This window comes from Erythrolamprus reginae, chromosome 6 (assembly GCF_031021105.1).
Source record: "Erythrolamprus reginae isolate rEryReg1 chromosome 6, rEryReg1.hap1, whole genome shotgun sequence".
NCBI lineage: Eukaryota > Metazoa > Chordata > Lepidosauria > Squamata > Dipsadidae > Erythrolamprus > Erythrolamprus reginae.
Window position 1 is genome coordinate 39,313,810 of NC_091955.1, and position 144,179 is coordinate 39,457,988.

Below are 144,179 nucleotides of genomic sequence, written 5' to 3' on the forward strand. Positions count from 1 at the left end.
TCTGTGCATCAGAGGTCAATAGATGGAATTCTCATTTGCATTCTTAGGGTGTATAGTGCCAGTAAAATATGGGGTTTTAGGCTTTTAATGTAAAATTGTTATTTTAGACTTAATATTGGATTTGTTATTACATATTGTTTTATCTCTGTTGTGAGCCGCCCCGAGTCTGTGGAGAGGGGCGGCATACAAATCTAAATAATAATAATAATAATAATAATAATAATAATAATAATAATAATAATAATAATAATTATTATTATTATTATTATTATTATTATTATTATTATTTACCAACCAGTAAAGTTATCTATGATTATACCAGGTGCCAATTGCAATGTTATCTTCATTGATACTAGAAGAAATTTCTACTGTACTACTAAAAAACAAAGTATCTCCTTTTTATTAATTATATGGTTTTGGCAAGACAATTATCAGTAATCTATTTTACTACATGATACTAAAATAGAATTTATAATGGATCAGTATATATTTTAATTGACAACAGCTTTTTTGTTGTTATTGTTCTTGTAACAGAAAAAGAAAGTTTGAAATTCTCCTAACCAGAAATTGTAGCAGGACAGGGAAATAAGGTGCAATTTCTTGGGAGACTACTTTGAAAATGGGTACATATTCATACATATCTCCCACAAAGATAACTGGACTTAAATAATTAGTCTTTGTTTACTAATACCAAAAGACTCTATATGTGACAAAATACTATGATTTATCCAATCATTAATCACGTTACTGCACCAGTGTGATCTATTTTGATCATGATAATGAATAATGGATTTTAGCTGAAAATCAGAAGAAATATTATTCAGGTATTTCATTATCATTTACAGAAGATTATGAGATCTGTGAAATTGTTCTTACCACTATAATAATACTGATACAAAAATTACAACTTTCTCCTGTGGAAAATATGCAGTGATGATTGTTTGCTTGCTTAATAGAGGAAATTTTTGATGAGTAGGACATACTGGCAAAATAGGCGACTGGTGATGTTTGTGTTCTTCTTGGTATCTCGCTAACCTTCAGTGGCATGACTTAATGCACCCAATCATAGATGACAAGAGGAATGCTCACCATGGAAAATAAAATTCCTAATGCCAAAAAGAGGGAAGCCTAGAAACAAAATGAGATATTATTTACATTTATTTACATGCAACAATGTGCTCCAACTACCCAAGGATATTAAAGATATCTTAAAGATACTGAATAGTTGCTACCACAAATTTTGCCTTGGAAGAAGGGGAAAATTATCAAACGCATGTGCAATATCCTATTAATTATTCTGTTTATTTAAAAGTAAAGTATTTAGAATACTTTCCTAGGATGTAGGATTCAAAGGGAAATTGTGGCCCCCAATTTGCAAAAAGCTATTACCATATTTTCGGAGAATAAGACACACCTTTCCTCCCTTAAAAGAGGGTGGAAATGTTGGTGCTTCTTATACACTGAATAAGCCTTTTTTTTTTTTTTGCTGTCCCAAACCTCCACACCTACACCCCATTTTTGGACAGAGAATCTGGGAAGCCCGTAGAGAGTTCCTGGGTGCTGGGGGATGGATAAAATAGGTGCTGGGGATGCAAAAAAAATATTTTTTTGCAAAAAACGGGCTATTTTGGGGGAGTTTTTCCACAAAAATGGGGTGGACAAAAGGTCTGGGGAGCCTGCAGAGAGGAGCCTCCTGGGGACTGGGGGAAGGCAAAAATGCCTCAATTTTTATGAAAAACGGGCAAAATGAAATGTTTTTCACAAAAACGGCCATTTTTGCCATCATCCAGCACCCAGGAGCTTCTTGCAGGCTGGCTTCCCAGATCCTTTGCCCACCCAACTTTTGTAAAAAAAAAAAAAAAAAAAAAAGGGCGAAAAACAGTCTGTTTTTCACAAAAAAGGGGCTGTTTTTGCTTTCTAATTATCCCATGTAGGATCACTAGAGGTGGAATTCTGGGAGTTGAAGTCCACTAATCTTACAGCTGTCAAGTTTGAAGATCCCTGGTTTATGGATTAAGATATAAGGGTATTCAAACTTGGCAAGTTTAAGACTTGTGGACTTTAACTCCCATCCCTAAGCTAGCATGACTGGAGGAGGAATTCTGGGAGTTGAGTCTACAAGTCTTAAAGTTGTCAGGTTTAAAGTTTGTAAAAAGTGTACATGGTTGTAAAAAGTATTCTGCTACACTGGTATTTTATTAAATAATATATTACTACACCATTTGGTTTAGAATACTTTTTTCCTTGTTTTCCACCTCTAAAATCTAGGTCTTATACACCGGCGCATTTTATACTCCGAAAAATACAGTATATAAGAACTTCTATTATATAATGATTAGCCAATAAGAATGGGCTTTAAATATAGGAAAAATATGTTCATGGGGAACGCAAGGTAGCCTTATTTATTTATTTATTAGATTTGTATGCCGCCCCTCTCCGTAGACTCGGGGTGGCTCACAACATCAATAAAACAATTCAAGACAAATCTAATAATTTAAAAACATTTTAAAAAAAACCTGTTATTAAAGCAGACATACACACAAACATACCATACATGAATTGTATAGGCCCGGGGGAGATGTCTCAATTCCCCCATGCCTGATGGCAGAGGTGGGTTTTAAGGAGTTTACGAAAGGCAAGGAGGTTGGGGGCAGTTCTAATCTCAGGGGGGAGCTGGTTCCAGAGGGTTGGGGCCGCCACAGAGAAGGCTCTTCCCCTGGGACCCGCCAAACGACATTGTTTAGTCGACGGGACCCGGAGAAGGCCAACTCTGTGGGACCTAATCGGTCGCTGGGATTCATGCGGCAGAAGGCGGTCCCGGAGATATTCTGGTCCGATGCCATGAAGGGCTTTATAGGTCATAACCAACACTTTGAATTGTGACCAGAAATTGATCGGCAACCAATGCAGACTGCGGAGTGTTGGTGTAACATGGGCATACCTTGGGAAGCCCATGACTGCTCTCGCAGCTGCATTCTGCACGATCTGAAGTTTCCGAACACTTTTCAAAGGTAGGCCCATGTAGAGAGCATTACAGTAGTTGAATCTCGAGGTGATGAGGACATGGGTGACTGTGAGCAGTGACTCCCGGTCCAGATAGGGCCGCAACTGGTGCACCAGGTGAACCTGGGCAAATGTCCCCCTTGCCACAGCTGAAAGATGGTTCTCTAATGTGAGCTGTGGATCGAGGAGGGGGTCAATAATTCCCCCCCCCAGGGTTATGGACGGACAGATGGAATTGTCCTTGGGAGGCAGAACCCACAGCCACTTCATCTTATCCGGGTTGAGTTTGAGTCTGTTGACACCCATCCAGACCCCAACAGCCTCCAGGCACCGGCACATCACTTCCACTGCTTTGTTGACTGGATATGGGGTGGAGATGTACAACTGGGTATCATCTGTGTACTGATGATACCCCACATCCATGATCTCACCCAGCGGTTTCATGTAGATATTGAATAGCAGGGGGGAGAGGACCGACCCCTGAGGCACCCCACAATGAGTAACCTTGAGGTGGACCTCTGACCCCCCACTAACACCGACTGCGACCAACCAGAGAGGTAGGAGGAGAACCACTGACGAACAGTGCCTCCCACTCCCAACCCCTCCAGCCGGCGCAGAAGGATAACATGGTCAATGGTATTGAAAGCCGCTGAGAGGTCAAGAAGCACCAGGACAGAGGATAAACCCCTGACTGGGGTCCACCAGAGATCATCCATCAACGCGACCAAAGCCGGGCCTGAATCCTGACTGTAGCCGGGCCTGAATCCTGACTGTTGAGGGCTTAGATAATCGGCTTCTTCCAAGGACCGTTGGAGCTGGAGAGCCACCACTTTCTCAACAACCTTCCCCATAAAGGGAAGGTTGAAGACTGGCTGATAGTTGTTAAGAATGGCTGGGTCCAGGGAAGGCTTCTTGAGGAGGATTTTAAGATACCAGTACTCAGGTACATCCATTTGCTGACAAGTACTGTATTTATCTTTGTTGCCTTTTGACATGAATGCTGGCTCATTTAGCCATTTGCATACTGGAAAGATCTAAGACCCTTCACTCTAGTGAAAAAGTACCCTATGTTCTACCTTTGTTACATTTGCACAGTACAGCTTTTAATCTTGTTTAATGAAGGGTAACAAAGCATACTAACTTACCCAAATTCTCTGAATCAGTTTTGAACCATCTTGATGGGTGATTTTCAAATAGAGTGAAGATGGAAGAATAAAAATCAACATATTGGCAGATGTTGTTCCTATGACAATGGGAAACATTTTGATGTTATCATAAACAATTTACAAGTTTAAGCCTAACAAAGAGAGGAAATCTTAATTAAATATATTTAGTATACTGTACCTACAACTCCAAAAATATCCTTCATGGAAGGTATAAAAATAACCAGCAGGTTAATGATCATCAAAAGGATCAATGTAACCACAATGTGTTGGCATAAATGAAATTTGGTTTTTCTAGCAAGCTCAAATATAGATGAACGAACCTATAGAAGAAAAAAGATAAATATTTAGGCAAAATGTTACATGGGACAAACATCCTTTTATTAAGTATCCTTCAGTATTATAATCTGTGTTTATTTAGAGCAGTAGTTATCAACCTTCCTAATGCTATGACCCTTTAATATAGTTCCTTATGTTGTGATGATCCCCAATCATAAAACAATAAAATTATTAGGATACTCCTAATAACTTCTGGCTGTGACGTCGCGCTGTTGTCGGATGTTTCCCGATCTCTCCAGGATTCCCTCGGCCTTTTAAGTGTTTCGATTGCTGCATCAAGTGATCACGGACCCGTAGAGCCTACGGTTTTGAAGAGGAAACTCCAGCACACCGGGGGGTGGCCGGCGGGCCCCTCAGGAAGTGGGGAAACCCTCTTGATCATCACTTAAAGAGATCTGTCTTCAGACAGGTCCGGAAGTGCTGTGTTCCTGATTCATTTGTGGAAGCTGCGGAAGCGATGGAACACTTTGGGATTGAGAACTTGAAAGATTGTGAGTGATTTTGGTATTTGGTATTAAAAGTTACCGAAAGTATCCCCTCTGTAGTCGAAGCTTGGCATCTCCTCCTTGAATTGGAAATTGCTAGGAGGTAGTGACTGCGATTCTTTCTTCGAACAAATATGGCAGCAGTGACTATGCAATAACTAGCCGGAATAGGTGTGAATATCTTATAACTCAGTTCTTGCTGGATTCTGGCCTTAGAATTTATAACAACAGAAGAAGAAAGAACTAATACTGGACACTGACTATGAAGGGTGAAAGATTTCAGAACGTGTTTATTTATTTATTAAATTTGTATGCCGCCCCTCTCCGTAGACTCGGTGTTGAAGGTAAGAGAAAGGAGTTTGATTGAGATTGCTGTTGTAGCTTTGATTACAACTTGGATTTGACTGAATGGAATGAATCAGGCACCATTGAACATATAATAAACCGGAATCCCCCGCACAGCCCTCTTTTGTTTGTTCTGTTTTCTCTTGTTTTTTCTCATCCCTGGATTCCCATTTTTTGATCCCTTGACTTTCAAATTTTCAACCTTCGTTTTTTATAATACCTCTTTAACATTGGAACCTATGGATTTGTGGATCTCTCCCCTCCTCTCTTGTTGACTGAATTACCTTGTAGATTTCTTTGTTGGATACTCAAACCCTATTGACTATACCAATTCAATCCTCTCTTGGACTTGCAGTACCCAATATATATCCAACAATATCAACAACAACGTTTGTATTGAACTAACTGATTGAATAACGGATTATTTAATTTCTGACTGTTCAAGATACAACTATTAATCTAATAGAATGGGGGAAAATTTGGACAGTAAATCACAAGCAACATCTTATAAAGAGAATCAAATCAAAATGTTCTACCGATGGCAGCTACCCCCAGCTAGATTGTCTAGAATGTATTCCATCTTATCCCCAGTATGTTGGAAATGTAAAGTCAAACCTGGAACTTACTATCATCTATGGTGGACTTGTACCTGTGCCAAAAAATTCTGGAAACAAATCAAAAACCTCTTGACCAAGTCATAACGAATAACGTAATACTCAAACCAGAATTGTTTCTTTTAGGCATATTCAGACAGAAATTCACACGAGAGAAAAGATATCTTACCTTGCAGATTTTAAACGGCAGCTAGAATTACATATGCCCAGACATGGAAGCGGGGAAAAACCCCTTCTATTTTAACAACTATCTCTAAAATTATGGAATATGCGGAAATGACTAAAATAACTATGGAAATTCAAAACAAAAAAGAATCAGATTTCTACAATATTTCCCCTCTTTCACCGTTGTAAACAAAATTATTAATTACTAACGGAACACGGCCAATTACTGAGTACAATTAATTTGATTTTGAAGACAGACTCTTGCAACATATTTTTTAAATTTATTCTTTAATTATTTTGAAACACCAATTGATCTACAATTTCACACGACAAATATGACCTTTGGATTGAACTTTACACTCGATCACTTTACTTTTCAACATATACACCAACTATGTCATTATACCACTATGTCGCATATCCTGAAAAAGTGAAATCTTTCTCTTTCTTACATTATTGCTTGCAATGTCAAAGTCAATATTTTTTTCTTCAATGCCGAGTCTTTGCTTCTCTTTCATAGTTTATTTATTCACTTGTGTGTATTCCAGTATATTTTCTGATTCATTAAGGTTAAATAGTCCATGTGTCATTTTAATCATTTATTTCAGTTCATTGATTATTTAAATTATTTCTTGGGACATTTTGTTCTTTCCATAATATTCTAACTTCAATTTAAGGTTCTGAAAGTATACCATCTGTTGCTGGGATTAAAAAAAACAGAGCAAAAAGCAAACAAGTCCTCCTTAAAACTTCTCACCGTTTATAATCCAAGGACACTTTGTGAAAAACAAAAATGATTGTACAGCTCCCAAGTTATTCATTGCATTTCCCCCCCTGCCAATAGATGTCTCCACTCCACAACTCCAACCAGCAGAATAGCAAAAATACTGTAAAAGCTTTCAATATAAATCCATATTTTGAATCTTATTTTAAACTTTTCTTTGTTCCCCATTTAATACTCCAAATTTAATGTTACTTCTTTTGGGTTCCTTCTCAAAATGCTTTGATAATCTCAGCCTCCATTTTAAGCTTATGTTTAAACTTCCACTTCTTTCACTTTTCCCCCATGCCAAATTAGCTGCTAATTCTTTGCTGGAATAACTTTAAAGTTCTTTAGACAATTTATTTTCTTGCATATATGTTGGCCAATCACTCCCCCGATGTTGATATTCCTCTCAATTCACTGTTCCTGCACAAAACCTATTCCAGTTACCCCAGCTTCTGATGGCTGCCATGGCCACCGTTCCTGGTTCTGGTTCGAAGAGCTTTTCCTCTGACTTCCGAGGGACTTGTCTACTCCTCTTGGTCTTCCGAGATGTCTCTCCTTCTCTGTCCCTACAAGACAGATATGATCCAAAGACCCCCCCACTGACAGCAGCTTGTCAGCCTGGATTTTCGCTGTGCTTATCAGAGCCCGCTATTTCCAGATTATCTCACCATGATGCTTCAAGTTATTTTTCTGAATGTTCCTATTTGAGCCATGGCCAGTCTCAAAGGCCTGCTTGGAATGACTTCTTATGCTGAGATGTGATAGCAAATTACCCAGGAACGAGAGAGGGACGGGGTCTGATGGCCGTGGCAGCAAGGAGCCTTTCCTCTCTCTTGGAAGGGCTCCGAATCCCCACTGTCTGGGGGTTCTGGTCCTTTGGACCAGACCAGATCCTTCCTGAAGGGAAGGTGATGCATGGGATGCTACTGGGGGTCTGGTAGGGGCTGGCATGCCCCACCAGGCAAACCGGCCCAGTCTCGCACCAGCTGAGATGTGAAGCCAGCCAGGCAGCCAGGCCTGAGCTGACACAGCCACAGAGACAACGCAACGCCGGGATGGAAAGATGATTAGTGACTGGAAAGAGCAGAGAAAAGAAGAGATTTAAAGCTGGTGCTGGTGAGTGAAAGCGATCGAAAGGGATTTGGATTTTTTTTCTCGATTTGATTTCAACAGAGCTAAAACAGCCAGAAGGACCATTGAACTTACCTGAATGGTCTTCTCGCTGCACTGCAAGGAGAGTACAATGTGGGTTATTCTTCAGCCTCATTGGCAGGGACTGAGTTAAAAAATTAACATATTTATTATGTCCCGCCCACCACTGCCCCATCAGGTCAGTCAATAAAAATGAAGGGATAGTGAAAAGAATCAATTTTATTAATTTAAGAGCTTTAAACTATCAAAAGGCAGAACTGAGAATTGAGCCCCTGTGCGAAATAAGCCGGGCGGGTTTGGACTCTTCTCACAGTGCAGCGAGAAGACCGTTCAATGGTCCTTCTCCACTGCACTGCTCAGAGAGTCCAATGTGGGATATACCCAAGCAACAGAATTAGGGCGGGATAGGCTGGACCAGGGGTGCCGGAGCACAAACCCCTTGCAGCACTCTTCGGCCAAAGGCTGCTTCTGCTGAAGCAAACAAATCTAGGCGATAGTGTCTTATAAAAGTCATGAGGGCAGACCAAGTTGCAGCCTGACAAATGTCTTTGATTGGAGCTTGTGTGATTCAAGCAGCGGTAGTGGCTGCACTGCTAGTGTAGTGGGCTGTGACATGAGCTGGTAAAGGTGTAGAACTTGTTTTGTACACTTCAATAATGCAAGAGAGGATCCATCTGGTGATTGTCTTGGCCAATACTTTGTTGCCCATGGATGCTGGGAAAAATGATACAAGTAATGCCTCCAATCTCCTGAAGGTGTTTGTATGGTATACGTGTATCTTTAATGCTCTACAGACATCCACCTTGTGCCATAGGAGCTCCAACGGGTGCGATCAGTGGGTGCAAAAATCAGGCAGAACTATGTCCTGGGACCTGTGAAATCTAGTGTTGATTTTGGTCAAGAAACTGGGGTCTAAACGCAGTTACCCTGTTGGGGTAGAAAACACAAAGGTCCAGGCAGACTGATAATGCCGACAACTCTGATACTCTGCGCACTGATGTTATGGCCACCAGGAAGGCCACCTTAACTGATAAGATGGAAAGTGAGATTATGTTAATGGTTCGAAAGGAGGTCCTGTAAGGGCCTGTAGGACCAAAGGCAAATCCCAGGATGGGAAACAATAGATAACTGGTGGAGAAAGGTTTGATGCCCCCCCGGAGAAAGTCCTTTATCCACGGGTGATGTGAAATTGGGCAAAGGGGGTCTGGTCGTAGAACCATGGCTATAGCTGCCACTTGTCTGCTTAAAGTGTTGGGGTCAACCCCTTGTTGAGACCCTTCTGTAGGAGGTCTAGAAGGTGAAGAACAGAAGACAAGCAAGGTGGAACTCCCTAAGTCGTTACAGAATCTGCAGTAAGCTGCCCAGGTTGCTTGATATATGCGAGTTGTCAATGGTCGTCGTGCAGCTTGGATGGTGTGGATGACTTTCTCAGGAAGATGCTCCTCCCTCATGTGGTCCCCTTCAATTGCCACATGGCATGTCTCCACCACTGAGGATCTGGGTGAACTATTGACCCCTGTGTCAGGGGGAGCCGGTGGTATGGGATCTTCCATGGAGGGGAGATTGATAAGTCCATCAGGTCCGTGAACCATGGCCGTCTGGGCCAGAAAGGAGTGACTAGGAGTACCTCCGCTCATTCTGAGATGATCTTGGAGACTACTCTGTGTATCAAGCAGACCGGAGAGAAAGCGTATAGTAGTCCTCTCGGCCATGGCGAGAGAAGTGCGTTGACTTGGTCGGCCCCCAAGGATGGAAAACGGGAATAGAACCATGGAACTTGGTTGTTGTACTGAGAGGCGAATAAGTCCACCTCTGGCTTGCCGTAGCAGTGAACAATGTCCTGGAACACCTCCAGGTTCAGGGACCATTCCCCAGGGTCGATAGCTGTGTGGCTTAACCAATCTGCCTGAGTGTTCTCTGATCCTGAAATGTGTTCTGTGTGAATCAAGGCCAGGCGCACTTCTACCCATGAAAATAGGGCGTGGGCTTCCTGCATCAGGCGGCCCGACTTCGTGCCTCCCTGATGATTCACATGAGCCGTGTTGCTACATTGTCCATTAAGATAAGGACATGTTGTCCTTCTACCACGTCCGTAAAAGTCTGTAGCGCTCTGAATACCACTCGCAGCTCCAGCAGATTGATGTTGAGGTCTATCAAGTCCTCTGTCGACCACAGGCCCTGGGCGACCTGAGATCTGGAATGTGTTCCCCAGCTGGAGAAACTGGCATCTGTAGTGATGGTCACCTCTTGATGATAAAGGGGGAACCTCTGGTTAGGGCTGGAGATGTCCACCAAAGAAGGGAACGGTGAACCACTGTCGTCAGGTGCACTTGATGTTTGGAGTGGCTCAGTCGTGCCCTCTGGAAGGGGAGTAGAAGCCACTGTAGTGGACGAGCATCCAGACAAGCCCATGGTATGATGTTTATACACAATATGAACATTCCTAACAGCTGCGATAGGAATGTCAAGGGAGCTTTGGTGCGGTGTTGTATATAGTCTATCATTGCTATTATTTTCTTTTGTCTCTTTGATGAGAGATAGACGATGCTGGTTGATGAGTCTATCGTAGTGCCTAGGTGCAGTAGGCATCTGGTTGGTTGCAGGTGGCTTTTGTCATAATTGATCATGAACCCGCATCTATCCAGGGACTCTATTGTCTGTGCAAGGTCCCATTTGGATTGTTGTGGGCTTCTGGAGAGAATAATTATATCGTCCAGATAGGCAAGGAGACATAGGGAACGCGTTATGAGGTCGGCTGTCAAGACGTCTAAGAGTTTGGTGAAAGTTCTGGGGGCCGAGGATAAGCCGAAGGGCATGTCTTTGTATTGGAAGTGTTGATCTTGGATGCAGAAGCAGAGGAAGTGCCAATGTTGTGGGTGGACCGGTACATGTAGATACGCCTCTTTGAGGTCTATGGAGGTCATCCAATCCTGATGTCAAATAGATGCTAGGATTGTGTGTAAGGAATGCATTTTGAACCTCTGATAGCAGATGTAAATGTTTAGCTGTCTGAGGTTCAGAATTAGACGGCATCCTGCAATGATGGTGACATAGTCTGCCAGTTATCCATGGGGCCCCTGAGGCCTGCTGCAGTTGGAGTAAAAATAGCTGCTGCAGGTTGAGATGGTTGAGGCCATGGTTGGGAAGCTGGTCTGGTCCACTCCGACCTTTGAACCCTTTCAGATGGTGGGGGAATGCTCAGGGGGCGGTCAGGAGACAGATCCCCCACTCCAGTTAGGGCAGGCCCTTCAAAGGCAACTGTTGGGAAAGTAGTTGAAGCTAAAGGGCTCTGTTGATGAGGTGGAATAGTGCTGGTTGATGGACTAGGCCCTTGCCTTGGCCTGGCCATTTCCAGTTGAGCCTCAAGGGCCCTGATTTTCTTCTCAGCCTCTTTTAAGGCAGTTGAGATCTGAGAACTTTTCCCTTTGGATTTGGAGCTATGGCCTTTATCTTTCCCTTTAGCTACTGAAGAAGCAGCAGGGGCTCTGGAGTTGCCCTGTGGTTATTGAGACATAATGAGGTGAAATAGTAACACTCACGGTACTGTTTGCTACGAGGAGAAGCTCTTACATGATGCAGAGTTGAGACAAAATGGCAAAATGAGTGAGTCTTAAGTCCCCTGAGGAACGTGTCATCGGCCTCACTCCCTGAGATTGGCTGAGGCCCGGGCAGAGGCTACTGTGCCCCGTTGCCATGGTAACACCCCTTTCAAAATGGTGGCGATGAGGTGGCTAGAAATTAGCCTATTCATTCCCCCATTTGCCATGGTAACGTCCCCTTCAAAATGGTGGCCGTGAGGTGGGGTGGGAAAATTTAGCCCCAAAATGGCGGAGGTGTACAGCTACCTCAATGTTGCCAAAGGGTCCTGGACACTGCCCCCAAAATGACGGGCGTAACATCGGGCAGAAGGAGATCCCTGCAGCGGCACCCTCATTCCTTCTCCCTCACCGCCGCTGCCGCGCCGCCACTGGAGATTGACGGCGGGGAATTGAGCTGCCGAACAGCTGATTCCCCGCTTTGGGGAACGCTGTGAATGCCATGAGTCCTCCTAATCAGCGATTCCAGAGAATCTGAGGTACTGTATTGCGCTGATGGTTTTGTGGTATCTGGATGGCAGAGATCAGGGTGGAGGGGTCTGATCGCGGATGTCAGGGACCCCAATCCAGCGATCCCTGTCCTCAAGGCAATACTCTGGACAGCAGTGGCCTCTCAGGGATTGAAGAGTTGGAGAGCAATACCCCGGAGGGCAGTGGCTCTCAAAATTCCTGGAGTATATCCTCTTCCTGTAAAAAAGAAAGAAGAGTTAATTAGAGAAAAGTAGGAAGGAAAATTTCTCTCTCTCTGGAGAAGAAAAACTCATAGTCACTACACTATGACTGAGTTTTTAAGACTGACCTGATGGGGCAGTGGTGGGTGGGACATAATAAATATATTAACTTTTTAACTCAGTCCCTGCCAATGAGGCTGAAGAATAACCCACATGGGATTCTTCGAGCAGTGCAGTGGAGAAATGGAACAGGAAGCAACTGTCCTTGTGATGAGGTGAATGGTGAAGGCTTTTGAAAGTAGCAAGTGCCCAAGATTGGATTTTTATAGATTCTTAACTATTTTTGAACTTGTCTTTTTGAATTGGGACTTCTTGAATTCTCGCTGTGGAGGCTATTCTTTTTCCCCCTGTATTACACTCATTAAAGGAAGAGGAATTCTATAAATACGGGAAGATTTGAAGAAATCTGTTATGTAGTGCCATCTTGTGGTCAGAGGAAACATAACAGCCAATGTGTAACTGTTGACATTGCTTGGAAGCATATCTTATCTGCTTTGCCTTCACATTTGTTTTCTATGAGAAAGGAGGATGTCAGCTATGGCCTGGAAGGAAGAAACTATTCAGGATGCAACTGAATGAATTGATTCAAAATATATTGGATAATGCAATTTGAAGATAGAAGCACTTCAAAGAAGAGGAAGGGACTGAGTTTTCCCCCCCACACAGCTATAAATTATAATGGGAAATGACTATGAAATTAAATGAATTGGAATTATTTATGACTTAATTTTATTGGAGTTTATTACTGAAAAGAAAATTAGAGATAAAAAAGTTAAAATGGAATGATGGAATAAGGAGAGGAAATTGAAATGGTTATGAATGAGAAAATTGAAAAAGGTTATGATTATGATTATTATGGATGAGAAAATCAAAAATGTTTATGATTATGGTTAGGATTATTTTGGATAATTACTACTTTTGATAGTCTTATTGATTATTTGAATTATAAATTGATCATTTATTGATTATTTGAATTATAAATTTACTGATAAATAATAGGAGGAAAGGGAAAAAGTATTATTAAAGGAGGATTAATATGAAATAATAGTTACTATTGATTATGTCAGACATGACAGTAAAAAATGGACGGAGTAAGGAAAAGCTGAATTAAATAGATTAGGGAAGATTATCACACTGAGTTCAATAGTGGAAGGTATATAGCAGGGGTTCCCAAACTTGGCAACTTTAAGACTTGTGGACTTCAACTCCCAGAATTCTCCAGTCAGCTATGCTGTCTGAAGAATTCTGGAAGTTGAAGTCTAGAAGTCTTAAAGTTGCCAAGTTTGAAGACCTCTGGTATATAGAATAGGAAAAATACATAGATTAGGGAAACATAGATTAGGGAAGATTATCGCACTGCAATTGGCAATGAAAACAATTAGAATAGGGAAGATTATTGCACTGGTATGACAGTGACACATAAATTAGGGAAGATAATTACACTGGGTTTGGCAGTGGAATTTATAGATTAGGGAAGATTATTACACTAAGAACAACAGTGGAAGATATATAGGGATTTTGGATGGAAGATACTTTTCTTGAAAAATAATACAATAATATGATATATAATGATTATGATTTGTTAAAGTAGAAATGATATATTGGTATAATGAAAGAAATGAAAGGAATGAAGCAAATGGGAAATACTTTAAAAAAAATTAAAAACACAACCCTTCCTCTTATGTATATTGATATTGTTATAATTAGATTAAGATTTGATATGAATGGTTATCTTTCCCGGGATATAAAGAGATGAAAATTTGGAAATTTCTTTTGTTAAGGGCAGACACAATAAAATGAGGGTTTTAAAAAGTAAGAATGAGTTTAAGAATACAGTGATACCTCTACTTAAGAACACCTCTACTTAAGAACTTTTCTAGATAAGAACTGGGTGTTTAAGTATTTGGAAACAGCAGTTGCCCAGCTCGAATTTGAAAAAGCTTCTTTTTATTTAATGTTGCAAAACGTCCCGGAAGAAGGGGGGGGGAATTTATTTGAGACAGTTGTCGAAATATTTAGGTAGGAGTTGAAAATAGGCAGACAAATTGATGAGATTTACCGAGTGCAAACCAACTTTGCTCGGCGACATCAACTCCCCAGGGAGATTCATGTTAGATTTATGAAGAAAACTTTAAGGGATGAAATCTATAAAAATACCAGAGGTATAGTAGCATATAAAGGAAAAGATATCAAAGTACTAAAGCAGATCCCAAGAAGAATTAGGGAGAAAAGAAGGGATTTTCATTATTTCATTACTAAATTAATAAGAGAAGAAATATAGTTCAGGTGGCTGATACCCGAAGGGGTGATGGTCACCTGGAAAGGAAAAAAAATTCTATAGAAACAGTAGATCAGGCGGATCAATTTATTGCAGAGCATCTAAAAACAGAGAGGGAAAGAAATACTGAAATAGAGACAACAAGTTGGGAGGAAGGAGAGATTGAAGAAGAAAGAGTAATTAATTCTAAAAAAGGAAGAGGGGAAAATCGAAACCTACCGAGAATTAATAAGCAGTAAAAGAACAAAATAGATAAGAATAGAATGGACAAGCAGATCAAATTATTTTCTGTGAATATTAATGGATTAAATTCATCAAAAAAAAGAGGACAAGTATTTAGTAAATTAAAAAAGCAAAATGTGGACATTATATGCCTCCAAGAAGTACACATTAAAAAAAAAAGATAGGAAAATACTGGAAAAGCCTAAATTGGGGAAGTTATTTACATCTTTAGCAGAAGAGAGGAAAAGAGGGATCACAGTCTATATTAAAAATTGGTTAAATCCTACAATAATAGAAAGAGATGAAGAAGGGAGGATACTTATTTTGGAAATTGAAATTAAACAAAAACAAAAAAATTAATTGTGATATATGCACCTAATAATGACCAGAAAGCCTTTTATAAAAAAACTAAGTAAAAAAATAATAAAATTTGAGAAAGAAAATATCTGTGTGGTTGGAGATTTTAATGCAATAGCAAATTTTAAGATGTTAAGAGAATGTCCGGCATGATGGTGTTGAATGCTGAACTGACGTCTACAAAGAGGACCCTAGTGTAGGTCATTGGAGATTCAAGATGTTGAAGGATGTAGTGTAGAGCCATATTAACAGCATCATCTGTCCATCTATTTGCTCAGTATGCAAATTGCAGGGGGTCTAACATCTAACATCTGTGATGGTTTTCAAGTGGAACATAACTAGCCTTTCAAAGGTTTTCATAAATACAGATGTTACAATTACTTGATGGAGGGCTTTTTCGGCACTGGGATGATAGTAGAGTGTTTGAAGCAGGAAGGAACATAGCACAACTTTAGTGATTTGTTGAAGATTTGGGTGAAGATGGGGGCCAATTGGTCAGCACAGACTTTTAAGCAAGTTATCTTGTCTGAGCCTGGTGCTTTTCCAGGCTTCTATCTGTGAAATAGATCTTTCACTTCCTTTTCTGTGATCGCTAGGGGTTGTAAACCCAATGGGATGGGTTCAGTTGTAGAAGATTTGGCTGTTATTGGTGTGTCTGGGATGGAGGTTGTGCAGATAAGTGGTTGTGGTTTCTTTTCAAACCTGCAGTAGAACACATTCACAATCTGCCAGTTGCTGATTTGCTGTAACCAGTGATGTTTTTGAGAGTTTTCCACATGTTTACTGGTTCATTTGTTGAGAATTGATTCTTTAGCTTTTCAGAGTAGTTCCTTTTTGCTGCTCTGATCTCTCTTGTTAATATATTTTTTGCCTGATTGCACAGCATTCTATCACCTTTTCTGTAGGCTTCCTCTTTGGAATGACATAACTGCTTGAGTTTGGCTGTGAACCAAGGTTTTTTGCTACTGTATATTTGCAAGTTCATGGTTGGTACACATAGGTCTTCACAGAAGCTGACATATGATGTTACAGTACCTGTGAGTTCATCTAGGTCTGTAGAGTTGTCTTTAAAAATATTCCAGTCTGTGCAGTCAAAGCAAGCCTGTAGCTTTAATTTTGCTTGGCCAGTCCAAGTCCTCACTGATTTAATTGTTGGTTTTGTGGCTTTAAATCTTTGTTTGTAAGCAGGTACAAGGTGAATCATGTAATGATGAGAGTGGCCCACATCTGCTCTTGGTAAGGACCGTTAAGCATTTTTTACTGTTGTGTAGCAATGGTCTAAGATATTATTGCCTCTGGTGGGACAATTTACATGTTGAAAGTATTTTGACAACTCATCTCTTAAGTTTGTCTTGTTTAAATCTCCCAAAATAATGGCCAGTGAGTCAGGGTATTTGGCTTCAGCCTTCATAATCTGATCAGCTACGGTTCTTAGTGCCTTTTTTACAGATGCTTGCAGAGGGATGTAAATCGCAGATATTAAAAAAGAATGAATCTCACGAAGAGAATAAAAGGGTTTGCAATTAATAATTAAAGAGTCCAAGTTTTCATCACAGAATTTTTGTATAATGGTGATGTCTTGAGACCAGCTGTTGTTGATATATATACATAAGCCTCCCCCCCCCCGATAAGTCTGCATTCCTATCTGCGTGAAAAATCTGGAAGCCCGGTATATGCATACTATTACCATCAATTTCCTCATTTAGCCAGGTTTCAGTAAAGCATAGGGCAGATGCATTTGAAAATCTGAGGTGGATAAAATAAGGACCCAGATTGTCGGGGGCAATATGTTGATTCTGTAAACTGCTTAGAGAGGGCTGTAAAAGCACTATGAAGCAATATATAAGTCTAAATGCTATTGCTATTGCTATTATTGTTATCAATGAGCAATATCAAGGGATAAGACATGCCCTAATACAATCTGGATTTGTGGAAGGCTGAACAATATAACTGAACATCAATTGTTTTAATATTTAAGCATTGACAAGGAGCACCAGCAATTATTTATATCAGAGTAAAGACAAATAGAATACTTCAACATTCCAAATCACTTTAAACATTCTATCTTTCAGCCAAGGGAGGAGGAAAATGAAAGATACAAACAACTGTAATGTAGACTGAGTCAGTTGTGTATCAAATCATATTCATGGACCAAAATAGCCCATCAATAGAATTCATGGAGAAAATGGGAAAATAGGATGGCTCAGAAAGAAAATGGGTAATTCTGTGTGAAATGGACCAGTGGTCCCCACCTTACCATCTCAGATTTTGATGAAATTTGGCTCATAGTTTCTTTATGATATAAAACTTGAAAAAATCTCCTCAACTGTTTGCAGGCAGCCTGTGATTTCTGCACTGCACCCTTGATACAAGTAAAAGTGATTCTTTTTACAATAAGTAGAAGAAGATATTCCTGTTGGATTCCTGAACAGCATATTCTAGCAGTTCTTCTAGTACCAGCAGTTATAGCACTTGGACAAAAGTATAAATTACCAAAAAACCCAGCTAAAATTATCAGTGAAAAATTATTATCTCTGCAGCACTGATGTTTTACTATGGCTTGGGAACCATTAAGACACCTCTTTTAGGCTTGGGAACCTAGGCAAAGACACCCAAAAGAGGCATGGGAACTGTTCTGTCGGGCTCTCCGGTAGACTCCTCCCAAAAATTCACAGGTACAAATTTCAGACACACACACATTTGAAAATTCAAAATAATGTTCTTTATAATGAAAATTCACTTAAACTAAGCCCTCTTTTGGTATAGCAAAGAGCACTCTTCTCCAAACAAACTGGTAATTTGTACAAGCCCCTTATCAGTTCTGTGATACTTAGCTTGCAGCTGTGAGGCAATTCACAGTCCTTCTTCTTTCACAAAGTGAAACACACTTTGCTCTGGTTTAGTTTCAAAGCGGGGAAAAATCAGCACACAAAAGGTCAAAGTCAGTAAAGCAGTCACAAAACACAACGATCAGATAATCCTCCACAATGGCCAAACCCACAGGCTGCTATTTACAGCAGCCTCACTAATTACCACAGCCCCACCCAGCCCCAGGTGGCCTCATTTTCTTTGATAATAATCTCTCAGTTGTTGTTGCCTATGCATCACTCTCCGCATGCGTGACTGTATCATTAACTCTTGTTCTGAATCCAAGGAGGAGCTAGATAATTGATCTCCTTCTGAGCTGTCTGCCACACTCTCCTCCTCCCTGTCACTCATGTCTTCTTGGTCAGAGGAGCCTTCATCAGCAGATTCCACCGGGGGCAAAACGGGTCTGCAGCATGTGGATGTCTCCCCCACATCCACAGTCCTTGGGGCAGGAGCTGGGCCAGAACTAACCACAACACCATCCCCTGCTGGAAGGCCCCTCCCCTGGCTCCAGCGCAAGGGACAAGGTTTCTTGGGAAATTGGACATGAAATGCTCGGATAAGGATGGGAACATCAACCAAGACAGCCTACACCCATGAACAATCGTCAGGCTCATCCTCCACCCATTGCACAAGATATTGAAAACAATCATCCACCCAACGGGAGTCCCGGATGGCATGGACCATGACCTCGGGCAAATGATCCCGAACACAGGGGGCAGGCAACAAAGGGACACTGGGACGAAGGGGGCACTCAGGAGAAACAGGTACCAAAAGGGAACGGTGGAAAATGGGGTGAACGCGCAGGTTGGCAGGCACCGTAAGCCGATAGGCCACCGGATTGATGACCTTCTCAATCGGGAAAGGGCCCATGAAGTGTGGATCCAGTTTACGTCGAGGTAATTCTGAAGCAATGTGTTTGGTGGATAACTACACCTGGTCACCAACAGCCAACGGGGGGACGTCTCGGCGAGACCGGTCTGCCACCCATTTGTAATCCTCTTTGGCTTTAATGAAATACCGCTTCACCATCTCATGAACCGCGTGCAGTTCTGATAAGAAGTCCTCTGCTGCTGGGACCGGGGAATCTAACAGGGTTAATGGGAAAAAACAGGGATGGAAGCCATAGTTAGCATAAAAGGTCGTGAGTCTTATGGACGTATGCTGGGAGTTATTGAATGCAAACTCCGCTACCGGGAGGAAACGTGACCAATCAGCCTGCTGGTCAGACACAAAGCACCGCAGGTATTGTTCCAGAATGCCAATGGTTTTTTCTGTTCCCCCATCAGTCTGAGGGTGCTGAGTCGAAGCAAGACACACTTGAACCTGCAAAGCAGACATAAGCTCTTTCCAGAACCGTGCCGTGAACTGAGTTCCTCGGTCCGACACAACTCGATCTGGAAGTCCATGGATCCGGAAGACATGTTGCAAAAACAATTTAGCGGTGTCATGGGATGTGGGTACCTTGTGACAGGGGATGAAATGGACCATTTTTGTCAACATGACTGTGGTGAACAATGATGAGGGGGCAAGTGTGTGACAAAGTCCATGGACACAGCTCCCCACGGCCTCGTGGGCGTTGGCAATGGCTGTAATAATCCTGGTGGGGCCCCTGTGGCTGACCTGGCTGCACAACACCGTTCACATGTGGCAACATATGACTGAATGTCACCTTGGATTTGTGGCCACCAAAATGTTCAAGTCACTCAGTCCAAAGTTTTAAACAAGCCAAAATGACCCGCCGCAGGATTGTCATGGCATTGGGACAGAATCAATCCGCGAAGCTGCCCTGCTGGGACATACAACTGCCCCCGGTACCGGAGCAGTCCCTCAGCAAATGTCCAGGGAGAATTGGGCACCATCTCCCTCACTCTCTGTGTCACAAACCCATCCCCCCGCTGCATCTCACGGATATGCCTCCGCAAGTCAACGGGGTCCTGGGTAGCAGCCAGCGCTGCTTCTGGCAAGATTGTCTGTAATGGGGCCGTCTCTTTCGGATGCAGAAATTTGGGTTTCCTAGACAAAGCATCCGCTCTGGGATTCTGGAAGCTGGGTGTGTACCGGATCCAAAAGTTGAACCTTACGAAAAAGAACGACCAACGTATCTGTCGTTGGTTCAACTTTCGGGCCGTTTGCAGGTACTCCAAGTTTTTATGGTCGGTCCTGACCTCTACCTGATGCCGGGCGCCCTCGAGATGATGTCGCCATGTCTCGAAGGCCGACTTGACTGCCAACAGTTCCTTTTCCCAGATTGTTTAGTTCCTTTCTGAGGGCGTGAGTTTTCTGGAGTGGTAGGCACACGGAAACAAGGTACCACCTTCGGGACGGGTCTGGAGAAGTACAGCTCCCATGGCAACATCAGAAGCGTCCGTCTCAATGACAAACGGCCAACACGGATCAGGATGTTGCAACAAGGGCTCTTTCATGAATGCATCCTTAAGAGCTATAAAAGCCCGCTGCTCCTCCTTACCCCAATGGAACGAGACCTGTTTTTGCAACAGCCGAGTGAGAGTTGCAGTCAACTGGGCAATCCTTGGTATGAATGTGCAATAGTAGTTTGCAAACCCCTACAAGAAACTTTAAACAATATGCAGGACTTTATGTTTAAATCTCAAGAAAATGCCACCCAACAAAGAGAGGCCATAAAAGAGGATGCAACACAACAAAGGGAAGCTATAAAAGCAGACTTGACAGAATTTAAAAAGGAGATGGCCCAACTGAAAGCTGATATGGGCGAGGTGAAAGACCAGATAAAGGTGATCCAACAAACACTACAAGAAAGTGATGATCGAGTGAAAAAGGTTGAAGAGAAATCCGACAAAAATGCAAAAAGAATAGATTATCTTGAAGGGAGAGCTGATGCAAGACACAGAAGACATGATGAATCAATCATTCAGTTGGAGATGCAACGTGCTTCGTATGGACTACGATTTCAGAACATGAAAGAGGAAAAAGATGAAGATTTAAAAATGACTATGGCGGAAACCATTGGAGGAATACTCCAGGAGGACCCTGCTGCGCTAGCGAAAGAAATCGATGAAGTTTACAGGACTTCGAATAGTTACATCCGTCGCCACAATCTCCCAAGAGAGATTCACATCAAATTTACCAGGAAAACCTTGCGAGATGACATACTTCATTGGGCAAGAAACTCCAAACTCCAACATCAAGGAGTGGAAATAAAAATATTAAAACAAGTTCCAAGAAGTGTCAGAGAGAGCAGAAGAGATTACCAGTTTCTTACCAGAATTTTGATCAAAGAAAATATAACCTATCGTTGGTTAATCCCACAAGGTCTTTCTCTGACATGGCGCTCTACAAGATACAAGTTGGAAAATGTTGAACAAGCTAGGTATTTCTTTGAAAATAGTGGCATCAGCCACATGGACTTTTCAGATAAGCAACAAGAGACTCAACAACAACCAGCACAACAGCAACCAGGGGAGATATTAGCAATCCAACAAGAAGAACTTTTGGGGGCCACTGCTCAGGTAATAGAGCAGGACCAAGGTGCTAGAAGAGTTCAACCCCAGCGAGAAACCAAAAAACCTACTAAATGACAACAACTAAAGATCTAAAGATCTTTTCGGTAAATGTTAATGGACTTAATGAACCAAGGAAAAGGAAACAAATCTTTTCTAAAATCAGAAGTCAAAATGCTCAAATTGCAATATTACAAGAAGTACATATCAAAAAAGATAACCAAAAATTATTGTTGAATCCCAAAATTGGAAAAATGTATGCTGCATTAGCAGATCAAAAAAAAAGAGGTGTGGTGATGTATGTAGAGAATTCTATAAATTCCAAACAAATATATAAGGATAATGACGGTAGAATACTGATTGTACAAGTTGATATTGAACCTAGACCTATAGTGGTTGTTTCTATTTATGCTCCCAATGAAGACCAAATGACATTTTATAAAAATTTACATCAAATAATAATAGATTTAGCTATTGAGAAGGTATTAATAATATGTGATTTTAATGCTATTGTTAATAGGCAACTAGACCATTCAGGGGGGGAGTCATAACAAAAGGAAAAAAACAAAAAGAAATCTACTACCTAGTACTTTCCAAAAAATGAAAACAGAATTATTGTTAAATGATATATGGAGGGAAAGACACCCCCATAAAAGACAATTTACGTTTTATTCTAATCCTCACAAAATCTGGACAAGAATAGACATGGTATGGACACCAAAAATGGTTGCAGAACAAATAAGGGAAGTAGATATAGATGTTAATACATGGGCCGACCACAATCCAATAGTGGTTTATATAAGAAGGAATAATAAACAGAATATTTGGCGGATGAATAGAAATATACTAAATGATAAGAAATATAAGGATTGGATCGAAAAGGAATTAAAAATATTTCTTGAAATTAATAAAACCCCAGACACCACTCCACAGAATCTATGGGATACACTCAAAGCTTATATAAGAGGGTTAACAATATCTTATACAGCAAAACACAATAAGGAAAATAAATTAAAGTATGTACAATTAATAAAGGAATTAAAACAATTGGAATTTGCATCGCAGCAACACACCAAGAACAGAGATTTTAAAACAGAAATAAATGTAATTAAACATAAAATTAGAATTATAGAACAAAATCAAATAACTGAAAAAATTAAAAGAGCAAAACAACATTATTTTGAACATGCAAATAAACCAGGCAGATGGTTAGCATATAAACTTAGAAAGCAGAGTCAATCCAAATTGATAAAAAAATTAGAAGACAAAGATGGTACAATAAAATACGATTCAGAAGGAAAGGCGGACATTGTTTATAATTTTTATAAAGATCTTTATGCCAAAGACAATGTTAGTGAAGATGAAGTTTTTAATTACTTACAGGCTTCAAAATTACCACAAATAACAGAAGATCAACAGACTATGTTGGATGGACCAATAACAATGGAAGAACTCCTAACTATAATCAAAAAACAGAAAAACAATAAGGCCACTGGTCCAGATGCTATACCGGCAGAATGGTACAAGATAGACAACGAAATAGTAAGAAACTATATGTTAGAAACTTTTAATTTATGTAGACTTGAGGCTAAAATTCCGAAATCTTGGTCAGAATCGCTGACAACTTTAATACACAAATCCGGCACTGACCCAGTAAAAATCAAAAATTAAAGACCCATATCTTTATTAAATGTAGATTACAAAATATTTATTGCCATTTATGCAGATAGACTTAAAAGAATTATAAATGGAATAATACATCAAGACCAAAATGGATTTCTACCAGGGCGACAAATTAAAAACAATCTTAGAACAGTAATAAACACATTAGAATATTATGAACAACATTCAGATAAGACAGCATCTTTAATGTTCCTAGATGCTCAAAAGGCCTTTGACAACGTCAACTGGACATTTATAAAAATGCAATTAAACAAAATGAGATTTGGCTCAAAATTTGTTAATTTAATAGATACTATATATTCTAAACAAACGACTAAGATAATATTAAATAATAACCAATTACAAACACTTGATATAAATAAGGGAGTTCGTCAAGGATGTCCTATATCACCATTGTTATTTATTATGACACTTGAAACTTTATTAATTAAAATAAGAGCGGATTCTGAAATAAAAGGTTTAACTATAGGAGACGAAACTTACAAACTCCAAGCTTTTGCAGATGACTTAACGTTTATAATTGAAGAACCGATAACAACTGTTCCTTCTTTATTGCAAACTATTGAACAATACGGAAAGGTAGCAGGTTTAAAGATAAATAAAAGCAAAACTTCTTTCTTAACTAAAAATATGAATAAAATACAAGAAACTAAATTAGAAAATATTTCTGGAATAAAAACCGTAAAGAAAGTAAAATATTTAGGAATAAATTTAACAGCGAAAACAATAACATTAAAAAATGATAACTACATAAAATTATTATCAGAAATTAAAAAAGATTTAGAAACATGGAATAACCTGAAAATATCATTTTTAGGAAGAATTGCCACAATCAAGATGAATATTCTGCCTAAGGTTTTATTTCTCTTTCAGGTAATTCCAATAAATCCAGGGGGAACTTTTTTTAAAACTTTGACAAATTTAGTTAAAAAATTTATATGGCAAGGGAAAAAAGCAAGGATAAAAATAAACTGTTTGGAAGACATTAAAGAAAGAGGAGGATTTGGTCTTCCAAACTGGAAATTATATTACCAGGCCGCCGCCTTAACATGGATTAAAGATTGGATAACTTTAGAGAATAAAAGAATATTAAATTTAGAAGGACATGATCTTATGTTGGGTTGGCATGCATTTATATGGTATGACAAGGAAAAAAATCACTCATATTTTAAAAGACACACATTAAGGAAGTATTTATTAGAGGTTTGGAAGGACATAAAGAAAAATCACTTCTTAACTGTTCCAGAATGGATAGCCCCCCTAGAAGCAATAACACATCCAAAGTCTATAAATGACACGAAAATATTTTATAGATATAAAGAATTATTAAATGATCAGATGAAGCTAAAGCCTAGGAATAAACTACAAGAAGAAGGGATAATAATAGATTGGTGGCATTATGCCCAGATTCGATCCAGATACCAGAAGGATACAACTCTTTACACTTTTAATAAAAGTAAGAATTTGTTAAGTCATTTAATTATCACCAATTCAGCAAAAATGATAGGGAAAGTATATAAATTTCTTATCGCTCACAAAAATATAGAGTTGACTTTAAAAGATACTATGATAAGATGGTGCAGAAATATAGGTAAGGAAATAGATATAGATACTTGGGAAAAAGTCTGGATTAATAATTGGAAAATGACCAAGTCAGTTTCATTAAAAGAAAACCAAATTAAAATGTTTTACAGATGGCACCTCCCACCAAACAGGATAGCAAAAATGTTTCCTAAAACATCCCCACTTTGTTGGAAATGCAAGAAAGATATAGGAACTTATTACCATCAATGGTGGACATGTGGTAAAGCTAAAATTTATTGGAAGATGATTGAGAAGATATTAAAAGAAATATTAAAGCATGATATAGATAACACCCCGGAATTTTACTTATTAGGAATTACCAATCAGACTTATAAGAAGGAAACTCTTTATTTAATCATACACATATTAACTGCGGCTAGAATAATATATGCGCAAAACTGGAAGGGGGAGGAAATCCCCAAGAAAGAAGAAGTTATAGCTAAAATACTAGATTGCGCCGAAATGGATATGATGACAAGACGATTAAACGATCAAGAAGATACAAAATTTTATGAAACATGGAATAACATATATAAATGGTTAGATAAGAAAAAATAAGAGATAGATCTGTTTTTATTTAGGTAATAATAATATTAAATGTATTTGTTGATGATTTTGATATAATAGTTTACTCATAAGCAACATATTAAAAATTTTGTTTTATGTATGTTTAGTAACTGAGATTTGTTTAAATGTTTGATTAGATGAATATATTATACATAAACAACATATTAAGTATTTTTACTTATACCGTACTAATATCGCATTTAAGATTTGAAAATTTTTCACTAGACTTTTTAACATTTAACAAATGTTTGATTATGTATTCTTTTTTCTATTTGAATGTATACTTTCAAAAGAAGCGGGGAAATACATCCCCATTTTATGTTTAATGTTTGTATGTTTGTATGTCTATTTTATGAAAAATAATAAAAAAATTTGGAAAAAAAAAAAAGTAGTTTGCAAACCCCAACAACCTCTGCACATCCTTGATACTCTTTGGGGGTTGCCAGGTCTTTAGTGCTGACACCTTTCCCATGTCCATAGCGATGCCTCCTGGAGAAATGACATGACCCAAAAATTCTATGGTGGTCTGCAGAAACTGACACTTCTCCAGCTTAGCATATAAACAATGCTCTCTCAACCGGAGCAAAACCCGGCGCAAATGTCCCAAATGACTAGCCACGGAGGGGGCGTAAACTAAAATGTCATCCAAATATATGACCACAAAATGGTCTAACATGTCCCTGAATACATCGTTCATCAAATGCTGGAAAACAGCCGGGGCATTGGTGAGTCCAAAGAGCATCACTGTATACTCAAAATGCCCGTATCGGGTGCCAAACGCTGTTTTCCACTCATCGCCTGGCCTTATACGAACCAAATTGTAAGTGCTGCATAGGTCGATCTTGGAAAAAACAGCGGCAGATCGTAAACGTTCCATTAATTCCGGAATCAGTGGCAAGGGATAGCGATTGTGCACCATAATGGTGTTCAGGCGCCGGTAGTCACAACACAGACGTAAGTCCCCAGTCTTTTTTTTTCACAAACAAGACAGGTGCCGACAAGGGGTAGGTGGATGGCCTGATGAACCCTTTGGCCAGATTTTCATCTACGAACTCCTTGAGGGCCATGAGTTCAGGTTCTGACATAGAGTACAAACGACCAGCCGGCAACTTGGCATCAGGGAACAGGTCGATGGCACAATCATAAGGGTGATGTGGCGGCATGCAACTGTGCTCCTTCATCTGTTGGGACAGGCATGCACGAAATGTCCTGCCCCCCTACAATAGAAACACCGGCCTGTCGCATGTCTCTGCACTCTCTCCTCTGGGGACAAACGGGGTCGCACGAAGTTCACCTCCATGGGCTCTCTGGCAGGGGCACGATCCACTAGACGAGGAGGCAGGGCAGGCAGGAATCGATGGGGTACAGGAACCGGGGTCCGCACAGGCATAGCAGACACCCCCCACCGTGGAGCAGGCACTGGCGTGACGCCCGAAACATGGGGGGAGGACCGCCCAGCCCGGCGCACCTCTTGAGCCAGCAACCGAGCCTCAATGGCCAAACAATGCTGCTCCAACTCCTCCAGGGTGCCCGGCAGGGCTTCGTGCACCAGCTCATCAAGCATAGTCTCTGACAAGCCATCCTGAAACACCTCCATCAAGGCGGCCTCATTCCATTGCACCTGTCCACTGTGGGGCAGAAGCTGCTGGCTGCACCGGTGGAATGACAGGCTGCTGAGATAATGCCTCCACCTGGTTCTGTAATTGTTGCACTGTCTGAGTCAGCCCTTGGATCTCCAACCACAAAGCGTTGAAGACTGCTTGGATGTCTGCCATACCAGCAGCCAGGATCAGATAAATGCCAGAAAAAAGAGAAGCAAACAATCCCAAACACTTCTGTCTGGAACGGTGTGTGTCTAGGGTGGAGGATTATACTGTTCTGTCGGGCTCTCTGGTAGACTCCTCCCAAAAATTCACAGGTACAAATTTCAGACACACACACATTTGAAAATTCAAAACAATGTTCTTTATAATGAAAATTCACTTAAACTAAGCCCTCTTTTGGTATAGCAAAGAGCACTCTTCTCCAAACAAACTGGTAATTTGTACAAGCCCCTTATCAGTTCTATGATACTTAGCTTGCAGCTGTGAGGCAATTCACAGTCCTTCTTCTTTCACAAAGTGAAACACACTTTGCTCTGGTTTAGTTTCAAAGCGGGGAAAAATCAGCACACAAAAGGTCAAAGTCAGTAAAGCAGTCACGAAACACAACGATCAGATAATCCTCCACAATGGCCAAACCCACAGGCTGCTATTTATAGTAGCCTCACTAATTACCACAGCCCCACCCAACCACAGGTGGTCTCATTTTCTTTGATAATAATCTCTCAGTTGTTGTTGCCTATGCATCACTCTCCGCATGCGTGGCTGTATCATTAACTCTTGTTCCGAATCCAAGGAGGAGCTAGATAATTGATCTCCTTCTGAGCTGTCTGCCACACTCTCCTTCTCCCTGTCACTCATGTCTTTTTGGTCAGAGGAGCCTTCATCATCAGATTCCACCGGGGGCAAAACAGGTCTGCAGCATGTGGATGTCTCCCCCACATCCACAGTCCTTGGGGCAGGAGCTGGACCAGAGCTAACCACAACAGGAACCTTGTGTAAGATGTCCACCTTCAGGCTTGGGAACCTATGCCAAGTGCCCCACCCATGGCTGGACATGCCTGGCTAACGGGCGTGACCTCTTAGCAATTAGCCACCATGGACCAACACATGTTTAAAGCATTAATTGACTTATACAGCCATTAGAAACATCAATTGTCCTGTTTCTTCCATCATGCAACAATACTGACAAACACCCCACTTTTTTGGCCCCTTATTTGAAACCTGGCCTCACCCTTCCATTTCCTAACAAACTGTTGTGGTTGGCTCTTGGCCAGCTCCTGCCCCAAGGACTGTGGGGATGGCTGTGGGTGAATCCTCCCAGTGTCAAAGGCCTGTTTTACTGCCGACTGCTTTGGACAGCGAAGTATCATCGGAAGCAGGGAGTGACTGTGAAATGGGACCCTCAGAGGTGGTCATGGCAGACAGCCGATTAGGAAGCAATTCATCCTCCTCCTTATCTTCACTGGACTCTGATGAAGAAGCAGTTATACATGCACGCATGTGAAAGGCCATGAATAGAAGAGAGCAGCTGCGTAGGTATTACAAGAGATAAGAGAGTTCACCTGTGGTTGGGTGTGTTCAACTAATTAGGGCTGCTGTTAAATTGGGCAGTGTCCCGGCCTCTCAGTGTGGAAGATTATCTGTTCATGATAGTGGATGTGGCTTGACTCTCCGGATTCTCCAAGGACTCTGTGCTTTGACATCAGGATTCTGAACGTAAATCATAGTTAAACATGTGAGTTGGACAACATCTGAAGGAGAGTAGCTGTGACGACTTCACAGCTACTTGTTAATTGCTTTGAGTTTGGTTTTTTTTTGTTATTTCACTGCATTCAAGTCTGTTTGCTTTGAAAGTAAGCCCTTTGACTACAAAAAAGGGTTTGCTTCTATTTTTCTGTGGATAAAGAAAGTATTCTTGACTTTTCACGTGTTGTGTGTCTGTTTTGGCTACCTTTGCATTTAATTAAAGGCTCGTGCAGAGAGCCGACAGAACACAAACATTCCTGGTTTTTAATATTTTTGAATACAGTCCTATAACATCTTGTGTTCTTTATATTTTTTAAATGCTACTTATTGAAACAAGAATCACTCTTACTGCACTTGTATCAAGGGTGCAGTGCAGAAATCAAAGGCTGCCCACAAACAGTTGAGGAGATTTTTTTCAATCCTTACATGAAGGGACACCAAAATGAAAATAGTATATTATTAAAGAAGAGAATCTGCTCTTTCTAATGGTGCTAAATTGAAGAGGATTTAAGCTGTCCCACAGAATCAAACAGGGCATCAAAGATAGGCAAAATTTGGCAAAAAACTGTTAAGTACCAAATTTGAACTCTTATATTTTTTCAACAACTTGAAGGAAAGTGCTGCAAATTGGAAATCTGCAAATTGCAGCTGTGTACTTAGTACACCTGCCAAAAATCAACCTGAAAGGCCTAGTAGTTTTGAAACTAGCCTGAAGATTGCTGTAAATTCATTTTTCAGGATTTTTTTTGCAAAGTTTGAGCCTAAACCATGGAAGAAGTAAGAGGACTAGGTACATGGGGTTTTGCCATGCAAAGCCTTACAAGGTGTGCAGGTTCTCCAATTATCTCCAACATACTACTGAAACTACCGTGTTTACAGCTTCTAGAAGTTGGCCCAAAATGTCATTTTTTGCTGACTCAGCATTTTGTAAACTTTATTTGAGGTCTCCTAGAACTCCCAATTTTTAGTCTTTTGAACTAAAATTTATATCATAAAGAAACTATGTGCCAAATTTCATCAAAATCTGAGATGGTAAGGTGGAGATGATCTTTAAAATTGGTCCATTTCACACAGAATGACTCAAATGTTGTTTCTGCAGCATGAGTAATAAGTATATTAATTATTAGACACAATTGAGAACTATACGTCAATTGGTTTAATGAAAACAGAAATTGATAGTTCTTAATCATACTTATTTTGAGGAAAAAATATTTTCATCTTTGCAAATATTTGGAATTCAGGAGGCTGGGGATTGATGTTAACTTGCAATCTATTCTTGCTAAAACAAAAACTAAATAAGGAAGCAAAAAAATCAATTTTTGTATTCAGAAACTATCAAACTATTAACAAATGAACAGAAAATTCCCACTTACAGTGAAAAATAACACAGGAACTGTAAGTATAACTGCAACAATGACGGCAACACGAACAGTTAACACAAGGATGTCATCTTTATTCTGGTATTTGTGAAGCAAATCTGACTGTACAGATTCTGCAGGGGGAAAATGATAAAGCTGGTCTAGCAGTCAGATAATTAATTAATATAAGTTGCCATTTAGTAAAAAACCCATTTCTTACAACATGATTTAATCTTTTGAAAGGAGGCTGGTGAATCACCCTTTCAAATGGAATTGTCAGGATGGTTCAGCACATCAAACTATATGGGATCCATAGGTATCTGCTAACAGAGACTTGGCCTCAGTAATTCAATATTCAATGAATGATTGTGGTTATACTATTTCTTAATTGATTTAGAAGTGAAAATCTATATGATTTGTAACTCAAATCAATTTTCTGATCTGAATTTCAAATTTAAATTAAAGTTGGGTGATTAGCATCTTCTATATCAGAGGTGTCAAACTCGATTTCACTGAGGGCCACATCAAGATTATGATTGACCTCGCGGGTGCTAGAGGGGCATGGATGGGGTGGGCATGGCCAGCTCAACATTGCTCACATCAAAAGAGTGCCTGTGGTGGCCTGAGTGGGGCTGGGGGGATCCATTATCTTCAGAAGAGGAAGACAAGATCAGAGTAAATGCTCCTTGTTCACCAAGGAGCCTTGTTGTTCCTCTTAGGCCATGCCTAGAGCTCTGAGCAGGAGAGGGCAAGCGTCCAGCCTAATCTTGAGTTCCAGGGCACTGGGACTCCACAGCCCAACCCACTTCCCCAATGGAGTACCCAGCTGAACCTTCTCCTTAAGACTGCTGCTACTTTGCTCTCTCTCATTGGCCAAGTTGCTTATGGAGTGTGAGGGCAGAGAAAGTGTGTGGATTCTTACTAGACGACCCGGCTTTGTAACCAAAGCATCCTTAGCTACAGGATGGGAGACTACTGGGAGAGGAGTGGGCAAAGGGTTGGCGAAAGGCAGCAGGGCAGCTGGTGGCCAAGTGCTAAGGCAGAATTTTCATCAGACCCACCCTCTCATAATCTCCCTCCTTTCTAATTCCCATCTTCCTTCTTTGTTCTCATTCTCATTTTCCTTCTACCCTTCCCTTCCCTCCTTCTCATTTCCATCTTTCTTTCCTTACCCTTCCTCTTTCACTCTTCCCACTTCTTCTCTTCCCCCACCCTTATTTCTCCTATCCCTATTCCTTCCTTTCTTCCTCCCTCCCCCCTCCCCTCCTTTCTTCCCTGCTTCTCATTCCCATCTCCTTCCTTCTTCTGCATTCAGGAAGGGACAAGGGCAGGTGGCTGTGGCTTTCTCATGCAGGGGCAAGGGCAATTGTTTTAGAGATATTTCTTTACTTAAAGAGATGATGATAATAATAATAATAATAATAATAATAATAATAATAATAAATAATAAATAATTAATAATAATTTATTAGATTTGTATGCCGCCCCTCTCTGAGGACTCGGAGTGGCTCACAACAAGCAATACATATGCAAATCCAATGTTAAAACAGTTTTTAAAAACCCTTATAAAAAACAATCATACAATCCAGACAAACCATACGTAAATCAAAACAGCTAGGGATATGTCAATTTCCCCATGCCTGGTGGCATTGATGGGTTTTCAGGAGTTTGTGAAAGACAAGGATGGTGGGTGCAGTCCTAATCTCCAGGGGAGTTGATTCCAGAGGGCCGGGGCTGCTACAGAGAAGACTCTTCCCCTGGGTCCAGCCAGATAACATTGTTTTGTCGACAGGACCCGGAGAAGGCCAAATCTGTGGGACCTAATCAGTCACTGGGATTTCTGCAGCAGAAGGCGGTCCCAGAGGTATTCTGGTCCGATGCCATGTAGGGCTTTATAGGTCATAACCAACACTTTGAATTGTGACCGGAAACTGATCGGCAGCCAGTGCAGGCTGCGGAGTGTTGATGAGACATGGGCATATCTGGGAAAGCCCATGATTGCTCTCACGGCCGCATTCTGCATGAATGACCATTAATGCAAAAAAAAAAAAAAAGGAGTGGAAATGAGTCCTGACTTCCTGCTAGCTTCCCTGTAGAATTACTATGTGGGAAGCTGGCAGGGAGCATCAGAAATCCTTCCTTCCATCCCTTTGCTAAGGAGAAAGTCAGCAGGAAGCTAAGGGGAAGCCAACAGGAAATTTCAAGTCCAAGGCCAGCAAGCAGCTTTGTGGCTGCCATTATTTGGGGATGAAAGGCAGGTGGTGCAGGTCAGACATGATACATGGAGGTGTGTGAGCGATATTGTGGCCTGGGAAGAGAATGTGGGTGTTTATTAGAGATACCATCCAGGGATGATATTCGGATGGGTAGTATAGTCAGGAGGATTCCTGGGGTCTATATGAGGTGTTGTATGGACTAGATAGCATGCAGAGGTGTGTGTGTGTGAATAAAGTGCATAGGGTCACAGAGTCAGGAATAGTACCTGGGAGGACACAAATAGTGCCTGAAGGGAGTGTGTAGAGTGTGATATGCAGATCAAGAGATGGTGAGTGGGGTTACAGGAAGGGTATATAAGAGGTGCTGCGTGGGTTGGGCAATGTGCATGAAAAGGTGTGGGTTGGAGAAAGTGCAGGTAGTTGTACAAGAAGTGCTACATTGGTCAAGCAAGGTGTTAATAAGGGATGATGCAGGTTACAAAAAGTGGAGGGCACAGTATGGGTCAGGAAAGGTAGACATGGAGGGCACAGCACGGGTCAAGAAAGGTGTGCAGGGGTGTGGCACAGTTTGGGGGGAGCACAGAAGGGAGTGACTGGAAAGGGCTTACAGGGATTCTGACCCTCTTTCCTTTCCTGTCTTCCTTTCTTCTTTCCTTCCTTCATGTATCAAAAACAAATTTACTAACTTTTATCCAATTTTATTTCTCAAATTTATATGCCACTCATCTTGAAGTTTGAAATGACACTGGGTGGCTAAGGCTTTCCCACTTTCCTTAAAGTGGCTGTTGCGGGGGAATAGACTGATGGACTGGCTGAGAAATTGCCATGGAACATTGAAAATGAAGATCATGTGACTACAGTCTAGTCCAGCAGCAGAACAGCATCATCAGATAAGAAAATGTCATTTTCAAATTAAGCATTATGCCACCTGATCTGAATGTTACTTGGCAGAAAGTGGCAACACATGCATTTTATAAAATTCATGTTTGACTGTGATAATATTTGAATTATAGGGTAATCATTATTGGCCTCAGTTGCTTGCTTTAAAAGGTATGATGAGTCAAGAAGACATTACCTAAAGTATCATGCATGTTAGGGAAGAACTGAATACATACATACCATAAAATGTCAAGTAGCCAAAAATAGCAGTTAAAAAGTACATGACAAACATGGCAAAGAAAGAGATTTTTGTAACCATTTGCATTCTTTTCTGGGAATGGCTGTAAAAAAGAAAGGGGGGGGGGAGGAATGAAGAGAAATGAATATTGGTGACATTATTATTCAATTATTATTTTCATTCAGAAGCAACTCCTCAGCAACATTTATTAAACTTTAATACATGCTCTCAGACCCTATACCATTTACTATACTCATTTATAAATAAAATATCATTAATGTTATTAAATGTCTATACACCAACGCACAGAGTCTGAGGAATAAACAGGGTGAATTAGAAATTAAAGTAAATGAGGGAAGATATGATATAGTTGCCATTAAGGAAACTTGGTGGGATGAAACTGATAAATGGAATATACAGCTAGAGGGAATTAAATTATTTAAAAGAAACAGACCAAATAAAAGAGGAGGTGGAGTTGCACTATATATAAGAAATAACTATACCTCTACAGAAATAGAGCACAACAATAAAGAAAATAATCTAGAATGCACTTGGGTCAACATTAAAGGGGGTAGAGGAAATGAAATTGCCATAGGTCACCCAACCAAACAGAGGAAGTAGATGGACTTTTTGCTAGTCAGCTAACCAAGGCATATAGGAAGCACATCATAATAGTAATGGGGGATTTTAACTACCCTGACATCAACTGGGAGACAAACTCTGCACCGTGGAAGATCCAACAGGTTCCTAACAAACCTAGCAGACAACTTTGTTACCCAAAAAGTAGATAAGGGAAAAAGGGGATCAACCATATTAGACTTAATTCTCACTAATAGTGATGAAATGATAGAAGGTGTTGAAGCAACAGGAACTTTAGGGGCAAGTGATCATACAATATTGGAATTCAACATTATGCAAACACAAACAGTAGAACAAAGTCAAACTAGAGTCTTGGACTTTAAGAGAGCTAATTTCAATAAACTCAGAGAGAACTTGGGAAAGATTCCATGGATGAGAATCCTCAAGGGGAAAACAATTCAAGAAGCTTGGGCAATTTTGAGATTATAAAAGCCCAGACTAGTTCAATACCAATGAAGAAGAAGAAAAAAATAGGTCACAAAAGAAACCATCATGGCTGCATAAAGAACTCTCTGACAAATTGAAAGACAAAAAGGACAAGTATAAAAAGTGGTAAGAAGGGGAAATAACTAAGGCAGAATACCAGCAAATAGCTGGAGCCTGAAAAGATGAAGTGAGGAAAGCTAAAGCTCACAATGAACAAAGGTTTACTCTTGCAACAAGAGTAAAAAGTAACAAAAAACAAAAGTAAAAAGTAACAAAAAAGCTTCTTCTAACATATGACCATGCCCCCCCCTCCCTGACCATTGAATGTTATGTATGGATGTGACTGAGTTAATTGACTGCTTTTTAATGTAGTGGGATCTTAACTTATAGTATTAACTAATTAGATTTGTAAATATATTGTTTTTGTATTGTATTCTGTGAGCTGTCCCGAGTCTTCAGAGAAGGGTGGCATACAAGTCTAAATAATAATAATAATAATAATAATAATAATAATAATAATAATAATAATAATAATAAACACAAGAAAAAAGTCAAGGAAACAATTGGTCCATTGCAGGGAGGAAAGAAGCAAGAAGGTGACAAACAGCAGGGAGAAAGCAGAACTACTCAACCCTTTTTTTTCATCTGTCTTTACACAAAGGGAAAAAACAGCCCAACCTATCAAAAACAGCATCACAACAAACATATTAGGAACACAAGTTAAAATAGGGAAGAAAATGGTAAGGTAATTTATTTATTTTATTTATTCGATTTTTATGCCACTTTTCTCCTTAGACTCGGGGCGACTTACAACATGTTAGCAATAGCACTTTTTAACATAGCCAGCAAATTGCCCCCACAATCCGGGTCATTTTACCCACCTCGGAAAGATGGAAGGCTGAGTCAACCTTGAGCTGGTGATGAGATTTGAACCGCTGACCTACAGATCTACAGTCAGCTTCAGTGGCCTGCAGTACAGCACTCTACCTGCTGTGCCACCCCGGGACCAGGTGGATTACACCCCAAGGTTCTGAAGGAACTGGCAGACAAGATCTCAGAACCACTGAACTATATCTTTCAAAGATCCTGGAGCACCAGGGAATTGTCAAAGGACTGGGAAAGAACTCATGTAGTTCCCATTTTCAAGAAAGGAAAAAAAACAGATCCAGGAAACTACAGACCTATCAGCCTGACTTCAATACCAGGGAAGATTTTGGAAACGATAATCAAGCAACGAGTCAACAAACACCTAGAAGGAAACAAAGTAATAACCAAAAGCCAACATGGGTTTGTCAAAAACAGATCATGCCTGACTAATCTTATAGCATTCTTTGACAAAGTGACAAAATTAGTGGACATGGGGAATGCTGTCGATGTGGAGTTCAGTAAGGTTTTTGACAAAGTAGACAATAACCTACTACTAAATAACCTACTACCTCCAGATAGATTCAAAATTGGCTAACTAACCGCACTCAACACGTAGTGCTCAATGGAACTACATCTACATGGAGGGATGTATGCAGTAGAGTACCCCCAGGCTCTGTTTTAGGCCCAGTACTCTTCAACATCTTCATCAATGACTTGGACGAGGGGATAGATGGGGAAATTTGCAGATGATACCAAACTGACAGGAATAGCCAACACTCCAGAAGATAGGTGCAAAATACAGAAGGATCTTGACAAACTTGAACAATGGGCGCTATCTAACAAAATGAAATTCAATGGTGAAAAAATAAGGTTCTACATTTAGGCAAGAAAAACAAAACACACAGGTACAGTATATGTGGTACATTGCTCAACAGTAGTAACCGTGAGAGGGTTCTTGGAGTCCTAGTGGACAACCATTTAAATATGAGCCAGCAGTATGTAGCAGCTGCCAAAAAGCCAACACAGTTCTAGGCTGCATTAACGGAGGGATCATGTGAAGTGTTAATACCACTTTATAAGGCCTTGGTAAGGCCACATTTGGAATACTGCATTCAGTTTTGGTCGCCATGATGCAAAAAGGATATTGAGACTCTAGAAAAACTGCAGAGAAGAGCAACAAAGATGATTACGAACTGGAGGCTAAAACATATGAAGAATGGTTGCAGGAACTGGGCATGGCTAGTTTAATGAAAAGAAGGACTAGGGGAGATATGATAGTAGTCTCCCAGTATCTCAGGGGTTGCCACAAAGAAGGAGGGGTCAACCTATTCTCCAAAGCACCTGAGGGTAGAACAAGAAGCAATGGGTGGAAACTAAACAAGCAGAGAAGTAACTTAGAACTAAGGAGAAATTTCCTGACAGTGAGAATGGTGGATCAGTGGAGCAGCCTGCCACCAGAAGTTGTGAATGCCCCAACACTGGAAGTTTTTAAGCAGGTGTTGGATAACCACTGTCCGAAGTAGTGTAGGGTTTCCTGCCTAAGCAGGGGGTTGGACTAGAAGACCTCCAAGGTCCCTTCCAACTCTATTGTTGTTTTGTTGTTGTTATTGTTATCGTTGTTATTATTATTAATGTGAAGCTTAGTTACAAAGACAAATAATAAAAAATGATACTTCATTCTTAATCCAACCTTTTTAACAATGAGAGCTAATATATAAATTCTTAAATGCATTCCTCATTCACTGTCATGAAAGAACATATTTAATATTTAACTTATTAAACATATTCATATTTAAAACACATGAAACATCTCCCACATATAAGAATTAATGATTAAAAATTAATTTCCATTAAAAATTAATTTCCATCCAAACCTCATCTTATTTTGCATGAATATGTACATGTTTCTTAGAAGGTCATTCAGTATAGTATAATCTCAAGATAGTTTGCATTGATAGTACAGAATTAAAATATAATGTATGTACCACAAAAATGAAAAACATTCACTAAAACAAATTCCTATTTAGTTTCATAGCAAAGCTACAGTAGTTCTTGAGGTGGAATAGAAGGATTATGTTGTGATTATGACATAAAGAAAGAACCCCTCCTATATGTTGAGAAAGATTTAATTTAATTTAATTTACCGTATATACTCGAGTATAAGCCGAGGCACCAGTTTTTGCCACAAAAACTGGGAAAACTTATTGACCCGAGTATAAGCCGAGGTTAGAAAATGCAGTGGCTACTGGTAACTTATAAAAATGGAAACCAATAAAATTACATTAATTGAGACATCAGTAGATTAAATGTTTTAGAATATTTATTTTAAAGAAAACCAGTAAACTAGCTCTGTAAATTTAAAAGAGGGTAAACAAAAGCAATCTGGTAATAACAATAAATTAAAAAGTAAAAAAAGTAGCTCAATCAGCAACCAAGCTAAAACCTATTTCTAAACCTAACCCAGGGCTCTTTAAACTTGACAGTTTTAAGACTAGTGGACTTCAACTCCCAGAATTCCTGCACCAGCCATGCTACTTCAGGAGTAGGAGTTGAAGTCCACAAGCCTTAATCTTTCCAGGTTTGAAGACTCTTGCATTTCTAACCCTAACCCAGGGCTCTTTAAAATTGAGTTTTTAGAAGCCTGGAGAGAGCTCATGCTGTTCCCCTCCCCCCCTTTAGCTTGCTGGCTGGCTCGTTGGCTGGATCTTCCACCCCTGATCCTCCCTCCTCCTCGTCTCCCTTTACTGCTCCATGTGTTGTGCAGGGAAGCAGATTTGCTAAAGAGATCCACTTGGGACGACAGCAGGGGGAGGAGGAGGAAAGGAACGAGCTGTTCTCCTCCTCCTTCCCCAGCTGCCGTACCAAGTGGATCCCTTTAACAAATCTGCTTCTCTCTCCGGTTGGGGGCTTCTAAAGCCTGGAGAGAGTTCATGCCGTTTCCCCCACCCCCACTTTAGCTTGCTGGCTCTCTCCTCCCCCATTTCCCTTTATTGCCCCATGTGTTGTTCCGGGAAGCAGATTTGCTAAGGGAGGGCAGCAGGGAATGCTGGAGGAGGAGGAGGAGATCCAGAGTAGCCTGCAGCCGCAGAGGAAAAGGAGGAAGAGGAAAGAAAGAAGAACCCTCGCCAACAGCATAATTATTTATTTAAGTACCGGTATTTTTAAAATAAATTTAAACTCCTTGTAGCGGCAGGAGAGCGAGAGAGAGAGAAACGAGCCTTTTCCTCGGAGGAGCAGTTGGCTGGCATCTTTGCTTGAGCCGGGGAGAGGAGGCAACGGCCCCACCCTCCCCACAGCTGCTTCTCTAGGAGAGCGGCTGTGGGGAGGGTGGGGCCGTTGCCTCCTCTCCCCGGCTCAAGCAAAGACGCCAGCCAACTGCTCCTCCTCCTCCGAGGAAAAGGCTTGTTTCTCTCTCTCTCGCTCTCCTGCCGCTACAAGGAGTTTAAATTTATTTTTAAAATACCGGTACTTAAATAAATAATTATGCTGTCGGCGAGGGTTCTTCTTTCTTTCCTCTTCCTCCTTTTCCTCTGCGGCTGCAGGCTACTCTGGATCTCCTCCTCCTCCATTCCCTGCTGCCCTCCCAAGTGGATCTCCTTAGCAAATCTGGAGCTTCTGTCTTCTCGCAAGTGCCTCCTCTCCCCGGCTCAAGCAAAGGCGCCAGCCAACCACTCGAACGGCGTGCAAGAAGGGAAAAATGGAAAGCCGGTGAGGTGGGGGAGGGGTGAGAAGACAGAAGCACGAATCCACCCCCCCCTCACTGGCTTCCCATTGCGTTTTTCCCTTCTTGCATGCCGTCGGAGCTGTGGGAGGGGTGGGGCAGGTGCCTCCTCTTCCCGGCTCAAGTAAAGGCACCAGCCAACCATAGCCCCAAGAGCTCTGGCATCGTTGGAGCTGCGGAGGATGTAAAAGTGTGACCTCCACAGCCCAGTCCCTGCGTCTAGCCTTCCCAAAGGCACCCCCGAAGCTGCCTCAGCAGGCACCTGCAATAGCTCCCTCCCCCGCCCAAGCCAGAAATGTCTGCCGGGCTCCCGCGGGGCGCCCTCTTGTGGTGATTTGGCGCCCTCTTGTGGTGACCCGAGTATAAGCCAAGGTCGGGTTTTTCAGTCCATTTTTGGGGCTGAAAAACTCGGCTTATACTCGAGTATATACGGTAATTGACTTCTATGCCACCCAATCCCAATGATGATGATGATGTTTATGCTTTCACAGTGACCCTTCCTTTAGATCCTCAATCTGTGCAGGCTCCCAACCTACTACTATTTAGAATAGGGTTTTTTACTGTGTCTATTCAAAGCATTAATGAAGACATATAAATTGCTTAGCCAAGACCTCTTAAAGGTACCGTATTTTTCGGTGCATAAGACGCACCCTTTTACTTTAAAAAAGTACGTTAAAAGCTGGGTGCATCTTATACATTGAATGCTGCATGTGGGGGGGAGTTGGGCAGCGGTCGGCAGCAGCAGCAGCAGCCTTCCTGTGCTTCGGCGGCTGTCCCTGAGGCCGCCCAGCAGCCCTTGGCTACTTCCCTCCCTGCGGGAGACCGGCAGGTGTTGCCTGAGGAGCCCTCCCAGCAGGCAGAAAAGCGGCTTGGGCGAGCGGCTGGGCAGGGCCTGCCTCTCTCTGGCTGAGGCAGCTTCGTTTGGAGCACCCTTCACCAACCACCGCGGCCATCCCGCCGCTGGCCGCACATACCAGCCTCCTTCTGTCCTTTGCTTCGGTGTCAGGGAGAAGACAAGCAGCGTCTGCGCTAGTTTCCAAGCCTCCTGCATGACTGACTCTTTGTCTGGGAGCCCCGTCTCCCCCCTGCCCCACGTACCTCCCATTTCATCCTGCGCTCCAAAAGCGCTTTTCTCTCCCTTTAGGACCAGTGCTCTTCTCTCAGAGTGGGGAGAACAGAGCCACAGGCGCTTCCAGCAATCTTCAGCCAAGCAAAAGACGTGGCGGCGGCGACGGAGGATGCCTGAGAACCTCCACCGCCACCTCTTTTGCCTGCCAGAAGTGCCTGTGGGATGCCATCACTGGGCTAGCCCCTTCTCTGGTGCTTGCTGTAATTTGATATTATTTTATTAGCTAACTATTTTGAATTTGTACTAATTTTGATCTCATTTTAACTTTCAACTGCGGTACCTAAATCTGATACCAAATGGAATTGAATATTCAGCAGCCAAAATCAGGACAAAAGAAATATAAATGTATGATCTATAACAGGGGTGTCAAAATCGACAATATGTTGTTGTCATGTGACATTATACAACTTTTTCCCCCTTTGCTAAAATGGGGTAGGGGTGGCCAGTGTGTGACATATCGGGTCCCTGATCTATACAAATAAAAGCAGTAATGCACTATCTAGGATTTCTGAGATTGTGCTAAGAATGTAACACTGACTTGAAAGAAAAAAGCTCTTAACCAATAGTTTTAAGGATGATTTAAGCAACAACAGGAATTTGGTTTAGAAAGAATATTTTAATCTAGCTAAAGAGAAAAGAAGAAACAAATTGGCAAACCAAGAAATGAAAATTTTTAAATCTTTTGAGCCTGATGTATAAATAATACTTTCCTCATCACTAAGCAATCGTTGAAGCATCAAAAAAACTATGGTAGCTCAAAATAGGTTGTTAAGTAGCTCATTATAGCAGCATACACAATGCTTATATAAACTGTTATACTTAATAACTTGAATTCCTAATTTAAGGAACTAACAAGAAAAAGGCCAGATAGAAGTGCTATCATGTTTTTGAATACATATGCTCAAATTAAGCGCTACCCCCAAAATTAGCCCTAATAGAAACATACAAACATAGAAGATTGACGGCAGAAAAAGACCTAATGGTCCATCTAGTCTGCCCTTATACTATTTCCTGTATTTTATCTTAGGATGGATATATGTTTATCCCAGGCATGTTTAAATTCAGTTACTGTGGATTTACCAACCACGTCTGCTGGAAGTTTTTTCCAAGCATCTACTACTCTTTAAGTAAAATAATATTTTCTCACGTTACTTCTGATCTTTCCCCCAACTAACCTCAGATTGTGCCCACGCTTACCCCAGAGTGCAAGGGGTGGAGCAAGGTAAAAATTAAGCTAGGGTGGGGATGGGAGGTGGTGGAGTTGTCCTGTGGGTTTTGCCTCCCAAGGACAATTCCATCTGTCCATCCATTACTCTGGGGGGGAATTATTGACCCCCTTGGAGAGGGACCGCAATTTGGGCGTCGATCCACAGCTAACATTGGAACATCATCTTTCGGCTGTGGCAAGGAGGGTGTTTGCACAGGTTCGCCTATTTGGACAAGGAGTCATTGCTCACAGTTGCTCATGCCCTCATCACCTCGAGGTTTGACTACTGTAACGCTCTCTACATGGGGCTACCTTTGAGTGCCAATTTGTAAGTCTTAATATGAGCTCTTACAAGTGTTTGGTCGGATACGGATTTACTTTTCCTCCACCCACTTCTCTAGACCAGTGATTTTCAATCTTTTTTAAGCCGCGGAACATTTTTTACATTTATAAAATCCTGGGGCACACCATCAACCAAAATCATTTTCTCATTTCTCTTTTTTTCTCCCCTTTTTTCTCTCATTTCTCTCTCTCTCCCTTCCTCTCCTTTTCTCTCTCTCTCTTGCTTTCTTTCTCTGTCTCTCTCACTCTCTTTCTCTCTCTTTTTTTCTTTCTCTCTTTCCCTCTCTCTCTCATGGTTTCTTTCACTCTCTGTCTTGATTTCTTTCTCTGACTTTCTCTCTGTCTTTCTCTCTCCCCCCTCTCTTTTTCTCTCTCTCTCTTGCTCTCTCTCTCTGTCTCTCTCTCTCGTAAACAGTGGCATCAGGCAGTAGCTGCAGGGCGGCCGCAGGGCGGCCGCAGGGCAGTCAGCTGCGAGTGGGAGCTCCAGGGTGGAGGCACCGATGGTGGTGGCTGGACGTGTTGCTGGACGCTGTACATGCTGGTGCTGTGCTGGACATGGGCACAGGGCTGGCACCTCCGTCCCAGCCCATCCAGCAGGCCTGTGCCAGCCGCCAGCTGCAGCTGCCAGAAAAACTTGGAAGGCGCCAAGAAGGAAGCTCAGCTTCTGGTCTCACAACTTTTTGCTCTTCGCTCCCTCAGCAAAAAGTTGCGAGACCAGAAGCTGAGCTTCCTTCTTCGTGGCACACCTGACCATGTCTTGCAGTACACTAGTGTGCCGTGGCACACTGGTTGAAAAACACTGCTCTAGATGTCTCTTCTGGTGTTTCAACCAAGGAGCCCTCCGTGGTCTAGTGCCATGGAGAGGTCGCGATGGCACAATTCGGTCAAGAGCCTCTATCGCAGCCCTGTTCCAGGCCACGGCAAGAGCCTCTGCCGAGCTGTAGACAAGTGAATCTGGTAAAACACCAAGCACCCTCTGAAAGCCCTCTGGGTTCATCAGGCGTCTGGGGTGGTTCCGCCTCCCTGCAGGGGAGGATTGGAGCCAGGAAGTCAAGCCATAGCAGAAAATGGTCTGGCCATGACAAAGGCAACACATCTAAGCCCCTTAGTCTCAGACCAATACTCAATTGCTCCAAGAGAAATATCATATCAGGAGCGTGTCCCCCATCATGAGTTGGACCATGAACTTCTTGAGTCAGGTCCATGGCTGTCATGGTGGCCATGAACTCCTGTGCTAATCCCGAGGACCTGCCAAGCGACAGTAGACTGAAGTCCCCCAGGACAATAAGTCCGGGGAACTCCACCGCCAACCCGGCCACCTCCTCGAGCAGCACAGGCAGGGCTGTTGATATGCAGCTGGGAGGCAGGTATGTAAGCAAAAAGCCCACCTGAACCCCTAAGTCCAACTTCACCAGGAGGGACTCACAACCTGCAATCTCAGGAGCAATGAGTCTACGTAGGCAAAAAGTCTCCCTGGCTATGATAGCCACTCCTCCACCCCTTCCCTGGGATCATGGCTGATGCCACACCTGAAACCCAGCTGGGCAAATTTTGGAGAGAGGAACTCCTCCCTCCAGGCCCAGCCAGGTTTCGGTCACACATACCAGGTCGGTCTCCTCATCCAGGATCAAATCTCAGATGAGGAGAGCTTTATTTACCACCGACCTAGCATTGAGTAGCGGCTCTTTGGGCCCTCTGTTGTGGCTCTTTAGCTCTGGCTTAACAAATATTGGCACAGCAAAAGGAGGAGTGGGCGGGGAGCTGGATTCCCAGTCCCCTTTCCTACCTCTTCTCTAGGTGCAAAAGCATTGTAAGGTTCTAGGTTGGAAGAGGAGAAGGAGGGGAGGAAGAGAATGGTTGGCCAAAGGCAAGCGTGTACTGCTGCTGGCGTTCATTCCTCTGCTAGCCCAAATTTCCAAAAAGAAGAAATAAAATATGTAATAAAGTACCCCAAAAAGAACTTGATGGCTTGACCCAGCTATGGCAGAGAGAGAGAGAGAGAGAGAGAGAGAGAGAGAGAGGAGAGAGAGGTTAGGGGAGAGTGAGAGAGAGACATAGAGAAACATATACAGAGTGATATAAAGAGAGGGTGAGAGAGATAGAAGAGACACACACAGTGATACACACAGAGGAGGAGATGGGGAGACAGTGATACAGAGGGAGAATGTGTCTCTGTGTGTCTCACTCTCTCGTACTCCCTGCCTTGTGCCACTTCTCACTGTCTCAGAAAGCCCTGTTGCCCTGCATGCTCTCTTTTTGGCTTTTTGTTGGCTTCCCTCCTCTTCATTTTGGAAAGTTGGGCTGGCAGAGCAATGAGTGCAATATTCTCCTACACCTCCTTCTCCTTTTGCTCGCACCCTCCCGACCCCATGACAGCTGGTCAGGAGGGCAGGAAAGGGGGAGGGAAACTTCCACCGTAGGTTGTGCTGATTGCTCTGCCAGCCCAGCTTCCCAAAAGGTAGGGGGGGAAAACAGCTGGTGAAAACATGAAAGAGAGCAAGCAGGGTGGCAGTGCTTTCCAACAGTGAGAAGGGAGTGAGAGAAAGATACACACACATACAAACACATTCAAAGACATAGAGAGAGACAGAAAGAGAGGGGAAGAGAAAGAAAGAGACAGACAGAGAGAGAAATGTGAGAGGGATGATAGGGAGATAGAGAAAAAGAGAGATGAGAGAAAGATACAGAGAGATAGAAAAAGAGATGGGAAGGAGAGAGACAGAGAGGGAGTTACCTATTTCTCATAGAAAACACAGAGCCACAAAATCTGGCTAGGCATGGTTGGGGGGTGTCATGTGACTGGGTGAGAATGAGTGACTTCAAGTTGCCATGCCCACCTAGGTTTTGTGACTCGGTGCTTTGCTTTCTCTGGGAAATGGGCCCAAATGGCTCTTTAAATGTTTAAGGTTGAAAACCCCTGCCCTAACCATTTTTTTGGGGTGTGTGTGTAAAAAAAAGAGACTGGCTCTTCATTTCAGGGAGGCATTGTTGGTGTTTTTACAAATAGCCATGCAGATCTACATAAAATGTCAAGCAAGAAACAATGTCTCTTCAATCCCTCCCTCCTCAAGTGAATCAAATGGCACACAAATGCAAATGCAATGGTAGGCAAAGCATATACACTCTGTCAAAAAAAAAGAGTAGGAATCAGGATACCTTTCCTAAAGTTGTTATAAAGACTTTATTGTTTTAAATATAGAATTTTCTATACTTTGTAGTAAAATGAATTGAAAGACAAATTTCAGTGAATGTGCTTAGTAATATATATCTATGGAGCACAGAGTTCTTAAGCACCATTTAATTTTACTCTCCATTATCAGGACAAAGAATGCACCCTGAGATTTCTTATTAAAACATTTAAAAAGCACATTCTACAATCAAACTGGTATGTTCTTATAACACCTATAGCTCTATAGTAGAAAGAAATGGCAAATACTGTAGGGGGAAAAAGCATACCTTAGAATTAAATGTAACATACTTTGGTCTGCATGCCTCCATGCCAAAACTAAAATTAGAAAAGGTAGCATCTGTTGAATTTCTGTCCGGAAAAGGAGAACAAAGCTGAAATTTCTTGTATATGACCTACAATAAAGGATCAAAGTTGAAAGATTCAGCAAATAGTTTTAAATTTAAATTTAAAAGTTTAATCACTCAGACCAAATTTTCCAACTTACCACGATGAGAAAAAATACCATGCATGTCAGGGAAAATCCACTAGTATAGCCAAGATAGCCTGATAGAAATTCAAAGGACAACATATTTAATAATTTATTATTACTTTCATTTATGTACTTAATGGATCATCATTCCACCCCCTCATATGCATTTGAAATTTTTTTTTTTTTTAAATATTTTTATTTTATTTTATATGACTTACAAACATTTAGACATCAAACAATACAACATTAAACATTTACACTTAATATATTTACAAGATTTATTTTTTAACAATTCTATTTACTATACCTTTTTCTTGATTTCCACCCAGTTGTAAATTTTTTCCCACACTTTGTAATAGTCCTTATTTTGTTGGTTTTGAATTTCGTATGTTAATTTGCTAAATTTGGCGCAGTCTAATATTTTTTTAATTACCGTTTCTTTGTTTGGAATCTTATCCTGTTTCCAGACTTGTGCATATGCTAATCTTGCAGCAGTAAGTAAGTGATTTATTAAGTAGTAATTTTCTTTGCTATGTTTGCCTCTAATTATGCCCAATAAATACATTTCCGGTTTTATTTCAATTTTATAGCCCAATATTTCTTCCATCCATGCCCTAATTTGAATCCAAAATTTTTTTGCTTCGTTACATTGCCACCATATGTGGTAGTATGTTCCCACTTCTTTTTTACACTTCCAACATTTGTTACTAATGTTTACATTCATTTTGGCTAGGCGTGCTGGCGCATAATGCCATCGGAAGAACATTTTATAAAGATTTTCTTTATATGGTGTTGACAAAGTCATCTTATAATTAACTGACCATAGTTTTTCCCAGTCTTCTAGCTGAATTGCATATCCAAAGTTGGTCATCCAAGATATCATGTTAGGTTTAACAATTTCTTCAATGTTTTCATAGTTTAATAGATAAATATACATTTTAGTTATAAATTTTTTGTCAGATCCTGTCAATATTTTGTCTATTTCATTTTGTTTATTACATATTCCAAATTGTACCAAGTCCCTTTTATATCTGCTTTGAATTTGATAATATGGAAGCCAATCTATTACTATACCTTCCTCTTTAAGTCTTTCTCTAGTTTTAAGACTTCCTTTAGTGTTTAATAGGGCTTCGTAGGTTATTTTTTGTTCTTGGCTTATTATGTTTGGATGAATTTGAGCTTCTAGAGTGGATAGCCATCTGGGAATTTCATTATAGTATTTTTTCCTGACTTTCCGCCAGTATGTCAATAGTGTATTCCGAATTTGGTGTTGTTTAAAGTGAGAATGTTTTGAGTGTTCTTTTTCCCACAAATGTGCGTGCCATCCTTCATTTATATCGTGGCCTTCTATTGTTAGAATTCTAGGATTTTCAAGGTTGACCCATTCTTTAATCCACAGTAATTTAGTGGCTTGGTAGTATATTTCTAAGTTGGGTAAACCGAATCCTCCTCTTGTTCTTAAATCTTGTAGGGCTTTCATGTTTATTCTAGGTTTTTTATTGCACCAGATAAATTTAGAAATTATTTTATTTATTTTAGCAAAGAACGATTTGTTTAGTTGTATTGGTGCTGTTTGGAAGAGATAGAGCCACCTTGGAAGTATATTAGACTTTATTGTATTGATCCTTCCCATTAAGGATAGATTTAACTTTGACCATTTTTCTAAATCTTCTTTTGTTTTTGTTAATAATTTTGTATAATTTAGTTCTTTCAGTGAAGAATACCTTGTCGTAAACCAAATCCCTAGATATTTAATTTTCTTTTCTATTTGAAAACCTGTTTCTTTTATTAATAATTTGTTTAAATCTTGATTACAATTCTTGGTTAATATTTTAGTTTTGTTCCTATTTATTTTTAAGCCGGCCACTTTCCCATAGTTCTCTAATTCTTTTACTAAATATATCATTGAGCTAACTGGATTCTCTAAGAAGAAGACCAGATCATCAGCGAAGGCCTGTGTTTTATAAATTTGTTGTTTAATTTGGGTGCCCTGTATTGATGATTCCCTGCATTTGAAATTGTTCACCTTTTTAAATGATTGTATAAATATAATGAAACTTAATAGGCATTGATTTTAATTGGGCTGGTAATTAACTGATCTCTCTCTCTCTCTATAAGGACTAGCCTCTCTCCCTCTTCAAGAAAGTATGCACTCTTAAAACTTTGTATTTCAAAAGGAACCTTTTATTGAAAAGGAGTGAAAGCAAGAAAGAATTCAAAGCAGGTTCTGAGGTCTCTCAAGGCATGAAACCAGGATAAAGAAAATTAGAAATTAAAAAAGAGGAATATAAATGTTGGCTTTTGCTGAAGGTTTAGTATTTTTTAGAAGATCCAAAGGAATCGGGATTCGATTAATAAAAGAAATAGAGGAATATGGAAGATGGGCAGGATTAAAAATTAATAAATAAAAAACAAATAGTTTAACAAAAAATATGACTAAGGAACAAAAGAAGGAATTAGGAAAAGCATTAGGCTTACAAATAACTAAAAAGGTTAAATATTTGGGTATAAATTTGAAAAATAGATGTTCATCTATTAAAAAAATGAAAAATTGATTATACAAAAATGACAAATTGATTATACAAACAAGATAAGAATTGGAGAGATAGAAAAAACATAGCTATCATTTCTAGGATGTATAGCGGCAATTAAAATGAATATATTGCCAAAATTTTATATTTATTTGAAACTATTCCAATTAAATTAGAGACAAAATTTTCTATGGAATTGAATAAAGTAATTTTCAAATTTATATGGCACAATAAAAAATCTACAATTAAATTAATTAATTTACAGGATGATAAGAGTAGAAATGCTGCCTGATTGGAAACTTTATTATAAAGCAGCAGATTTAGTTTGAATAAAAGAATGGACTGATCTGAAAAATAATAGGATATTGACATTAAAAGGCCATGATCTTCAGAAAGGATGGCATGCTTATATATGGAAAAATGAAACTAATTTACATCAAAGTTTTAAAGAGCATTTAAAAAGCAATTCAGAACTCACTTTTGATGATTTGGGAGGAATTTTTTAAAAAAATATATAAATATTCCTAAATGGTTATCACCGATAGAGACAATGAACAACCCTAATACAATTGAGGTGATAAAAAAATACAAGCATAGTAATTTATTAGATTTATCTGTAAAATTAAAAAGTAGAGTAAAATTAGAGGAGCAAAATTTAATAATGGATTGGTGGTCTTATTTCCGATTAAAATTAAAGTATAACAAAAATTTGGAGAAGACAGGTATAGAAATGGAAACACCAAAATTAGATAAATTTTTACTGGGCCCAGAACAAAAAATAATATCCAAATTATATAAATATTTGCTCAAATTTGAAAGGATAGAGAATATGGTTAAAGATCCCAGAATGGGCAAGAAATATAGGTCATAATATATATCTAGCTGATTGGAAGAAGACATGGAATACAAATTGTAAAATAACTAAATCAATGGCATTTAAAGAAAATTATTATAAAATGTTTTATAGATGACATCTGACACCATCACAATTGGCCAAAGTATATCCAAACACTAATTCGGCTTGTTGGAAGTGTAAAGGAGATGTAGGTAGCTTGTTTCACATGATGTAGTTGTGTTCTAAAGTTAAGAAGTATTGGGAAAAGATTCATGGATGGCTACAACATGGAGCCTAAATGCATGTTCCCTCCAAGGTGTGCCACCTTTTGAAAAGCTGAGATATGCAGGTATATTTTCATGGAAAAATTTGTGTGTGTCCTGAGTTCGAATCCAGTCAATGGCTGTACTGTACCGTGCACCTGGCCAGGAAAACAATTATTTTTGGCACAGATGGTTCCATGAAGCCTAAATGCATGTTTCTTCCCAGAATTGTCAGCTTTTGAAAAGCTGAGCTATGCAGGTGTATTTTCATGGAAAAATTTGTGGTTTTTTTTATTTTTACAGAAAAGGACGCTGCAGTGGCGCTGCAAGCAAAAGGAGGTGGGGAATCCCACGATGGGATTCCAGGGGTGGGGCTTTGACGTCATGGATACTCCTTCCTGGCACGTGTCTTTATTTCCAGAAGTGTTTGGGTTCGGGTTCGCCCAACACTATTTACAGTTATTCTCTGTTTCTGGAAGTGCTGTCTACAAGGTGAGAAGATGTTCCTCTAAAGAGATGTCTCTTGTGGCTTGTAGAGACATTTTAAAATGTGAAACATTTTCTAACTGCCTTGTATAATAATAACAACAGAGTTGGAAGGGACCTTGGAAGTCTTCTAGTCCAATCCCGTGCTTCGGCAGGAAGCCCTACACTACTTCAGACAAGTGGGTATCCAACATTTTCTTTAAAAGTTCCAGTGTTGGAGCATCCACAACTTCTTGTGGCATGTTGTTCCACAGATTCATTAATTGTTCTAACTGTCAGGAATTTTCTCCTTAGTTCTAAGTTGCTTCTCTCCGAAACCCTACACCACACCAACCAGATGGCAGTCCAGTTTTCTTTTAAATGTGCAAAATGATGGGGGGGTTCACAACCTCTGCTGGCAGGCTGTTCCACTGGTTTATCGCTCTCACCATCAGAAAGTTCTTCCCTATTTCCAGGTTGAATCTCTCCTTGGTCAGTTTCCATCCATTGCTCCTGGTGTCCTGGAAAATAGTGTGGCCCCCTCTTCTCTGTGGCAATCCCTCAAATATCTGTATACTGCTATCATGTCCCCTCTGGCCCTCCTTTTTGCTAAACTATCCATGCCCAGTTTCAGCAACTTCTCTTCATATGTCTTGGTTTCCAGTCCCTTTATCATTTTAGTTGCTCTTTTCTGTATTTTCTCTAGAGTTTCAATGTCCTTTTTGTAGTGGGGTGACCAAAATAGAATGCAGTACTCTAGGTGTTGTCTGATTAGGGCATTATAGAGTGGTATTAATACCTGCTTAGTCTTGGAGTGTATCCCCCTGTTGATGCAGCTTAAGATTGTGTTGGCTTTTTTACCCACCGCCGCATATTGCTGGCTCATATTTAGTTGGTTATCCACCAAAACTCCAAGATCTCTCTCACAGTTGCTGCTGTTAATTGTGGTTTCTCCCAATTTGTATGTGTGTCTTAGGTCCAAGGTGTAAGATTTTGCTTTTTTCAACATTAAATTTCATTTTGTTAGTTTGAGCCCACAGTACTAATCTATCTAGATCTTTCTGTATTTTGAGCCTATCCTCTGGGGCAGTGATTTTCAACCTTTTTTGAGCCGCGGCACATTTTTTACATTTACAAAACCATGGGGCACATTGAGTGGGGATGGGGGGGCGGCTAAAAAACGTTTTCACAAAAAAATGCTCTCTCTCTCTCTTCCTCCCTTTCACTATATTTCTCTCTCCCTCCCTCCCTCTTTCTCTCTTTTTCTCTTTTTTCTCTTTCCCTCCTTCCCTCTTTCTTTCTCTCTTCCTTCCTTCCTCTTTTTTGCTCTCTTTCTCTCTCCTCCCTACCTCCCTCTATGTCTTTCTCTCTCCCACCTTCCCTCCCTCCGTCTCCCTCTTTCTTTCTTTCTTTCTTTCTTTCTTTCTCTCTTTCTCTCTTGTTCTCTTTCTCTCTCTTCCTTCCTTTCTTTCTTTCTCTCTCTCTCTCATTCTCTTTCTTTTTCCCTCTCTTGCGTTCTCTCTCTCTCTTGCTTTCTTTCTCTCTCTCTCTTGCTTTCTGTTTTCTTTCTTTCTTTCTCTCTCTCTCTCTTTCTTTCTCTTTTGCTTTCTCTCTCTCTCTCTTTCTTTCTATCTCTCTTGTTTTCTTTCTCTCTCTGAGCTTCGCGGCACACCTGACCATGTCTCACGGCACACTAGTGTGCCGCGGCACACTGGTTGAAAAACACTGCTCTGGGGTATTCGCTACCCCTGCCAGCTTGGTGTCATCTGCAAATTTGATTAGTTTCCCCTTCTATTCCTTCATCTAGGTCGTTGATGAATGTGTTGAAGAGCACTGGGCCCAGGACTGAACCTGAGGTACCCCGCTGCCTAACTTCTTCTGCATGGATTTGGAACCGTTGAGGACTACTTGTTGGGTGTGGTTGGTCAGCCAACTGTTAATCCATCTACATGTATTGTAATCTATTCCATTTTTTTCAATTTGTAGAGTAGTAGGTTGTGGTCTACTTCATCAAAAGCTTTACTAAAGTCCAAGTATATTAGGTCTATTGCATTACGCTGATCTACTGATTTGGTTATGGTGTTGAAAAATGATATGAGATTGGTATGGCATGATTTATTTCTGACCAACCCATGTTGGCTGTTGGTTATTATCTTGTTTGTTTCTAGGTAGTGGCAGAGCTGTTTTTTGATAATTTTTTTCTAGTATTTTTCCAGGTATAGATTGTGAAAACCAGGAAACTTTGTAGTTGTTTGCAGGTTTGGAGCAGCTCTCAATTGATGATGGCTTTTATTTTTTGTGAATCCATTTCTATTTCCTCATAGGATATTCTGTATCCGAGGTAATTGTTTTTTTCCTGGTGGTTTTCACATTTTGAGAGTTTAGCATAGAGTTTGGTGGCTTGGAGTTTCAAGAGAACTGCTCGGACAAGTTTTATGTGTTCTGCCTTTGTTGTGTTGTAAATTAAAATGTCATCAAGATAGACTAGGATCCCTTTGTATAAATATTCATGAAGTATGTTAATTAGTTGCATGAACACAGCAGGGACTCCTTATAATTTGAAATGGACTTTAAATACTTTAAATTGGTAGCACCCAACTAGTGTGTTAAAAGACCTCTTCCACTCATCCCCTTTTCTATTTCTGATACAGTAGTATGCCTCTTGTAAGTCTATCTTTGAAAATATTTTTCCTTTAGAAAGGTGGGCCACCATGTCTTTCATAAGGGGGAGTAGGTACATATTGACCGCATTTAAATTTTGATCCATACAAAGGTGTAAGGTACCATCTTTCGTTTTGTGGAATAATACTGGGCCGCTATTTTCAATCAGGTGGTTACATGAACACTCTTTTTAGATTTTTTTCAATAAAGGCTCTGAGTTCATCTAGTTCTTTGGGGGACATGTAGTACATTTTTGGTTTTGGAAATTTAGCCCCCAGTAGGATCTCAAAGACACAATCCATGTATGATGAGATGGAAGTTCATCAGATGCCTCCTCGCTAAATACCTTAGTCAGATCTTGTATTCTTTGGGGATGCTAATGGACTAATTCTCCCTCTGGAATGTTTGCAAATGTTACATGTCCCTGGAATTTTATGGTTCCTCTCTTCCAATTTACTTTAGGGTTCCATTCCTGCAGCCATGTGAGCCCCAGGACTAGTGGCCATTCCATTCTTGGGGCTACTATGAGCATGAGGGTTTCGCTATGATCCCCTACCTTTATTTGTAGTTGTTCTGGATAAAAATTGGATGGCTCCCACACACTACAATCCCACCCAGCTGGTAGAAAGTGGCAGATTCATTAGGTGAATTCCCAATCTCCTTACCAGTGTTTAACTCAGTTGTCCTATCTCTATATTAAAACAGGACATTGTGATATTTCAGATTACACTTGTACAAATGCTGTTAAAATTGATGTGGTTTTCTGGAAGCATACATTATTCTCTGCTATTTAAATAAGATACAATATTACTGGGCCTCTTTAGATCAAGCATTTAGTGCACCCAGAGTCCAGTATTGCTGCTAGTTCCTCCCCTTCCACTTAGCTGGGGAATAAAAAGTCTTAGGGGTAGGGTGAGCGGTTTGATTGGGACTCTTACCAGTGAGCCATATTCCAGATCGCTTTCAGATTGACTTAGGTCTTCTCAGGTGCCAGAGTTTCTTTCTCTGGGTTTGGAGGGGATCAGAATTCCCCAGTGTCAGGATCGGGGCCTACCTGATGCAATATTCCAAATTGCAGAGAGAAGAATTGTAGTAACTTTAACAATGTAAAACTGTTAATCATGGTGAATATGCAGATTGTAATGTAATCTTATTGGCTGATTATATCTACATAATGCACCTTTGCATAGGTGTGGCTTAGCTTGAAGATACTGTGGCTTAGTATGGTTTAGAATGTCTTGTGAATTAGTGTGGCTTGTGGTGGCTGAAGACTTGTAGCTGAATATTGTAACTGAGAATAGTAGATAGAGAATTATGAGTAATTTGTATAGTAACTGCTAGAGAGATAGCTACAGTGTAAACAGTGTAGGTTTTCCTAAGAAACTCTGCAGTACATGTCTTCAATTATCTTCAAGACAAAGGTTCCTAGTGTCCTGGTCTGAGGCAGGCTGGTTAGCTGCTTTGGCTATCTGGATGGGCTAGCTTCTGCAAAACATTACTCCAACACCCGGCCTCTTGGTGCAGTTACTTTGCTTCGGTGGGTGGGTGTGATTTTTGCAGGTTTCCCCCCTGGCAGGGGTGGTGGGCTTTCCGGCGGGGTGGTGTTGAATGACACTGCTGTGAAGTGCCCCTCCTTCCCATACTTAAAAGCATCCTGATGGCCCCGATGCTATGGCAGTTTAGAGGTGAATGGCTCCCACTTCCCCTACAGTGGGGATCTTCTCCAAGCTCTACTGGTGCGGTACTGGTTTTGGACCATGTTGATCTCTGCCTCTTCATGAGCCAGGAAAATCCCCAATTTCTGGGGGCATCCATTGAATTTTACCCTCAAGGAGTTCTTCCCTCTCCAGCTTTGGGCCCCTGGGTTGGACTGGAGTGACAGGAGGTTGGGTACCTGGTGTGGCTGCTGCTTTGCCAGCTTGGTCATCCACTTGATCAGCCGCAGCTGGATCAGGGGTGATGGCTCACTCTTCCTTGGCTGCTGGTTTACCCACTCTCCTTCATTGGTGACCCGGTTCACCTCAGACATTGAGATTTTCCAGGGCTTCCCTCACAAGGTGATTGATGTGCCGCTTGAATTGATCATCTGCTAGCAGTTCTTCAATCAGCTGTTCCTGATTGGAAAGGGCTTCCAACTCCATTTTCTATCCACGCTTATGGTCACTATGGCTGAGGGCCACCCCTTTGTTCTTCCATTCCTACTGTCTCTTTTTCCTATATCGATCGACCATCGGGACTTCATGGAATTTTTGAGGACAGCATGGATGTGATATATGGTACAAGTGTTAAGGGTTGAGGATTCTCCCCAGCACTTGGTTTCCCCTTGATCACTGCTTTGTTCAGGATTCCCTCAGTACAGTAAAATTTGGAAGGATTTTTTTTCTCCCCAGGTTGACCACTATTGCAACTACCCAGCCCGACACCTGTTCCATATGTCATATCCAAGCTGTCCACTTTAACTTGGATCAAAGACTAGATATAAAAGAATGACCCTGGAGGGCCACGACCTCCAGAAAGAGGACACACCTTCCTCTGGGATGTAAAATGCAAGACCCATAAATACTTTCAAGGTCACCTAGCCAGAGACTCTCTTATTCAAATATAGCAAAAGATCAAGAGAAATCACTATAGTAAAATACCTACCTAACCTCCACCATGGAAGCTTTAATATACCAAAATGTAATGGACATGGCTACTAGGTGACCTACCAAAAAAAGCCCCTACAAAAATATATATTAAAATCTACTGTGACCAAATCAGTAGATCAGCGAAATGCAGTGGACATAATATACCTGGACTTCAGCAAAGCATTTGACAAAGGTAGACCACAACCTACTTCTTTATAAGCTAGAAAAAAGCAGGATAGACAGCTACACAACCAGATGGATTAACAGCATACCCAGCAAGTAGTCCTCAATGGTTCTAAGTCCACATGGAGAAGGTAAGCAGTGGGGTACCACAAGGTTCTGTCCTAGGCCTAGTACTTTTTAATATTTTCATAAATGACTTAGATGAGGGAATAACTAATCAAATTTGCAGATGATACGAAGCTGGTGGAAGTAGCAAACACCCAAGAGGACAGACTCAGAATCCAGAACCCAAAGAGACCTCGACAGTCTTGAACACTAGGCCCAAACCAACAAAATGAAATTCAACATTGAGAAAAGTAAAATCCCACATGTAGGTAAAAAGAATCAAAAATACACATACAAACTTGACGAAACCACACTCAATAGCAGCGACTGCGAGAGTCTTGGTAGACAGCCAACTAATTATGAGCCAGCAGTGTGCAGTAGCAGCCAAAAAGGCCAACACAGTCCCGAGATGCATAAATAGAGGAATACAATCAGGGACCAGAGAGGTACTAGTATCATTCAATAAAGCCTTGGTCAGACCACACCTGGAGTACTGCATCCACTTTTGGTAACCACACTACAAAAAAGACATTGAACAGTGATGATTAACCTTTTTTGGCTCGGATGTGCATGATAATGTGTGCGTGCGTGGCCATATCCATAATGCAATGTCCTCCTCTATTCATGCACACAATCCCCATGGTAGCACCTGTGCATAACCCCCCGCACTGTTTCTCCCACGCATTTGTACAAGCCTCACTGACGCCTCCAGACTTCCAATAGGCCCATTGGGCCATTTTTCGCTGTCCCCAGGGTTCAGGATGCCTTCCTAAAGCCTGGGGAGAGCCTAAACAGCTGAAAAAAGCCCAAAAATCAGCTGATCAGCACACATATGCATGCTGGAGATGACATAGAGCAAAGCCTTGCGTGGCACCCGTGCCATAGGTTCACCATTACTGCTCTAGAGAAAGTGAAAAAAAGAGCAAACAGAATGATAAAGAATCTGGAAAATAAAACACATGAAGAGTGGCTTCAAGAACTGAGTCTGGCCAGTCTGGCGAAGAGAAAGACCAGGGGTGACATGATAGCAATGTTCCAATACTTGAGGGGATGCCACAGAAAGCAGGGAGTCAGACTGTTTCCTATAGCACCCCAAAGTCAAAGAAGGAATAATGGATGGAAGGTGATCAAGGAGACATTCAACCTGGAAGTGAGGAGAAACTTTCTGACAGTGAAAGGGATCAACCGGGGGAACAGCTTGCCAGTGGAGGTTGTGAGAACCTCAACACTTGCTACCTTCACGGGGAGATTGGACTGTCATTTGTCTCAAATGGTGTAGGAACTCTTGCTTGAGTGGGGGGTTGGACTAGATGACCTACAAGGTCCCTTCCAACTCTAATAATAAATCTAAATCTACAAAGAGGTCTTGAAGGATCAAGGAGAATTAAAAACAAGAGAAGAGTTAAGAGAACAAGGTATAGAAATAGATTGATGGCCATATCTTCAGATAAAATGGGTTCCAAAAAGAAGATGGCAAAATAGACAGGATTATGTTTGTACAGGAAGATAAAATGATAAAAACAATTCTGTAATTTTCTATTGAGGTATAAAATGGAGGGAGACTCTCAAGGAGGTAATGGTAAAATGCGCCCAAAATTTGGGGTATAACATAGGACTAGAAAAGTGGGAGAGTATTGGATTAAAAGCTATAAAATGACAAAATCTATAGCATATAAAGAAAATATACATAAAATGGTTCCTAGATGGCATCTTTCACCAGTCAGGATTGCAAGAATATATCCTAATACAGTCATACCTCGTCTTACGAACCTAATTGGTTCCAGGGGGAGGTTCGTAAGACGAAAGGTTCGTAAGACGAAACATTGTTTCCCATAGGAAACAATGTAAAGTCAATTAATCCGTGCAACCAAAAAACCCCCCCGCAAAAAAACGGCGTTCGGCGACTGCTGGGAAGCTGCGCGGCTATTTTAAAAGGTGACAGCCGGGCTGGGGGGCTTCCCAGCAACCTCCTGAACCCTGAACCCGGAAGTTCGGCAAAAGTTCGGGGTTCGGGAGGTTGCTGGGAAGCCCCCCAGGCCGGCTGTCATCTTTTAAAACAGCCACGCGGCTTCCCAGCAGCTTCCCGAAGCCGAACGCCAAACCCGAACTTCCGCGTTCGGCATTTGGCGACTGCTGGGAAGCCGTGTGGCTGTTTTAAAAGGTGACAGCTGTCCTGGGGGGCTTCCCAGCAACCTCCCGAACCCCGAACCCGGAAGTTCGGCAAAAGTTCGGGATTCGAGAGGTTGCTGGGAAGCCCCCCAGGCCGGCTGTCACCTTTTAAAACAGCCGCACGGCTTCCCAGCAGCTTCCCGAAGCCGAACGCCAAACCTGAACTTCCACGTTCAGCGTTCGGCGACTGCTGGGAAGCCGCACGGCTGTTTTAAAAGGTGACAGCCGGGCTGGGGGGCTTCCCAGCAACCTCCCAAATCGAACCCGGAACTGGAACTATTTTTACTAGGAATATTCATGGGAACTTAAGATAAGAAAATGCAGTACCTAATATCATTATAGCGGCAAGAATATTATTTGCCCAGATGTGGAAAAATCACAATATACCAACAAAATTCTAGAATGTGTACAAATGGATAGGCTCACCAAAGCAAACAATGAAGAAGAGAAAACAGATTATTATATGATTTGAGATGAGTGATATAAATAGTTAGACAATAGATAGAAGAAATACATATTAGGAATGACCCATCTTAAACTAAGTATAAAAATAGGGAGTTTGCAAGAAAATGTATCACAAATATTGAATTTGAAATTTTAGTACTGTGTATTAATTTACAAATATTAGTACAGTGGCACCTCAAGATACGAACCCCTCATCTTACGAACAACTCGTGATACGAACCCCGGATTCAGAAAAATTTTGCCTCTTCTTACGAACTTTTTTTGAGTTACGAACCGGCAGTCGGAGACTGCTGGGAAGCCGCGCGGCTGTTTTAAAAGGTGACAGCCGGGCGGCGGGGCTTCCCAGCAGCCTCCCGAACACCGGTTCGTAACTCGAAAAAAGTTCGTAAGAAGAGGCAAAATTTTTCTGAACCCCGGGTTCGGTTCGGGAGGTTGCTGGGAAGCCCCCCAGCCCGGCTGTCACCTTTTAAAACAGCCGTGCGGCTTCCCAGCTGTCTCCCGAAGCCGAACTTCCGCGTTCGGCTTCAGGAGACAGCTGGGATACGGTGCGGCTGTTTTAAAAGGTTGCAGCCGGCCTGGGGGACCCGCGGAACCCGGGTTTGGGGTTCGGGGGGGTGCTGGGAAGCCCCCCAGGCCGGCTGCGACCTTTTAAAACAGCCGCGCCGCTTCCCAGCTGTCTCCTGAAGCCGAACGCCAAAGCCAAACTTCCGCGTTCGGCTTCAGGAGACAGCTGGGAAGTGGCGCGGCTGTTTTAAAAGGTCGCAGCTGGCCTGGGGGGCTTCCCAGCACCCCCCGAACCCAGAACTCGGGTTCGGGGGGGTGCTGGGAAGCCCCCCAGGCCGGCTGTCACCTTTTAAAACAGCCGTGCGGCTTCCCAGCAGTCGCCAAAAGCTGTTTTTTTGCAGGGTTTTTTTTGGTTGCACGGATTAATTGACTTTACATTGTTTCCTATGGGAAACAATGTTTTGTCTTACGAACCTTTCGTCATACGAACCTCCTCCTTGCACCAATTAAGTTCGTATCATGAGGTATTACTGTATGTGTAAAGACTAGATGTTTGATTGATATAAATACCAAAGAGACAAACTAGAAATGTATCTAAAAGAAAGTGGTATGATTGTCCATAAACTGGAATGTACCAGTAAATATTTTTAATGTAAATATGTAATTTAAAAAATATTTTTAAAAATCACAATTTTAAAACACATACTGTACTTTGTCCACATAGAATAATATTGATAAGTCCTTCTCTCAATAGAGCCTATTCAACAATAAAAAGCTGGGGTTCTGGAAGTATTAAGGGCCCCATCTTTTGGCTTTATATTGAATAATTACCTTAACCATTATATAGAGTTACTTTTTAAACTTATTTTAATTGATTTTAAATATTTTATTGTTTTAGATTTGAAAGCTGCAGATAACCACTTGATTGAGATGGCAATCATAGACATTAATAAATGAATAAATAAATCTCAAAATGTCCATTGTAGATCCTAGATGGCAAACCTATGGCACATGTGCAAGAGGTGGCATGCAGAACCCTCTCTGTGGTTTCAGGTGCACGCATCAAGACCAGGTGCTCATGCCGACCAGCTGGTCTTCAGGTTTCTGGTGCACTGGCGCACGTGCACATTCCAGTTTGGGCAATTGGTGCCGAAAAGTTTCGCCATCACTGCTGTAGATGATTAAGCTCTGAAGAGATAAATACAGGAGGCTTGTAATTTAATAAGCAAGAAGCAGAGCCTTGGTAAAATTAAGATTTGAAACAACAGTATTCTGGGTTATGAATCCAAGAATACCTTGACTTTACAAACATTCTAAGACGTTTGCTAAACTAAGATTTATACAGGTTTTTAAAAAATATTAATGTATCTTAATAGCACTGTTTACTTGAAGCAAGCTGTGTTATTCACTGTTCTTAGGGGATGCAGAACTTTTTTGGGACAATCTCAGAAATAGAAAAATGAAACAAAACATTATTTAGTGTCTTAAACAACCAAATATATTCAACCTGTACCCAACTGTAATTTCAATTCTCCATTCCTAGGAAGAAGGGGTGGAAAGACAAGTTTAAAATTAAGTTTCAACTATCTTTTAGTCTAAAAAAGGTAATTTATCCTTACCTAAATTTTTCAGTAAGCATAGAGGAAGAATTATTAAAAAGGTCACAGCTACAACCAGAACTCGCCCATCAACATACCAGGCTCTATAAAACATTTTTGAAAACAAAAGGTAACTTTTATTATGAACTTTCATTTGTTTAAAGTGGTTAAATTTAAAATCAGGGATGGAAATCAGCAAAATTTGGTATAATTTTAATCCTTAGCCCAATCTCCATCTGTAAGATTTCAATTTATATCTATGATAAGAGCTATATTCTTTCTCTATTTCACCTTACTATTTGAGATAGGGAGAAAAGGGATCATGAAAGAGAATCCTGAAAGTGTCAGAGACAGAAAGTATCTTAACCCACTCTGGTTCCTAGACTCACCCACCGCTTGCTTCAGCCAGATCATTCCAAATAACTACCTGCAATGAAACTTGTAGTTTCTTTGGATATGATGCTCATAAAGTGCCTCAATTACCCCTGAATGTTCTGGCCAAGAACCCAATGATTACTGTAATTGTCCATGTCAATAAGATACTTCATTGCATTTAACTCCAAAATCTTTGGTTTTGTTCACAGTGGGCATTTCCCCCACACTTTCTTCTGAACTGGCCTTCTGGATATCCTGGAACTACTGTATGCGGGATGGGGAAGGCAAAAACATGATGTGTGTGTGTGGGGGAGTGAAAAACGGGTCCATTTTTCACAAAAATGGAGTGCACAGATGCTCTGGGAGGCCTGCAGAATGCTCTTGGGGGCAAAATGCTCTGGGAGGCCTGCAGAATGCTCTTGGGGGCAAAAACACAATGCACGGGAGGTTTAGGAGATAAAAAACTGGCCCATTTTTCACACAAAAAATGGCATTTTTGCCCTTCCCAGCTCTCGGAACACTCTGCAAACCTCAAAAGCCTCTGCATGCCCAGTTTTTGCCAAAAACTGGCCCATTTTTCAGCTCCCAAAACTCCCACCCATCACATGTTTGTCCTTTTCAGCCCCCAGGAGCACTCTGCAGGCCTTTCAAACTGTCTGCACACTCAGTTTTTATGAAAAACAGGCCCATTTTCACAAAAACAGGACACAAAGTGGATTTGGGAGGCCTGCAGAGTGCTCCTGGGGACCAGAAAGGTCAACCCCCCCTTTTTCCCCCTTGTTTACCTCTGCAATATTTTGTACATTTTGTAGTCTGGTGCATTTTACAGTCTGAAAATACGGTATATTTTCCAGAACTTACAAATATGCTGGGAATTCTGAGAGGTTATAGTTTCAAACAATTTCAGATCTAATAAATTATTATTATTATTATTATTATTATTATTATTATTATTATTATTATTATTATGGAAATGATAACTTTTTCACTTATTTTAAATCATGCACCTTGTACAGATCCCTTAGTGCAGTGATTTTCAACCTTTTTTGAGCCGCGGCACACTTTTTACATTTACAAAATCCTGGGGCACACCACCAACCAAAATGACACAAATCTAATAAATAAATAAATAAATACATACATACATACATACATGTACATACATACATAAATAACCCCCTCATATATACAATCCCATGTAACATCCCCTTATAAATACAGTCAATCATCAATCATCCCTCCTGAAATTTATACCACTGTCTCATTTATGGGTACTTCTCCTGTCTTTCCCCCTTTTCTCTCTCATGTTTCTCATTTCTCTCTCTTCCTCCCTTTTTCCCTCATTCCTTCTCCCTCTCACTTCTCCTCTTTTTCCATCCCTGTCTCTCCCCCCCCTTATGTGTGTGTATGTATACACACTACAACCATTTCCAAAACCAGGTGAGGGCTGGGGTTTTATTCTCTTTTATTCTTTTCAAGAACAGGTGAGGGCTGGGGTTTTTTTTCTTATTATTTGGGTGCTTTTTACCATATGCTTCAAGAATCACCTCTCTCTCTCTCTTGTTTCTCTCTCCTCTCATTCTCTGCCTCAATCATTTTCTTATTTCTCCTCCCCTTTTTGTTCTCATTTCTCTCTCTCTCTCCTTTCCTCTTCCTGTCTCTCTTGCTTTCTTTTTTTCTCTCTCTCTCTTGCTTTCTTTCAGTATCTCTTGCTATCTCTCTTTTTCTCTCTTGCTTTTCTTCTCTCGTGCTTTTTCTTGTTCTTTCTCTCTGTTGCTCTCTCATTCTCTTATTTTTTTCTCTCTCTCTTTTCTTTCTCTCTCTCTTAGTCTCTCTCTCTCTTGTTCTCTCTTATTTTCTTTCTCTTGTTCTTTCTCTCTCTCTCATGCTTTCTCTCTCTTGTTCTTTCTCACTCTCTCTCTCTCTGTTGCTCTCTCTCGTTCTCTCTCTTCCTTTCTTCTCTGTGGAGGCCAGCGAAGGTTTCCCTTAGTTTGAATGTTCCGAGCAAGCAGCCCCTTTACTGACAGCCCGGGACGGGACTGTGAGAGGGGTGGGCGTTCCCACAGCGCTTGGAGCGGCTAGCGGCCGGATCGCCAGCGCCGCTGCAGCCACCGCTGTGGAAGAAGCCGCACCCCAAAAAATCCAGAGAGAAGGAAGGATCGGGCGGGCGGGGACAGCCACAAGTGGAAGCCTCAGCCCTGGAGCCCCCTCGCGCCCATGGCTTCTCGTCGATGTCTCTGCCTGCCCGATCCGCGGGAGTGCTAATAGCAGTGGCGGGCAGGAGCCCCCCCGCTATTCCCACCGCTGCCGCCGCTATTAGCACTCCCGCGGATCGGGCAGGCAGAGGCATCGACGGGAAGCCATGGGCGCGAGGGGGCTCCAGGGCTGAGGCTTCCACTTGCAGGAGCCCCCCCCGCTATTCCCGCCGCCACTATTAGCACTCCCGATGCCACAAGTGAAAGCCTCAGCTGCTGCTATTGCCATCCCGCCGAGTCCCAAGCTCACCTGCTGCAAAGAAGGAAGGCACGAAGAAGAAAGGCGCGAAAATGAAGGTGTGAAGAAGCAAGCCGGGACACTCAACTTCCGGTTTGGAAGCGGAACTTCGCGGCACACCTCACCTTGTCTCGCGGCACACTACTGTGCCGCGGCATAGCGGTTGGGAAACGCTGCCTTAGTGAACGATTGAAGTTGCACGATAAGCACCCCCTAGCATTTATGAAAAAGTCCTGAAATTACTACAGCAGTTGTTCACCCTTATGAATGATCACAGAGGCTCCACAACATTCACCCTGCTTTATACCCCCCCCCCCATGGATCTTGACAGGCACTCCACCTGTGGAGAGTGCGAAGAGCTCCCCTCTATCATAGTTTCTTTGCCAGTTTCATTGCTTCAGGCTTTCAGTGCATTCACAGAGAAGGAAAGTTGGTTCTTATCTAACACGTTCATTCTAGTTGCTTGGCTGGAGCATCCACATGGGGTATTGACTTCTGTTGCTAGGGGACCGAGTTGTAATAATTTCCTGGTCACACCCCTCTGCTTAGCTGACTCCTTCAGTTTTTGCAATGAAGATAAAAAGCAAGGAAAGTATCTATAATCATGACAGACACTGGACACTGGACCGGCAAAAATCAACTAACTCGGGAGGGAGTGGATGCTCCAGCCAAGAAACTAGAATGGACATGTCAGGTAAAAAACAACGTTACTTCTCAGTTGCAATTGGTTGGAGCATCCATATGTGGGGCATGCTCAAGTTAAGTCCCTTGTGGGTGGGGAACCTCTTGGTCCACCGTGGATGGCATGGGAACAACCTGATGTAGGACCCTCCTGCCAAAAGATGCTTTGGCCAAAATATAAATGTCTATCTTATAGTGATGCATAAAAGGAGAGAGGATGACCAGGTAACTGCTCTATAGATGTCAGGGATAAAGGCCTGAGTAGACCAGGCACCAGCAGCAGCCGCAGTCCTAGTAAAGTGGGCAGCAATATGCAATGGTAGGGGAGTAGCAATACAAGTCTGCAGCCAATGCCCAATAGAAGACAGGATAACTTTCCTTCCAATGGAGGAAAACTGATAAGAAACAAACAAGGCTTTCAACCTTCTAAATGACTCAGTATGTTTGATGTACCTCGGGAGGACCTTTTGAACATCCAAGGTGTGCCAGCGACATTCCTGGAGATGAGTCACCTCGGCACAGAAGTCTGGCAGAATAACTTCCTGGGCTCTGTGGAACCAGTAATTCACCTTGGGCAGAAAAGAAGGGTCCAACCGCAGAACAACTCTGTCAGCATGAAAAATACAAACATCCTCATGCACTGACAGAGCAGCCAATTCATATATTCTTCTGGGAGATGTGATTGCCATTAGAAAAACAGATTTCAAGGTTAAGAGACACAAACTAGTAGACCTCAGGGGCTCGAAGGGAGGACCAGTGAGCACCTGAAGTATTAAAGATAGATTCAAAAAAGGATAATGATGAACTACTGGAGATCTAAAATTGTCTACCTCTCTCAGGAAACTCAATCCAGGATGATGACCATGTGGCTGACCTCCCATTCCTGTCAAAACTGTGGACAAGGTCATTACCTGCCTAAGGAGAGTGTTGGGTGACAACCTCCTAACCAACCCTGTCTACAAAAATTCTAAGACCCTTGGGACTGAAGCCTCAAGAGTGTCCAGACCCTTGCCAGCACACCAAGTGCAAAACACCGCCCAGGTGGAATCATAAATGTGGGACATGGAAGGGCGCCTGGATGCTTGAATAGTATCGATCACGTCAGCAGACAGATGCTCTCTCATCATGATTTCCTGCTCAAGGACCACGTGATCAATTGCAGCCACTGTGGGCAATGTTACCTCTAATTTTTTTCCCAGTGTAGGTGGAAAAGTATAATGTCTGAGCGGCACATTTTCAAGCCTGGACGTGGATTGGTTAGAAACCCGGTTGTTAAGTGAATCTGGCTTCTCCGCCCCCTCTCCCCCATTGTCTTTGCTTGTGAGATGGTCGCCAAAGGGGGTCACGTTTCAATATGAAACGGCGGCCAAGTTTTGATCACACGATCGTGGGGCTGCTGCGAAGGTAGTAAGGGTGAAAAAAGATCATAAGTCAATTTTTTCAGGGCTGTTGCAACTTTGAATGGTCAGCAAATGAACCAGTTGTAAGTCGAGGACAACCTGCCTTCTCCCCTAGACGTTTTCTGTGGAGCTTCAAAATGGACTCCTGATCTGCTTCTAAAAGAGTGCATTGGTCAGATAGATAATCCTCGATTTCTGTTCTGACCCAATGGAGGTCAACGTTTCTACCTCCTTAGTAAGATGGTTATTAAGTGAGTTCTGCCTCACTTTATCACTTTTCTTGCCACAGTCGTTAAGTGAATCCCTGCAGCTGCTTGTTGGAAGATCCCAAAAGATGTTCACATAACCCTGGGACATGGCCACCATCATAACTAACTTGTCAAGTGTCCAAAATTTGATCCAATAACCCCTTTATTTTTCTAACAAAGTCCTTCCTTCCTAGAAGGAAGAATAGAAAGAATAAAATGGAAAAGGGGATTAAAAGGGGATACAAAAAAAGAAAAAAGAAAAAGGTTTGGTTCAAGGTTCTGCTCAGATTAAAGAAATTGGAGTTTGAGAAGGGTTGATTAAGCTTGGAGTATTGTTTTGTTTGCTCTTTTTTTTTACTTTATTTTTTTCTATTTAGATATATGAATTTAGGAATTGCTGATCTGTTTTAATAAAGTTAGAAGTATTGATTATAATAAGATATGTAGTAGGTGATACTGATTTGAATTAATGCATAAATGGAATCGAATTTAGAATTGTTGGGGAGATTAATGATGTTAATGATTTTAAATTGACTGAAAATAGAGAATATTTAGATTTCCCCCCCTATTTTCTTTTCTCAAATTGACTGAAATTTAAGATTAATAATTAAGTAAGAAATGTAGATAAGTATTAATTGGCTAAATGCTAGATGGGTTGAAATAAGTTTTAAATTTGGGATTAGGTAAATGTGCTATTTAGAGGGGGGGAAGAAGTCTGAAATTCATATATGTTTATGTTTTGTTTTTAATTTTTTTTGTTAACATCTGATTGGCTATACAAGGTTTTATTGGTTTATAGAATGTATAAATGTATAAATGTTTATAGAATGTATAAATGTATAAAGAAAGAAGGAAGCACTTTGCCATAATAGTTAATAAGTTAGAAATATAATTGTATTTTTTTTGAAGGAATATTAAGGAGGGAATTTAATTAAAAGAAAATGTAACTGGATGACAAATTTAGAAAAAAAAAACTTTTGCAACTGATATTAGTTACTAACAAAATGCCACATTTTATTCATGGAAAATTAGATGACACACTGTATTGTTTGAATGTATGTTGAGAGAAAAAAAAACAAACCCAAAAGTCCTTTCCTCTGTCCTTCCATTCATTTCATTCTTCCTCCTTCCTTCCTTATTCCCTCCATTTCTTCTTCCTCCCTTCCTTCCTTTCCTCCCTCCCTCCTTCCTTCCTCTCCACTTCTCTTTCCCTCCCTCTTTCCCTTTTCTTTCTTTCTCTCTCTCTTTTCCCTCCTTTCCCTCTCTCTCATTCTCTCCCTCCAGGTCTCTCTTATTTTTCTGTACCTATACCTCTTCCCCCTTCTCTCTCTCATTTGTTTCTCCTCTTTTTGCTCTCATTTCTCTCACCTTCATTTCTCTCACCTTCATTTTCTCTCTTTCCTCTCCCTTTTTCTTTCTCTCGTCGTAATCCAGAAGCAGGGGCAGGACCTGGAGGGAGGCGCGGGAAGAGGTAGGTTCTCTTCTGGTAGGGGGTGTGGCTGCAGTGGTGGTGGCAGCGGCAGAGTCTGTCTCCTCGGCAGGCAAAGAGCCATTTTCTTTGGGGAGGGAGTGCGAGCTTTAAAAAGAAAGGTGGAGGGAGGCGAGGCAAAAGCTCCGGTTTGGGCAGTGCCGTCACCCGAGTAACAGGAACGACCTCCCCTTTTCCTCCACAGGACACACACACACACACACTCCTGCCCCTATAGTCCCTTGTCTCAGAATGATCATGTCGTCTGGAATCCTCCATGGCATAGTCACCAAGAGACTGACCAGGTCCACAAACCATGGGCACCTGGGTCAGTGCAGGGTGATGAGTAGAACTTCTGCACCTTCTGGATCACCTGTGAAGGAGAGGAAGGCATAGAGTAGCCCTGAAGATCTGGGACTGTGAAGGGCATCAACCTGTTTCATTCCAGGCTCCAGGAACCAGGAGAAGAACCTCTGAAGTTGGGTGTTGGACGGCCAAGTGAACAGGTCCACCATCAGCCTGCTGAACCTCTGGCACATTTCCTCAAACATCTTTGGATACAGTGCCATTCAGACTGATCAATGGTAGTCCCGCTCAGTCAGTCCACCCGGAGAAGGTTCAAGTTCTCAGAAATGTGCTCTGCCTCAATGGACAAAACATTAGCCACTGCCCATCTGCCCAGTGCCCCCACCTCACTCATCATAAGACATGACTGAGTACCCCACTGCCGATTCACATGGGCCTTCACTGCCACGCTGTCTGTCAGAATAGGAAACATGGCAGTCTCGAACCTCCCTCTGAAAATGCTGTAATGCCAGATGAATGGCTTGAAGTTCCAGCCAGTTGATGCTGTTGCATACCTTCTCTGGTGACCACTTGCCCTTGATCATTCACTCCTGCAGGTAAGCTCCCCAGCTGAACAAGCTGGTGTCCATGATGATCATCATCCTGGGGGGTTCCCTGAAAATGCACCTAGTGGCCAGGGCATCAGAAGTCCAGCAGGGCAACCTGTGGAAGAAGCCCAGCCCACCTTCTGGTGTGGCAATAGGAACCACTGAAGTGTCCTGGCAAGACAAGTTTACGGAACTATGATGATACATGAAAGCATCTTGCCTAGTAGGCAAGGCAATGTGTCTAGTGGCAAAGAGTGGAATGAATGAACCTGACCAACCAAGCTCCGAATACTGTCTCACCTGTCCTGGAAAAGGTGAACCCGGCAAGATTCAGAGTCTATAATTGCTCCGAGGTTGAGAAGGCGAGTGGAGGGGATGGGGTTGCTCTTCTCTAGATTGACCAAGAACCCAGGGACCTGGGTGATGCTCTGATGCTCTGATGCTCTGGACATCCACTGTCCCCTGAAGGGGGGGGAGATGACTAAATTAAGATATCATTAAGATAACACTAAATTCTGACAGACAGAACCCTGACAGATGCTGCTACTACTGCCAGAATCTTGGTAAAGGTCCTAGGAGCTGAAGAGAGACCAAAGGGCATGGTTCTTAATGAAAATGATGGCCTGCAAATAGGAATCACAAAAATCTCCTGTGGTCAGGATGGATAAGGAGATGAAGATAGGCCTCCATTAGGTCCCCAGATGACAGAAAATCCCTTTCATGAATGGAACCCAAAATGGTTTGGAGAGACTGCATTTTAAAATGCCACTATGTCACATGGCAGTTGAGGGTGTTTAAAATCCAGTATGCCCCATCATCCCCCTGAATTCTTGGGCATGAAGAAAAGAATGGAATAAAACTCAAGGCCTTGTTGACTCTCAGGAACTGGTTTGATGGTCTGGATTTGCAAGAGATTTTGGATCTCCAGGTCCATCAGATGTTTCTTTTGAGAGTTCCTTGGGACAGAACATTGAAGGAAACAAGGCAGGGGGAGGAGAATTGAACTCAATCTTGAGGTTGAATCAAATGGTGTTGAGAACCCAGGTATTAGAAGAGATATCTTCCCAATGGGCTGCAAAATGGTGCAGGTGCCCACCAAAAAGAAGATTAGATTGGAGATCATTTACCCCTGCAGAAATGCCTGTTGGAACCCCCTTGAAAGGGCCACTTGGATAGAAAAGATTGTCATGGGAACTAGGTCTATCCTGTGTACACTCAGAGCCCTGTGCATGCTCACGGTGATAATATGGGGCCTTGTAGGCAGAGTTGGTAGAACTGCTTCTGCCTATAAGGGTTGCTCTACATTCTGGTCACCTCTGCTGTGATGGCAGCACCTTCCACTTGTCCTTGATTTTGGTCAGGATGTGCTCAAGAACTTTGCCAAATACCAATACCAATCACTAACCCCTTTGTAGGGGGCCAATGCCAGCCATTACTTACTGCATGATGGGCTTGCCAATGTCAGAGCCACAGAAAGCGGCATGAAGAAATGTTAGATACTAGGATCATACAAGAAAATTTGGTGGCATTCAAGGTAGCATCAGCAGAATACTCGGTAGTTGCAATAATTTTGTTGATGTCATGGTACAAGTGAGTGTCTTTAGGGAGCAATCTGGCCTGCAACCGACACAGCCAAATTAGGGTGGATCTATTGAAGAAGGCCCTCATGGCCAGGCAGATGCCTGATGGAATTTTATGGCACATAATTTCAACCTTATCCTTCACCCTGAAAGCCTCGCTTGGATCAGTGGTCAACAAAGATGACAAGGACACCTGTACAGGACCATAAAGTTTGTGATCCCTGTTAATAGGGGCTGTCAGAGAACTGAGATTAGGTCACTGGCACTGAACTCTGTCCAGAAATAATTTTAGAGAGCGAATGGCAAGTTCCTCCACAATAGGCTCAGAAAACAAACCTTCCTGGGGGTTATGACAAGATGTGGCCTCTGAGGGAGCAGAAGGCTGGTCCATGCTGGCAGAGGCACTGGCCTTATACCACAAGGATTTGGACAGAGGAAGCCAAAACAGACCCCTTAAAAGCTGGCCTTTCCAGAATCACCCCTTCGTCATCAGAAAAATCCTTATGGCCATGGGCCGAAGAAGGTGGTGGGTAGCATGTCCCTTACGCAAAGACTGGTGAATGGACAAATTAGTATCCATCCTAGGAAATTAGGGATGCACAATACTATGATGCCTAAAGGTTGTGGCAAAATAGCTTTGAAAAATAGCTTGTGTGATTCACCTAAATCCTGGGACAACTCGGGCAACACCCCGCAGAAGTTGGAGTGAAGGTTGCCCCTGGAAACTACAGGGGGGGTGTCGGATTCCGATACCAAGGTCAAAGTCAAGAAATGTTCCTTTCTGTAAGGCGGGGCAGATGCAATGGGATCCTGTTCCACTGGGTCTCCTTGAGGCCAAGATGAATGCCCTTCCCCCAGAGACTGGGAAGAAAACTCTGAAAGAGGTTTCTGTAAAGACATAATTCTTAAGAGGCTAATTGCTAGAGATAACAAGAGAGAGGAATGTGACAGTCTGTATTGTATTTTGAATATGGAAGAGAAGAGAATAAAAATGGAGTTTCTTTGTTTATGAAATCCTGCATTCAGTAAGCGTTATTTCCAATACAGTAGAACCTCGACATACGAGCTGCTCTATATACGAGCATTTCGAGATGCGAGCTAGGAGGGGAGAGATATTTTTGTTCTACTTACGAGTCCAAATTCGGGATACGAGCGCTCACCGCCTGTCCCTGTCAGTGGCCCAGCCACCTTCACCCGCCCGGACAACTGCCAGAGTGGCTCCTCCGGAGGGGCGCACGGGGAAGGGCTTGAGCCGCCGTCTTCTCCTTTCCCCGTGGGAGCGCCGCACCTCTTATCTGCCCGGCCTGAGAGGCACGAAACCGGTGAAGAACAGTGTTGAAACTCCCACGCTTGAATTAAATAAGAAATTCAACCAGCCAGCTCAGGATGGCCAATTTAGCTAATGATGTCCAACTGTTAACACAAACAGTCACTGCATTGCAAGCACAAATCATCGCATTACAAAGTCAAGCTGCCACGCCAGTTCAACCACAAGTCATCATTCAACCAAGGCCAAAGATTTACTTAGCTAAGCCATCTGTTTTTAGAGGGGCAAGAGATAAATTTGATGTACAGTGGTACCTCAAGATATGAACCCCTCGTCTTATGAACAACCCGAGATACGAACCCGGGGTTCAGAAAAATTTTGCCTCTTCTTATGAACTTTTTTGGTCTTACGAACGCCAAACCCGAACTTCCAGGTTCGGCGTTCGAGAGGCTGCTGGGAAGCCCCCCGGCTGTTTTAAAAGGTGACAGCCGGGTGGCAGGGCTTCCCAGCGGCCTCCAGAACGCCGTTCGGCAAAAGTTCGGGTTCGGGAGGCCGCTGGGAAGCCGCACTATGACAGGCAGGGGAAGCGGCGTGGAGCAATGGGAAGCTGAAGCCGCCGGCGGTTTGAGCCTCCCTTTGCCCCATGCTGCTTTGCCCTGCCTGTTGTCCTGGGTGAAGTGCTGGGGGGAGGGAGTCAGGAAGGTCCTCCTGCTCCCCCCCCCAGTCAGGGCGGAGCAGTGTGGAGCAAAGGGAGGCTCAAACCGCCGGCGGCTTCAGCTTCCCATTGTTCCCCGGGCGGCGGCAGACCGCCTTTGTATTTTTGGCTGGGGGGGGAAGCAGGAGGCGCAGGATCGGGCCGGTGGCGGGCGTGGGGCGAGGCAGCAGGTCAGCATCCTGGGCGGGCGGGCTGTGGGCGAGGAGGCGGGGAAGCCTCTTGCAGCAGCTGCCACAGCCGCCGGCTTCCACGCCGCTCGCCCGCCGCCCGCCCGCCCAGGATGCTGACCTGCTGCCTCACGGGGAAGCCGGGCAAGAGCGATCTTCTGCCGGCCATGGGCGAGTGGCGGGGAAGCCTCTTGCAGCAGCTGCTACAGTGGAGACATTTGGGTTTTTGGCTGGGGGAGGAGGCAGGAGGTCCGGCCACCCCACCCCAGCGCTTCACCTTCCCCCCCCCAGCCAAAAACTCAAAGGTCCCCACCACAGCACCCGCTGCAGCCAAAAAGGCAAAGCCGGGCAGTTCCCCAGCCGCTGAAGGAGGCTTAACCCCGTCCCTCTGTCCCACCTATCGCCTGTATCCAGCAGAAGCTGCCACCCGAGCGCTCTTGCCCAGCGGGAGGTGAAGCACTGGGGTGGGGGGGCTGTCGGGACACCCCCCCACCCCAGCACTTTTCATCCCGCCGGCCAAGAGCACTCGGGCAGCAGCTTCTGCCAGACACGGGCAATGAGCGGGACAGAAGGGCGGGGAGAATCAGGAGGCTCTTTGGCGGCTGGGGGCTGCCTGGCTTTGTGATTTTGGCTGGGGGGGAGGGAGTTAGGAAGGTCCTACTTCTCCCCCCCAGCCAAAAACACAAAGCCAGGCAGCCCCCAGCCGCCGAAGGAGGCTTAACCCCGCCCCTCTGTCCCACCCATTGCCCGTATCCAGCAGAAGCTGCCACCCGAGTGCTCTTGCCCAGCGGGAGGCGAAGCACTCGGGTGGGGTGGCTGTTGGGACACCCCCCACCCCAGCACTTTTCATCCCGCCGGCCAAGAGCACTCGGGCAGCAGCTTCTGCCAGACACGGGCAATGAGCGGGACAGAAGGGCGGGGAGAATCAGGAGGCTCTTTGGCGGCTGGGGGCTGCCTGGCTTTGTGATTTTGGCTGGGGGGGGGAAGAAGTTAGGAAGGTCCGCAGAGGAGGCAGGGAGAACTTTGTGCCACTTCGGAGCCCGGAGGAGGAAGAGGAGGAGAAACCACAGCCACCGTTGTGGCCACGCTTTCCTTCGGAGCCCAGCAAAAAGCTAACCCCGCCCCCTGTGCAGCCAGAAGGCTCCTTGGGGAAGGCGGCCACAGGAGGAGGAGGAGGAGGTGGAGAGGCAGGATAGCTTTGTGCCGCTTTGGAGCCCGTTTCTTTCCTGCTGCCACTATCTCCTTGAAGGTTTTCCCAACGAAGCGCTACGCTGGGCTCCGAAGTGGCGCAAAGTTCTCCCTGCCTCCTCTGCGGTTGGGAGGCTCCATGGGGAAAGTGGCTGCAGAGGAGGCAGGGAGAACTTTGTGCCACTTTGGAGCCCAGCGCAGCGCTTCGTCAGGAAAACCTTCAAGGAGATAGTGGCAGCAGGAAAAAAACGGGCTCCGAAGAGGCGCAAAGCTATCCTGCCTCTCCACCTCCTCCTGTGGCCGCCTTCCCCAAGGAGCCTTCTGGCTGCACAGGGGGCGGGGTTAGCTTTGTGCCGGGCTCCGAATGAAAGTGTGGCCACAGCGGTGGCTGTGGTTTCTCCTCCTCTTCCTCCTCCGGGCTCCGAAGTGGCACAAAGTTCTCCCTGCCTCCTCTGTGGACCTTCCTAACTCTTTCCCCCCCCCAGCCAAAATCACAAAGCCAGGCATCCCCCAGCCGCCAAAGGAGCCTCCTGATTCTCCCCGCCCTTCTGTCCCACTCATTGCCCGTGTCTGGCAGAAGCTACTGCCTGAGTGCTCTTGGCCGGCGGGATGAAGCGCTGCACTGGGCTCCGAAGTGGCGCAAAGTTCTCCCTGCCTCCTCTGCGGCCACCTTCCCGAAAGAGCCTCCCAACCGCAGAGGAGGCAGGGAGAACTTTGCGCCACTTCGGAGCCCAGCGCAGCGCTTCATCGGGAAAACCTTCAAGGAGATAGTGGCAGCAGGAAAGAAACGGACTCCGAAGCGGCGCAAAGTTATCCTGCCTCTCCACCTCCTCCCCCTGCGGCCGCCTTCCCAAAGGAGCCTTCTGGCTGCACAGGGGGCGGGGTTAGCTTTGTGCTGGGCTCCGAAGGAAAGTGTGGCCACAGCGGTGGCTGTGGTTTCTCCTCCTCTTCCTCCTCCGGGCTCCGAAGTGGCACAAAGTTCTCCCTGCCTCCTCTGCGGCCACCTTCCCCAAGGAGCCTCCCGACCGCAGAGCAGGCAGGGAGAGCTTTGCACCGCTTTGGAGCTTGGTGTGGCTTTGAAGAAAACGTTGGCTGCAGCGGCAGTGACAGCTGTGGTTTCTCCTCCTCTTCCTCCTCCGGGCTCCGAAGTGGCACAAAGCTCTCCCTGCTTCCTCTGCAGACGGGAGGATCCTTGGGGAAGGCGGCCGCAGGAGGAGGAAAAGGAGGATAAGCTGCAGCAGCCCCTGCCGCTGCAGCCCCCTTTTCTTCAGGGCCGCCTGGGCTTTGAAGCAGCGCAAAGGTATCCTTGCCTCCTCTGTGGATGGAAGGCTTCTTGGGGAAAGTGGACACAGGAGGTGGAGGAGGAAGAGGAGGAGAAGCCGTAGCTGTCACTGCCGCTGCAGCCAACGTTTTCTTCAAAACCACACCGGGCTCCAAAGCGGCGCAAAGCTCTCCCTGCCTGCTCTGCGGTCGGGAGGCTCCTTGGGGAAGGTGGCTGCAGAGGAGGCAGGGAGAACTTTGCGCCACTTTGGAGCCCAGCGCAGCGCTTCGTCGGGAAAACCTTCAAGGAGATAGTGGCAGCAGGAAAGAAACGGGCTCCGAAGCGGCGCAGTTATCCTGCCTCTCCACCTCCTCCTCCTGCGGCCGCCTTCCCAAAGGAGCCTTCTGGCTGCACAGGGGGCGGGGTTAGCTTTGTGCCGGGCTCCGAAGGAAAGTGTGGCCACAGTGGTGGCTGTGATTTCTCCTCCTCTTCCTCCTCCGGGCTCCGAAGTGGCACAAAGTTCTCCCTGCCTCCTCTGCGGCCACCTTCCCCAAGGAGCCTCCCGACCGCAGAGCAGGCAGGGAGAGCTTTGCGCCGCTTTGGAGCTTGGTGTGGCTTTGAAGAAAACTGCAAAAACAGTTGGCTGCAGCGGCAGTGACAGCTGCAGCTTCTCCTCCTCTTCCTCCTCCGGGCTCCGAAGTGGCACAAAGCTCTCCCTGCTTCCTCTGCAGATGGGAGGATCCTTGGGGAAGGCGGCCGCAGGAGGAGGAAGAGGAGGATAAGCTACAGCAGCCCCCGCCGCTGCAGCCCCCCTTTTCTTTGTCAAACTTCCCGGTTCGGGAGGCTGCTGGGAAGCCCCCCCCCCCCCCCGCTATTTTAAAAGGTGACAGCCGGGCGGCAGCGTTCTTTTGCGGGGGTTTTTTTCTTGTTGCACGGATTAATTGACTTTACATTGTTTCCTATGGGAAACAATGTTTCGTCTTACGAACCTTTCATCTTACGAACCTCCCCCTGGAACCAATTAGGTTCGTATCTTGAGGTACCACTGTATTTCTACAAGTATGCCAGAATTTTTTCAACTCATCTCCAGAGGACTTTGCTAGGGATGCTATGAAAGTCTCTTTCATGATAAGCCTGTGTAAAGGTGCTGCATTTGAGTGGGCAATGCCCTTTTTATCAGGCCAGGATCCAATCCTGCAAAATTATGCTGCTTTTTGCCAGAGGTTTGAACAAGAATTTCAAGACCCCATGCGCGTACAGAACACTATCACTCAGTTATGCTAATTACACATGGGCAATAAGACCATCTCGGAGTCTATCTCCAACTTCCAGAAACTAGTCACACCCCTGAATTGGAATGAGCAAGCCCTTATGGAACTGTTCCAAGATGGCCTGAAACCTAGAATTGTGCATGAAATGACACGCCAACCAACACCCAACACGTTAAATGAACTTTACCAGACCTGTTTGATCATTGAGACTAATTTGTCATCTGCCCAGAAATGTGTCACCAGATAGGAAAACCAGTTTGGAGAGAGAACCAGACCAGTGCCAGCTCCATGCCAAAGATTTCAAAACAACGGTTTCAACTTCGTGCAAAGACGTCCCTTCCAGATGCCAACAGACACAGGAAACCGACCAGCTGTCATCGCTCGAGAGGAACCAATGGATCTAGGTACGGCCAGACCTCGCCTGAGTGAAGCCGAGAGAGCCAAACATCGAGCGGAAGGCCTATGCATGTATTGTGGAGAGACTGGATACATGCTACCAACTTGCCCTCAGAGAAGTCGTCGCACTCTCACGTCTACTCCAGTCTCGAACACCGCGCCTGCGTTTCAGATCCAGGCTACCTTGCCGGGAAACGACCAGAGCCCAGCCTAAAGCATACCTTAGGCCGGGCAGGCACCTTCAAGACACCTGACCTTAGCCACTAAGGTGAATTTAGAAAACCCAACCAAAACCCTCCCTGCTATTGCCTTAGTAGATTCTGAAGCCACCTCCAACTTCATGGATGAGACCTTCGCTTGTTCTCATGCCATACCATTGTGCCCCGTCACACCTCCTACGACGTTGGAGTAGGAGCTGTACTTCTCCAACAAAGCCAAGATGGCGGACCTTTATTACCCTGTGCCTATTATTCTAGGAAATTAAAACCTCCCGAACGGAATTATACCATTTGGGAAAAAGAACTTTTAGCCATCAAGACTGCTTTTGAGACCTGGCGACATCATCTGGAGGGAGCCTGTCACCAAGTACAGGTGAGAACTGACCACAAAAACTTGGAATTTCTCCAAACTGCCAGGAAGCTAAGCCAGAGACAAATACGATGGTCCTTTCTCTTTGCCAGATTCGACTTCCTCATTACCTACATTCCTAAGTGGGACAACAAACAAGCTGATGCATTGTCTCGCAAACCTGAATACACCCAAACCCAAGAACCTGCACCGCTTCGTACCATTCTGCCTCTCCCGTTGATCGCAGCCACCCAGAATACAGTAGATCTTCACGAACGAATTTGCGAAGCGCAATGCCAGGACCTCTTTGTCACCCAAAGGAAACAAGATCTAGAACCTGATTCTCCATGGACCATCGCTGATTACTTGCTCCGCTACCATGACCTGCTCTAAGTTCCCACAGGGCCAATCCTAGGTCTCATCCTCAACCAGTGCCACGATAATCCCGCAGCCAGCCATTTTGGCCTCTTCAAAACCCTACACCTTGTCTTTCGTACCTTTTGGTGGCCCAGACTCCACCATGATGTCACTACCTGTGTTAACTCATGTATCCATTGCTGCCAAGCCAAAGCCGCCCTCGGACCCCTTCCTGGATTATTGCAACCTTTACCTACACCTGAAAGACCCTGGGGTACCATTTCTATGGATTTCCTCACCTGCCTATCTGTTTCTCAAGGCTTCACTACTATATTTGTAGTAGTGGACATGTTAATGAAGATGGCTCATTTCATCCCTTGTCGTCGAATCCCTACAGCCAAAATCACAGCTCACCTATGCATCCAGCACATCTTCCGCCTCCACGGATTACCCGACACCATCATCTCCGACCGTGGTCCGCAATTCACTGCCCAGTTTTGGAAAGAACTCATGACCTCTCTCCAAGTCAAGATTTCCTTGGCATCCACCCATCACCCCCAAGTCGACGGGGCACCGAAAAAGTTATTGGCATCCTGCAACAATATCTTCGTTGTTTTGTTCACGACAGACAAAATGATTGGTCCAAATATATCTCTGTAGCTGAGTTCACCTTTAATAACTCTGAACATACCTCTACGCAGACCACACCATTCTGCGCCAACTATGGGTTCCATCCCGGCTTGTTTCCACTCACTCCTGCTGATTCTCCGTTTTCACTTGCTGCTGATTTTCTCAATGAGTTACGTGCCGTTCACCAACTCGTTAAATCAAGCCAAAGAAGACTACAAATGCTTTGCCGACCGTTCCCGCAGAGACACTCCCCCATTGACTGTTGGCAATGGAGTTTGGCTTTCTACCAAATACATTTCTTCTGAACCTCACCGCAAGCTGGATCAATGTTTCATTGGCCCTTTCCCTGTTGAAAAGGTCATCAATCCTGTGACATACTGTTTGACCCTACCTCCTTCCATGCGGGTGCATCCCGTATTTCATCGCTCACTATTGCTTCCAGTCTCCCCTGAGTCTCCACTTCGGCCCCCAGTCCCTGGCCCTGCCGTTCCTGCTCCCCCCCATCCGGATGCCACCCTTCACATTCCACTACGACGCTTGGACATTACTAGCATCCGGGACTCTCGTTGGCTCAACGACCGTTTCCAATATCAGGTGGAATGGTCCGGAGGTGGGCCTGACACCACTGATTGGATGGATGCTCATGACTTTGATGCTCCTGCTTTGATTGCTAACTTTCATGTTCATTTTCCTGATAAACCTAACCCTAATTTTCCTCCAGGGGAGGGGAGGGACCCTGAGGACGGGGATGGTGTTGTACATACTCCTGGTCAGTTGGAGGATGATGAAGAGCTTGATGACTCTGATATAGATAGTGTTTATGAATTAGTGGTAGGCCCTGGGTTACAGGTATTAGAACAGATGGGAGGCCAGCCACAGGATGTTGCTATAAGTCCAGAATCTAGTGAGGAAGAGACCAACAATCGCTGGGTAAATCCTTGCTTCAGAAGGGTTCAAAAACGCAGGGAGCAAGTATTAGGAAAAAGATATTAAGGGGAGGAATGGGTTAGTTACTGGAGTCATGTATTCGTTATGTCACAGGGGAAGAAGGGCCACTGGGGAAGAAGGGTGGAGTTTCAATGTTAAAGATCCATAATGAAACATGTGTCATTTTGGCTCCGGAGTGAGTAATCTTATCCTTTGCTATTTCTCAGTCATTCCTGCTGCTTTTGAACTATGCTGTAAAGACATAAATCTTAAGGAATGTGTGTGTGGACTACAGTGATCCCCCGAGTTTTGCGATCTCGATCTTTGCGAAATGCTATATTGCGATTTTTCCACCCGATGACGTCACTCCCTTCATTTCTCATCTTTCTTTCTCTCTCTCTTTCTCTATCTTGCTTCTTCCTCTCTCACACTCTCTTCCTCCCTCTCTCATCTCTTTCTTTCCTTCTCTCTCTTTCTCTATCTCTCCCCCTCTTGCTCTCGAGCGGCGGGCGGCACCCAGGGAAGGTTCATTCGGCCGCCCACCAGCTGATCTGCTCGGCAGCGCAGTAGCAGCGAGGAGCCGAACATGGGGTTTCCCCTTTGCGTGGGCAACGGGGAAACCCCATCCTCGGCTCCTCGCTGCTACTGCGCTGCCGAGCAGATCAGCTGGTGGGCGGCCGAAGGAACCTTCCCTGGGTCTTCAACTCCCAGAGCGGTGGACAAGCGGCGGCCGGACAAGCGGCGGACAAGCGGCGGGTGGACAGGAAAAGCGGCGGCCGGACAAGCGGAAAAGCGGCGGACAAGCGGCGGGCAGAAAAGCGGCGGCCGGACAAGCGGACAAGCGGCAGACAAGCGGAAAAGCGGCGGACAAGCGGGCAGGCAGACGGCTCCTCAGCTGCTGGCTCTTCCCAGGTGCGGAAGTAAAAACACCATCTGCGCATGCGCGGCCATGGAAAAAGGGGCGCGCATGCGCAGATGGTGTTTTTACTTCCGCACCACTACATCCCGAAAAATCGATTATCGCGAGGGGTCTTGGAACGGAACCCTCGCGATAATCGGGGGATCACTGTAATTGCTAGAGATAATGAGAGAGAGAGGAATGTGACAGTCTCTATTGTATTTTGAATACGAAAGAGAAGATAATAAAAATGGAGTTTATGAAATCCTGCATTCAATAAGCATTATTTCCAATATAACTAAAGTTCTACCAGAAACCAGAACTACTGAGCCCCTCAGAGAGGGTCTGCAACTTGGGCGTCCTCCTTGATCCACAGCTTACATTAGAGAACCATCTTTCAGCTGTGGCGAGGGGGGCATTTGCTCAGGTTCGCCTGGTGCACCAGTTGCGGCCCTACCTGGACTGGGACTCACTGCTCACAGTCACTCATATCCTCATCACCTCGAGGCTCAACTACTGTAACACTCTCTACATGGGCCTACCTTTGAAGAATGTTCGGAAACTTCTGATCGTGCAGAATGCAGCTGCGAGAGCAATCATGGGCTTCTCCAGGTATGCCCATGTTACACCCACACTCCGCTGTCTGCATTGGTTGCCGATCAGTTTCCAGTCACAATTCAAAGTGTTGGTTCATGGCATCAGACCAGAATATCTCCGGGACCGCCGTCTGCTGCACGAATCCCAGCGACCGGTTAGGTCCCACAAATTTGGCCTTCTCCGGGTCCCGTCGATGAAACAATGTCATCTGGCGGGACCCAGGGGAAGAGCCTTCTCTGTGACAGCCCCAACCCTCTGGAATCAACTCCCCCCGGAGATTAGGGCTGTCCCCACCCTCCTTGTCTTTTGCAAACTCCTCAAAACCCACCTCTGTCGTCAGGCATGGGGAAATTGACTCCCCTGGGCCGTTTCCGCTTTATGTATGGTCTGTATGAGATGAATGATTGTTTTTATATTAGGGGTTTTAAATTGTTTTTAAATTGTTTACTATGTTCTGTTGTTATGAGCCACTCCGAGTCTCTGGAAAGTGGCGGCATACAAATCTAATTAATTAATTAATTAATTAATTGCTCAAACCAGTCAAATTTAAACTTCCACAGTTGAAAATCTTCGGGTGGTGGTGATCATCCCGGCAGGGGAAGACCAGCTCATCCCCAGCGGCAAGCACAAGAATGCAGGAACCCATCCCAATAGAGAATCCCCCCCAGGGGAAAAACTTTGGAAGGCTGCCCAGAAACAAAACAATTAAAGTAATTGGAGGGCTTAAAGCAGTTGCTCCAGCGAGCTAGAATGAAACTGCTGACTCATCAATAGCAGCAGTTGTAATTTGCAGCAGAAGCTGCCTCGCTGAAATCCTCGCCTGTTTCTCACTATTATAATCACAAAAATAAGGAAAATGAGGAACAAAAACTTCCACAAACTGTGATATTGACTACAATTAGCTGGATCTGATTGGGAACATGTCTTCTTGCTTAAGTGAGTCATAAAAAACTGAAGGAGTCAGCTAAGCAAAGGGGCATTACCTGGAAATTATTACATCTCAGTCTCCTAGCAACAAAAGTCAATACACACATGTGGATGCTCCAGCCAACTGCAACTCAGAACAGAGTTCTAACATACATGATCTCATGCAAGATCAGTAGCACAACATCTTGTGCTACTGATCTCACATTTAGGCCTCTATTTTCTGTGAATTGAGGCCTGATGTTTGCAAAGTGAGGGAAGGCTTCACTCCTTCCCTCCATTTGCCTTTTCCTTGTTGAAACCTGCTCCGGCCCTCTGGAATCAGCTCCCCCCAGAGATTCGCACTGCCCCCACCCTCCTAGCTTTCTGAAAAAGTTTAAAGACTTATCTATGCAGCCAGGCCTGTGGCCATTAGATCTTCCCTCATGACCAACAAGTGTTTTAGTGTGTCTCACGGGGTGAATGCAGCTGCGAAAGCAATCATGGGCTTCCCTAGGTATGCCCATGTTACACCAACACTCTGCAGTCTGCATTGGTTGCCGATCAGTTTCCGGTCACAATTCAAAGTGTTGGTTATGACCTATAAAGCCCTTCATGGCACCGAACCAGAATATCTTTGAGACCGCCTTCTGCCGCATGAATCCCAGCGACCGGTTAGGTTCCACAGAGTTAGCCTTCTCCGGGTCCCGTCGACTAAACAATGTCAGCTGGTGGGACCCAGGGGAAGAGCCTTCTCTGTGGCGGCCCCGACCCTCTGGAACCAGCTCCCCCCAGAGATTAGGATTGCCCCCACCCTCCTTGCCTTTCGTAAACTTCTTAAAACCCACCTCTGCCATCAGGCATGGGGGAACTGAGACATCTCCCCTTGCCTATGTAGTTTTATGTATGGTATGTTTGTGTGTATGCTTTTTAAATAATGGGGTTTTTAGACTTTTAATATTAGATTTGTTACTGTATATTGTTTTATTACTGTTGTGAGCCGCCCCGAGTCTGCAGAGAGGGGCTGCATACAAATCTAATAAATAATAATAATAATAATAATAATAATAATAACAACAATAACAACAACAACAACAATCATTATTATATTAGAACTTTTAGGTTTTTTAATTACATTAATTGGATCCAGGTGTATTGTTATGCTTTCTTTGATATGTTGTGAGCCACCCTGAGTCCTCGGAGAGGGGCAGCATACAAATCCAATATATAAATAAATAAAATAAATGAAATGAAATGAAATGGTAGAAAGGGAGAATCAAATGAAAACAAATATTTTTGTATATCCCCACTGTATATCCACAGTTAATTACCTGCAAAAAATAATATAATATTAAAGCCATTTCAAACTTATAATTTAATATCAGTTTCACCAGTTGTTTTAAAATCAGCTATAGCCAAAGCAATTTACAGCTTAGTGTGCCTGCAAATGTTTCTGCTCCACATGTAGTTTGCTTTAAGTAAAATAAAAAAAATAAGAAACTACCCTTTTCTCCCTGTGAACTTTCCCATTGATTGATGGGAATAATAAATTTTAGTCATATTCAATTCTGTCTTGATCCCATATGTGTTTTTATGTGTATGTGCAAGAATAGGAATGGTATACATGGGGATGATGGTAAATGGCTCCTTCTACAGTTCTCCAAATGATTCAAAGCAGCCAGTGCAGCTTCCCAGTATGAAATGCTTAAGTAGACCTACTGAATGAATTATTTATTTTTCCTGCTTCTTAAGACTTTATTTACCTCCAGTGTTCTGAAGAGATGTAGATCCAAAAACAATAATTTTTCCTGGAGTTCCAAAAATGTGTTCTCCGAGTTTTTCATAAACAATGCAGCCTAGTTAAACCAAGGTAAAGAGAGATGGCAATTAAACACAATAAGGAACAGAATCTCTAACCATATACTCTACATTTAATGCATACCTATGTATATAATTTTCTATTTTTTTAATCTTTTAACTGACAAATGAGATGTAAAGCATAAGAAGCAGAAAGCACCTGTGCATCATACCATTTGTTCTCTCCAGTTCTTCACAAAAACAAAAAGTCTAAAACTGTTGTTTCCACTTTTCATAACCTTAAAACATATTTTTTTAATTAATTTTTAACAAATTTATATTACACACAACATAAAACAGTGCATAGTGAAATATGCCCCCCACTCAGACACACACACATTCCCCACCACCAAATCGGAGGTGTTCTTGTATAGTCCACTTGACCCAAGAGCAATATATCTATTTACATATTATAGAGTGATTCCAATTTGTTTCTTGTAGCTTGGTCTCGGATTCTGCTCGTCATATATCGTTATACCTTGTCCCAACGTCCCATCAGTTGTCTCAACTCAGTTTCATTTTCCGAATTTATCCTTTTATCCATAATTTCAAATTGAATATGGTCCACCATGTACCTATACCAATTTTGCTTTTGATTCTTGTATTTTTAATTTTCCTTATATTTTCTACTATATTTTCCATCTCTTGTACCTCTACTTGTATCTCATTTTGCCACTATTTAGTCAATCCTTCAATCGTGTCCCCGTCTGACTGCACTAGCAATTTATATATATTGGTTGCTTGCGCCTTTATACCTTCACTTTTTTCTCTTATTATTTTCTCTAACCCTTTAATTACTCTAGTAATTTCATCTTGTGTAATTTCTGCATTCAAAATTTGTTTATCTTCTTCACTTACTATTTTCCCAACCTATCTTCACTTGCTCCTCTTTATACAAATCTTCATAATATTTCCTCATTATCTCCTCTAACTGCTCATTACCATATCTAACCACTCCACTAGTGTCCCTCAATGCTAAAATACATGATTTTTCTTTCCTCTTCTTCAGATATCTCACCATTTGCTGCATTGATCTTGTCCCCCAGCTCTGTATTTTTTGTTGCATCATCATTCTCATCTTGTTCCATTTGATCTCATCATACACCATCAATTGTTTCTTTTCAATTTCAATAAACTATTCCAATCTCTACTTTTAGTTAATCTTGACTGCTCTTGTATCAAATCTATTTCCCTTATCTTCCTTTCCCTCTCTCTACCCCACCTCTTCCTACTATCTGCTTCCATACATATACATTGTCCCCTCATGAAAGCCTTACATGCATCCCACACAATTGATTGTTTAATACCACCCACATCATTAATTCTAAAATATTCAGATAACTCTGTTTGCAATTTCTCTTTATCTTGTTCACTAGCAGTTACAACTGCATTATATCTCCAAATTATTTGATTGTGTTCCTGACCTATTTCCAATTCTGCCAATAGTGGGGCATGATCTGCTAATCAAATACTTTTAATATTGTAAGAAAACCCCCCCAGACCATGAGAATAAAAGCTAAAAATATTTATTAACCACATGATATATATATATCATAGAAACATTTATCAAACATAACATATATCAAACATAACATATATCAAACATAACATATATCAAACATAACATATATCAAACATAACATAAAGACGCCAATATGATAATACCGTATCATATCAGGACCAATTGAAGACACTCAAAAGGTGTACTCAAAAGGTAAAGTACCTAACTTCAAGAACCATCTTTTATAGTATTTTAATGTCTGGTTTACACCCCCTTCCTCCTGTCCATATATGGGGTTGTCTTGCATCCAATTTCATCATAGTTCCTTGGAACTCTCTAGATTAATCCATCAAGCCTTTATGAATGTTTCTTGGCCTAAACAATAGGATTTCTTCATCTTGATACAGGATGTAAACATGTTATTTGTACTGTTTGTTTTTCTGTCAAGGACTGCTGTCCAAAAGGTCGGAAGTTTAGTACTCCAATAAGAGTGTTCCGTATCTATCTAGGCCTTAGATGCCTAGATTCTATAGATAATTCTCTCAAATATCTACTTTTTTAACTTGTATATTGCCCCCCCCATTCATTAATATATAATCTATGCAGCTAAATGTATGATATCTTGCTGAATAATATGTAGTTCTGTTTGAAATATCTGCATGAAGATCCACCATATTAAGTCTGTTTAAATGTAACATCCTGCTATTTGCAGTCCCATTTGTTAATTGCATATTAAAATCTCCTGCCAAAAAAGTTGAGCCCTCCATAAAGTTGTCTAACTTCCTCTTAGTATTTATTATAAATTGTTTTGTTTTCACATTTGGGGCATAAATTGCTGCTAATGTCAGCTTCTTTTGATTTATTTTCCCTTTAACAAATATCCACCTTCCTTCTCTGTCTTTCTGAATTCCAACCTCTTCAAAATTAACCCTCTGATGAATCAGAATCGCTGTACCTCTACTATTTTGTGTTCCTCTAGATTCAAACACCCATTTCCAATTTCTATCATTAATCAATTTATCCCTTCCTCCTCGTCTTCTATGTGTTTCTGTCAAAATCATAATATCCACCTTATATTGCTTAGCCATCCTTAATATCCTAAACCATTTCAAATCCGATCCCAAACCATTCACATTTAAAACCATTATCTTACACTCCATCATAATATACCAAAATCACCATTTTCCCCTCTTGTTTTGCCCTTGGTTTAATTTTTTCCCCTTTCTTTACCCCTATTACCCCTCCCAACGTGCCTCCCCCCGTGCTCCCCCCACCAAGTGGGGGGAAGACAAGAAAAGCCCTTGTCCATTCATGAGGCACATTCTCTTGATTGCGTTCTCACTCAACTGGCTCCTCTTTCAACCCCTTTTAATTGTAATAAAAGATAAATCTCCCCCTCCCCCCTCCTTCCTCCTTTAAATAATTCCTTCTTTAACTTTAACTTCTTTAACCCCCTTTTTCTCCCCCTTAGACTTCCCCCACCGAATAACAAATATACAGGAATCCCAAGGCATCTCCCAAAAAAAACAACCAACAAGACAAGGAGACCCAAACAACATCACTTTCTAGCTCTCTTCTCACGCTGAGCTCGTATTTTTCTCTGCTCTTTTCTAATGTCCTCCACCTGCCCGGTTAACTCCTTCAGCTGCTCTTCCCTTCGTCTTTCCTCATTGTCTGGGGTACTACGACCGTCAAAAAACTCCTCTCCTTCTTGTGCTTGTGCTTCAGCTTCCTCAAACTTAATCCCCAGTTGATCCAATAAAGTCTTTCCCTCCTCCAATGTACGTGCTCTGTACATTTTATTTTCTTGGAACACCAAAATAGCAACTGGGTACCCCCAAGTGAACTTTCTTCCACTTTGATATAAACGGCTTGAAATTGGTTTTAAAGCAGCTCTCACTGTCAAAGTTTCCCAGGAGAGATCCCTCAGAACTCTTATCTCATTTCCATCTTGTTTAAGGCAAGTAGAAGTCTTCAAAGATTTGTAAACCATCTGCTTTTTTTTCACTGAGGAAAGCCACAACAATGTCTCTCTGCCTCTCCCTATCTCTTCGTGCTGCTGCCCAGTGGACTCGCAATAAAGCTTCCAAGCTGACTTGAATGCCTGCTTGCTTATTTATCCAAGCAAAGACTGCTTCTGTTAAGTTTGAATCAGAGACAAAGTCCATTCTGAACCCACACAGACGCAAATTTCTTCTTCTCTGATGGTCCTCCAGATTAGCAATTCTATCATTCATTTGTTTAATTAATTCATCATGATCCTTCACCTGTTTTTCAACTTTCTGTATCTTTCCAGCAGAAGATTCCTCCTCCTTTTTAATTTGCTTAACTTCTGAAGCCAAATCACCCATTGTAGTTTCTACTTTAATAAATCTCTGCTCAAATCCAGAACAAATGTCCAGCAATTTATCCAGTTTTTTTTCAATGTTCGCTAAGCTGGAAGCGTCTTCTTTTTCTTTTTCCCCTCCCTCCGTCATTTTAAGATGTATTGTACTCACTTATCACTTCCTTGTTATAGCAAAAGAACCTCTGTCTTTGCTTGAAACCGTAAATCTTTAAATTCTCTTTGATGTCCGTAGATTCCTGTACCTCCTTTTTTTTCTAAGAAGGATTTATAGTATTTTTAAGGGAGAGAAATCCCTTCACATTATATATTAGTTCGGAGCCAGAGATGAAGCACCTAGAAAACAATTCGGCACATGCGCAATCCATAACCTTAAAACATAGATAACACTTGTGACACAATATTGCTGCCCTCTTTCCTTCCGGTTGAACAATAGAAGGGTGAAAACAATGTTAAATTGCTGTCTTCATCCAACTCTGATCATGAAGTAACAAAGTTCTTTTATTCAAAAATTGCAAGGGTATCAACCATAATTTTCATTCAATGAATATTTGTGGTGGTGGTTTATAAAAAAATATTGTTACGTTGTAGTTGTTTTGGATCTGGACTGTGATCTGGTTGGCTGCTCAAATAATATGAATTTTACAACTTGAAATTTTCAAAACAACATTCCTTTTATTTTTCCTTTCACATTGGATCTTGTCATTTCAGCTCCAGCATAAAAAATATGCATTCCAATCTCATAGACTAAACTAAAAAGTTATAATTCTTTTTAAAATAACAGGCTGTCTACTTTAAAACATCTTCTCATCTCTGAGTCAGGTTCACGCTATTAAAAAGCTGTTTATCATGCAATATAAACACTCATTTATGCAGAGAAACAGCATACACCTCCATATTGTTTCTAGCACTTTGAAGAAAGCATCCATCTCTTCTGTTAAATTCCAGAAGTGATGTAATTAATTAATTAATTAATTTACACACTCCTGAATAGCATTACAACCTTTCCCCCCCAATTTCATCTCTTCTTTTCTGTAACCTTCGGAACTTTGCATTTAACCAAGGACTCCCTTCTATACTTTTGTTATCATTGGCTGTTCTATTTCACTGTCATCCTCACTAGCTTGTTCTACAGTTCTTAAATCACAGTAATTAACAGCTTGTACATCATCTTCATCTTCTGAATCTGACAATTCTAGCTGGCAAATAATTTTTTATTTTTTCACTCCAATCACATATGCAAAATAATATACCATCAATCTTAGAATACATTACAATGAATATTTTTTTTTTCAATTTGGTATTCATAATCCATCCAATGCTACCTCCTTTATATTGGACATCTGGAAAAACAATAATTACTCAAATTTCTTATATGCATTTAGAAAGCTATTAACTAATACAGTTTTTAAGTTGTTTGTTTTCTAATTACATGTAATCATTTAGGCTGTAGTGTTTAAATCTTCTCTATATATCCTAAATATCAATTTCATGTATTTTCTTCCCATTACTTATATTATAATTGCCCTTTAAAAAAGAAAAGAAAGAAAGCAAAATTCCCAATCATGTAATCTAAATCCTAAATATTATCTAACTGTTACAGAGATCAAAAGTATATCAATTCACGAGGTGGAGGGAAATCCAAATAATTTGTCACGTATATCCAATTTAGCCCAATTAATAATAATTCCTTTTAATAAGTAAATAAAGAATAAAGAAATTAATGAGAAGAGAAAAAAGAGAAAGAAGAAAGAATAACAAAAAAAAGAAAGAGAAGGAAAAAGAAACAAACCCTTTCCCCCTTTTTCTTTCATATATCTCTTTTCACAATAAATCCAGTTAAATCATCATACCCCATTTAAGCCCAATGGAATCATAATACCCTACTCTAGTTATATCACTGCAAACCCAGTGGAATCCTCATGCCCTATTCTAAAAAAAAAATCACTGTAAACCTGTAAAAAATCACTTTAAACCCAGTCAAATTATTATGCCCTACTCTAATTATATCACTGTGAACCCATCATCATGCCCTATTCTAGGGGGGGGGGAGAACCTATGAGTCCAATGAAATCCTCATACCCTATACTAGTTATGTCACTGTAAACCCAGTGGAATCATCATGCCCTATTCTATAGAAATATCTGTAAACCCATTGGAATCATCAATAAAACCTGCTCCATTTTATGGGACAATAAATCAAATAAAAATCTCATACCTTAATATAATGTAAATCACTTTAACCCCAGTAGAGACATCATGCCCTCTCTATTTTTAACAATCTAGTTTATAACTTTCTATAAACTTATAAAAACTTATATATAAATTATAATCCACATATCTTGCTTAAATTCTGTAGTTCTATAACTTCTATAATCAATATTTCACACTATCATTAATAACTTTTCTTAAAGTAAAAAATCATCCAATATGATCATCATTATTTTCTATCTTCTTAATTCTATTATTCCAATATAACATAATTCATCCACTTATAAAATTCTCGGGTATAAAATGTTTCTTTATTTTTCTTTCAACATACAATAAAATAACATGAGCAATAAAAAAACAGAACCAATGCTTAAAATAATAATTAATAATATTTTTTAGATATCTTAAACATTCAGAGAGAGAAAAAAGAGCTAATAATACTTTCAATATGTACTTTTTATCCTCTTCTTTGCTAAGTTAATTAAAATTAACCACACATGAGATATATTTCATCTACAAATAACAATATGATAAAATCCAGTCCCTTATATTCCCTTTTTTATTTTATAATAAAACATAAACATCTTAACATGTTAACTCAATATCTAATTTAATCCTTTCATCTCTGTGTTGACTCCCTATACAATGCTGCCACCAGTCCTTATTTTGTCATCTGGGTCTTTAATAGATTAAAATTACACCATCATGTATTTCTTCAAAAATAAGTAAAAGAAAATACTTCTCAATTATTTTTAATTTCATAAAACGTTCCCCAAATTTTATAGTAATCACACTCCTCTTTATCTTTAAGTTTTAAAGTAAGCCTATTCATTTCAGCACAGTCTAAAATCTTACGTAATATTTGTCTGGAATTTTATTCAGCTTCCAATTTTGTGTATATGCTATTCTAGCTGCTGTTAAAATATGTATAATCAAATATGTTTCTTCTTTATTAAAATGTTCTGGTAAAATACCTAATAAGAATATTTCTGGTTTAAATTTAATAGTCTTTTTCAAAATCTTCTGTATCCATTGCTGAATCTCTTTCCAAAATTTCTTAACTTCTGTGCATGTCTACCACATATGATAAAAAGAGCCTCGTAACTGATTACATTTCCAGCATTTCATTGATCTATTCTTAAACATTTTTGCTAATCTTTCTGGTGTCATAGACCATCTATAAAACATCTTATATATATTCTCCTTATATGACATTTTATAATTTCTTTCCCAAATTTGTTGCCACTTATCTCTATTTACTGAATATCCTATATTCTTCATCCACTGTATCATTGTATCTTTAACTTGTTCAAATTCTAAATCAATAGATAAAAAATAATCATAAAACTTTTTTAATCATATGCTCATCTGAGCCAAACAAAATTTCATCTAGTTTAGTTTCTTCTTTATTATCTTCGTTATATCTTGCCTGTAATTGTATATATGTATACCAATCAAGGTTTATACTTTGCTTTTCTAATTCTATCATTATTTTCAACCTTTTTGACTGTGATATTAAATCTTTATATCTTGAAATTTTATTCCACTGTACACTGCTGGGGTGTATCTGAGCTTCTAAAGGTGCAGTCCAATAAGGTACTCTAGAACAGTGTTTTCCAACCTTGGCAACTTGAATATATTTGGACTTCAATTCCCAGAATTTTAGGTAGATTTGCCTTTTCTAAGTACCGTATTGACAATTTTTTTCATCTTCGATAGCATCTTGTTTATATAATTTTTGGTAGAATTCTCATGGTCTTTGCTTATCTTGTAATTAAACCATACCTATAAAATTCCTTCTCAAATTTTTTCACCTCTCTCCTACTAATATTAAAAATAATAAAAATATTAATCATCCAAAATAATCATAACCGTATTTAATTTTCATTGTTCTACTATTCCATTTTTCATTATTTACCCCCAGAATATTTTTTTAAAAAAGATTCATAACATATCTTGCATATACAGCTCAATTAATACGCTTACCTCTTACCTGTTAATTCCCCCTCCATATTTCCTTCATATCCCCCAATCTATAGTCAATCTCTTCCCAATATCATTTCCCTATTATGAATTCCAATTAAATTTAAAGTTTATCATTTAATTCCCATAAATCCAATTCATTATTTTACAAAAGCTAATTCAACTAATTTATAACTTTATAATAATCTCAATCTTCTTCTTCTTCAGAAATCCTGCTGCCACCCATATTTTCTCATTTCCATATTTCATAATCCAAATTACTGAAACGCTTTCTGGTGATAGCATCCATTGTATAATAGTCCTCATGTTTTTCTCATGTTTAATTTGTTCTAATGTTCTTTGCCAAATCTGTGACCATATCTCCATCAGCCAGTTCAGATGTTTCTTCTCACAAAAGTTCTTGTTCCAAACAAAAGTTGATAACTTCCTTTCTTCTCAGAAATAAGCACATAATAAACACATTCCATCCTCATGACCAAAACAGATAAAGTCCACCGCCAAGGCCAGCATCTGTTGGACATCTGTTGAACATATAAAACAAGGTTCTTCCTGTAATAACTCCTCCAACCAGTAGATGGCAAGCTCTCATCTCTTCCATGATTCTAATATTTTTATTTCCATGTTTATTTCCATATTTAATTCTCTTCATTGTAAACTGAAAAAACAACTTCTTAAAGGGAAAAAAAGAAATAAAAATGATACTTTGGTAGTCTAAATTCAAAGTCTTTAAATCTACCTGCTTTTAAAATAATCTGATGCTATAACCGAACCCTTCTGCTATTCGCCCCACCCTCCAGCTGCTTCCCTCCAATTTCCACTTCAGAGATATTTTCAGAGATGGTCTTGATGCCAAGTCAGAGCTGGCATAATTGGGTAATGTGTAAGGGCCGGGATGGCTTCGGAGGGGCCTGGTGGGCAGCAGTTGCTGTTCAACCAGCCGATGGGTAGGAGGGGCGAGGAGGACGGAGCGGGACTCGGAGTGGTTTCTCCTGGACAGAGGAGGTACACAGGCTCGTCAGGACTGCGGAGGACCAGGCAGAGGGAGGCGAAGCAGTGGCTGGTTTAATACTCTGGGTCGCAACTTCAACTGGCTGCCACTTCTTTGGCCGGGGAGACAAAGGGAAGCAGGTGGCTGTTCCTGTGGGCTCTGGAGGAATAAGAAGAGGAGGGTGGCATCTCGCCCAGCCACTTAGGGGCAGCGGAGGCAGCAGAGCTCTCCGTCCCTGCTTCAGTGTCTTCTGCCGGCTGGCATATGACCGGCTTCCCAACTCTCCTTGGCTGAAAGCAGGCAGCAATCTCGGACTGAGCGAGGCTGGCATGCCGCAGTTCACCTGGAAAGCTGCTCACCCGGTTACAGACAAGCCAGGCTCTCCCTGCCTGCTCGAAGGGACCCGTGGATGGGCGACGTGGCTTCCTGAAATGCAGGTGAGCGAGAGCCGAAGGGGCCCCAGCCATCTTTTGCTCGCCCTTAACAAAAGGGGCTGCCTTGACTTCCCCAGCAAGGATCAGCTGGGATGCTGCCAAAAGTTTAAGTTTAAAAGAAATGTTTTAGGGACTTTTAGGAGCTGTCATGGATGGATACTGACACCCATCATTCCCAACCAGGAGGAGGAGGGTCTGCCTCCCCGCTTAGCGTCCCAAGCCTCCTTCTCAAATACCCCCCACCACTTTCCAGCCGCTGTCAAAAAAACCATGTGGACTGAGCACAGAAAAGGGAACATGGGCACTTTTTGAGGGTGTTAGAAAAATTCTAAGCCATTGTACCAACCTGAACGGTCTTCTCAAAGCGCTATGTGGAGAGTCCAACATGGGTTATACTCTAGTCTTATTGGTAGTGACTGAGTTTGAATTTAAATAATTAATTTGGCAATGCCCCCTGCCTGCTCTAGAGGGCTCAGTTTTAAAATGGAGGCAGAGACAGATTCACTTGATAAAATTTTTATTAGTTACAATAACCAGAAACAACTAAAAACTGTGACCCTGGGCCATAAACACGGCCGGGTGGATTTTGGACTCTCCACGCAGCGCATTGAGAAGACTGTTCAGGTAGGTGCACCGGCTCTTCTCCAATGCGCTGCTTAGGAGTGTCCAATGTGGGATATACCCAAGCTATGAAGATAGGGAGGGAGGAGGCCTGGCCAGGGGAGCAGAGGGAGCGCAAATGCGCTGAAGTATCCACCTGCTAAAGGCTGCTTCTGCAGAGGCAAAGGCATTGAGACGGTAATGTCTAATGAACGTTGTTGGAGACGACCACGTGGCTGCACGACAAATGTCCTCCACTGACACCTGTGTATTCAAAGCGGCGGAGGTATAATGCGCTGTAATTCCTTGTGAAACCTGCTGGGACCAGCTATGCAAGATTGTATCCAACGTCCAATGGTTTGGGAGGAGACCTTTTGTCCCTGAGTGGCAGGAAGAAAGGAGACAAACAAAGCTTCAGATTTTCTAATTGATTGTGTCCTACAAACATACAATTTGAGGGCTCGCCGGACATCTAGTTTGTGCCAGTGGTGTTCTAGAGGGTGAGCGGCTTGGGTGCAGAAATCCGGGAGTACGACCTCTTGGGAACGGTGGAAGGGCGTGTTGATCATTGGTAGGAACGCTGGGTCCAGTTGTAAAACCACTCTATCTTGATGGAATATGCATAAATCCTGATGTACGGAAAAGGCTGAAAGCTCCCACACCCTTCTGGCTGAGATAATTGCTACGAGAAAGGCAGTTTTAAGTGAGAGATTGCGGAGTGGAACCGAGCGCATTGGTTCAAATGGCAGGCCAGTTAATGCCTGAAGGACCAGTGGAAGGTCCCAGGTAGGGTATCTGTGCACCACCTGCGGTCTCATGTTTGCAGCGCCGCGGAGGAAGTCTCAAATGCAGGGGTGGTGATACAGGGACCTCAGGTTGTCCAGGCGAAGTACTGTGGACAATGCTGCTACATGCCGGCGAAGGATGTTGGGTGCTAGCCCTTTGTCAAGCCCTGCCTGGAGAAATGCTAGGCTTTGTTCAAGCGATTCTTGCAGCGGGTCCAGGTTCTTGGAAGTGCAGAAGGTGTAGTACGCTGACCAGGTAGAGTTGTAAATACTGGTCGTTGAAGACCGCTGGGCTGCCTGGATAGTACCTATTATGTTGTCAGGCAGAGAGAGTGATCTCAATTGACACCCCTCAAGTGCCAGATGGTAAGGTGCCACCATTGAGGGTCTGGGTGGTGAACTGACCCTTGTGTGAGGGATATCTGGCTGTCCAGAATCCGCCATGGTCTGGAGACCGATAGATCTTGTAGGTCTGCAAACCAAGGATGACGTGGCCAGTGTGGTGCTACCAGTAGCAGCTCCACTCTCTCTGCCAGAAGCTTGCTCACTACCCTTGGAATGAGTGTGGTCGGGGAGGAAGTATAAAGAAGCCCTTCCAGCCAAGGAGAGCGTAGGGTATTGATACTCTCCACTCCTGTTCACGGGAAGTGTGAGAAGAAGCTGGGAAGCTGTGCATTGTCTTGGGTGGCAAAAAGGTCCACTTGTGGTGTGCCGAAACATAGACAGATGTCCTGGAATATGTTCGGGTCCAAACGACATTCCACTGGGTCCAATGTTGCCTGGCTCAACCAATCTGCTTGTGTGTTCAGAGTTCCTGCTATGTGCTCCGCCCTCAAGGACTGTAGGTGTTGTTCCGCTCAGGATATCAGTGTCTCTGCTTCCTTCATGAGGCACCATGATTTTGGGGCCTCCTTGATGGTTTATGTGAGCCCGGGTAGCCACATTGTCTGTGAGGATGAGGACTGGACGACCTGCCACGCGGGGGAGGAACTGGCGCAGAGCCAGCGATACCACCCTCAGCTCCAAGACATTAATGCTGTTGTTGGCAAGCTGTTCCAGTTCCAGCTGCCCTGGGCTATTTGGTGGGCTGTGTGTGCCTCCCAACCTGATAGGCTCACGTCGGTTGTCACAGTGACGCACATTTTTTCCTTGAAGCAGGTGCCCTGATGGATAGTTGATGTTGTCCACCACTGAAGGGAGTGGCGGACCTTGGGTGGTAATTGAACCAACTTGTTGATGTGGCTGGTTTTTTTCTTCTGAAATGGCAGGAGGAACAACTGCAGCTGACGTGTGTGGAGTCTCATCCAGGGGACCACGTCGATACCTGATACGAACATGCCCAGCAGCCTGGATAGTAGGGCCTGCAGTACTTTGTGATTGTGTCGTGCCGCTTGTACTGTCTCCAGTAAGGAGGATTGACAATCTGGTGACAGGAAGACGTGGCAACTGACCGTATCTATGATTGTGTCGAGATGACGAAGTGATGTTGTGGGTGTTAGGTGACTCTTTGCAAGATTTATTGAGAAACCATGGGCTTGCATGGACTGGATGGTGTATAATAGGTTAACCTGTGCTTGTTTGGGGGACCTGGAGAGAATAATGATGTCGTCCAAGTATGCCTGGAGCCTTATGGACTGGAGACGTAAGTCCACCATTATGACATCTAGCAACTTGGTAAAGGTCCTTGGTGCGGAAGATAGCCCGAAGGGCATGGCTCGGTATTGAAAGTGAGCACCCTCCAGGTAGAAGCGTAGGTATCTCCTGTGATCCTGGTAGATCCGTACATGTAGATATGCCTCCTAGATATGCCTCCTGCAGATCTATGGAGGTCAGGAGATCATGCTGACGGATGGATTTGAGAAACTGCATCTTGAACCTGCGGTACTTTACATAAGTGTTTAGTTGCTTGAGGTTGAGGATTAGTCGATGGCCCCCTGAGGTCTTGGGCACTAGGAAAATGTGCAAATAGAATCCCCATCCCTCCTGGTCTGGGGGTACTGGTTCGATGACTGCAATGTCCAACAGGTGTTGGACTTCTTGTTGGAGTAGATCTTGCTCCACTCTGTTGGCGTGGGTGAGACATCTGAAAAAACGGTTGTGTGGGGGGGGCAAGGAATTCTAGACGTAGTCCCGATCGGATGGTGTTTATGGCCCAGCAATCTGAAGATGTTGCTTCCCATTGCACGAGGAAATCTTGAAGTTTGCCTCCAATGGGAGCGTCTGCGAATGAGTCATTTGGATTTTCGAAAATTCCTGGAGGGTTGATCTTTAAATGAGTGTTTAGGTTGGGTGTATTGTCGGTACCCCCTGTGTTCCTGTTTGAGAAAGGCAATCTGTCCTGTCAATAGAAACCTTGGCCATAGGTTCTCTGAGTTTGCGCAAAGGAGGAGGCTGAAGTGGAGTCATGTCGAAATGTCTGTCTGCAAAAATATGGTGCTGGTCTCCTATCAGCATGCCTATAAGCCGTGGGGAGAACCTTGTGTTTATCTTTGTCTTCAATCAAAACCGAGTCCAATGATTCGCCAAATAGTTTTGTCCCACTGAAGGGGGCTGCCGCAACTCACCATTTAGATCTTAAATCCGTGTGCCAGCTTCTGAGCCAGAGGAGGCAGCGTGAGGACATAGTGGCCACCATAGAATGCGCCGCAAACTTAGCTGAGTTCAGTGTTGCGTCCGCGGAAAACTCTGCTGAATCGAGAAGCTTGATTAAGTCCTGACAAAGTCTAGCATCTTCTGGGCCCAGTCTGGATTGCATTTCCTTGAGCCAGATGATGGACGTTTGGTTAAAAAAGGAAGCTGCATGGGCGGCTCGCAAGGCCCAGGCCGCTGATTTGATGTGATTTGCGGATGAGAGTCTCCGCTTTGCAGTCATCGGGCTTCAGACCTTCCATGTCTGCTGGGACCAAGGCATTAGAAATAAGGTTGGCAACCGGTTGGTCAACAGGTGGAAACTGTAGCAGTCCTTCAATGTCAGGGCTAAACCCATAGAACTTTTTCTCGATGGAAGAAGGGCCTGGGGCGCTGTAGGATGTTCCCACGGGTGTTTAATATTATCAATGAAGATTGATGACGAGGGGATGAAGTCAGATTCCTATTCTGGTTCAGTAAAGAGTCCCGCAGTTGGGTCCGGCCCTACTGACGGTTCGGTAGGCTTGGTAGTGGTTCCCAGCCTAGCTGTCATCTTTGCTTTATGCAAAAGGGTTTTGAACAGCGCAGGTTTAAATAAACTGGTAAAGACAGGTTGGTCAGCAAATGTCTCTTCATCCTCTGAGAACTTGTCCTCTGGCCCATTTCCCTCATCATATGATGGGGGCTGAGCCCCCAGGGAGTCCTGATAGGGGTAGTGGGCAGTGGCCATGGGCCACACCTCCGGTTGCTGGCCCTTGGTAGGCATGGGAGGGCGCTGCTGAATGCCAGTGGTGATGCCCTGCGAGTATGCACTGGCAATCATGTCTTGCACCATTGGGGAGAGGTGATGCCAAGCATCAGGGCCCAAACGCAGGCCTGCAGCCGTAGGACGTTTCTACTTATGAACCTGGTCACGGAATGAATTAAGTTCGTAAGTAGATGTTTTGCCGGCGTGTCCCAACAACCGGTAATTACAGGGTAATTAGACCAAAAAGACACACACCACACGATAGAAGGAAAACCAAAAGTCTTTATCAACAGAAAAGCAGAAAAAACTCCCATTTTAAATGTCAAAGGGATTTTCTGGTACACACAAGGCACAGGTTAAATGCAATCCAATTTCTCACCCAGTAACTGGGAATTTGAGTCCAATTCCAAAGTCCAGAAAGGCCACACACAGTCTTGAACAGGGAAACAGCAAAACCACGATCTTGACGAAACTATGAATCAGATAAACTTCCACGAAGCTAAACCAACATGCTGCTCTTTTTATCTGTAGCATTAATTACAGCAGCCCAACCCAACCACAGGTGGCCTCACGTATCTCCTGTAATAATCCTTCAGTTGTTCTCTCCTATGCATCACTCTACGCATGCGTGGGTCTATCATAAGTTCTTGTTCAGAATCCAGGGGTGATAAGGATGATTGATCTCCTCCTGGGCTGTCTGCCAAACTCCCCTCTTCCCTCCCACTCACGCTTCCTTCATCAGAGGAGACTTCGTCAGGAGATTCTAAACAGGCCTGTGGCATGTGGATGTTTCCCCCACATCCACCTCCACATTCCTTGGGGCAGGAGCTGGGCCAGAGCCAACCACAACAGTAGAGGTACCACTTTATTGTTTAATTACATTATGTTTTTAACATCATGTTTGAAATATGGCATTATATACTTTTTAATTTAATAAAGAAAAGAAAACAATGGCTCTAAATTTTTTCTTGGTTTTACAAAGCATATTTAATTTCTTTTAGAATTAATAAATCAAAACAAAATAGGGTGAAAAATTTAAGCTTTTATATATCATATTCATAATCTTTACGTTATTTCTTGGAAATAAAATAATAAAAAGTTTTATAAATTACCTGTTTCCTTTGCACATGCTAACAGGAGATTTATTGAATAAATGGAAAGCAATGTCACTGAAATCAAAAGCAACCTATAAGAAAAAATAAGAAAAATACTTTTTGGCACTATAAAACTTGAGTAAACATGAACGTAAAGCAGTAAAATGAATATAACTTTAAGCCGTATTTAACAACTATTGTCCTCTCTCAAACCTTCCCTTTCTAGGGAAGGTTGTCGAGAAGGTGGTGTCACTCCAATGCCAGTGGTACTTGGATGAAGCTGTTTATCTGGGCCCTCAGCAGTCAGGGTTCAGGCCAGCTGAAACTGCTTTGGATGCACTGACGGATGATCTCTGGCGGGCCCAAGGTAGGAGTCATTCCTCAATCCTGGTGCTTCTTGACTTCTCAGTGGCTTTCAACACCATTGACCATGGTATCCTTCTGTACCGACTGGAGGGGTTGGGAGTGGGAGGCACCGTTTTACTGTAGTTACCTCCTACCTCTCTGGTCAGTCACAGTTGGTGTTAGCAAGGGGTCACTGGTCGACTCCTAGGTCACTCTTTTGCGGGGCTCCTCAGGGGTTGGTCCTCTCCCCCCTGCTGTTTAATATCTACATGAAATTGTTGGGTGAGATCATCTGATGAAATGATGTGTGTTATCATCAGTATACAGATGATACTTAGCTGTTCATCTCCACCCCATGTCAACTCAGTGAAGCAGCGGAAGTAATGTGACAGTGTCCGGAAGCTATTAGGATTTGGATGGGTGTTAACAGGCTCAGGCTAATCCCGATAAGACGGGGTGGTTAGAAGTTTTGCCTCCCAAGGACAATTCTATCTGTCCATCCATCATTCGGGGGGGGGGGAGACATTTGATCCCCTCAAAGTGTCTGCAACTTGGGCGTCCTCATCAACTCACAGCCTACTTTAGAACACCATCCAAACCCTAGACAATGCCGCCTGGTGGAGCCTAGAGGAAGAGCCTTCTCTGTGGTGGCCATGGCCCTATGGAATGAGCTCCCCCCCAAGATCTGTACTGCCCCCACACCTGCCCTGCCTTCCATAAAATTCTAAAGACCCACATCTGTCGGCAGGCTTGGGGCCACTAAAATTTTATTTTTTTAAGGTTTTTTTTGGGGGGGTGTCTAGATTTTTAATTAGTTAATTGGATTACATTGTATATTTTATATGTATTGTATATTTTATATGTTGTGAGCCGCCCCGAGTCCTCAGAGAGGGGTGGCATGGAAATCCAATTAATAAATATTAAAAAATAAATAAAATAAATAATATCTTGCCCCGGCCAATGAATGAATGTATGATGTATGAATATGTTTGTTTAAATTTTAAGTATGGGAAATTTTTTTTAGTATAAGATTTTAATTTTTTTTCTCTACCATAAAGTAAAAAATATATATAGTAGTAAAATATATAGTTATAAACAACAACAATGCTTAAAATCAATCATATATAAACTTTTCTTTTCTTATTAGTCCCTCAATGGAGGCTCTTATCTCTCATCTAAAAATTTCTGGTTTTGCCCCGTGTAATGTTTTGAGTGTCTATGCGACGTTTCGGTGAAATCACATTCACCATCTTCAGGTGAAAATATATATATATATATATATATATATATATATATATATATATATATATATATATATATATATATATATGTAGATTGTTCTGAGTTCGGGTTTTGCCCTGTGTAATGTTTTGCATGTCTATGCGACGTTTCGGCGAAATCACATTCACCATCTTCAGGCTGTAGTTCCAATCTTTGTGTTGTTTTAAATGGAATATATATATATATATATTTGCAAAAACACAAAGATTGGAACTCCAGCCTGATGATGGTGAATGTGATTTCACCGAAACGTCGCATAGACATGCAAAACATTACACAGGGCAAAACCCGAACTCAGAACAATCTACATACATATACCCGTGAAAATTTACGAAAACAAATATATATATATATATATATTCGTAGATTTTCACGGGTACAGGTATGACGGTCTTGGTATATTCGGGTTTCTTCCCGTGTAGGATTTGGAAATTTCTGGCGACGTTTCGACGAGGTCTCACTCGTCATCTTCAGGCTGGTGTTTCTGTCCTTGTTCTAAGGCGAACACTGCGAGACCTGAGCTGCCTTCCTTCTATAAATACTGGTGGCTGGGTGTGGTTTGATGGCTCAGCAATTGCCTGCTGTGTAGAAACTTCCTGGTGAGTCAGTGGGGTAACAATTGGGGTCGTTGATGTAGCTGAGGTATGCTGATTAGTTAATGGTTGTAGATTAGGCGTGATATCCTGAGTAGTTGGAACTTGCAGGCTACTTGATTGTTTTACAATGTGTGTTCTGAGTCTGGTTTCTATGGCTGGGATACGTTTGAGGGCTGGTTTCCAGATGTCTGGTAAGCGAGAGGTATCATCCCGCTTGTTCATATTTTGGGGATGTTTTTCTATCTCGATGGCTTCCATGATTATTCTTTTGCTGTAGTGTTCTGTTTTGGAAATTAATTTGGTACTGTCAAAATCAATTTCATGTCCTGTAGTTTTGAAGTGTTGGAAAAGGGAGGAGGTTTTTTCTTTAATGCATTCTTATGTTCTGCAACACGTGCATTTACTCTCCTGTTCGTTTGTCCAATATATGTGGCTGGGCAGATTTTACACGGTATTTGATAAACTCCCTGGTTTTCTAGTTGGATATTGTCTTTCGGGTTTCTTAGGATGTTGTCTATTTTTTTATCTGTACCAAAGGCTGTCTTGATGTTGTGTTTGCAGAGAATTTTACTGATTTTATCTGTGGTGCCTTTGATGTAAGGGAAGAGGGCGATGCCATTGTCCTGTTCTGTGTCTTGGTTCTTGGGGGGTGTCTCTTTTTGGATTAAGTTGTTGATTGCCTCTCTTTGGAATCCATTGGAAATTAATACATTTGTGAGACTGTGTAATTCAGGTTCCAGGTGGTCTTTGTCAGCTAGGTGTTTGGTTCTGGAAATGAGGGTCTTGGCTACGGAATTGATCTGTGCGGGGTGGTGGTGGGATTTTGCATTCAAGTTGCAGTTGGTGTGTGTCTTCTTCTGGTAGACGGTGTGTCCTAGGGAGCCATCTGGTTTTTTGTAGATTAGGACATCCAGGAAGGGAAGTTTGTTGTTGGTTTCTATTTCCATGGTGAATTGTATTTTGGGGTGTAGGCTGTTGAGATGTGTGAGAAAGCTGTCCAGTTTTTCTTTCCCATGTGGCCAAATTATGAAGGTGTCATCTACATATCTAAGCCAGAGTTTGGGTTTGTATTCAGATTTGTCCAAGGCATTGGTTTCAAAATATTCCATGTACAAGTTTGCGATGTCGGGTGACAGGGGTGATCCCATGGGGGCTCCTTCTATCTGTTTGTATCTTTGTCCATTGTGGATGAAGTATGTATTCATCAGGCAGTGGTTGGTCAGATCTAAGATGTGCTTCAGGGGGTTGTATTTGTTTTGGATGGCTGTCAGGGCTTCTTTAATAGGCACTTGGGTGAAGAGAGATATGACATCGAAGCTTACGAGAAGGTCACTGGGTTGTAGGTTTTGTTCCTTTATGATTTCTATGAAGTGGAATGAGTTTTGTACATGAGACATGATGGATTCTGCATTGTTACCCCACTGACTCACCAGGAAGTTTCTACACAGCAGGCAATTGCTGAGCCATCAAACCACACCCAGCCACCAGTATTTATAAAAGGAAGGCAGCTCAGGTCTCGCAGTGTTCGCCTTAGAACAAGGACAGAAACACCAGCCTCAAGATGACGAGTGAGACCTCGTCGAAACGTCGCCAGAAATTTCCAAATCCTACACAGGAAGAAACCAGAATATACCAAGACCGTCATATATATATATATATATATACATACACACACACACACACACACACACTCAAGTCCGGGTGAGGGTATGGCTAGCTGATGAGGCCAAAATAAGGCCGAAATAGATCTATCCTAGTCTCCCTTAATTTTCAAATTTAGCAAAAAAACATGTGACACATACAGATAGAATTGTCGGCTATCAATAAAAATTAACTGCCTTGGAAATGGCCCAGGGTTGGGCCGAGAGGCAAAAAAAAGAGGAGCTGTGATGTTCCTTCAATACACCAGGGTGATTCGACACAAAAATATGTAACCCTTCCCTGGTGCAGAGCTGAAGGGATTGGATACTGCAGCCTAGAGGTTAATTCTCTGCCTTACAAGGCAAAGTTTGCAGGTTCAAGTCCCAGTGAGGGTATGGCTAGCTGATGAGGCCAAAATAAGGCCGAAATAGATCTATCCTAGTCTCCCTTAATTTTCAAATTCAGCAAAAAACATGTGACATATATTATATATATGTGTGTGTGTGTGTGTGTGTGTGTTATAAATGTTTTTAGCTGGAATTTTAAAATTAAGGGAGACTAGGATGGTCCCATTTTGGCCTTGTTCTGGCCTCATCAGCTAGCCATACCCTCACTGGGACTTGAACCTGCAAACATAAAACACACACACACACACACACACACACACATATATATATATATACCGTGTTTCCGTGTTTCTTTTTATCCCCAAAAGCCCCAGTATGTCTTACTTTCGGGGTATGTCTTATATTGGAAAAAAATTGAAAGGGTCGCGTTCCCAAAAGCGGCATCTCCCCAGAGTCCAGAAGGGCAGCCGCGGGACAGGAGCCTCGTGAGCCCTTTTCCAAGTTCAACCTCACGGCTCCAGGGCAGCCTCCTCAAGGGCGACAACCACCTTCGTTCTCCTCCTCTTCCTCCTCCTCCTCCTCCTCCATCACCGCCGCCACGCCACGCTGCTCACCCAGAGCGAGGGGAGGAGGATCTGAAGAGAGCGCCAATGGGAAGGAAGCGCCCCGACCTCGTCTCGGGCGACAAGGGGTGGAAAGGGGGGGTGTCCTTTCAAGGGCTCCGAGAGCCTGTCCCCTGCTTCTCCCCCAGGAGGGACTGTTATTTCCCTCAAAAGCCCCGTGGAAGCGAAGGCGACAAGCGGTTTTGAGGCTACCTCACTTATCTCGCACCCCCCCCAACACCATCACCACAGTCCCTTCTCTTCCCCTCTTCGAGACGCGGGCAAAGGATGGGTGGGGACTTTCCTACCTCTGGCCGGGCAGCTTCCCTTGCAGGGCCGTTTCTGAGGAGCCCGCCGGGTTTATAACAGTGGCAACCCGCGGCCGCCAAGGCAGGGCCCTCGCCAACCTCGACTGCCGTGGAGAGGCTGCGCCGTGACCCCTCGATGCCACCTCTTTCCTCCCTGCGGCTAACTTGGCTCCGCCGGCAAGTTTCACTGGCTCTCGAGGAGGCGAAAGCGAAGGCAGGAGCAGGTCGCTCGCTGCAGCAAGCCCCGCCGTCTCCGGCCGACAGCTCCCTCTAACGAGCCGAAGCTTAGCAGTCTGGCTTCGTCCCTCCGTCAGCCAAACTCACCGGCGGGCTGGGCCTCAGCAGGCCGCCTCCCTCACAGCTCCCCTCCCCGGTCCCGGAAGAAGGCAGCGAAAGCGCGCCCTTCTTCCCGCTTAAAAAAGGAAGGCAGCTAGATGAGAGGGAGGCGGCAATACCCCCGTGTTTCCCCGAAAGTAAGACATATGTCTTACTTTCGGGGTACGGCTTATATTAGCCGACCCCCCTGAAACCCCCGATACGTCTTACAATCGGGGGTGTCTTACTATCGGGGAAACACGGTATATATATATATAGCTATAAGATACAATATTGAAGATACAATATATCTTTAGTAAAAGAAACTATTCATAATATATCACCTATTTCATAAAGTTCTATATGTTTAAAATCTAAACAATAAGTAAGTTTTGTGTTATATCATTATATAGTGCTACCACCATTTCTCATCTATGCTATCTGGCGTGCAGAGATGCAGAGAACAAGTGTCAGGGAAGAAATATTAAGGGGAGGAACGGGTTAATTACTTAAGTGATTTATTTGTCACATCTGGGTGCCCGCGGAGAAGAAGGGCGGAGTTTTCAATGTTGTAAATCAATCGTGGACGTGCCACGATGCAGCTATGAAGTAAGCTAAGTCTTTTCTCTGTTATTTAACAGCTGTTTTTTATTGCTTTGGACTAATGCTGCCTAGCCATAAATCTTAAGATAAGGGAGGAGTGCTGGAGAAATGGTTTTGTGCTCTTATCGTGAAGAAATGAGATGAAAGAATTTGACTGCCTGTAATGCATTTTGAATACGGAGAGGAGAAATAAAGATGGAGTTTTTACTTATAAATCTCTGCATTCAAGTAAGCGTTATTTCCAATTAACCAAGCCCCCCCATCTCTCTCCATCTCTCTCACAGAGTGCGGCTCCTCCCAAGGGACGTAACAAGGAGGCAAGAACTGGCGGATTCCGAAGACGAATCCCTGTGGAGTGAGGAGGATTAACAATGTAGAATGTAGTTTTCAGGTCCACCCTCACCTATTGTAAAGTAACAGTTAGCAACAGTATCCATTTAGAGAAATAGCTTATTAAATGCTCAAAGACTGATCTCCAGGAATAAGTAGGGGAAAAAACGTAACGCCCCCAAAGGGAAGTTTTCAAATGCAGGAATGGGACCGGCAGATTGGACCTGAAAACTACATTCTACATTGAATATCCCCTCCCCAAGACGTTCTCCTGTCCTGGGGGAAAGATTGATCTCCAGGGATAACTCGCCCACCAGCCACCTCTCAGGCAGTTCGTGCTGGCGGTCTCCTCCTCTGGACAAGCCCACGCATGCCTCCCCTCCCCGCAGGACTCTTTCACTCAGACCCCCTCTTGCTCCCTGCCTTCCCACACCAGAACGACAAAGGCCACCTGAGCCAAACCCACCAGAGGTGAGCGGTGGAAGAGATGACAGCTCCACAAATCGTCCGCAGCGGCTTATTGCAGTAGTGGGTTCACACATACACACACACACCGACGAGCCTGCTCTCGCTTCCTTTGAAGGCTCAATTGTTGTTGCAAGCAGCTTTGGCAGGAGTTCCTCAGAGGAGTAGGGAAAAGAAGTGCAGGAAGGGCAGAAGGGGTGTGTGTGGGGTGTGTTTACTGAGGGAGGCCAAGCGATAGAGGGGCTTACTCTTTTTTTGCACCTTTGTGTTACCACCACCTTCCCGAGTCAAAACGGCCCCGCTTTCCGGTTTCTCCAACATGTCCACTCCGCTTTTTTTTCCTGCCCACTTTGGCCTTCCCGCCCAGTTCCCTTAATCTGGCCTTGGAAAGAAAGTGGGACTGGGTTGGTTAAGGAGTGGACGGGAGACCTCTCCGAGATTTACTCATTAAGGTTTGCTAAGAACTATTATAATTTACAACTATAGTATTAGGAATCTATATAATCTGTTAGAATAATTTTACTGTGTATATTTTTTAATTTAATAATTATAAACCAAACTAGTAGTTGGTGGCATTGATAGTGCTTGATATATATTACTTCTGTGTATTAAATTTTTGATTGATAGACATAAGAGTTCCAATTTACCATATTTAAAGTTTATTATAAATTAATTGTTTAGTGGAAGGCTTAATATAATCATTATTATTATTAAGATAATATAATCATTATTTTAGAATAGAGCAGTTAGAAAACAATCTAGTTTGTGCTAATTTAACTTTAGGTTTAAGGATTCATAGAATATACATTAAGGATTGTAATTCATTTTATATAATATACATTTTTAATAATTTACTTACCGTATATACTCGAGTATAAGCCGAGTTTTTCAGCCCAAAAAATGGGCTGAAAAACACAGCCTCGGCTTATACTCGGGTCATTGACAAAGTCACCACACGAGGGCGCCATTGCTTGAGCCAGAGCGAGGAGGCACCAGCTTTTGTCTCCTCTCGCACGCCGTAGTTCCTCTCCCTAGCTCAAGCAAAGGAGGCAGCCATTTGCTCCAACCGAGAGGGGAAAAAAGTAATGGTGAGTAACTATTCCTTGCTCTCTCTGCATTGCCTTTAGTCGGATTAAAAAGGCCCCCTGCTGTCAGATTCTCCTCCCCCTCCTTTGAAAGGATTTAAACTGTTTAAAAAATGGTATTTTGTGGTAGTTGCTGTCCTTGCTTGGATAGGATCTAATAATGTATTATGAGGCAGAGCTAGACAGGAATTCTTTTTCTATCTGTCTATCTTTCTATCTATCTATATTTCTATCTGTCTGTCTGTCTATCTATCTTTCTATCTATATCTATCTGTCTATCTATCTATCTATCTATCATCTATCTATCTATCTATCTGTATCTATTTCTATCTATCTATTTTTCTATCTTTCTATCTATCTATTTTTCTATCTATCTATTTTTCTTTCTATCTATCTATCTGTATCTATTTCTTTCTATCTATCTATCTATTTTTCTATCTGTCTGTCTGTCTATCTTTCTATCTATATCTATCTGTCTATCTATCTATCTATCTATCATCTATCTATCTATCTATCTATCTGTATCTATTTCTATCTATCTATTTTTCTATCTTTCTATCTATCTATTTTTCTATCTATTTTTATTTCTATCTATCTATCTATCTGTCTGTATCTATTTCTATCTATCTATCTATCTATCTATCTATCTATCTATTTTTCTATCTGTCTGTCTGTCTATCTATCTTTCTATCTATATCTATCTATCTATCTATATATCTGTATCTATTTCTATCTATCTATCTATCTATTTTTCTGTCTGTCTGTCTATCTATCTTTCTATCTCTATCTATCTATCTATCTATCTATCTATCTATCTATCTATCTATTTGGTTTTCTATGCTGATAACCTCACAGCAGCTAATGCTGAAGCTCTTCTTTGGATACACTTATTTATTTGTTTGTTTGTTTGTTTGTTTGTTTAATTGGATTTGTATGCAATCCTTCTCCAAGGACTCAGGGTGGCTCACAGTATATATAAAAACAGAACAATAATGTAAATCCAATTAATGATGAGAAGGAATCCAGTTTTGAAGGATTTTAACTCTTAGGTTTTAGCTTTGTTCCTGATCGAGCTACTTTTTTTACTTTTTAATTTATTGTTAATATTGTTAATTTGTTTACCCTCTTTTAAATTTACAGAGCTAGTTTACTGGTTTTCTTTAAAATAAATATTCTAAAACATGTCTCAATTAATGTAATTTTATTGTTTTCCATTTTTATAAGTTACCAGTAGCCACTGCATTTTCTAACCTCGGCTTATACTCGGGTCAATACGTTTTCCCAGTTTTTCTTTCTATCTATCAAAAATTTCTTTCTATCTGGCAAAAATTGGTGCCTCGGCTTATACTCGGGTCGGCTTATACTCGAGTATATACGGTACTTGCTGTAATTTACTTTAAATTTTTGCCCATATTCTTTTTACTTCTTCCTACCTGCTCAAGGTTTAACAACTTCTCTCTTTTTTCTTTCTTTCTTTTCGCTCTCTCTTTCTTTCTTATTAACATAAATTATTGCAATTAAAGTCTAGGGTAGCAATATATTGATATTGAGTAATAGTTGGGAAATAGGTGCCTATGGTTATTTGGAACAGGATATTTAAAATCTTAGAGAAACAAGATCAAATCTCTGTTCTGTTCTATTCATTCTTCATTCTATTCTATTATTCTGTTCTGTTCTGCTCTACTCTATTCTAATCTCTATTACAATCTTTGTTCTGTTCTGTTCATTCTTCATTCTATTCTATTATTTTATATACTCTATTCTTATCTCTATTTTATTCAATATTCTATTTTGTTCTGCTCTAATCTCTATTCCAATCTCTTTTCTGTTCTATTCATTCTCTATTCTATTCTATTGTTCTGTATACTCTACTCTGTTCTATTCTTATCTCTGTTCTGTTCTATTCTATCCTACCCTATCCTACCCTACCCTACCATACTCTATTCCAATCTATTCTATTCCAATCTATTCAAATCGATTCAATTCATTCTAATAGTATGAATTTTGGCATTAATCATTTGTTCTACATAATTAATATGAATATATTTACTTTTTTGAGAGTGTGGTTTCTCCTACAATCTTGTAGATCTCCTATAATCTTGTAGAAGAAAGATTTTACAATTAATGATTGAGTAACCCTGAATTTTTACTTAGTGACCTATTGAGATAGCAATGATTTAAACTTATGGAATATGTTTTAAATGAAAAATCTGAATATTTATCATGTGGAGGTTTGATTTAAGCAATTGTTTTGAAATAATATATGAAATCTCAATTATTAAGAAAATTATAATGATATTGTAATGAAAATGAAGATAATAGGTTTGATTACATACCTAAAGACATTTTAGAGGTTTTTGGTTACGATAAAAGAAGGAATTAAAAAAAAGATATTGAGGAAGAGATTTAGAAAGGGGAGGAAGTAACAGGCCCGAAAATGGAAAGGTGCAAGAAATAAAAACTATTCTGTGAACATAATATACTAGTTGGTAGCAAATATATCTTATAAATCTATTATTTCCATTCATAATTTAGTTTGCTTAACAAATAAGATATAACATGGTTTCTTCCCTTGCACATTGGCTGATCTAAGTTTGCCTATTTATTTAGATAAGCTTCTATGCCCTCTGTTCTTTAAATTATTGATCATGCTAATTTCAGTTAGAATCTTTGTATGCTAGTGATGTCAATAATTAGGCAACCAGAATAAGAGAATAACATAGTGGAAAGGGACCTTATTCTGCCCCAGCACCAAGCCGCAAATAATTGTGCAACAAGTTGTCTTGGGTGAAAAAAAACCAGGTGCTCTGCTCAGGCATGAAAATATGCCACTCAGACACTATTCGTTTCTGCCTACACCGGAAAAAAATTAGAGGGAACATTGCTCCCTTCTCCATGTGCCATCTTCAGTCAAGTAGTAGTTTTGTCTTTAAGAATGAGTACTCAAAGTCTAACATGTGTTGTAAATTGTTGAATGTCTGTTCCGGATGTTGGAAAGTAAGTGGCTCATCTAAGGTATTTTAGTTCCTATTGTGTGGATTGTAGATTGCCTTGGAAGGTCTGACTTTTACTGCTGAAGCTGTCTTATGTCCCAAAGCTGGCCAGTCTTCATCTTGTAATGTAGTAATCTGGGTTGTTTCAAATTTGTTGCATGAAGTTCCCTCTTTTCGGCATTGCTCCTTTTATACCAGAGTTGATGGTAAATCCCGGTCTGTATTGATTGGAGAGCTGGATTGCTGTGCATCTTGGTCTTCAAGCAGAGATCTTGGGCTGTGTGACTCTATTTCCTCACTAGATGGTAGTAGATGTCTTTGAGCTTCTTCTGCTGAGTTATAAATTGTAAAAGAGCCATCAGAATTTCTGATTTTTAAAATGGCTGGATAAAGTAATTGAAAACGCACCTTTTGTTTTGCTAATGTAAAGCATATTCTACTAAATGTTTTTCTTTTTCTTGTAACCTCTGCTGAATAATCTGTAAATAGGAGAATTTTGCAGCCTCTCACTTTAACTGGGTCTCTGTGATTTCTATAGGTTCTCGGCAATTCTTCTTTCTCCACATAGTCTAGAAATTTCATTATGACTGTTTAGGTCTTACAGCGCCTTCCTTTGCATTGTCCAAATTTTGAGGGCGTATCATCCCTATCCTATGGGCTCTTTCTACTTTGAAAGGGTGAGGAAGACCAAAAGCAGCAGGTAAGTCCTTTTCACAAATGGCACGCAATTCCTTTGCAGGGATATCTTCTGTAAGACCTCCCATTCGGAGGTTATTCCTTCTGGAGCGATTTTCTAAGTCCTCAATATGTTCATGTAATTTGGTAGTTGTTTGGATTGCATCTTTAAGCATGCTGTAGTTTTCCTCCACTTCTGTTTCTATTGTAGTCAAGCATTTGTCTGTTTCTTCAAGGCGCAATCCCTGTTGTGCTACATCAGCTTTTATAGCATTTAGAGTCTCTTGTATTGTATTTGTGAGTGTAGCTTTAAGGTCTGGAGCAAGAGGTTTAGTAACTACAATTGCCATGTTACTGTAATCCAGTGCTTCAAGGGTTAATGTAGTTTGAGTACCTTGCTTGGTAATTAAGGCTTTTGCTTGGGAGGTTTGTTGTCTTTGAGATTTGGGATCTGGAGAGGGAGGCACCATTTTGGAGACAGTCATTGAATTCCTCATGCTCTGTTCAGCTGTGTTTCTAGGTTTGTGTCCACTCCGTAAAAGGTAACGTTCCATAAAATACAGAGGCACCAGCTGTGGAAGTTCCCACCTGCTAGGAACCTGGTTTTTATTTGTATGACCTGTGGAGCAGGCTTTCTGGGGAAGGGTTGAATGGAACTCTCAGCTCAAGCTGCCTGCATACCAGTGCCGGAACCGGAACACTTTCTATCTGCTTTTTAAGCTTTACATAATTATCTTCTTTGAGTGATGAAGATCTAGCTGTTAAATTGATTCCCAAATACTTTACTTCTTTCACCATTTGAGCATCCATGTGATCAGTTTAGTTTTGTCTTTATTAATCTTTAGTCCCGCTATCACTCCGTATCTTTCAATTTGTGATAAGAGTTTTGAGCCTGACGTTACTGGATTTTCAAGTACGAAGACTAAATAATCAGCAAAGGCCTGTAATTTACCATATATACTTGAGTATAAGCCCATGTTTTTCAGCACAAAATATGTGCTGAAAAATCTGACCTCGGCTTATACTTGAGTCACTGGCCATTGGCCAGGAAACTCCCACACAGCATTTTTCAAAGGCTGCACAGTTCGGATGTGAAAGGCAAGGAGGAAGGAAATCTGGCAACACGAGGCTTTTCCTTGTAGGGCTGCTTCTGCTCTTGCTAGAGCCCAGCCAGCAAAACCCCTCAGCAGCCTGATTGGTAGCAGGCTGAACCAATCAAGCTCCTTCTCTACACAGAAAGGAGGCACTAGGAGAGCTGTCTGATTGGCAGCAGGCTGAACCAATCACAGCTCCTCCTCTATGCAGAAAGGAGGCACTGCAAGAGTTGCCTGATTGGCAGCAGGCTGAACCAATCACAACTCCTCCTCTATGCAGAAAAGAAGCACTGGGGGAAGGGGCGGGAGGGTTGAAGGGACTTTCAGAAGGAAGGAAAAGTGGATGAAAACACAATCTTTCTTCAAGGGGAACAGCTTCAGGTGACCATGTCTTTCTCTCCTGCTCAGAAATAGAAGTACCTTCCAGCAAGCCAGCAACATATTTTACAAGTAAAATAAGTTACCCATTTAAATTTGATTCATGTCTAGTAACAGAAGAGGTAATTTTGTAATAAAATGTTGTTTCAAATGGGAATAACTCTGTGTAATTAAACCTTTTCTTCCAACTATACTTATCATACCCAAGAGGGTTGTTAACAGATTGTTAACCTGACTTGTTTAAAACAATACAAAGGTTAGGCTAATATAATAGTATGAATTTTGGCATTAATCATTTGTTCTACATAATAATAATTATTTTTTTATAAAACTTTATTAATTCTCCTTGGAGGGAGGAGTCGACAGTCAGGATGGGTTGTACTCGCTTGTTAGAGGCGTGTCCGAGTCATAGAAGTATAAAAAGGCTGGAACCGCCCACAGACCCAGTTTTTCTGACTCGCTTCCAACAGAGACACGTGGCAGCACAACCTATTTTGTCTGTGACTCCTTATAAATGATCTCATTAGGTTAGTAATTCCAATTTATTCAGTTTAAAATTGGTCCTGAGGAAGCAGTAGGGTGCGGTGACCTCTTGGTACAGCTCTGTCTGCTGGGTGGTAGGGCCCCAGGCCTTCCACACACCCCTGGCTCCTTTTTTTGTCTCCTTCTGCCATTAGGGCTGCCTTGGAGCCACTCGCAGGCAAGCCATAAGCCTGGTGAGGGCTTCTGACTGGTTACAGTCTGGCTCTCTTTGCCAACGTTTTCCCCCTAGTCAGAACGGGCGAGACCTCAGAGTGACCACTTTCCCCTGGGGCTGGTTACAGTCTTAGTGGTGATTCATTTTATCTTGATTCCCTACCAGAGAGCTGGTTTCTGACTCCGTGTCAGATTTTCCAGGAAGCTTGGGAGAGAGTAAAAAAGAAAAAAAGGGGCCGATAGCTTGTGACGCAGCAGAAATTGTCTGTTTACTTAATTCTCAGGCCTCAGCTACGAGGCGTTAATTGTTTCTCCTAGTAACTCAGGGAAGTTTTTTCAAGCCCCTGTTGATCCCTTCTCCGGGGGTTTTGTTTGTTTTTTTGGATAAGTGAACCCTCTTAGAGAGGTTTTTTTCCTCCCCCCCCCCAATTATCGGCCGGCTGGAATTCATACAGTTCCAAGCTACTCCAGTTCCAAGCAACTCCAGCACTTTTGGCGCCATCTGCTGGCTTAATTCTATAACGGTCTCAGTACCTTCCCATACTCTGGAGAATTTACTCAGACCAGGCTGTAAAGGAGGAGATAGGGGCTAGGTTATTTTCTATATATTTAGATCTTCCTTGCAAGGGACATTTTCAACAATTTTTATTTATTCACCTTTGTTTTATTTGTCCCATCACAAACCCCTGCAAGGGGACTTTGTCTTACTAACTTTTCCTCTACCTTTTATTCCCTTCTCCCTTTTTCTAGCTGTCTTGCCATGTCAGACCTAGCTAAAGCAGGAGGGAAAAGAACCAAAAAATCTGTCAGGCCTCTACAAGTGGATTCTGATCTCATGTCCCCTATTCCAGACAACAGGGACCCTACCCCTCAACCTTCGAAAGCAAAGAGGCGTAGGGATCTTACCCTACAACGCCTCCATGAGAGAGCAGCTAGGGCTCTTTCCCCTACTCCCAGAATTTCTAATCAGGCTCCAGCTACTATTACCCCTTCTGGGTCCGCTGGAACTCTGGCTGCCAGCGTTTGGGGCCCAGCTGGTTTGCCAAATCAAAATTTGATCCCAGACACTTCTAGACCCCCAGTTCCTCTTTCTCCTACGATTCTCATTGCACCTCCAGTTCAACCTGGCCCTTCCTCAGAGGTCTCTCAACAGATACCTCAAGTGACGCCTCCCCCAGAAGTCCACCCTTCCTCTTCAACAACCTTTGATGCAGCAGCTATCCAGAGGTGGATTGATTCAGCAATTCAACGCAGCATTGAACTTAAGCTTAGCACCTTACCCACTACCATTCCTTCTAGACCAGTACCTGCGCCACCAGTGGCCCCTCTTTCCCTTGCTGCCTCTATCCTCAGACCTACCCAGGATTCTTGGTCTGACTCCTCGGCTGAGGAGTCGGATTCTTCTGACAAGGAACCTCCAGAGGGGGGTCATGCCGGTCTGTCTGAGGACGAAGAAGCTTCTCCAGCATTGCCTATATCAGCAGCCTTATTCCCAGCAGAGTTATTTTCTACCATTTTGTTGAAGGCTCGTTCAACTGCGGGGCTCACAGCTCCGCCCACTCAAGCCCAACCTTCTGCTTCCCAAGTGGAGACCCTGTGGAATCCTTACACGGAGGAGCAAGACATAATACCGGCCCCGCCACTCTTCGTAGAGACTATTACTAAACAATGCCTAAATCCGGCGGCAGGTCCAGCTCCTTCTAATCTAGAGAAGAGATTTTTTAATGTAGCTCCGGAGCTCGCCTCTTTCCTAGAGCCCCCCGCTATAGACTTCTCAGTTCTTGCCCTGCATTCTTCAGAGAACCTGCCGGGAAAGGAGGAGGATCTTCTAAAGGGAGAAGACCGTAAAATTGATCAGCTCCTGCAGAAGAGTCATCAATCCGCTGCTTGGGCAATTAAAGGAGCTACAACCTCTTCCTTTTTCGCCAGGTCCATGCTCATCTATATCAGACAGTTGCAGGAACAGATTCCGGCTTCTGACATTTCAGCCCAACAAAGCCTGAACAAGATGTTTGCCACCTGTCAACTACTTGCGGATACTACTCTTTATACATCACGGTTTGTAGCCAAAACCATGGCCTCCTCAATAGCGGCCAGGAGGATGACCTGGCTGAAGAAGTGGCAAGTGGATATTAAACACAAGTGGCGTTTTGCTACAGCAGAATACAAGGGTAAGAACCTTTTCGGTGATGTCCTGGAGCCCTTCCTCATCGATTCTAAGGACAAAAAGAAGATCCTACCCTCAAGCCAGAAGAAATCTTCTCAACGTCCATCTCCTTACTATCGTCGACCTTTTCGTCAGACTGATCAATCCTTCTCCTACTACAGAAGCTCAGCTCAACAGAGCTACAAACCTCACCATTTCCAGGACAAGAACTCTAGAGGCAGAGGAACCAAACGGCCCTTTCGCGGATCTGCAGGAAGCCGTCAGGGCCGAAGAGGTAGGTGGTGATATCCTCCACCCCGATCCCCTTTCAGTTCCCATCGGTGGTCGCCTTGCTAAGTTTGCCTCCCATTGGTCTGCTATTTCCTCAGATTCCTGGGTTCTCAATACAGTGGCAAGGGGTTTACATTTGGCATTTTCAGTACCGGGCCCTTCCTTTTGGTCTATCCTCAGCCCCCCGGGTTTTCACCAAGATTTTATCAGTTTTAGCTGCCCATCTTAGATCTATACCCATTCGTCTTCAATTCTATTTGGATGATGTCCTGGTATTAGCGAATTCCTTTAGCTTAGCTCAGGACCACTTGAAGACCACTGTCGAGGTCCTTACAGCTCACGGTTTTTCTATTAATATTCAGAAAAGCCATCTCACCCCTGCTACCTCCATCCTCCATTTGGGTACAGTTATCAACTCCTCAGTGGGTCTAGTAAGTCTCTCCCCTGAACGGATAAGTAGCATTAGGGGGTTGGCGTCCCTAATCCAGGGCGACCCTTTCCCCACCCTCTCCTCCCTTTCTTCCTCGTTAGGGAAGATGGTTTCCTGTTTTTCCATTGTTCCCTGGGCTAGACTTCACTCTCGAGATCTCCAGTGGTTTTTACTTCCCTTCCAAAAGCTTGGCAAGACGAACCCATCTTCCTCCACAGGTCCAAAGATCCCTGACGTGGTGGAAGTCCGGAGCCATCGAGGACGGTATCCTGTTCCGATCCTCCCCCACCGTAGCCATCACCACGGACGCCAGTCTGTCGGGATGGGGAGCTCATTGCGGCCAGCAGCAGGCTCAGGGCCTTTGGGACGCAAGCCAGTCTTCCTGCCCCATCAACTGGCTGGAGTTACACACAGTTTTCCTGGCCCTCAAGAGCTTCAGCCACCTGATTGCCGGACAGGACGTCCTCATCAGGACCGACAATATGGCCACCAAGGCACATATCAACCGTCAAGGGGGCACCAGGTCCAGGACTCTGATGCTAGAGGCCAAGAAGATCGGCCTCTGGGCAGAGAGACACTTGTCCTCTCTCCGATTGGAACACATATCGGGGACAGACAACATACAGGCGGATGCCCTCAGCCGGGCAACAGTAAAGCAAACGGAGTGGAAATTAGATCCGAGAGTTTTTCAGCAAATCTCAATGAGGTTCGGCAAACCATTAATAGATCTGTTTGCTTCCCCTCTCAACACCCAACTTCCCCGCTTCTTCTCCCGCTTCCCGTCCCAGGGGGCGGAGAACTACGATGCCCTCCACTGTCCCTGGCCCAGGGGACTACTGTACGCCTTTCCTCCATTACCTATCCTTCCCCAAGTTATCCACAAGATATTGGAGGAGCAAGCGGAGGTAATATTGATAGCTCCCTTATGGCCCAGGCAACCCTGGTTTGCGGACTTAAAAATGTTGTCAGTGGTGGAGCCATGGCAAATACCAGTGAATCCTCAACTGCTCTCCCAGGGGTCCCTCCTACACCCGGACCCAGGCAGGTGCCGCTTGACCGCCTGGCTTTTGAGCGGAGCGTCCTGAGGAGTCAGGATTTTGACAACGATGTCATTGATTATATTCATAAGGCTCGCAAACCTTCCACGGAGCGTATTTACTCCTCAACCTGGAAAACCTTTTGCTCCTGGTGTGAGTCTCAAGGATTGTCTCCAATTCGCATTCCCCTCTCAAAGGTCCTTAAATTTCTAAAACACGGCCTAGATAAGGGTCTCTCTCCGAATACCATTAAGCGGCAAACTGCAGCTCTTTCCTCCATCATCGCTTGTGACACCTGGATATCCCTTGCTCATGTTCCTTTGGTGTCCAGATTCCTCAGGGGCGTTTCCAACTCGCACCCCGCTGTGGTCCACCGTTTCCCCATTTGGGACCTCCCAAAGGTGTTGTATTCGTTAACAGAGCCTCCTTATGAGCCTCTACAAGAGGCTTCTCTACGATATCTCTCCTTCAAGGTATCTTTCCTAATTGCCATCACAACGGCCAGACGGATATCCGAGTTAGCAGCATTATCTGTCAGAGAGGACCTATGTCTTTTTCACCAAGACAAAGTAGTCCTCCGCCTTGACCCGTCCTTTCTCCCCAAAATCAATTCAATTTTCCACCGGAGTCAGGACATTATTCTACCAACCTTCTGCTCCCGACCTTCTCACCCTTCGGAACGCAGATGGCACACGCTTGACGTGAGAAGAGCTCTTCGTGTTTACTTGAAAAGAACACGGCCCATCAGGCAATCTGAGGCCCTGTTTATTTTTTTCTCCCCTCAAAAGATCGGCCTCAAAGCTTCTTCGTCCACCATTGGTCGATGGATCCGTGGGGCCATTGCCAAAGCCTATGACGTGGAGGGCGTCCAGAGGCCTCTAGGTATAACCGCACACTCCACTAGAAGTGCGGCTTCCTCGGCGGCCTGGGCCACTCAATGCCCCCTGGAGGACTTATGCAAGGCGGCTACCTGGACCTCTCTCACTCCTTTTATCCGCCACTATAAGATCGATAAATTTGCCTCAGCACAGGCGGCCTTTGGGCGGAGGGTCCTACAACAAGTAGTGGAAGTTGCCCATCCCTCGGGACAATAACTTTGACATGTCCCATCCTGACTGTCGACTCCTCCCTCCAAGGAGAATGAGTGTTGACTCACCTGATACGCTCTTTCTCTTGGTAGAGGAGTCGACAGTCAGTTCCCTCCCCTTATCTACCTTTTTCTTCTTTCCTTGTTTTTTTCCCCTCTTCAATGTAGAGCTGAAGAAGTTTCCTGTATATAGTCAGGGTTTTTTTTCTTGAATTAGTTGAATCTAGGAGTCTGAGTTGTGCTGCCACTCTGAGTCAATGTTTTCCGTTACGTCATCAAAACTGGGTCTGTGGGCGGTTCCAGCCTTTTTATACTTTATACTTATACTACTTTATGACTCGGACACGCCTCTAACAAGTGAGTACAACCCATCCTGACTGTCGACTCCTCTACCAAGAGAAAGAGCGTATCAGGTGAGTCAACGCTCATTTTCAATAAAAAGACATACAAACTTACAAACATTTAAACACATAATAGGGGTTACAACTACCCCTCTTTTCTTGGAGTCAATTTTTAATACAGAAAAAAGGATAAAATCTTAAATCTTTAAGTCAAACTAATATTCTAATTGAAAAGAAGAATTTTGTTTACATATTCTAATAAACATAGAGTTAAATTGATAAAAAAGAAAAACCAACAATAGCAACAACAAAAAATATCAATAACATTTGATTATATTCATACAGTTTTCATAACCTTATTTTTAACTTTATTCTTATCTATCCATGTATAAACTTTATCCCAAATAATATAAAAGTCAGATTCTTCTTGATCATTTAGGCTTCTTGTCATCATATCCATCTCTGCACAATCCAATTTTTTTTAAACTACATCCTCTTTTTTGGGGACATCTTCCCCCTTCCAATTTTGTGCATAAACTATCCTGGCCGCTGTTAGGATATGTACAACCAGATAAAAAAATATCTTTTTTATATTTCTGTTTGGCTATACCTAAGAGATAGAATTCAGGGGATTTTTCTATTTCATGTAATGTAATCTCTTTTATCATCTTTTCTATCATTCTCCAATATGTCCAAACTTTATTACAGGTCCACCATTGATGATAGTAGGAGCCTATTTAATTTTTACATTTCCAACAGTTTGGGGAGGTGTTTGGGTACATCTTAGCAATTCTATTCGGTGGGAGGTGCCATCGGTAAAACATCTTAATTTGATTTTCTTTTAAAGAGACCGAATTTGTCATCTTCCAATTTGTTATCCAAACTTTCTCCCACGTCTCTAGATCAAACTCTTTGCCAACGTTTTTACATCAAGTTATCATATTATCTTTGAGAGTCAAGTCTATATTTTTATGCTCAATCATATATTTATATGCTTTCCCTATTAATTTCTTTGAGTTTGTGGTCAATAAACTACTCAAAAAGTTTTTACTCTTGTTAAATATATATATTTTACTATCTTTTTGAAACTTTGACTGTATCTGTATATATTGCCACCAATCTATTTTAAACCCTTCTTCTTGCAATTTATCTCTTATTTTTAAAATCATTTGTTCATCAAGTAATTGTTTATACTTTGGTATCTTCCTATCCAATATCAAATTAGGATGGGATATCGCCTCTAGTGGGGATATCCAGTCTGGTACATTTAAAAAATGATCTTTCTTAATATCTTTCCATACTTCTAATAAATACTTTCTTATTGTATGTCTTTTGAAATAAGAATGTTTTTTCTTTATCATACCAAAGGAAAGCATGCCATCCAAGCATCAGGTCATGACCTTCCAGAGTTAATATTCTTCTATTTTCTAAGGTGACCCACTCCTTAATCCAAGTTAATGCAGCTGCTTTATAATAAAATTTCCAATTAGGTAGTGCAAACCTGCCACTTTCCTTTATATCTTCTAAAATACTTAACTTTATTCTCGCCTTCTTGCCCTGCCACAGAAATTTTTTAACAATTATTGTTAAATCTCTAAAAAATCCCCCCCTGTTTATAGGTATTGCTTGAAACAGAAACAATATCTTTGGTAAAACGTTCATTTTAATAGTTGCTATTCTTCCCATGAAGGATATTTTTAAGTTATTCCATATTTCTAGATCTTTTTTAATTTCTTCAATTAATATAATGTAGTTGTCATTTTTTAAGGATATAGTTTTGGCTGTGATCCAAATTCCTAAATACTTTACTTTTTTGACTATCTTCATGTCTGAAATAATTTCTAATCTTCTTTCCTGCATTTTTGTCATATTTTTAACTATAAGTTGTGTCTTATTTTTGTTAATTTTTAAGCCAGCTACCTTACCATACTCTTCTATCATAGCAATCAAGAATGGTAATGTTGTCAATGGATTTTCAATTATAAAAGTCATATCATCAGCATATGCTTGTATTTTATATGATTCTTTCCCAATAGTTATTCCTTGTATTTTATTATTAGCCCTAATTTTAATTAATAATGCTTCAAGGGATAAAATAAACAATAAAGGTGAGATTGGACATCCTTGTCTAACTCCTTTAAAAATTTCAATTTTTTCCATTTGTTAATTATTTAATATAATTTTCATTGTCTGTTTAGAATATATGGCATCGATCAAATTCACAAATTTGGTACCAAATTTCATTTGGTTCAAGTGCATTTTAATAAATGTCCAATCCACATTGTCAAATGCTTTTTTAGTATCCAAAAACATCAAGGACATTTGTTTCTCTGGGTGTTGTTCATAATATTCCAATGAATTAATAACCATTCTAAGATTGTTTTTAATTTGCCTACCCAGTAAAAATCCATTTTGATCCTGATGTATTATCTCTTCTAAGATCTTTTTTAATCTTTCTGCATAAATTGAAGTAAATATTTTATAATCAATGTTTAATAGTGATATAGGTCTATAATTTTGTATTTTATCTTTATCTGTCCCAACCTTATGAATTAACGTTATTAGCGATTCTGACCATGATTTTGGTATTTTAACATCCATAACACTTTCATTGAAAACTTCCAGCATATTATTTATTATTACATCACTTTCTATTTTATACCATTCCACCTGGAGAGCGTCTGGCCCTGTAGCTTTATTATTCTTTTGTTTTTTAATAGTTATCTGCAGTTCTTGTATTGTAATTAAACTATCTAACCTTGTTGTTCTTCCGTTAATTGTGGTAAATCTAATGAATTTAAATACCTAAAGATCTCATCTTCTTTAATATCTTCTTTCTTATATAGTTCTTTGTAAAAGTCTTGTACTATTCTTGCTTTTTCCTCACTTCTATATTTTCAATACCTTTATCATCTACTAGTTCTTTAATTATTTTTGATTGTCTATACTTCCTTAGTTTATATGCGAGCCATCTTCCTGGTTTGTTGGCATGTTCAAAATACTGCTGTTTGGCCCTTTTAATCTTTTCTGCTATTCGCTTTTGTTCAATAAGTTTTATTTTATGCTTAATTAAATCCATTTTTCTCTTAATCTCGTAGTCTTTAATATTATGTTGAAATACTAGCTCAAGTTGTTTCAACTCACTAGTCAATTGTTCATATTCTATCCTTTGTTCTTTATTTTTCTTTGCTGTATAAGAGATCATTAATCCTCTAATATATGCTGTAGCTGTATCCCACAAATTTTGAAAAGAAGTCTCTGAATTTTTTTTTTAAATTTTATAAATTTTTATTATTAAAATGGAAACATGTACATCTTATAATACATATAATACAGTTCGAAACATAAAAACACACGATACAGAAAAAGAAAAACGAACAAACAGAAAAAATAACGGGTAAAAGTAACGGCGAATAAACAGGAGAGTCGTATTGAAAACGAAAATTTGATCCAATTGTATAAACTCATTACCATGTTTCAAATAGTTTAACAAGAAAGTTAAATGCCAGAGTTGAAATAAACACATTGCAGAGAAGTTATTTGATATTAATAAAATTACATATCTAAATATATATAAAGTCTCGTGATATTTTATAAGATAATAGAATACTTTATACCAGATTTGTAACAGTTCGAGTTAGTATTTGAGATTGTATTCTTATAGCCTGATATTCACGTTTTTGCTTCCTAACCAATTATAAAAGGGGTCCCAACATTCGTTGAACGTAGCTAACGATTCATTTCTAACTAGTGAAGTCAATTTTGACATTTCTGCGCAGTATATTATTTTTTTAATTATTACTTCATTTGGGGGAACTTCTTCGTTTTTCCACCACTGCGCATATGTGAGTCTAGCTGCGGTTGTTAAGTGAATGATTAGGTGTACTTGGGATTTCGATAGATTTTGTCTGGTTATGCCCAATAAAAAACATTCAGGGGTTTTGTCAAGTGATAAATTTAACATTTCATCGATCCAATTTCCGATCTTATTCCAATATAAATTGGCTTTGGTGCATTGCCACCATAAGTGAAAATAGGTGCCCACTTCTCGTTGGCATTTCCAACAATTTGGAGAAAGTTTGTTATTTAATTTGGTTAGCTTAATTGGAGTGATATGCCATCGGTAATACATTTTGATCAAGTTTTCTTTATAGGAAGTGGCAATAGTCAATTTATAATTCCTAGTCCAGAGTGTTTGCCACTCCTCCTCTTTAATCTCGTTTTTGAGATCCAGATTCCATTTCTTAACATTAATTTTTGAGTTAAAATTGTCCAATTCATTATAAGATAAGTAGCAGTAGAAATTTTTAATTAGCTTGTCTTGAGGGCCTATACATAGCTTATCTAGAAGGGCATTTTTCCTTATCCCAGATTTTTTTTTGTCTTTGTTATATTTAGTTTGAATCTGGAGGTATTCCCACCATTCCACTTTTTGACCCAAATTTTCAAGTTCTAGCCTTGTTTTAATTTCCCCGTTTGAGTTTAGAATGTCTTTATATCTTATTATATTGTTTCTTTTGTGTAAATTTGGATGAACATAGGCTTCTAACGGGGCGTACCACATGGGAATTCCTTTATATAATTTGGTTTTGATCTTTTTCCAAGTGTAGATTAGTGATTTCCTAATCAAGTGGTTAGAGAAATATTTGTGGGTTGTCAGCTTTTCGTCCCAGAGATAATAGTGCCACCCTAAGTGGAGGTCGTGGCCTTCTAAGCTAAGAAGTCTAGTATTAGTTACACTCATCCACTCTCTCGTCCATGCTAGAGAAGCAGCAATATAGTAGTCCTTCCAGATTGGGAGGGCCAGTCCTCCTTCTTCTTTCTTACCTTGTAGGTATTTTAGTCGAATTCGGGGACGTTTGTTTTGCCAGATGAAATTGTTAGTTAATTTGGTCAGATTATTTAAAAATTCCTGTTTTAATTGTATAGGGATTGTTTGAAATAAAAACAAAATTTTGGGTAAAGTGTTCAGTTTAATGGCTGCAATCTTCCCAAGTAGAGAAAGTTGTAGGTTCCTCCATTTTAACAAGTCTGCCAGTATTTTGTCGATTAGAATGTCATAGTTGTTTGATTTTAAGCTAGACACTCTGTTTGTCAAATTGATACCGAGGTATTTTATTTTTGTGGCTATTTGAATATCCAATTTAGCTGATAATATATCTTTCTGTGATTGTCGCATATTTTTGGTTAGAATTTGGGTTTTAGTTTTGTTTATTTTGAGGCCTGCCACTGTACCGTACTCTTCCAGAACTTCTAATAGTTTGGGACCTGAGTCTAAGGGATCTTCTAAGATAAATACCAGGTCATATGCGAAAGCTTGGAGCTTATAGGATTCTTTCTTGCAATTTAATCCCCTTATATCTTTCTTGTCTCTTATAATTCTCGTTAGTACTTCAAGGGTTAAGATAAATAATAAAGGGGACAGGGGACATCCTTGTCTTGTACCCTTGTAAAGAGAGATTTTTGTCGATGTGTCCCCATTAAGAATAATATAGGCTGATTGGACAGAATAAATAGCTTTTATTGCATTTATAAATTTGGGGCCAAATTCCATATATTCAAGCTGTTTAATCATAAATTTCCAGGACACATTGTCGAAAGCTTTCTGGGCGTCAAGGAATATTAGCGCCACTTGTTTTTCATTATGAGCTTCATAATACTCTAGGGTGTCTAACACAATTCTAATATTATTTTTAAGCTGTCTCCCGGGAAGAAACCCGTTTTGATCCGAATGAATAAAATAGTTTAGAAATCCTTTGATTCTATTCGCTAAGATGGAGGTGAAGATTTTATAATCGGCGTTTAAAAGAGAGATCGGGCGGTAATTTGATATATCTGTTTGGTCTGTATCTTTTTTTGGAATTAACGCTAAATTTGCTTCTGTCCATGAAGTTGGAATTTTGCCTCTATCCAAGGCCTCATTTAATGTTTCTAACAGGGCTTTTTCCATTTCTATGGGAAGATCTTTGTATAGTTCTATAGGAAGCCCATCCGGCCCTGGTGCTTTATTATTTTTTTGATTTTTTATTGCTTCTTTTAGTTCCATATCGGTGATCGGTTTATTTATTAAATTAACCATTTCTTGTGGGACTTTAGGTAATTTAGCCTGTTCTAGAATTTCTTGCGTTTTTAGCTCCTGAGTATTGTTTTGTGTATTATCAGTATACTCATAAAGTTTACTGTAAAAATCGCCAGCAATCTTTTTCTTCCTTTCCAAGTCGTGACATAATTCCCCATTATTGTTTTTTAGACAATTTATAAGTTTCTTTTCTTTTTGCTTTCTGAGTTTATTGGCTAACCATTTGCTAGGTTTGTTGGCATTTTCAAAATTGTATTGGTTAGTTCTTTTAATTTGTTGTGCCAAATTTTGTTGGTCTATTAAATTTAGTTGGTGTTTGATTTGTAGCATGTTTTGTTTAATTTCTTTTTTTTTTGGGAATTTCTGGAGTTCTTCTTCTAATGCTCTATAGTCTTCTTCTAATTTAGCCGATTTCTGTTATTTTAATTTAAATTCTTTGGCCATATGTGAAATCGCTATCCCTCTGATAACGGCCTTGGCTGTGTCCCAAACATTTTGGAGACTAGTGTGGTCTTTGGGGTTTTCTTGAAAGAAGTAGTTTATTTCAGTTTTGAGTTTTCCCTTAAAATCTTCCTGAGTTAATATGGATTTTTGAAGAGACCATCTGCAGCACTGTTTAGTTCCTTTCCAAGTTACTTTGAGTGCATTGTGGTCTGAAATGTAATTAGAATCGATCTCTATCGATTGAATTTTGGTATTAATTTCTGTTGTAGCCCAAACCATATCTAATCTTGACCAAGATTGGTGCCTGTCGGAATAGAAGGTGAATTTTTTAAGGTTAGGATTTCTATCTCTCCAGCTATCTTTCAATTTTAGTTCTTTAATTAATTCAAAAAAAGCTTTCGGTAATATTCTTTTCTTTTGTTTGTTCATTTTGTCGTTTTTATAATCCAGTTCGGTATTAATTATGCCGTTAAAGTCTCCTAATAGACAGATGTTGTCTGTAGAGTGCTCTTTAATAATATTTAGCAATTTTTTATAGAATCTTTCTTGGCCTTCATTCGGAGCGTAGATATTAATTAGTGTTATTTTATCACGCTCTATAGTTAGTTCTAAAATTAGAATTCTGCCCTCCCTGTCTTTGAATTTCAATTTAGCTTGGATATTCGAATTGATATAACATATTACACCCCTCTTTTTTTCTGCGGCCAAAGATGTAAACAGATTCCCAAGTTTGTTTCTTTGGAGTAGATGTTCAAATTTATGTTTAATATGGACTTCTTGCAATGCGATGATGTCAAAATTTAGTTTAGCAATTTTATTTAAAATTTGATTTCTTTTTGGGGAGGCATTCAGTCCATTTATATTAATCGTATATAACTCGATTCCCTTGTTTGGTTTTGCCTGTGCCAAATTTAATTTATCTATATTTGGGTCTTGTTGCCCTAGTGCTTCTTGTTTCTTTTGGATATCCTGCATAGCCATTGTTGCCTGCAATTAAGTTATCGGTCGCCTGACTTCCCTCCAGACTGAGTGGGGTCTGCTCTGTGGGTTGTGGACTGGTTGATTGAGGGTTCCTTGGTCTTTTACTCTCTTGTATTTCAGAAGTCCGATCAGTGGGAAAGTTTTTATCAAAGAATTCTTCCGCTTTTTCAATCGAATCAATTTTTAGCTTTTTGTCTTGCCAGGTCACTAGCATGCCTTCTGGGACCAGCCATCTAAAGTTTACATTGTGTCTGGTCAATTTGGCTGACAGAAAGGTGTAGGGCTTACATAAGTCTCTGACGTGTTTTGGGACTTGTTTGAGGATTACCAATTGTCTCCCCTTAAATTCTATGGGGTCTTCCCTGGCTCTATGCAGAATTTCGTCCCTAACTGATTTTTTAACGAACTTGATGTGGACTTCTTTGGGGAGGTTATGGCATCTGGCGTAATTAGTGTTTATTCGGTATACTTCATCTATTTCATTAAGCATTGTATCCTTTTCAATGCCCAGAGCCTTTGAGAGAATATCAGCCATAGTGTCAGGTAGGTTTTCACTTTTCTCCTCCCTAAGATTTTGGAATCTAAGATATTGATTCGCTTTTTCGCTCTCTAATAGTATCACTGTATTTTCTAGTTCTCTATTGGCATGGACTAGTTTATCTGTCAGGTCCTCCATTTGTTTATGGTCCTGATCAATTCTATCTTCTAAGTCCTGAATTCTTTTATCTTGTTTAATCATTTGCTGTTGGAAGGCCTCATGCCTTTTATCCATGTTTTGCATCCTTTCTTTTAACTCTGCTGTGTCATTTCTCACCTCACCTAGTTCTTTTTTTATATCTTGATGGTTCTTGAGCATTAGTTCCTGCATTTGGAGCAGTGTGGTTTGGAGGTCTTTATAGGAGTTAGATCTTTCTCTGGGTAACATATCTTCCAGAGATCTCTGAGTAGAGGGGCTCGGTATGGCTGAAGTGGATTGATTGGTTGGTTTCCTCCCAGAGCCCACTCTGGACAAATTAGAAAGGCTTGTCATTTTCTCAATGGACCACCAACTAGCCCACTTGTACAATTGTCTAATGGTCCGATCCAGAATTTAGTTTAAATAGTATATACTATTGGACTTTTAGATATTATAAAAACGAAAAGGCAGTTCCAGAAAAATCTATTGAAGAACCTTAGTACAGATAACAATGGGAGATTATAGCCAGCTAAAGGGAGTAGAAAGAGAAATGGGAAATAAAAAAGTAGTAAGATAGGTTATTTTGTATGAATGTAAATATAAAGGTAGTTCTTCCTTCTAGTGCGAGAAAAAAAAAAGGAAAGAAAGAAAGAAGAGACGAAGAAACGGGATCCAGGAGAGTTTATGTTAGTTACTTATATTTATTATATTATTTAAGTGTATAGATTATTGAAAGGGTACAGCCTAGTCTAGATTGTAGTTAATTTCTGAGAAAAATTATCTCTTACTAAATACCAATAGAAAATTAATAAATAGAATACATATAAACTTAATCAGATTAATATCCTAAGTAACTCTTATCTAATATTCCTATTGTTAAACTATAGTAACTTTATAATTAATAGTTAGTATTCAAATTAGTATTCAGAAGCAAAAGAGAAAATCACTTAAAGGGTTAGTATTGTAATCAAATAGCCTGTAAGGCAGTAAATAGGTTAGTGGATTCCTACCAAAATATTCTATACATATAAGAGGTAAATATCAGATAATATGTACAGTAGTTAGTTAAATGATACACTTGATAGCAGTTGATATCCTGTTATAATAAGTATTAAGGGCAGTAAATTCATTAAATTCATTAAGATAAGTTCAGTGAATTATAAATGATCAATATATTGAATATTTAATATAAATTGTAAAATTATGACTTGTAGCACGGATATTGGACAATAAAAAGAGAGAGGGATACTAAAGGGACCTTGTGTTAATTATCAAATATAGGCATGTAGCAAAGTTTTATAGCTAGAAAATACTTATTATACAATTGATTAATTAATTAATGTATCTAACCCTTCTGAAAGCTCCAGATCTTGGATGTAGAGTTCAGGTAGAGTTTCAAAGGAGTTATAAGTTGGTGATTATGAGCTGGATTGGTTAAAGTAATAGGTAGTCTACAGAGTATAATCGATATTAACTTAGTCACTCCAAAGATCTTCTATCGCAAGTGGATTGTAGATATATTCCAGTCCTGGAGCTTCTCAAAATCTGTTCAGATTGTGTGGGGCTTAGGAAGCAAATCCTTTCCTCACTGCCAGTTCCCAGAGTGAAGAATAAAGACAGACTGTGACTCAGCAGTAAAAGGGGAAATCGAAAGGAGAGTCAAGAGCCAGAAAGCAAATAAATCACGCTGGTGTAACGGAGCCTCAAGATGAGATTCAGAGATCAGGGAAGAAAAAACGGGAACACATCTAAAACAATAGAGAAACCCCTCTGGGACGTCAGATCTTCATACTATGTTGTACAAACTTCGTGTGATGTTAAAGAGTAGGATGACTGTCAGAATTTGTTAAGACCCGGAATGTTTGGTCGCCGCCAGCCGGAAAGAGGAAGATGTCGGTTCCTCCTTCTCTCTTCTCTGGTCGGAGCTACTTGCTTTTTCTAGCTCAGAAGACGCTGCCAAGAAGAGGGGGGAAAGAAAAATCTCCAGCTGTAGATCTCCCGTGCGGTCTCAGACTGGTATGTTTAGGTTCAACTCCTCCGTCTCGTTCGCCTTTGCTAGTCACCGCGTAGTCTTGACCAGCGGGGAGCTCTCTAGGCCGCCATGTTGCTCCTAGCTTACAGGCACTCCTTCGTGAGGGGGGATAGATCGCTCCGTCGATCGGGCTGCCACCTCAGATCAGACTAGCGTCACCCCCAATCCGTCAGACCCCTTATCGCAGGGTCTGTGGCCCTCGGGGACCAAAGAGAACCTATAAAACCGGGGGTGTTTAACGGAGCTCCGCTCCACACCGTCCGATCAGTTCCGCTGCTGGCTCCGCCCCCCAAGTCTCTGAATTTTTATTACATTTAAAGATTTCTAATTCTTTTTCTATCCATTCTTTATATAGTTTACCTCTTATAATATCCCTGTCTCTTTTTATTCTTCCAATATATCACTATAGGACTATGGTCAGCCCAAGTATTAGTATCAATCTCAATTTCTCTAATTTGTTCTGCAGTTGTTTTAGAAGCCCAGGCCATATCTATTCTAGTCCAAATTTTATGGGGATTAGAGTAGAATGTGTATTGCCTTGTTGAAGGATGTCTTTCCTTCCAAATATCATTTAATAATAGCTCTGATCTCATTTTCTGAAAAGTAGTAGGTAAGATACTTTTCTTTTTCTTATCTTTTTTCTTCCCTGAATGATCTAGTAACCTATCTGAAATGGCATTGAAGTCCCCAATTATAATCATATTTTCAATATTTAGCTCATTTATTTTTTGGTGTAATTGTTTATAAAAATTCATTTGGTTTTCATTCAGGGCATAAATGGAAACAATAACAAGGGGTTTTGCATCTGTATTTACCTGTACAATTAAAATTCTTCCCTCCTGATCTGCATATAATTGTTTGGAGTTTATTGAATTTTCAACGTATATTACGATACCTTTTTTTTTTGGTTCACCGAACTTGTATACGTATTCCCAATTTTAGAATTTAGTACTAATTTTCTATTTGTCTTCTTAATATGTACTTCTTGTAAGATCACAATTTGTGCTTTTTGTTTTTTGAGTTTAGAAAATATTTGATTTCTTTTCCTCGGTTCATTAAGTCCATTTACGTTTACTGAGAAGATTTTCAAATCTCCTGGTACAGTCATTTGTAATATTTCTTGGAGTCTTTAGATTCGTGCTGTGGTTGTTTTCTTCTTGTTCCTTGTTCCTCCACACTCCCTTGTGCGGTGCTGCTTGCCTCTTTCTCTTCTTCTCTCCTTATAGTTATTTCTCTGCTTGGTTGCTCAAGATTGCGAATTCCACTTGTTTCATAAAATTTTTTGGCTTGTTCAATGTTTTCTATTTTGACTCTTTCTGCCTGCCAGTACAGAGAAAGTCCCTCAGGTACAAGCCAACGGAAGGTGATATTTTCTTTAATTAGGATTTTGGTTAAGAAATAGTAGTCCCTCCTGCTTTCTCTCACTCTTCTTGGAACTTGCTTCAGTATAGTTATTTCTTTTCCTTTGTCTTGTAATTTTTCATTTCTTGTCCATCTCAGAATGTCGTCGCTTATGGTCTTCCTCACAAATTTGATATTTACCTCTCTCGGTAGGTTATTCCTTCGGACGTAGCTAGTTTGGACTCTGAAGACTTCATCTATCTCTTTTGATAGTTCTGTGGGGTCCATCTGTAGAATGCCTCCAATTATTTCTGCCGTCTTAGTTTGTAAATCTTCTTCTTTTTCTTCAGTTATGTTCTGGAATCTCAAACCATAGGAAGCACGTTGTATTTCTAGATGTGTGATGGATTCATCGTATCTTTTTTTGAAATAGTCTGTTTTACCTTCATAGTCGTCCATTATTTGTTCAACTTTATCAATCTTCACTTCAGCGTTCTTAATTCTTTGTTCGTTTTCTTTTAATGTCTGTTGTATTTCAGCCATTTTCTCATCAACTTCTTTCATCTTCTCTTTCATCTCACCTGTATCCACTTTCATCTCTCCAGTGTCTACTTTTAATTCTGCAATTTCAGCCTTTAATTCTTCACGTTGTTGATTGGCATCATTTTGAAACTTTAACATAAAATCCTTCATTGCGTTCAGCATTTCTTGGATCATCTGAAGTGATGGTTGTGCTTGTGTCTTCTCTCTCTCTTTTTCTTTAGCAGACATGCTTACAGTTACACTTTCATGTACAGGTGATGCCAAAGGAGAAACTTGTGGAGATGTTGATGAAGTTAGAGTTTGTTTTTTAATTGTCTTTGTATGTGTAGAAGTACTCGACATCCTATATTTCAAGTCTTGTTTTTTAAAAATTTACTAAAATCCAATAAACTCCGAGTCAGTTAAAAATTCCATAATTAATACTGAGTTAATTGTTAATCACCTTAATTATAGAAAAAGTTCAACAACAGTAATTCATCCAAAGTGGAACCTTAAAATCTAATTTTAAAATCTATAAGTATAATATTTTTTAAAAAATTGATTATAACGAAGAGGGGGGGAGAAAAGCAGCTTATTTTATAATTATCAATCAATATACTTATTACTCAATATTCAATAATGAAAGGGGGAAAATATATATATATCTTAGGCACGCAATAAAATCTAGAAAAGAAGAGATAGATTATTCACTCTGACACTCCCTTAATTAATTTCCTAAAAATACCTTATCTAAAATTTTATACCCACATAATTATCAAATTTTATGCAATGGAGAATATATTAAAAATACAATAAAGGATCGTAAAAGCACCACAACAAGGGGGGGGAGAAAAAAAGTTTATTAGCAATTCATTATATTAATAATAATACAATAATGAAATCCCCCAATCAGTATATTAAAAGAAACAAAAAAAAATTTAGAAACTGATATATCAATATTATACTTGTAAATTATACTTATAAATTCCAAAATGGAGTGAGTCTCTTGTTAATTACGAATTGAATATGAAGTTTCCTTCTAAGGTCTGTCGATCTCCAATTTATAATACTGTAAATTAGTCCCGAGGAAAGAAAAAAGATATTCCAAATTCCAAAGCAAAAAGAGGAAAAATTAAACACAGTTAATCCATCAGTTCAAATATAATACTTATAGTTGTGGTGTTTATAATCCAATCCAATCCAATAGTCAATCTGTGTTAAAATAATTGCTTGTAGTCCAGTCTCAGGTAGTGATCCAGTAAATCTGTTTTAGAAATATAACCCCCCGAGTGACATAGGTGGTAAAGAAAGGGAAAAGAAAAGAAATGGAACTTTTCCCTTTTTCCTTCTGGTAAAGGTGCTGATAATCTCACAAGTATTTCAAATTAATTAAAAGTAGAAGTAGAAGTGCAGGGAACAAAAAAATCAAGCAGTAGTAAAATTCATTTCTTCATCAGTTTCGTTTCAACTTTTCCTCTGATTCTCTCCGAAAAAAAAAGCAAGAAAGAAGACGTAATTCATAATCCTTCCGCTGCAGAAAAAAAAGAGCCTAGATTTCCAGCTTCATTTTCTTCTCACAGCCAATTTAGGAATTCCACTGAAGATCTTACTTTCACACCCCCTCGAAGCCTCTTCAGGGGTGGGTTCTTTTTTTCCTGGTCTTTAAATCTTTAACTCTTAATTTTCACTCTGATATTCAAAGAAACGAAGCTGTAGAAAACTAGATCCGGCCGCAAAGCCTTTTCGGCATAAGGATATGATTCTTTTCTTTACAAACTTTTCTTTTCACCTTCTAAATTTATACCTTGGATTCTTCTTTTCTGATGTCTCCTTTTCCTGCAATGAGGAAGTTAAGTTTAATTCTCCTTCTTTGATCTTCTTCGCTTCCCACTGGTGTGGTCAGGCTGCTATGGCCGATACCTCCTGGAAGGCTCGGTTTCCGCACTTCAAAGCCGCGGGGTGTTCCTATCCACTTCGGGACCTCGGCGACGGCCCCTCGAGGACAGGAGAACCCTCTTTTCTAGGATCGGTCCATCCGAGCCCGATCCGATCGCTGAGGGTGACCTTTGGAGGGGGGGGCTTCAGAGACAGAGCCCTATCTCGGAGCTTCCGCGGCAGCCCCGGTCCAGACTGTTCTACATAATTAATATGAATAGATTTATCTATTTTTTAGAGTGTGGTTTCTCCTTATGCAAGATAAATATCATGTAGAAGAAAGATTTTACATTTAATGATTGAGTAACTCCGAATTGTTATTTACTGATCTATTGAGATAGTAATGGTTTTAACTTATGAAATATGTTTTAAATGGAAAATCTGAATATTTATCATATGGAAGTTTGATTTAAGCAATTATTTTGAAATAATATATGAAATCCCGATTAAGAACATTATAATGATATTGTAGTGAAGATTAAGATAACAGGTTTTATTACATTCCTAAAGATATTTTAAGAGGTTTTTAGTTATGATAAAAGAAGGAATTAAAAAGAGAGAGATTTAGGAGGGGAGGAAGTAGTAGGTCCAAAAATGGAAAGGTGCAAGAAATAAAAACCATTATGGAAGGAAAAGTTACATAATAATAATAACAAGAGTTGAAAGGGACCTTGGAGATCTTCTAGTCCAACCCCCTGCTTAGGCAGAAACCCTACACTACTTCAGACAAATGGGTATCCAACATTAAAAACTTCCAGTGATGGAGCATTCGCAACTTCTGGTGGCAGGCTCTTCCACAGATTCTATAAATTCTTGTTTATATAAGTCTCTATAATAGCGCCAAACAATTTGTTTGTGCAATTGTTTTATTCATTTTTCTTCTTTATCTTTCCTAATTTTGTAGGCCAACCATCTTCCAGGCTTATTTGCCTGTTCAAAATTTTTTTGTTTTGCTAATTTCATCTTCCTGGCTATTTCTTCATCCTCTTAAATTTAATTTGTGTTTAGTTAAGTTCAACATCCCTTGAATTTTTGCATCCTGAGGGTTTATCTGTAACTGTTGTTCCAATTTTCTATGTTTTACTTCAGGTTCTTTCTTGTACAAAAATTTTGATCTATTCCTCTTATTCATATACGTAGTAACAAGACCTCTAAAATAACCTTTGGATGTATCCAACCAAAAGAAAAAAAGGAGAGTGCTCGTAATTGGGCACTCAATTCTCAGGGGAACTGAACCTGCCATTTGCAGGCCGGACAATCAATCCAGAGGGGTAGAACCAAGATCATAAAACCCACAGACCTCTAAAATAACCTTTGGATGTATCCAACCTAATAATATTCTATGTGGGAACAAACGACACAGGAAAAGACCTAAACACAACAATGAGGGATACGACCAACTGGGCAACAAAGCCAAAGATATGGGTGTACAGGTAGTTTTTTCATCCATACTACCTACAAGGGGATGGCACCCAACAAGAGAATGAAAGATTCTAAAGCTGAACCACTGGCTAAAAGGTTGGTGTTGCCAAAGAAACTTTGGATTTTTTGATCACGGACTACACTTTCTCCAGGATGGGCTTCTAGCTAGGGACGGGTTACACCTCACTAAGACTGGGAAGAATATCCTTGGAAACCATCTAGCCCAACTCATCAGAAGGGCTTTAAACTAACACCGTGTGGGGTGGGCAACCATATTCCAGAACCTAACACCAATCAGGGCCCCTCAGCAAGCAAGGTCAACAACTAAAAAGGGAAGGGAAGGGAGACACACACAAACACCAACCAGAAGTCACCCAGGGCCCTCCCCAAAACAGGCACAAAGAACTCAAATGCCTTTATATCAATGCACAAAACCTAGGGAAAAAACAGGGTGAACTAGAAATTCTAATCCACGAAGGCAAATATGACATAGTTGGAATCACCGAAACCTGATGGGATGATACACACAACTGGAATATACAGATTAAAAGATACAAACTATTTAAAAAAAACAGATCACACAAAAAAGGAGGTGGAGTTGCACTGTACATAAAAGACCACTACAACATCACTGAGTTACAAGCTACAAAAGCACTCCAGCTCCAGCGATTCTTGGAAGAAGCCGATTATCTAGGTTCCCAGCAGTCGGGTTTTAGGCCCGGTTACAGCACGGAAACTGCTTTGGTCGCGTTGATGGATGATCTCTGGCGGGCCCGGGACAGGGGTTTATCCTCTGTCCTGGTGCTTCTTGACCTCTCAGTGGCTTTCGATACCATCGACCATGGTATCCTTCTGCACCGGCTGGAGGGATTGGGGGTGGGAGGCACTGTTCTTCAGTGGTTCTCCTCCTACCTCTCCGGTCGGTCGCAGTCGGTGTTAGTGGGGGGTCAGAGGTTGACTCCGAGGTCTCTCCCTTGTGGGGTGCCTCAGGGGTCGGTCCTCTCCCCCCTGCTATTCAATATCTACATGAAACCGCTGGGTGAGATCATCCAAGGGCATGGGGTGAGGTATCATCAGTACGCTGATGATACCCAGCTTTACATCTCCACCCCATGTCCAGTCAACGAAGCAGTGGAAGTGATGTGCCGGTGTCTGGAGGCTGTTGGGGCCTGGATGGGTGCCAAAAGACTCAAACTCAACCCGGATAAGACAAAGTGGCTGTGGGTTTTGCCTCCCAAGGACAATTCCATCTGTCCTTCCATTACCCTGGGGGGGGAATTATTGACCCCCTCGGAGAGGGTCCGCAACTTGGGCATCCTCCTCGATCCACAGCTCACATTAGAGAACCATCTTTCAACTTGGCGAGGGGGGCGCTTGCCCAGGTTCGCCTGGTGCACCAGTTGCGACCCTATCTGGACCGGGACTCACTGCTCACAGTCACTCATGCCCTCATCACCTCGAGGTTCGACTACTGTAATGCTCTCTACATGGGGCTGCCTTTGAAAAGTGTTCGGAAACTTCAGATCGTGCAGAATGCAGCTGCGAGAGCAGTCATGGGCCTACCTAGGTATGCCCATGTTTCACCAACACTCCGCAGTCTGCATTGGTTGCCGATCAACTTCCGGTCACAATTCAAAGTGTTGGTTATGACCTTTAAAGCCCTTCATGGCACTGGACCAGAATATCTCCGAGACCGCCTGCTGCCGCACGAATCCCAGCGACCGATTAGGTCCCACAGAGTGGGCCTTCTCCGGGTCCCGTCAACTAAACAATGTCGGTTGGTGGGCCCCAGGGGAAGAGCCTTCTCTGTGGTGGCCCCGACCCTCTGGAACCAACTCCCCCCGGAGATTAGAACTGCCCCTACTCTCCTTGCCTTTCGTAAGCTCCTTAAGACCCACCTGTGTCGTCAGGCATGGGGGAACTGAGAAATCTCCCCCGGGCATATACAATTTATGAATGGTATGTGTGTATGTATGTGTGTTTAGAAAATGGGGTTTTTAAAATGTTTTTTAGTAGAAATTTAGATTTGTTATAAATTGTTTTTCACTTTGTTGTGAGCCGCCCCGAGTCTGTGGAGAGGGGCGGCATACAAATATAAATAAATAAATAAATAAATAAATAAATAAATAAATAAATAAATAAATAAATAAACACCTTCTAGAAAGCTTATGGGTCAACATCAAAGAAGAAAAAAAGTGCAACACAACAATTGGTGTGTACTACAGACCACCAAACCAAACAGAAACAATGAACAGCCTTTTCAACAACCAACTGACACACATATGCAAGAAAAACAACACAGTAATAATGGGAGACTTTAATTACCTGGACATAAATTGGAAAAATAATTCTGCACCAAGCAAAAAATCAAACCAATTTCTGACATGCCTTGCAGACAACTTCATAGTCCAAAAAGTAGAGGAGGGAACTAGAGGGGCAGCCACACTGGACATAATTCTCACAAACAGAGAAGACGTGATAGTAGGGGGTCGAAACAGATGGAGTGCTGGGTGAAAGTGACCACAACATCCTCAAATTCAATATAATTTCAACACAACTAACTGGACCCAACAACACCAAAATCCCAGATTTTAAAAAAGCAGACTTCAATAAACATAGAGAAAACCTGAGAGTGATCCCTTGGACAGCAGTCCTAAAAGGCAAAACCACACAAGAAGCTTTGGAAATCTTAAAAACCACGATCACAAAAGCCCAAAACAATGCTATCCCGATGAAAATGAAACACCCAAAATCCAAAAAGAAACCAGCTTGGTTACACAAAGACCTAACAAACAAACTAAATGAAAAAAAAGACAGATACAAAAAATGGAAAGAAGGGCACATAACCAAGGCAGACTACCAACAAACGGCCAGAATATGCAAAGAAAAAGTCAGGACAGCAAAAGCCCAGTACAAAGTAAACTGAGCAACAAAAGTCCAAGACAATAAAAAAAGCTTCTTCCAACACATAAACACCCCCCAAGGAAGCAGTTGGTCCACTAAAAAGAGGAGACGGCACAGAAGTAACGGACAATAAAGAGAAAGCAGAACTGCTCAATACCTTTTTCGCATCTGTTTTCACGCACAAAGAAACAACAAAACAACGAGATTGCGTCACAGCTGCAGAAATCAAAACTGGAACAAATCACTACTTTAATAAAAATACAGTAAGAGACCACCTATTGGAACTCAACGAATAGGACCAAATGACTGCAGGACCAAATGACTGTATCCCAGAGTCCTAAAGGAGCTTTAGGACTCTGTACCACATCTTTCAAAAATCCTGGATCACAGGAGACCTACCAGATGATTGGAAATGAGCTGACGTGGTCCCTATATACAAAAAAGGCAAAAAACCAGACCCAGGAAACTATAGACCGATCAGCCTAACGTCTATTCCTGGGAAAATATTAGAAAAGATAATCAAGAAACAGATCTGTCAACACCTTGAATCAATCAACGTAATAACCACCAGCCAACCCAGATTTGTCAGAAACAAATCATGCCAAACCAACCTCATTTCATTCTTTGACACTGTGACCAAGTCAATTGACCAGAGAAATGCAGTGGACATAATATACCTGGACTTTAGCAAAGAATTCAACAAGGTGGACCACAACCTTCTACTCTCCAAAGTAAAGAAGAGTGGGATCGACAGTAACACAAGATGGATTGAAAACTGGCTGACCAATCGCACTCAGCGAGTAGCCCTCAATGGGACTAAGTCCACATGGATAGAGGTACCACAGGGATCAGTCCTAGGCCCAGTACTCTTTAACATATTTATCAACGACCTCAACGAGGGAATAGAGGGGGAATTAATTAAATTCGCAGATGACACCAAGCTGGCGGGAGTGGCCAACACCCCAGAGGATAGGCACAGGATACAGAAAGATCTAGACAGACTTGTACAGTGGGCCGAAACAAACAAAATGAAGTTCAATGTAGAAAAAAGTAAAATGCTGCACCTAGGCAAAAAAAACCCAAAACATGCATACAAACTGGGCGAAACCACATTCACCATAAGTGACTGTGAATAGGATCTTGGAGTCTTGGTAGATAACCAGCTAAACATGGGCCAGCAATGTTCAGCAATGGCTAAAAAAGCCAACACAATCCTAAGCTGCATGAACAGGGGGATACACTCCAAGACCAGAGAGGTAATAATACCACTCTATAAGGCCCTGGTCAGACCGCACCTGGAGTATTGCATCTAGTTCTGGTCACCACACTTCAAAAGAGATATAGAGGCTCTGGAAAGGGTGCAGAAAAGAGCAACTAAAATGATAAAGGGACTAGAGACCAGGCCATACGAGGAAAGGTTGATGGAACTGGGCATGGATAGTCTAGTAAAAAGAAGGGCTAGGGGGGACATGATAGCTGTATACAGATCCTTAAGGGGTTGCCATGGAGGGGAGGGGGTCACACTATTTTCCAGGGCACCAGAGGGCAGGACGAGGAACAACGGTTGGAAGCTGACCAAGGAAAGATTCAACCTGAAGATAAGGAAGAACTTCCTGATAGTGAGATCGATCAACCAGTGGAACGGCCTGCCAACGGAGGTTGTCAACTCGCCAACTTTGGACATTTTCTTTCTTTTTAAAATATTTTTATTATTTTTTTAAAATGTAGGACAAGACAAGACATACAACATTTAACACAAAAAGGAGCTACAATTGCTCCGCTAAGTATAGAAGTCTTCTTAATACAGAAAAAAACCTAATTCTAGTTTAGATCAATACAGAAAGATAAACTTATCAATGAAATATATCTATATAATCTATAATAACATAAAAATCTTAACTTTTCAATACTTTCCAACAATTATATAATTGTAATTTAAATAAGTAAAGTCAATTTGAAGAAATAAACTTATCTATCGAGTATCACTATACAATATATTAAGTCTAGTAAATTTAACTATTTAATATTTTATTTTAATATCTTTAAGAATCTTTTTTTGTGTTCCACCAATTGTAAACTTTCCTCCAAGTTTTATAAAATTCTGTTTCAGCTTGATTATTTAGCCATCTCGTCATCATATCTAATTCTGCACATTCCAAAATCTTCCTAAAAACCTCTTCATCTTTTTGAATTTCCTTTTCTTTCCATTTTTGTGCAAATATAATCCTTGCTGCTACTAATATATGAATTATTAAATAATATATTTCTTTTTTATATCTAATATCTGTAATACCTAATAGAAAAAATTCTGGGGTCTTCCTAATTTCCTTATTTGTAATTTCCTTTAACCATTTTTCTACCTTATTCCAATAGATCTTTGCTTTTGGACATGTCCACCATGCATGGAAATATATGCCAATTTCTTTTTTACCTTTCCAACAAATAGGTGAAGCACTTGGAAACATCTTTGAAATCCTATTAGGTGGCAAATGCCATCTGTAAAACATCTTGATTTGGTTTTCTTTAAAATTAATAATAATAATAATTTATTAGATTTGTATGGCGCCCCTCTCCGAAGACTCGGGGCAGCTCACAACAATGATAAAAACAATATTATAATGGCACAAATCTAATATTAAAAAACTAAAAACCCTATCATAATTAAAAACCAAACAGCACATACATACCAAACATAAATTATAATAAGCCTGGGGGAAAGATGTCTCAAATCCCCCATGCCTGGCAGTATAGGTGGGTCTTAAGTAGTTTACGGAAGACAAGAAGGGTGGGAGCAGTTCTAATCTCTGGGGGGAGTTGATTCCAGAGGGCCAGGGCTGCCACAGAGAAGGCTCTTCCCCTGGGGCCGGCCAGACGACATTGTTTAGTCGACGGGACCCGGAGAAGGCCAACTCTGTGGGACCTTATCGGCCGCTGGGATTCGTGCGGTAGCAGGCGGTTCTGGAGGTACTCTGGTCTAACGCCATGTAGGGCTTTAAAGGTCATGATCAACACTTTGAATTGTGACCGGAAATTGATCGGCAGCCAATGCAGGCCACGGAGTATTGTAGATACGTGGGCAAATCTGGGAAGCCCCAAGATGGCTCTCGTGGCCGCATTCTGCACGATCTGGAGTTTCCGAACACTTTCCAAAGGTAACCCAATGTAGAGACCATTGCAGTAATCGAACCTCGAGGTGATAAGGGCATGAGTGACAGTGAGCAATGACTCCCTGTCCAAATAGGGCCGCAACTGGTGCACCAGGCGAACCTGGGCAAACGCCCTCCTCGCCACAGCTGAAAGATGATGTTCCAATGTCAGCTGTGGATCGAGGAGGATGCCCAAGTTGCGCACTCTCTCTGAGGGGGTCAATAGTTCCCCCCCAGGGTAATGGACGGACAGATGGAATTGTCCTTGGGAGGCAAGACCCACAGCCACTCCGTCTTGTCTGGGTTGAGTTTGAGTCTGTTGGCACCCATCCAGTCCCCAACAGCCTCCAGGCACTGGCACATCACTTTCACTGCTTCGTTGACTGAGCATGGGGTGGAGATGTACAACTGGGTATCATCCGCATATTGATGATACCTCACCCCATGCCCTTGGATGATCTCACCCAGCAGTTTCATGTAGATATTAAATAGCAGGGGGGAGAGGACCGACCCCTGAGGCACCCCACAAGGGAGAGACCTAGAGGTCGACCTCTGACCCCCCACTAACACCGACTGCGACCGACCGGAGAGGTAGGAGGAGAACCACTGGAGAACAGTGCCTCCCATTCCCAGCCCCTCCAGTCGGCGCAGAAGGATACCATGGTCGATGATATCGAAAGCCGCTGAGAGGTCAAGAAGCACCAGGACAGAGGACAAGCCCCTGTCCCGGGCCCACCAGAGATCACCCATCTATGCGACCAAAGCCGTTTCCATGCTGTAACCGGGCCTGAAACCCGACTGTTGAGGACCTAGATAATCGGCTTCTTCCAACGACCGCTGGAGTTGGAGCGCCACCACCTTCTCAACAACCTTCCCCATAAAGGGAAGGTTGGAGACTGGACGGTAGTTATTAAGAACGGCTGGGTCCAGGGAAGGCTTCTTCAGGAGGGGGCACACAAGTGCCTCCTTATAAGGAGCCGGAAAGGACCCCCTCCCCAAGGAGGCGGTAACAATCTCCTGGACCCAGCTCCGTGTCACCTCTCGACTGGCCGAAACCAACAAAGAGGGACACGGATCCAGTAAACAGGTGGCGGAGCTCACAGCTCCAATGGCCTTGTCCACTTCATCAGGTGTCACCAAGTCAAACTCCTCCCAGACAGATGGACAAAGACGTTTAGCCCCAGTCGCCTCTACTGACTCATTGTCAGCCGATACTGCTATGCAATTGGAGTCGAGTTCCGCTCGGATCCGAGTGACTTTATCAGCGAAAAACGAGTTAAATTCCTCGGTACTGCCCTGCAAGAAACTGATTTAGTTGTTTTCCAGTTATATATCCAAACCTTTCCCCATGCATCTAGGTCTATTTCTTTTCCTAAATTTTTACACCACCTAATCATATTATCTTTTAATATCCAACCTATTGTCTTATGGTTTATTAAATATTTATATACCTTCCCAATCAATTTTCCTTGGTTTTGGATCAATAATTTCCCTAATATACTATTATCTTTCTTAAATATAAATATTCTTGCATCTTTTTGGTATCTAGAATTAATCTGGGCATATTGCCACCAATCTATTTCTAAACCCAGCTGCTGTAATTCTTGTTTTGTTTTCAGTTTTAATTGGTCATCAGGTAAATCTCTATATTTCCATATTTTACATTCTTTTAATAAATTAGGGTGAGAAATGGCTTCTATTGGTGAAATACATTCTGGCATTACCAGAAAATGATTTTTAAAATTCTCATTCCAGACATCTAATAATGCCTTTCTGATTGGGTTTGTTTTAAAATATGAGTGAGTTTTAAACTTTTCATACCCGACAAAGGCATGCAAACCTAGCATTAAATCATGGCCCTCTAAATTTAATAATCTTCTATTTTCCAAAGTTAACCATTCTTTTACTGAAGATAATGCTGCCGCTTGGTAACATAACTTCCAGTTTGGGAGGGCAAGCCCACCCCTCTCTTTCCGATCTTCTAGTGAACTTTGTTTTATTCTTGGATTTTTACCTTGCCTTATAATTTTTTTTTAGTAATCTTAGTTAATTCTTTTAAAAAAATTCCCTCCTGGGTTTATTGAGGTTACCTAAAATAAAAACAATACTTTGGGGAGAATATTCATTTTAATAGTAGAGATTCTGTAAATTATTCCATATTTCCAAGTCTTTTTTAATTTGGCCTAAGAGTTTTATGTAGTTATCATTTTTTAAAGATATAGCTTTGGCGAAAATCCAAATACCCAAGTATTTTACTTTTTTTGTTATCTTCATATTTGTTAGTTTTGCTAATTGTTTTTTCTATAAATCCATCATGTTTTTTGTGAATATTTGTGTCTTTTCCTTATTAATTTTCAAACCTGCCACTTTCCCATATTCTTCTATTAAGTCTATTAATTTTAATGTTGATGTCAGGGGATCTTCTATTATAAAGACCACGTCATCAGCAAATGCTTGGACTTTGTATGTTTCTTTTTTAATCTGCAATACTTTTATGTCATTTTTTGTTCTTATCTTTATTAATAATGTTTCTAACGTTAAAATAAATAATAATGGTGATATAGGGCAATCTTGTCTGACTCCTCTTTGTATTTCTAATCTTTCTGTTTGTTCATTATTTATTATAATCTTTGCTGATGTCTATTATATTAAAAAATTTGGTTTCCACATTCATCTTATTTAATTGCATTTTCATGTAAACCCAATCTACGTTATCAAATGCTTTTTTGGTATCGAGAAATACTAATGCTATTTGTTTTTCTGGGTGTTGTTCGTAATATTCTAAAGTATTTAGAATTAGCCTCAGATTATTTTTATTTATTTATTTATTTATTGGATTTGTATGCCGCCCCTCTCTGCAGACTCGGGGCGGCTAACAACAGTGATAAAAAACAGCATGTAAAAATCCAATACTAAACAACTAAGAAACCCCTTATTATAAAACTAAACATACATACAAACATACCATGCGTAAATTGTAAGGCCTAGGGGGAAAGAATATCTCAGTTCCCCCATGCCTGATGGCAGAGGTGGGTTTTAAGAAGCTTACGAAAGGCAAGGAGGGTGGGGGCAATTCTAATCTCTGGGGGGAGTTGGTTCCAAAGGGCCAGGGCTGCCATAGAGAAGGCTCTTTCCCTAGGTCCCGCCAAATGACATTGTTTAGTTGACGGGACCCGGAGAAGGCCCACTCTGTGTGACCTAACTGGTCACTGGGATTCGTGCAGCAGAAGGCGGTCCCTGAGATAATCTGGTCCAGTGCCATGAAGGGCTTTATAGGTCATAACCAACACTTTGAATTGTGACCAGAAACTGATCAGCAACCAATGCAGACTGTGGAGTGTTGGTGTAACATGGGCATATTTGGGAAAGCCCATGACTGCTCTCGCAGCTGCATTCTGCACGATCTGAAGTTTCCGAACACTTTTCAAAGGTAGCCCCATGTAGAGAGCATTACAGTAGTTGAACTTTGAGTACTTTTATTTTATCAATTATTTTAATTTGTCTACCTGGCAAAAATCCATTCTGATCTTCATGTATTATTTCATTTATAATATTTTAAAGCCTAAATGCATATATTGATATTAAAATTTTATAATCTACATTTATTAATGAAATCAGTCTATAATTTTCACTTTTTTCCTTTTCTGTTCCCACTTTATGTATTAATTAAAGTTTCTGATCATGATCTAGGTAATTTACCATCCGCTATTATCTTGTTAAATATTTCTAACATATTCAAAGAGAGTATATTACTATCTAATTTATAAAATTCTGCGGGTATTGCATCGGGACCTGTAGCTTTGTTATTTTTCTGATTTTTAAAAGATTGCTGTAATTCAAGCATTGTAAAAGGTTTATTAAGTTTATTAAGAAAGGGGTACAAGTTAAGCCCACAAATAAACCAGAGGATAAAAAATGTCCACCCAGAATCAGACAGAAACACCTAAAATGCCTGTACACTAATGCACAAAGCCTGGGGAACAAACAAGGCAAACTAGAATTACTAATATATGAGGGCCAATATGATCTAATTGGTATTACAGAAACATGGTGGGATGAATCACACGACTAGAACACACAGCTAAAGGGCTACAGTCTCTTCAAGAAAAAAAGGTCAAACAAGAAAGGAGATGGAGTTGCACTATACATAAAAGATCACTACACCGCCATTGAGCTGTATCAATCCAAAGAAGATAACCCCCTAGAAGTCATATGGGTTAACATAAAAGAAAAAAAGAGCAATGTTACAATTGGAGTATACTACAGGCCACCACCGTTCCCTGTAAGCTGTGCACGTGCGCGCGCGCGCGCTCCAAAATACCCCCGCGCGCACCTTTTTCCTCGGGCGCGCAGTCCCCATCCCCCTGCCAGCCCGCGGGGGGGGCGGGGGGGAGGTGCGGGCAGTAGAAGGGAGCCGCGGCCACACCTGCCTCTCCATGGTGCCTCCGGCCCCCTCGCGCTCCTGGCCTCTCGGCCCTGCCCCCCACCCGCCCGGCCTCTCTTTCTCCTCTGCTGCAAGAGAGGGGGGAGGGGCAGGCGTTCTCCGGAGGCTGGCAGGCGCGCGGGCCGGCGCACGCTCTTCCCATCTCCCTGCCTGCGCGCCCGCCCGGAACATTCAAAGTAAGAGCGAAGGGTTTTCTTATTTTGAATGTTCTGGGCGGGTGGGCTGGCAGGGAGATTTGGGGAGCGCGCGCCGGCTGCCCCCCGAACACCTGGCCGCCCGCCCGCCCGCCCGCCGCTCTCTGCCCGCTCCGCCTCTCTTTCTCCTCCGCTGCAACACAGCGCCCGGCCACGGTCCTCCCGGGAGCCCAGCAGAGCCGCACGGAGGCGAAGACACGGCGCCCAGCCGACTTTTGGAGCCGTTTTGTTTTCAGGCGGGCGGAGGCGGCGCGCGGAGGCGAAGACACGGTGCCTGGCCACGCTCCGCCTCCCGGGAGCCCAGCTGAAAACAAAACGGCTCCAAAAGTTGGCCGGGCGCCGTGTCTTCGCCTCCGTGCAGCTCTGCAGCGAAGAGGAAGTAGCTGCGCACTGCCTCCCGGGAGCCCGGCCGACTTTTGGAGCCGTTTTGTTTTCGGCCGGGCGGAGGCGGCACGCGGAGGCGAAGACACGGCGCCCGGCCAAGCTCCGCCTCTCGGGAGCCCGGCCGACTTTTGGAGCCATTTTGTTTTCAGCTGGGCTCCCGGGAGGCGGAGCGTGGCCGGGCACCATGTCTTCGCCTCCGCGCGCCGCCTCCGCCCGGTCGAAAACAAAACGGCTCCAAAAGTCGGCCGGGCTCCCGGGAGGCGGTGCGTGGCTGCTTCCTCTTCACTGCAGAGCCGCTGGGCAGAGGCGAAGACAATGGCGCCCTACACTCTCTCTCCATCTCTCTCTTTTTCTCTCTGTTGCCGGCGTGGTGAACGAGAGAGAAAGAGAGAGAGAGAGAAAGGAGGGGAGAGAATGAGAAAGAAAGCGAGAAAGCAAGCAAGAGAGAAAGACAGGGAAAGAAAGCAAGAGAGAGAGAAAGAGAGGGGGGGAGGAGGGGGAGGGAAAGACATAGAGGGAGGGAGGGAGAGAGAAAGAACAAAAAAGAGAGGAAGGAAGGAAGAGAGAAAGGAAGAGGGATGGAGAGAGAGGGAATGAAAGATGAAGGAAGGGAGAGAGAAAGGGGGAGGGAGAGATAGAAAGGAGGGAGAAGGGGGTAGTTAGGGAGAGGGAAAAGGAAGGGCTTGGAGAAAGGGGGAAAGAAAGATAGAAAGGAAAGAGGGAGGGAGAGATAGAAAGGAAAGAGGGAGGGAAAGATAGAAAGAAAAGAGGGAGGGAGAGATAGAAAGGAAAGTGGGAGGGAGGAAAGAGGGAGGAAGACATAGAAAGGATAGAATTATGGATGCAAGAACTTGCTCATGTGTGATAGCGCACGCCCACACTTACTTACTTACTTACTTTATTTATTTATTTATACTTATATGCCGCCCAGTGCCAAAGGGACTGCCGCTCAGACACTATACTTTTCCGCTCACCCCGAAAAAAAATTAGAGGGAACACTGCAGGCCACCAAACCAAATAGATACAATGGATAACCACTTTACAACCCAACTATCAGCAATATGCAACAAGCACAGCACAACAATAATGGGGGACTTTAACTACCCCGACATTAACTGGGAAACAAACTCAGCACCAAGTGGAAAGTCTGATAGATTTCTCACCAGCCTCGCCGATAACTTTCCAACTCAAAAAGTGGAAACAGGAACCAGAGGGACTGCAATACTAGACCTAATTTTAACAAATAGGGAAGAAATTATAGAGGGAATAGAAGGAGAAGGGACTCTAGGTGAGA

General features: G+C 41.8%; 1 protein-coding gene across 1 annotated transcript; it reads right to left on the reverse strand.

Moving 5' to 3' along the window:
• Positions 1–417: 417 nt before the first annotated feature.
• On the reverse strand, positions 418–108,772 carry SLC38A1 (solute carrier family 38 member 1). Its single transcript, XM_070754945.1, has 16 exons — positions 108,717–108,772; positions 97,314–97,387; positions 81,886–81,978; positions 81,777–81,809; positions 74,119–74,163; positions 67,604–67,613; positions 59,862–59,944; positions 45,450–45,508; positions 45,232–45,357; positions 44,857–44,899; positions 36,068–36,104; positions 33,447–33,547; positions 30,127–30,245; positions 4,348–4,489; positions 4,149–4,246; positions 418–1,128 (listed from the first exon to the last, which is right to left on the reverse strand). The coding sequence occupies exons 1-16, from the start codon at positions 108,770–108,772 to the stop codon at positions 1,051–1,053; spliced, it is 1,197 nt and encodes a 398-aa protein (XP_070611046.1). The 3' UTR covers positions 418–1,050.
• Between the last annotated feature and the right edge of the window lie 35,407 nt (positions 108,773–144,179).

What these genes read in the sequence shown, in the direction of transcription:
- SLC38A1 (XM_070754945.1), bottom strand. Translation starts at nt 108,772, where the DNA reads ATGTGGAGAAAGAAGAATTGCCGAGAACCTATAGAAATCACAGAGACC. An exon ending in ATGCTTACTGAAAAATTTAG is followed by an intron (nt 45,509 to 59,861) that starts GTAAGGATAAAT and finishes AATTTCTATCAG; the next exon opens with GCTATCTTGGCTATACTAGT. An exon ending in TGGCTACTTGACATTTTATG is followed by an intron (nt 30,246 to 33,446) that starts GTATGTATGTAT and finishes TTCCCCCTGCAG; the next exon opens with AATCTGTACAGTCAGATTTG.